At 42.9% G+C, this 106,438-nt stretch overlaps 3 protein-coding genes across 11 annotated transcripts; 2 read left to right on the top strand and 1 right to left on the bottom strand.

Annotated features, from left to right (window-relative positions):
- Positions 1-31,557: 31,557 nt before the first annotated feature.
- ERH (ERH mRNA splicing and mitosis factor) lies at positions 31,558-40,016 on the bottom strand. The gene is made up of 4 exons (XM_068946175.1): positions 39,819-40,016; positions 35,947-36,034; positions 34,662-34,782; positions 31,558-32,057 (listed from the first exon to the last, which is right to left on the bottom strand). Exons 1-4 carry the CDS (start codon positions 39,819-39,821, stop codon positions 31,955-31,957), a joined length of 315 nt encoding a protein of 104 aa, XP_068802276.1. The 5' UTR covers positions 39,822-40,016; the 3' UTR covers positions 31,558-31,954.
- Positions 40,017-40,046: 30 nt separating this feature from the next.
- On the top strand, positions 40,047-65,003 carry SLC39A9 (solute carrier family 39 member 9). Of its 5 annotated transcripts, XR_011141493.1 has the most exons (9): positions 40,183-40,301; positions 40,681-40,798; positions 45,942-46,050; positions 52,335-52,526; positions 55,095-55,163; positions 56,494-56,579; positions 58,526-58,660; positions 60,215-60,731; positions 64,255-65,003. XR_011141493.1 is itself a non-coding variant. In XM_068946173.1 (8 exons), exons 2-8 carry the CDS (start codon positions 40,703-40,705, stop codon positions 60,443-60,445), a joined length of 918 nt encoding a protein of 305 aa, XP_068802274.1. In that variant the 5' UTR covers positions 40,047-40,101; positions 40,681-40,702; the 3' UTR covers positions 60,446-65,003. The 5 variants fall into 5 exon arrangements, 4 of the variants coding, with proteins under 4 accessions (XP_068802274.1, XP_068802272.1, XP_068802273.1 ...); XM_068946173.1 differs by lacking the exon at positions 40,183-40,301 and adding an exon at positions 40,047-40,101 and having other exon boundaries at positions 60,215-65,003; XM_068946171.1 differs by having other exon boundaries at positions 40,175-40,301; positions 60,215-65,003.
- A 3,850-nt stretch (positions 65,004-68,853) lies between these two features.
- Positions 68,854-105,276, top strand: PLEKHD1 (pleckstrin homology and coiled-coil domain containing D1). 5 transcript variants are annotated; one of them, XM_068946168.1, is made up of 14 exons: positions 74,452-75,004; positions 75,403-75,500; positions 85,033-85,126; positions 86,088-86,177; positions 86,734-86,810; positions 90,066-90,157; positions 93,556-93,608; positions 95,096-95,190; positions 96,141-96,234; positions 97,587-97,765; positions 98,532-98,664; positions 99,880-100,024; positions 102,035-102,259; positions 102,810-105,276. In XM_068946168.1, exons 1-13 carry the CDS (start codon positions 74,939-74,941, stop codon positions 102,256-102,258), a joined length of 1,440 nt encoding a protein of 479 aa, XP_068802269.1. In that variant the 5' UTR covers positions 74,452-74,938; the 3' UTR covers position 102,259; positions 102,810-105,276. The 5 variants fall into 5 exon arrangements, with proteins under 5 accessions (XP_068802270.1, XP_068802269.1, XP_068802267.1 ...); XM_068946166.1 differs by having other exon boundaries at positions 102,035-102,184; positions 102,810-103,104; XM_068946167.1 differs by having other exon boundaries at positions 74,826-75,004; positions 97,590-97,765; positions 102,035-102,184; positions 102,810-103,104.
- Positions 105,277-106,438: the final 1,162 nt, after the last annotated feature.

Below are 106,438 nucleotides of genomic sequence, written 5' to 3'. Positions count from 1 at the left end.
AATGGCTGGAAGGGCTTTAAGTTGGCCTGTCTAGGAAAATGAAATATTGGTCTTCTGAAGGGCCAAATAGTGGAGGACAAGAGAAGAACAAGAGAGGGGAACATCCCCTCTGAGGAGAGGAGGGTCAGACATGCAGTGACCTAGCACATAAAAGGGGTGGAGAAGGGTTTGGGATAGAAACAGTTGCATCATGGGAGACTGTCAAACACTGTGTGGGGAAAAATTACAGAGGAGACCCTTTTTGCACAAAGTTAAAAATACAGAAGGACCACACCTATAGTGATCATGCAGATCATATTCATGAAATGCTTTGTCTCAAAAAGCAAATCAAGCCTTTCTAAAGTGCCGAAATAGTCCAGTTTAGCACTCAGGAAGCAGAATATTTTCTTAGAAATAGAGATGTTCTCCAGTTTGGGTTCATTAGGGAAGTTAGATGCCAGATCTCCTTTTTCTCACGGCTTATTAAAAAAGACTTGCTTGATACAGAGAGAGACTTTGCACAAGTGTTTCCTCATTCTCAAAAATCTTCTGTCGTTGGGCTGCAGGGTGTTTGGAGGTAGGTAACTCTCAGTTCCGCTTGTTGGACCTCTTACAGTTTTATCCTAGCGACAGCAGAGAAGTAGGCTGTCTACTCTTCTGCCCATCTTTTGATTTTCCTAAGTTCATCAACAAACTTACTGTATCCCATATAGTCAGGTTTTAGTTTTGGCTAAAATTGGATCGCAGCTAAGGGTGGGAAAATGCCCATCTGCTTGAACTTGAAAGACTTCCTAGGCTATTTTGGCCTTGTCAGATAAGAGTTTCTTGTTTCAATTGCACTTACTACTCTCCCATCTACCTACTCACATGGATTTTCCATGACTGGTTCATGCCTGTGTTCCAGCACATAATACAGAATTGCAAGCTTGTCGTTTACATGTTACTTCACAGAAATCATTCCAACACTGAAGAACATTTTCTGTGCAGACTGACAGAAAATTATTAAAAGAAGAAAAACCATATACAATAATTAGGATTGGAAGGAATTAGGGTTTGAATCTCTTTACATAACAAAACATGCTGTATGATTATAACAATCTCCATTTTGTTTTAATTTGCATCTGCTTTATGCAACTTTAGCAGAATAGCTTAAAGCTTGGTAGGACTCTGGCACACCTTTTCACACTGGGCAGAACTGTCTTTTGTGAGCACCACAGCCACTCAGAGTATGAAGTGATTCTGATAACACACCAGATTCTCACTTAGATTGGAGGAATGTTAAGACATTAGTCGAGGAAAATTTCACTGATCCGACCTTCACCAGCTGCATGCCTTGTTGTGGATGTCTTAAAGGCAGCATGCTTCTCCTGCTAACTCTGAAATAATTAGGAGATTAATTAGAACAAATGCTATGTGAGTAGGTGGCAAAACTGCTGCAAAATTCAGGCCACCTCTCAGAACAGCATATTAGCTGATGCATTATACAGTTGCACATACAGCTGGATAAAACTGGTTTGGCCTAGAGAGTTAGGGTGTTTTCCCCTGAAACTGGACTACACAAAGAACAAGGCAAAGGTATATTGATATGTGGCCACTGCAGTCACCTCCAGGGGTTTCTACCTACTACCCAACCATCTAAGTGAGAACTCTTTTCCCTCACAAGAAGACTTCCCTGCAGGTTAGTGACTATATGGGCATATTAATATGCATGTGTTACCAGGAATTGTCTGCTACAAAGGAAGTTCAAGTGCAAGTGTTGCATGAAAATGGACTCAGAGTAGCGCAGAACTCCCCCTGGTTACAGTGTGTGAGCGGCACACTTGTTAAATCACAGGAGCTGCTAACTAAGCACATGGAGAAAACCTGGCTCTGCAGGCTCCTGCAACGCTGTTCCCTCAAAAGGCCAACGCTATGCAGGTTAGGAGGAAAAGCAGAGAACCACAATTACAAGCCCAATTATCCACCCCCAGCAGCTCCTTTCTCTATGACACCTGCAGCTCCCAGCGTCAATATTACATTTTAAATTCAGCAACTGAAACTCCAGTTAAGGGCCAAAAGCCAGTCCCATTCCCTCTTGTACTCCTTAATAGCAGTCCAGACTGTGAGCCTCTCTTAATCTCTTTATCAGCGCCAACTAGCAGGTAGACTATTTGCAGAAAGGTCAAGGTTTCACGTGCAAAGCTGAAGAGAAGCTGGGAGAACTTTCTTTACTCTCTTGTCATGTGCCCAGTCCTCCTTCACAGAGTACTATTGCAATGTCATTTGGCTGGAAGTTTTGCCAGCTTTACTATAAATAGAATAACACATTGGCATTCATTGCAGAAGATGCTTTCTCTTAAGGTAGCCCTATATCTGATTTCTGAGTAAAAGACTTGACATTCAGGAAGGCAGATCAGGCGTAACGAGACTTGTGAACTTAAATGCTCTGCATTTTTTTTCATATATTTTGGCAAAAACAGTAACATTACCTAACTCTTACTTGTATCTGATGTCTAGTGCAAAGGGAGTCTTTGCTTTCATTTGCAGAAGAGGCACACGGAATTATTAGGGCCAGAAATAGCTTCTGGTAAATTATTAGCTCTGTGCTTTGCACCATTGCATGACACCTGCTCCTGCCAGAGATAGTGTCCACTACTTGTTGCAGGCTCACCCTTAACTGAATGGTATAATGCCTGGGAGATTCAAGCTCTTGACATAGCTGTAGATGTTGTTTTAACCAGCCACACAGAGTCATAATCCCATGGGAAGGGTCTTATCACACATGCTGTACTTTCATTAGAAAGAATGAGCTACTAATAACGGTACAAATGATGGGCTGCATCAGAACTACCTCCCCTGACATGTCTGAGGGTCGAGCCTGATGTCTTCTAAAGTTTATTTCATGTTTCCTTTTTACTATAAGTTACCAGAACATGTTGACGTATGAAAACAATTCTTACTGTGACACAGAATGATGATGCTTTGTTACTGCTACTCAGCTTAGCACACTAACAGCTCATTAAATACAACGCACTGATGGGCATGGCTTATCCTTTCATTGCTAAAAATGCCAATGAATTGTGTTCCTCCAAATTAGTCAACTGCCTTCTTTGAATCCCTGAGAGTCTCTAAAAAGAGGTACCACTATGTGCTGTGCCTTCTTTGATATCTGCTGGTATTGGAGCCTGTGTGAAACAGGCAGCTGTGGTATGTTTTGTTGTCACACCATTACTGTGTTCCTCCAAGTGACGTTGTTGCTGCATCACCATTGCACTCTCAGTGCATATGAGCCAAGATCCAATCTAGGCAAGAACACTGAAAATGATTGAATTAGTTCATTCCAAGTTTAAGTAATCAATACTATTTTTGCCTGAAATTCCTTCAGCAACAGAGATGGATATTGAGATCTTTCTGGATGGGAAATTAAAAATTTTCATCTTCTTACTTCTTTTCCAAAGATGGGCTAGGAGAACGCTATTTTCTCCCTTGAATAAACAATCAATATCGAGTTCAAAATATTTTTTTTGAAAGCAGTGCATCAAAAAGTTCTGATATTAGAGAGAGGGCTGAGAAAAGGGAACTCTGACCTGCCTCTGCCACTGTTTTGCTGTGGGGCCCTGGACAAGTTTCTTGTCTTTTCCCTGTCTTAGCCTAAAATTAGGATAAAATTTCTGGACTACCATGAGATTAGGACATACATATTAATCAGCATCTCACATGCCCAACCAATATCCAGCCTGACCAGCATTCTCTACCTATTTTGATGAATCAGGCTTGTCTCCCTGCAGACAAATTTACTGCTAAATAATTCATCTGGACGACATTACTTAAACTGCCCTATCTGCTGTTATTCAGTAGGCTGACACAATCAACCACAGATGGCCAAATTTGACCCTGCTATCTTAAGCTGAGGCCTCTGAAAAATTTAAAGAAAAACACATAAGTGCAAGTGTGTGGAAGCATTGCCTTTCATCCCCCTACCATGGATTTCCTTTCTGTGAAATAGGAATAATGAAACTAACAGATGTACAGTAATGCACAGAGCGATCTAAAGACTTACCTAATAGCATTTTATTTATTAAAATATCACTGCATGTAGAAGAGCACTATACAACTTCTGCTGTTTCTCCTCTAATCATCTACTACTTCCTGTATTGCTTTTATTCTCCAAAGCGGTCTCTTCAATTCCCACAGGATTTCTGATTGTGGATATGCTATCAGTGCACATTCAAACAAAATAAAATTGCTGTAACTGTTTTAAAAATATTTGTTTTAGGTCTCTAGAGAGCAAGTTCAGACTGGAATCAGCAGCAGAGTATTGATAATAATTTGTAATTGAACAAAGGGTTGAAATATGCATACTGAAACTCTTGGAGTTGCAGAGCACATATTTCTTATCTCTCAGAGTGGCTGTTTGGAAGCTAAAAAGGGAATTAATTTCCTTCTTGTTGATACCTATCAAAATTTACTGCTAAAAGGGGGAAAGATTTCTTGTTGTTGCCATTATTTTTCAAGAGTTAGTGCCTTTTGTGCTGGATACTTGTCTCACTGAATGCAGTATTTTTCATGACAGATAAGGACAGCACTATGCTGATTTAGAAGAACCTGTCTAAGTGCAGTTTGTGAATTCTGGTTAACCCTAAGAAAATGATGTATCTAAATATTTCAGTGTAGATGGGGTAGGCCAGGTGCTGTCACAGCTGTCACATCAGCAAAGTGGAGAAATGTTAAGCTTTCATGACCCCGATCACTTGGAGACATATGCAGAACACATGTATAAATGTCCCAGATTTTGAATGCTGGCTAGGTTATTTTAAAAGGGAGAAAGAGAAGACTCTTCCTGTATCTCTCAATCTCTTTACTGTTTTTTCTCTGCTAACAAAGGCCCTGGGGAATGTTGAGTGTTGGCAATCAACTTGGAAAAATTTACCTGGACTGCAAAAGCCTCTTTTTTCCCTTTTCTTTTTTTTTTTTTTCCCCACCTCCTCAATATTTCTCCAAATCTCAGCAGCTGGTGGAGACATGTAATTAAGGGTAATTGTGATTGCTATGTGATGCACTAGCCCCCACGCTGACATGGCTGCTGGGTGCCTCTGGCTCACACACCACTGCTGTCTGTATGGGCACAAATTGGCACACTTCACAGTGAAAAGTCTAAAGTTTAAACATTCTTCTCCTCTCAAAGTCACCACAGCCCCATGCCAGACTCCTCTAGTATTCACCACTGGCACTGTTTGCCATTGACTAAAGGAGAGTAATTACTGCCTCTGTGGCTGCTGGTGTTTCATAGTGGGAGATGGGCAATCTCTGCTTGTCCCCCAGCAGTCTCCTTCTGTACAACGGTCAAGTCAGGCCCTCTTCTCAGCTCCTGACAGAGGTGGAAGCATAAGGTGCTGCACTAGCATTGAGGAACATAATGGCTGTGTAAGCCAACCAGTAGTGCACTGCCATAGCATTAGGAAACACAGGAGTTTAGTTTTCTCAAGGATTTTAATGCTTACTTAGCATGACTGGCTGTGACAGAGCCATGATAGAGCAACTGACTAATGGATCAGGCAACGGGGTTTTAATTCCTAGCTGTACCACAGACTCTCTGCATAACACATCAGTAAAATGGAGATAAAAAAATCTTTTCTCTCTTTTTGTTCCCTCGATCATAAGCTTTTCTGGGTGTAGTTTGTCTATACTTGATGGCATCGTGTTCTGGACTGTGGTTTCTAGTTATTATGTTAATACAAACAACCACACCACTGTAATTCAGTAGAAAGGTATTTGAACTCATGTTAATACTAAAACTGAATGGAAAGGGATTTTTTCCCATGACCTGGAGAAGAAACTGTGGTGCATTTTGGGATATGAAGTCTGGTCTGGAAAATCAGCCTGTTTACAGGAATATTTACAACCTCAGCTGCAACTCCTAAGAGGTCTTGGAGGACTTTGGATCTTCAGAAATAGCTTATTCTTTTCTGTGAAAGGGAAGACTTTTTTTTTTCCAAGAAGGACAATGATGTGAGCACTTGAAAATCTAATTTTCTGTCAAAAAGCATTTAAGTAGAAAACTTGTATCCAAACCTTGTTATTACATTATTATTAATACAATATCAGCGATTTCCCACTCCCATCTCCTTGCTCCCTTTCACCCCCAGTTCACTCAGAAATGTTATATAAACATAAATATCTTCCTCCCTTTAACCTTCTTTGAAGCTCTGAAGTGCTGATTTGCCTCATCTGAGAAAATATTGGCTGGCAGTGATCAACACTTGAGTTGCAAACACTGTAAGTAGGTAGAGGAATGGAATGAGGACAGTTTCATACACAACTACAGCCCATCCTGTCACATCCTGCAATTAAATACCAAATCTAAAGCTGACTTCTGCCCTTTCTCCAGTTTCGGCCTCAGTGGGAATTTTGCTCCATCAGGTGTTTCTGATGCATCATGGTTACAGAGGAATCTGCATTAAGCAACCTGTATTGTTTTCTGCTGAAAAAGAGCATTGCTGAATAGCCCTTGAAATACCCTGCTGTAGAGGTTACTCCGTGGACTGCAATACAGTTACTGTAAAGAGAGCACTGTTTCAGTGGTGCCTTGCCCTGCTGGTAGTGACTGTATCAGCTCCTGCTACCCGGTGAACTCATTGCTTGTGGCTGCATTCTTGGGCAGTACAGGCTTTAAAGGAGCCACACAAATATTATGCAAATTCCATTCCAACACTATAATGAATGTTTGATATCAGTGTTAAATAGCCACTAGACAGGTTATAGTGCTAAATTCAGCCTAGAGAAATACTTATCTGTAATGAGCTTTTCCTTACCTAACTAAAAACAGAGCCATATCTAACACCACATAAGGAAGGAGTTGGTAAAACTGATTATGCAAGAGAAAGTCACTGGTTAAACAGTGATTTGCAAGCAAAGTGATTGGTAAAATACACAGCAGTGAACAAAACAGAACAGCCAGCAAATACATTGTGCAAGGCATCTTCCCCCGAGTAGCTGGGAGCCCTTTATTCAAGCTGTGTGGAGCTCTGCAAGCCTCTCTGCTAGACATTAGCCATGGTATGTTGCTTTCAGGGAGTTAGCTATATGTGGTCAAAGAGTTGGCCAGGCAGGCCTGATCACAGCTGTCGGGCAGAGATGGCACTGCAAGTAGTGCAAGCTGAACCCCTGGCACAATGAGTAGTGTAAGCTCCAGAAAAGCCAGAGGGGAGGCATAGGTTCAAGTCTTCTTCTCTGTACCCCTGAACTCACCTACAGCTATGTCCCTGCAGTTTAGACGCAAGCCTTTATCCTGGGGATCTGTTGCTTCACGTGGCCCTAAAGAATGCAATTGTTGTTTTTACCAAAGCTTTGGAGGAATTGGGCTTTGGGTAACCTGAGCAGAGCTGTTCAAGGCTCTGGGTTCAGACTCTTCATTTCACCACGTATTAGAAAAGAGCAGAACAAAGGAGGTCCATCCTGGTGCCACGCACAGATCCTCTAGTGTATAAAACAAGGGAAACACTCAACAGGGGGTGGAAGATGAAGATGCACTTCAGGAAATATGGAACTGAGGAGGTTATGAATCATAGTAAGGGCATTTTCACAATGTGACAGAAAGGCTGCTATATTAGCAAAGACTCTGTGTATGGATACCCACAGCAGGCCAGTCTGTTTCTAATAGGATGGGTGTCAAAGCCCATAAAGCCTTGAATTAATCAAATTTCAGATCCCCCTCCCCCCCCCAGAAAATTCAGCTGATAATACTGGAAGCTTCCTGGTGCTCATGGTGAATATCAGCTTCAAATAATACTTTGGGGGTTCTCTGAGAGCTCTGCATATTGCTACTAGATCAGGCTTAAATAATATTCCCCCGTATCCTGGATAACCTCTAACTGTTGTCGCTTATTTCTGCGTCATAGCTCTTTAGCAGTTTCCCCTCAGGAGCGGTAAGTATATACAATCTGTCATAATCACGAGGATTAACATTAATTGGTGCTGGAACACCTTGTTTTAAAGGAAAAGACTTTTGTCTTGAGGTTTTCGAATTAATGGTCAGTCTTTTTAATTAATAGCTTGGCTTAGCATGAATCTCTTCCCTTCCTGTGTGCTTCATACCCAAATGTATACCAATAACAAATCAAGCTTACTTACCCTTTCTTTAAAGCACAAAGATCTTTTCAAATCTTTTAATGCTGTGCTTTCCTGTATCTTACATAGAGGGCACTCTGCTAGCTCTTTTTCAGAAATGAGATTCACAAACTGCCTGAATTCTCTTTGCAGTTAGAGAAATAATTATTTTATGCAATATAATTTGCTTTAAAACATGACAGTTTTAACTCTAGTTTAAGGCTAAATGACTGTTCAGCAACAGAGAGAGTAGAATTCACCCTGTAATAAGACTGAAGCAATATAAAGAAGCACAGCCCATTTGGGGTTTTGAGTTAATATAGATGTTAAATACTTCTTTCAGTATCTCTAAATTTTCCACAGAGACATTTTTCTCCTTTATAAATGTATTTATAATATATCCCGTCCTTTTTCACCTAATCTCACAACATATAGCACCTGCTAGTCTGTCTTGTCTCCCCTTAATTAATTATGTTTGAATTGAAATTAATCTCCACTGAAATATCATCTAATTTGTTGAAATACTATAGGCACCTGTATCATAACCCAATGAAAAATTTCTGCTGCAACACAGTTTTAGGATGCTCCAGGTCTGGCTCTCCTGTTACTTGGAATGTTTATGTTCCCAATAAAAAGCAGCCTGAAATAGCCAGGAAAGGCAGCATTTTAGCCTTAGAATAAAGTATGCCCCAAGATTTCTTTCTCTCTTCCGAGCTCCTGTAGCAGCTGTGCTCCACTTAAATGGGAGATTGCATTTGAGTTCACCTTCTGCTACGCCCTTGGGTGTTTGAAAGGCCACCCCAAGGAAGATTGATATTTCCCTGGCCTTTGCATTGGGGAATGATCCAGAGACATCTGAGGTCTCATTTACGAATGACCTGAGCATGTGCTGAACATGTTCTGCTGAGGACCTTGCAGACTACAGCCAGCTAAGGGTGACAGTCAAACTGTGTTTAGGCAAGAGGGACTATGAGGGTTTGAGGGTTTTTCAGCACTAATTATGGTAATTTGAACAAACAGGAGGTTTACAACTTGATCTCCGTTTAATTGATACTAATGAAAAGGCTGCTATTCACTCCAGTATGCTTTGGATCAGGCCTTCAGAATGGCTGAATCAGCCAGAAATTAGAGTGTCAAGCAAGTGGAAACCATACCTGTAGAGAAGCTGAGAGAAGCTACTGAAAACTAAAACCACTTCTTTGCAGCCTCCCAGCAGGCTAAGTAATGCCAAACAATTCTGATTTAAATTACGAACCAGTACGGAATAATCTCTGGGGCCTGACGTACTTTATCCTGCTCAGATACTAACAGTGATACAATTGCAATTATGGTGATAATGCTCAGACTCCATTTGCATAATCTTGAGTTGTGTTTGGTAATTAGCTTGCTGACCTCTTCAGGATGGAGTAATCTCCCCTATTTACGTAATCAAGGCATCAAAGACTTGAGAGCAGGACATGTTATCAGCAGATGGCCAGAGCAGGTGTGTTAGGTTCCCCTAGATTTTGTAACTCATGTGGCATGCAGTCTTGGCACCTTTTAGCCCAAAGCACCAATTCTGTCTTCTACTAATTAAGTGTGAATGACGTTAATACAGAGAACTCTGCCTTGGGGTTCTGTGTTGCTGTCAGCCTGTTAAAAGCACGTTCAGAGGCAGCCATGTACCTCTTGTATGGCTTAACCGGTGCCGTAAGAAACAGGATTTGTGGAAATCAAGCAAAGTGCTGAAACTCCTCCTCCCTTCCAAAAAAAAAAAAGAAAAGAAAACAAAAGAAAAGCGTGTTCTGTGGACTCTGCATACCCACCCAAGGTGGAGATGAAAAGAAAAATTAGAAAAAGGCATTTGTGAAAGCCGATAGAACACATAGAACAAAATACAGAAAGAACAAAATTCACAGAGAGAACAAATAAATGGATAATTATTGTGGTTGTCTAACTTTCTACAAACTCAACAAATAATTATTGAAGCTGTTCATTTTTGACTGATTGCTGCTACAATACATATCTTTCTGAGTTACTTATATTTCTCATGACAATTAGCTAAATTCAAATTTTTTCATTTTCATTTTTGTAAAATAAGGCCTTTCTTTCACATTCCAGAGAACTGGTCAAGATTAAGAGCTGCCAACTAAATTTCAGCTGCTAAATCCTGTTTTGTTTTTACCTGGATTCATCTACTTAAACACTGCCATGTTTTCCATGTTTCCCTGCAATAAGGTGTCTGTTTCTGAGTTCAAAAGGGCTTTTCCTTGTAGAGGCACAGATAACAGAAATTACTGTGGGGAAAACTCAGTTTGGGGGACATCTGCTGCGCTGGAAAGAACACCCAACTTTTTCCTCCACTGAAGTGAACAGTTGGGAACGGGAGTCTTTCATGTATTAACTGTTTCACTCAGTGCATGCCAAGGATTACAAAAATCAAAAAATGTACAGGGTGCTTCACGTTTGCTTTCTCAGAAGTAGAAAAGCTTCCCCAAGCGTGAGTCAAAGCCTTGAGTTCCCAAAGTATCTGGCAAAAAAAAAAAAAAAAAAAGTGGGGAGGGGGGGGAGAAAAAGAAAGGGAAGGAGACCGCGAGTGCCTCGGGCGCCCCTGAGGGGGGCGGGGCTCTGCCCACCGGGCGCGTGCCCGCCGCCAACTGCCGTCGCGCGCCGTTCGCGGCTTCGCGGTCCGGGCGCGCGGCCCGCAGCCATCCCCGCCGTGATTGGCTGGCGGGCGCGCGGCGGGCGGGCCCCTTTAACGGCGGCGCTCGCGGGCGCGCTGGAGCCCGGGTGTGGTGCAGTCGGGTTGGGGGAGCGGCGACGGCGGGCGCGGTCGGCGTGTTGCGCTGCCTGTGGCAGCCAGTGCACAGCCACCCGGCTTGAAGTGAGGGTCGGGGCTAGAGTGGGTATTGCGGGGGCTGGAGAGTCAACGTTGAGGTGACTCACAGGGGTGGGAGACCCGGGATGGCCACTGTCTCTCAACAACTGAGGGATGAAGCTGGGAAGAGTGAGAGCTGAGGTGTTTTCTTCCCCTCCGTTGTGGGGAAGGCAGCAAGGCAGCCTGTTGTCATGAAGGCTGGGGGAACTGCACTGAGCCCAAGATGGGAAATGCTAGGATAGCCTTATAGGGCTGCCTAGAATTTTCTGTGGGTGCTACTGAGGATATTATGAGGGATTTGATGATAAACATTGAGGTCATTCTTACACAGGGTAGAACCATAACAGAGAGCCCAGAGGGGAAATATTAGGCAGGAAGTGGGGAGCTACCCCAGAGGGCCCCACAGGGCTTTTTCAGTGGGAAACCCTGAGGTACCAGGGAGAGGGAGGAAGCAGCAGGTTTTACTGGAAGATGCTGCCATACCTCAGAAGTGACCACAAGAGGGTTTTGGTGGGGAATGCTGAGGTACCTCAGAGTGGTACAAAGCAAAGAGCTTGGCAGAAAAGCCTCAGCTGCCTCAGAGCAGAAAGCACCAGAGATTAGGTGGGAAAAGATGAAGTACTTTGGGGAGACAGAGCCAGCATTTTGGAGGGAAATGCTGAGGTAACTTAGAGAGGAAAGGGTGACCCTTTTTGGAAGGAAAGCTGAGATGAATAAGAGGGGACAGGGCAAGCGCTTTAGGAGGGAAAAGCTAAAATAACTTAGATGGGGCAAGGTGAGGTAACATTGAGGGGGCAGAGAGAGTATTTTGGCAGGAAAAGCTGAGGCAACATAGGGAGGACGGGGAAGCTTTGGAAGGAAATGCTGAGGTAAATTATCTTGAGCAGGACGAGTGTGTTGGAGGGAAATGCTGAGGTAACTTTGAGGGGAGGGGGCGATCCTTTTAAAGGGAGAAGCTGAGAAAACCGAGAAGGGAGCGGGCAAGGTTTTGGCGGGAAAAGCTGAGGTAAGTAAGGTGGAACAGGAGAAGCTTTTTGGAGGGAAAAGCTGAGGTAACTTTGGTGGGGCCCAGGAGTACGTTTTGGCAGGAAAAGCTGAGGTAACCCCAGAAGGGACAGGGAGTGCATTTTGGTGGGAAAAGCTGAGGTATCTCAGAGGGAACGCGATGTCCGTTTTGGGAGAAAAACCTGAGGTACCTCATGGAGATGTTGGAGCATTTTGGTGGGAAATGCTGAGGTAACTTGTAGGAGAGAAGGCAAGGGTTTTGGTGGGAAAAGCTGAGGTAACATAGATGGGACAGGGGAAGCCCTTTGGAAGATGAGTAGGTGGAAGTACCCCAGGGGTAGAGGGGAGGTGTTTTGGTGGTAAAACTCATGGTGCTTCAGCAGGAGACAGGGCAAGCACAGGGCAAGTATGTTGGATGGGTGTAGTGAGGTAACAGGGGGGCCAGGATGAGTATTTTGGAGGGAAAAGCTGGGGTAACTTAAGGCATAGAGCAAGCATTTTGGAGGGCACAGTCTGAGGTACTTCAGGGAGGACAGTCACAGCATTTTGAACGGGTGTAGCTGAGGTGCATGAGAGGGGATGAGGAAACATTCTTAAGCAAAAGGCTGAGGTACCTGAGAGGGGACAGTGATATTTCAGAGGGGAAAGACTGAGGTACCTCTGAGCAGGCAGCAGTGCTTTTGACAGTACTTTGGTACGTTGGGAAGCGTGACAGAGTCACAGTGAAGATAGGATTTGTGGAAGACATCACAGATATATGAACAGGAAGCGATGTGGTACTCCTGAAAGGAAAAGTGGAGATCATTGGGGTAGAAAGAGAAGAGAAGAAATACGGTATCACATGAGGGACAACATGATGCTGCAAGATTTGGAAACGAGCAAGAAGGATGCAGATTTCATCAGCACGTGCTGAATGAGCTTTCTGGGTTTCTCTAGTTTTTTTTTTTTTTTCTTGGTACTCAGATACAATAAGATGAACAGAGCAATATGGAGCAAGATTTCCAAATGGTCATAAGAAAAGGTATCATTATAGGAATGGATAGCATTTAATAGCTGAGGCATGCTATTTTCCTTTATATAGAGCTTTGCAGCAGAGCTATCTAAAACGAATCCAGAAGGACACCTATCCTAGAAGAAGGAAGATGAGCAGGAATTGCCAGTAAGTTTGGCAAGCGGTTTCCCTGCTGAGAAGGAGTTAGGGGTGGGGTGGGGAAATAAAACAAGGAAGAAGAAAGAGGCAGCCAGTACAACTTGGCCTGGTTGGGAGCTGCAAGGGGAGATGCAGCCCTGCTAAGATAATTGGTGCTCCAAGAGTAAATCCTTCCCTGGGTGTTTGGAATGGGCAATTCTCATCCCAAGCGTGTCTGGTTTGCTTTGCAGCAGGTCCTGGAGGAGAAAGAAGAGGAGTGGTGTGGAGCGTCGAGTCAAGAGGGAGCGAGAAGAGAGGATGAGGAAGACTGAAGAGGGGGAAAGGGCCGAGCACTCTAGGCAAAGGGACCTCCCTGTAAGGAGGGCCGTGGTGAGGCAAGAGCCTCGCTGGCGCCTTTGGTGCCAGTGCTGACTTTGCGCTGGGCGACCGCCCTGTAAGCAGGGCTCAGGTCTTTGCTTTTGTTGGCCTTTTGCCGTGTGGCTCCTCCGGCTGCCTGGAGAGAGTGACGACCCTGTAAGGAGGGTGAGAGTCCCTTTCTCCGCACCTGAGGGGGGAACGGAGTTCACTGGACCCCGTGGCCCCCCTGTAAGCAGGGCAGGGCCCTTTGCCCCTGCGGCTTTCCGCCTGCTGGCAGCGTGGCCAGCGTGACCGCCTGTCGTGAGGGTGTGTCACAGCGTTTGCCCTTTGGCAACGGGTGAAGCCCCTTGGCATGTTGAGTGCTCTGGCCTCCGTGCTGCCTGGGGGCAGGTCTGGGCCTCTCCTCCTGCTCGTGGGTAGGTTTGGTGCCCTGACCTTGGCTGCCCTGGGCTCTTCTTTCTCTTCTGGAAAGTCCTGTCTGTGCTTGTGCTTGTGCTTGTCGTTGTCCTTGGCGTGAGCGTGCGAGAGAGCTTGTCCTCTAGGCCTGTGTCCAAAGCGCTGCAGCGCGCTTAACTTTTAAACTTCCCAGGATGGAAAGAAGGGCTGCGTGCAGCGAGAGAGGGGTCCCTTCCGAGCCCTGGAGTTGCGGGGGAGAGTCCAGGCTTGCCCGCCCTTTCCCAGGACAGAGCGAAGCCCCTGGGCCCTAGCGTGGGCATTGTGGGCTGCCCGTAGTCCGGGCCGGGGCGTCTGCCCGTGTGGCTGCCTGTCCTGCTGGCAAGCTGGCCAGCATGACGGCCCTGTAAGCAGGGTGCGCGTCACGAAGTGTGGAGCCCTGTGTCCCAGGAGCAGCTTGGCCTCCCTGTAAGCAGGGTTGCGGTGCCTGCCGTCGTGGCGCCCGCTGCTTTAGCCACCGGCGAACAGGAATGGCCCCTCCCTGGCCCTGTAAAGGGGGCAGGTGGAGGAAGTGGTCTGCTGGGGGGCGCAGTGGCGCCTTTGTTGCAGCTTTTTTGGGGGGCGACCTGCCCGCAGCTGGGCTCGAGGTCACTGAGTCCCCGGGCTCCTGAAGGCGTGCCGTTGTGCTGCAGCCAGGATGGCCAGCCCGTAGCTCGGGCGTAGGTCAGAGGCTCCTGCTGCGTGGGGCTTGTTGCTGGTGGTGGGCTGTGGGGGGAGGCGGCCCTGTAAGCGGGGTTGTGCGTGTCCCCTGCGGTCTGCGGGAGGTGCTCGGAGCAACCCCCTGTAAGCAGGCGGGTGTGTCGCGCCCCTGGCTTTTGGAGGCGTGGGGCGGCGATCTGTGGGCAGGGGGTGCCCTCCCTGTAACCAGGGCTAGGGTGGCGGCCCTGCGGCCTTTGGCCAGCCTGCTCCGCTGCCTGGCTGTGTTGAGAGTCGTTCCTGTTGCTGGGGGGGAAGGCTGAGCTCTGTGGCTCCCTGGGTGTCGTGGACCTGCCTGTAGTCAGGCTGTGGGTCTGGAGCGTTTGTGCTCAGCGGGCAGCTGGCTTGGGGTGACCAGCCCGTTAGCGGGGCGTAGGTCAGAGCACCCCTGAAGGGGAGGAGAAGAGGAGCTGCCTTTAGCCGTGGGGTCCAGGGCTGCCCTGTAACTCGGGGAGCGGCGAGTGCCCTGGGGCCCCTGGCGTTAGGCAGTGGTGGCAGTGGCTCGAGCCCCCTGTAAGCAGGGGTGAAGCCTCTTTGGCCGCTGCTTTCCATGCCCGGCGAGAGTTGCCCAGCGTGCCTGGCTCTGGCCCCCGCTTCAGCCCCGGGCAGCACGGCGCGGCGCAAGCTTCAGTGCAGGCTGCTGGAGCCGTTGCCAGCTGGAGGCAGGCGAATGGTTGGGCAGGAGTTGCTGGTGAGTTTAGCAAGGGGGTTTGCCCGGGAGGGTTTGGGGGCTTGGGCGGAGGCTCTGGGTGCAGTGGCTTCCTTGGGGTTGGGGAGGTGCTGCCGCTGAGGAGTGGCAATGTGTGGGACTCTGCCTTTAGTGAGAGGAGCTGCTCTGCGATGTTTGAGCCGGGGGTGGGGAGGCAGGTGGTAGAGGCTTAGGGGTTAGGGGATGGGGTTTGTGCGGGGGGTTGGGTAAGGGTAAAGGCGGGAGTGTTGTGTTGGGGTCTGGGGAGGTGGGTCGTGTCGTTGAGGCAGAGGCGCGGGCGCTTGTCATCCCAAGCGTGTCTGGTTTGCTTTGCAGCAGGTCCTGGAGGAGAAAGGAGAGGAGTGGTGTGGAGCGTCGAGTCAAGAGGGAGTGAGAAGAGAGGATGAGGAAGACTGAAGACGGGGAAAGGGCTGGGCACTCTAGGCAAAGGGACCTCCCTGTAAGGAGGGCCGTGGTGAGGCAAGAGCCTCGCTGGCACTTTTTGCAGTGTTAGTTTGTGTTTTTTTGTTTTTATTTTTGTTGTTTTCTGGTGTTAAGACAGCACTGCCGTGAGCTATAGAATTTCATTTGGCAAGTCATCCAGTTTTGTTTTTAGACCTCCCAGTCTCTTATTTTCTTTTAAAACACTGTAGTTTTTCCATTCCGTGTGGTGCACACACTGTTTGGAATGGGATATCCAGGTCATAGGGATTTTTTCAACAACGAGATTTGGAATTTGAGGGTATACCCAGTCTTGAGGAGGTGTACTGGGGAGCTGGGATTTGGGGCTTTTTTTCTTTTTCGCAAATGTTTTTCTCGTCCAAGAATTGCACAGAGGGATCTGAAGGAGCTCAGCATCCTGCGGAGTTTTTCCTCTTGTGTTGAAGAAGCTGCTGGATCTCCCTTTTCCCCGGTTAATTCATGTTTTGGTATCTCAAGAAAATGATTTGCCAAACTTCTTATTACCCACTGAGGAACTTTCATTCCCAGTTCTGATTTTACTCATGCCAACAAAATTGCACTGCACATTCAGTTTTAACTCTGCACTGAATGTTGGAGCGTTTTTTTGTTTGTTTACTGTGGTGAAGCTAGTGTGTGGTTGTCCAAGGTGTTTCCAGGTGGACTCTCAGGGACTGTGTGGTGGCTTCCAGGCAGGAGTTTGGTGGTTGTGCAGTGCTGTGGTGGAGGTTTCATGGTAGGAGATTGGTGGTACTGCAGTGCAGCTTTGGAGTTTTCCAGGCAGGAGGTTCATGGGTAGTGCACTGTTGTGGAGGCTTTATGGAAGGCTGTGATGTTATTGCAGTGTTGTGGAAGTGTCCAGGAAGGAGTTTGGTTGTACTGCAGTGTTGTGGTAGGAGGAGTAACTTATTTTGGCTTATCTTTGGCCTGCAGTATAAGCAGTAGGACACTGTGTTTAGCATAGCGGATGAGAACTGGAGTGGTAGCAGCCTGTTAGGTGCAGAGTAGGGGGCAGAGTTGAGGTTGCCTGTGTGGTGCAATTAGCCTGGCATGCAGAGTTAATTTGAGTTGGGGTTTTGAAAGTGGCCTAAGCCCTCTCTGGCTACTTGAGTCTCTATCCCCGTGTCAGAGGAGGGCCATGCGTAAGCGATGTGGTGCCAGCACTTCAGAGAAGCACCACAAGCTTGAACCTCACCAACCTGAAGAGAAAATGTAATATCTTTGGGAAAGTTGAGCTAGAACTTCTGGTAGACAGCTAAGGAAATCTGACCGGAGTTGCCTGGTTTAGAAGTTCCACTCTGGCTTTCTTCCTCCAAATTCAATGTGAGGGTTGTGGCAAGAGATGGCATTGTAAATAAGGAGCCTAAAATACCGTCATTCTTAAAATGTTTGGTTAATGTAGTTAAAGTTCAGACACATGCTGGAGCTTATGTGAGCTCAGCTTGCAGAAATGCAACACACCTGTAAAGTCTGAGGTGAAAATGGAGCAACAGTTGCTTTTGAGGGTACCTTATTTTAAGGCAATGCCTCACCTTCTACTGTTGTTTTATACAATAAAGCCTGTATGTTCAGGAAGCCTCTGTCCTGTTTGTGCTTCCACCAGAAGAAGTGAAATGAAGTTATGTTTTCACGGTTGTGGTTCTGCCTTCGCCAGAAGAAATTAAAAGAAGTTGTTTTTATTTTGCCATCAAGCCAAGTAGCATTTCTTAGGGGGCAGCTGAGTGCTGGAGAGTGGGAGCAGGGGTGGGGCTGCAGGGGCGGGGCCAAAAGGAGGAGGAGGGGGCGGGGCCGGAGTGGGGGTAGGGTATCAGGGGCAGGGGCGGAGTGCCTGCCCACAGCAGTGTGTTGTGGCAGTGGGCTTGAGTGGTGGGAGACTGGGTACTGAGTAGAGGTGCTCAAGCTTTTGTTTTTTGGGCTGATGTGCATCTGTTTGAGAACTGCTGGCTAAATCTCAGCAGTGACTGAAACATGCCAGAACAAGGTTGTCTTCTCTCCTGCACTGGAAATTGCACTGGGTAGCTGTTCAGACCTGCCTATTCTTGAGTCAGGGGCAACCCATCTGAAGTTGTGGCCCCCCCCCCCCCCGACGTTTTTGTGAAACCTATGCTTGACGTTTCTGAGCTGTTAAGTAAATCCAGCTTCAGCCAGACCGTATGGTCTGAAAAGCAGAATGAGAGAAAAGCGTAGGAAAAAAAACCCCAACAAACAAACTCTTTGGGACAAAGTTGTGTTTTAATGTGATTATAGAGGAAACCGGCTGCTCTGCTTTCTATTTCCATGGTGACTAGTACAGCAATTTTTTTTCACTGCTGCCTGCAGCACAGCTGCACTTGGTAATAATAAAAGTAGTAGTGTGCTGGTTGATGAGCTGACCTGCACCTAGGGAACACTCAAATTTGTTAGCATAAACTGGACAAAATAGAGTCTCAGAATCTTTCCAAGTTTGCTGCAATTGCAATGCAGTGTGGAGACATGCAAGCTCTCACAGGGGCACCTAGCTTAGCAGCTAATAGTGGTACAGTCATAGCTGCCAGGAGTGCAGGGTAGGATGCAAAAGCTGCCTGTGATGCTCACTGTACATACACATGCTGGGGTAGATTGGGCTGATCTCCCCACTGCTGTGAATACAGCAGTGACTAGCCTGCAGCTGGTGTGTGCCTCTACATGTGCTGCCTTGCCTTCCCAGCTTGCCAGGAATATCAAGCGTGAAATTTTTGCTCCAGTTAGCAGATTTTGCCATTATCTTCACTTACATCTGGTTTCCTCCCCTCTCTTGTTAATACAGACTTTATAGGTGGAGGGGTACAAATGGGAAATTATTTTTTTTAACAGAAATTGATGGTGAGATTAGTCCTCACTGCTGCAATTTTCCTTCTCTTTTTGTAGGGTTGCAGGGGGTTTTACTCATCAGTGTGTACAGTTTTCAGATATGGGAAACTGACCAAGTCCAAGCTACTTTTGCTCTTCCTTTGATTAAATTTCAGTCTGTGGATTTTAATAATGTTGGCTTTAAGAAATGCAAGTGGCCAAGAGAGTGCTGCTGGTCAGCAATCTCAGGCTTTGTGATAGAAGCAGCAGTAGTGAGCCAGACCAAAGCACGTTAGACTGAGGGGTATGGGGGAGCTGGATGGTTGTCTCACTTGCTTTGCTTCAGTAGCAGAAGCAGAACAACAAGTAATAAAACATTTCCATTTTGAATGAATGGCTACAAGGAAGGAGAGAAACATAGCTAATGGCTGAAGCAGGCTTGTCTTCTGTACTAGCACTATTTAGGGGATGCTCTGTGTAGAGCCTCCCTCAGTACCAGCCTTGTCTCTCACCCCCTTTGAAACACCCTGCTTATGTTCAGCCACAACACTGCTCAATCCACCAAGACACTGACACTAATCCCATTGAAATCAGCTTAACGGTAACTGCTGTGTAGATGAAGGCTTGACTACATGGGCTTTATTATGTCAGCTGGACTGCCTCTGTTACTAAAGATGCTGCAAGATAGGAAGCAGTAAATGGCGTTTCAGCAGCTTTGGCATACTGTTCTCTTGGAAGCAGAAGTTTTTTCTCTCTAGGTCGCTTCTGGGATTTTTGAGGAAAAGTATCAAATTTTAGTAGAGGCTTGATTCCCATTTCCTGGGTTTGCTAAGCTTCATGTATTATGCTTGCAGGCTGCTTTGTCTTTTGGTCCAGAACTAAATAGTTTTAAACCATCTCCTAGACCAAGCTTGGTAGCGTGTGTTAGCACAGTGTGGGCTAACTGTGGGCTGAGGTACCTTAGTATCTCAGTCCGTTACTGAGCAGTCCTTCTTATCTCCTGCCCTACCTGGGATTTTCGTGGGAGACTTTGCATCCAATAATTTTGTTTGATCTAATTTCATCTGTGAGATCTGATGATACTGCCACCATAAATAACTATTGATGAAAATGGGCATTAAACATGTGACAAATGTAGCTGTGTCTAAAAGCATATTGAAGGGTTTTAGTCTTTGGGTTAAATTACACAGTATGAATGTTCAGTCTGGTTCTTTCATGGTACCTCTCAAGGCTTCAGTGCAGTGTGTTTAATCTTTTGTACTTTTAATTCTCTTAAATGCCATTGTGTGCGTTTTGTTGTGTGCATATTTTTAAATAGAGGCTGCATGTTATAATGTTGTTGACAAGGACAACCAAAAGATGTCAAAGTCCTTCTGATTATCCCAAGCTGAAGTGCTGTCTCTGCTTTCTGTCTGAGTAGATGAAAGGAATGTTCAGGAAGCCCCACTTAATACCAGAGCATTTTTCAAGGCAATCAACTGCTCCAAGCTCTTTTTCCCCTCAGCAATCTAAATGCTAAATAGATCTTTAAAATAATTATCATAGATAAGATGAGCCATTTTCCCCCTGAAAACACCTGATGCTCATTAGCAATATTTAGTGTGTCACACATCATCTCTGTTTACTCTAAACTTTCTTGGCACCAGTTTGTCAGGTGTCTACAAGTGCTGAGCCATTCTTGAAGCTCTTAGGAAAGTTTCTTGATCATGAGCTCTTTGTCCTCAGAGAGAAACAGTCTGAACTTCTGTGAAAATCTTAATTTTCCCCCCCCCACCAGCTTTGTTTTGAACTTACTAAAACAAAATAGTGTCAGTGCACGAAAACAACTTGGCATCAGCACAAATGGGCCCCAAAGTTGGTGATAAACTTTACAGGTCTTTTTTCCCAGGCCAGAATAGGAGAGAGCTGGGTCACTGGTGGCTGCGTACAACATCAAAGATCCCCTGTTATGACCAGCAATTGCCAGCATATAGCAATGCTCTGATCCTTCCCCCCAGGAACATGTTTAGCATGCTCTGAGCCATGACCGTCATGGGGCTTCTGCAGGGGAAATCCATAGCAGCAATCTACTCACTGCATCTCAGGTGGCTGTCAGGAGTCAGTCCCACTCTTGTGCCAATGCAACATATTAAGAAAGGAATGGGCCTTCCATGAAACTGCAGTTGCTCATGGTGGAGCTGTTCTTAGCTCTGCCTGCTGAAGCTGTTCTACTTTATCCGTCAGGTGATAACAAAGGTAAGCTCAAACAAAGAGAGGTAGCTTATTGTTTCAAGAGCTTCTGCTCTGTGGAGCAAGGATTGCTTCAAGAATTAGTTAGCATTTTTATTTTGTAACAGTTTAATTTGAAGTTTGTAAAGGGTCTTTGGAGCAGTGCCTGGAATCCAGGACTTTGCTGCCATGCAAATGCCCCAGCTGCTGCTAGAAAACTGTAATTGCTTTCCCTCCAGTGCAGGTCATATTCAGGCATTTCATACAGTATATTTCAAAACTGCATCACAACAAGATGTTCAGTGTTTTGCCCTCTAATCCTCCTGCAAGTACCAGAGAAGCTTATAGCTTGGTAAAATAGGGCATCTTCTGGGGAGGAGAGATTCTTCTGCCATGACAAAGCAATTCAGCTTGCTTTACCACATCCACTGAGGTGACTCAGCAAATGGTAAGGTTGGAGGGGACTAGTTGCCAGCTGTAGTAGTGTTTTAAAAGAAAGCAATGACTGTTCGAATATTTTTTATTTAGCCACAATAGATGTGCTCTGAGAAGCCTTACCAGGTCAAGGGAAGTAGAGGAACACCTTGTTTATGGGTTCCCTTAGCGCTTATTCACAGAGATAGTCTTAATACAGTTGGGACTGAAGCACTTACAGGCATGTGTTAAAACAGATCCTGAACTGTGAAAACTGAGATGTGTGGAGTTTAGGGGAATCCAGCTTTGGACAGCAGCTGAACAGATTCCAGTGAGATTTAAGCATTCAAATCCCACATATATCCTTTCAGTCTAGGCTTTTGAACTCCGTACAGCATTTGTAGTAGCTCCTGGAAGAGTCCAAATCATCTGACTTTGAGCCCTACGTTTTGAATAGGATGCCATACATCTCTTGTATGTATCTTAACAAAAAATTCTCAAAAGGCTTATTCAAATATCTCATTTGAATAATGTGTACTTCATTATCCTGTCATATGTACTGTGAACAAGGCTGAGAAGCTCTTAAGCTAGTGGAGTTCATAGGACCCTTTCATGTGTGTGCTGTGCATGGTAATGCTACCATCTGTAACCTGTGTGAAGCCCAGAACCTCCAGCCAACACTGTCTCATAAGTAAAAGGGAATATAGAATCCGAAAGGGTTTTGGTATTGCTCAGAGGAGAAGCAAATGCTTCTGTGGCAATTTCCTCTGACTATGGTAGTAATAAAACCAGACCCAGAGAACTATGTGCATGTGTGAGCAGGTTTATTTTGGGGGCTGCCTCATACCCCAGGACCTACATCAACTGACCTATTCAATCGTGTCTTAATCTGACAATACTCCTAGCCGTCTAATGAAAGGGAAATGGCAGGAAAGGTTCTGTAGCAATGACTAACCAAGCAGATTCTGAAAGCTAGGAAGTCTGTAGAAAGTTTTAAGAAGCGGATCAATATTCTCTGTACTCTCCATTTCTAATTGGGCTTTATTGCAGGGCTTTGATTCATGTAGTTCATTAAATGGGCTCAGATGGAGTTTCCGTAACAGAGTTTATTATATGCCTAGGACATAAAATCAAAATATCAGCAGTAAGCAATTGCCAAGGCCCCTAGAGCTCTTTTGGGGAAGTGATTGCAAGAGTACTGAAGTGGTAAACTTCGAAGAAACATGGATGTGGCTAATTCACTGTTATTCATTGTATTTAGCTTACAGAAACTTCATTTTAACAGTCAGTGTAAAAACCACTCAGCGCCATGAAGCAGACCTTTCAACTTATTTGTGGTACCACTTGTATTCTAAGAGAAGTACTTTCTAGGTTTTCATGAAGCCCATGAGCAAACAGCTCTTAATCTGTAGCTGCACCAACAAGTTACATTATCTCCAGTTCTCTCACTCTCATGCCACTGTGTCTGAAAAGCCAGACTAGTGGAAACAATGAGGAAAATGTGTAATGGTGGAAGACACTACTTATTACAACTCCTTATCTACCTCAGGTCTGCATACACGCTTTCTTTCATCTTCCCTGCAAAACAGCTGTGGCAAAGATCAGTCAAGTTAAAATGTAACATATGAATGGGTATGTACGTCTGATCAAACCAAAGCTCCACCTAGCCCGTTATCCTGTTTCTGTCAGTAACCAAAAGCAAGTGTCTTGGGGAAAATGGAAAAACAGGGCAATTGTATAGCGCTACTCTGTCAAAGTACTTCCATGCCCCTCAGTAACTTCTCATTCATGGACAGTCTGAGCCAGGGTTGGCATCTTTGTATTTAACAACCATTAAGAGATTTCTCTTTAATGGGCTTGTCTAGGTATATAGGAAAAGGGGCTATGCTCAATGGATCTTTTGCTTTAACTAATTAGCACTAATTATTGCTAGTTATGGTGAGTGTCAGTGTTTGATGGAAGCTAGAGCAAGAGATACCTGTTAGGTCAATGTATGTGCGAGTACAGCAAATAGGAGAAAGGTAGAGTTGGACCCAGAAGTCTAGTGTGAATCTGGTTCAACTGTTATTGGGCTGAAACCTGGATTTAATTTTCACGTTACCACAGGAGCCAGAAGAGAGCCTTGGCAAGTCATACAGGTAGATTTTTAAAATCTGAATTACATTGCAAACACCTTTGAGACTGGACCTTCATTCTGCAGGTAGTTTTAAATAACTTGTAACTTCTAATGACCGCATGCCTAGAGGTAGTAATGAACTTTCTGCTGAAACAGTTTAAATGGAGAACTTGGATTTGTTGAGCTTAAAATGTTTTGTCTGAGATGTCTTGGCTAGATAAAGTTCTGCAAGCTACTGCCCCACCATAGGATGATTCTAGGGCACTGAATATAATGTCTAGGTTTGCTGTACATAGGCAGAACTGGGTCCGAGGAATAAGATTGACAGAAGTCTGCATGTTGAGCAGAGAACTGCCTAGGCTAAGCAATATGCTAATGAGCTAATTAGTCCACTAATGAGCTGGAAGGAAGTAGCTATTTTTCTTTGGGATTCACAGATGGGAAAGATTTCTTCGAACTAGGGCTGACCTCATTTGGGTACCTTTCTCCCAAGAAACAGAGCGACACAGGAGTTTTGTGGCTAACACAGTCCGCGTTCTGCTTATTTCAGACACGCCTCGAGTCCTCTGACGTATCCAAGGTGAGTGTCCTAATTAGGACTAACTGCTTAGTTATTCTCACGTGGCTCTTTCTCAGTCTTTCTAGCTCAAGTTGTTTCTTTGTGAATGAATAATGACAGCTTTTAACTGGAGATGACAGAGGAAAGGGATACAGGTTGTACTGAGTTATCACTGAACAATTGTGTGTTGCAAACATGAAAATAACGCATGCAATTCTAGGAGGCATTAAATGATTTTTTTCTTGGTAGAGACAAGTGAGATATCATTACCACAGTATGAAAGATTGGTAAGCTTCATTTAGAGCTGTAGTTGCTGAGAACGGTAACTATGTTCAATCAAAGAAAAATGTAAACAGGAGATCGTGCAGAAAGCAACTAGGATGAGCAAGAGGAAAATGCAACCTATTGTATGAGAAGAAACTGCCAATCATGATTTGCTCATCTAGCGAAGAGAAAGAGGATAAAAAGATATGACGGGTACAAAGAAAGTCAGTTAAAATTGATCAGAAACTCACTTAGGCTAGAAACTAGAAGGATACTGAAGAGCTGAGAAGTGTGATCTGGAATAGCCTTACAAAGCAGGTAGCAGGCAAGGAAAGCTGCATTGGTTGGTTGGTGCTGGCTAAACTTCTGGAGATGATGTGGGATGCAACAGAAACAATGTTGGATTTGAGAAATGCATTTCTTATTCCAAGAGAAGAATTCAATGATAACTCTGCTTATTGCCCTCTAGTTGTGGCTCAGGAGCTCCACTGGGTTCCAGTGTTACCATGGAACAGATGTAGGAGCTAAGAACTCCCTCAGAAACGATATTCATGTCTTGAGAGAAGACATTAACAGATTTGTATTTTATTTCCTTCCTTCTCTGTACTTGAGAGTGGCCATAGCTAAAAATGAAATGTGGAGCAAGGTTCATTTCTAGTCCTAATGATGTTGACTTTCTTCTCCCCCAGCATGTATAGCATTAGTGGCTACTGAGTTAGGATACTTTTGCCTCCCAATGAGACAAGCAGGGAGTGTGGGGGAGGGGAAGGAGGAAAGGTGTGGCTGCTTCTCTCTACTCTTGTGCGTGGTCTGTTTCTTATCTTCCCCTGGCGTTTTACATTGTCCTTGAAATTTCCCCATGGCTATGCTACAGTTCTTTGAGGCCTTTTCTCTCTTACAGAGAAACTTTTTCATTTGCTGAGAGTTGGAAAGGCTTGATCTGTGTTGGGGTGGGGAGGGCAGTCTGGGTTGAAGTTTTGATGACGCTGCCAGGCCAAACTTCTGTGACAAGGCACTGTTGTCAGTGTCCCGTGTCAAACTTTATTCATTCAAAGCACATCAGAGCAGGACCAAATCTGACTGTTCTATACCTGCTCTTTCTCACTGAGAAATAGTCGTACTTTCTGTAGTCCAGTGAATACTATTTGCATCATGCAACCCGCTTGAGTACTCAACAGCCTGCCATTTGCAGCACTTTCCTAAGGAGACAGGGAAATGCTGAGCTCAAATGCCTGCTTGCAGTTGGTTACGGTGGGGATTCAGAGCTTAGACTTCCTGTACCCCAGGATATGGGATGCTCCAGTAACTGATCCTAACAGAATCATAGGGTAATTTAGGTTAGAAGGAAGCTCCAGAACTAATCTAATCCAACCCTGCTCAGATCAGGTTGCTTAGGGCTGTGTCCCGTCAAGTCCTGAACATCTCCAAGGAGGTAGATTTCCCAGCCTCTCTGGGCAACAGGTATTTGTTGTGGGTGAGAAATGTCATAACCTACATAGCTAACAAGCTCATAGTTCAAAGCTGGGAGCCTGTGTTTCCCAGACAGCTAATGGAGCAATGCAGAAGCTGTCAGAATAGAAATTAAATATACCAGACTTGAAGCACTGATAAGTTAGTGACCTGGGTCATACATGTATCTTATTTAGCTAGCAGGTAGAATCCAGAAACACAGCCCCTAAGCACACAGACTATTTCTTTTCCAGGTTTTGCTCAACTATATGGCACAAACACAAGGCATACAGCAGCTGCACAGTTACAGAAGCTGTGTATGTTTGTCATTGACCGTTGATGTGAAGACCGTGGTACATAATAACAGGTTTAGTTGGAAAGCCTCTGGAGATACTGCAGGGGTTGCACCTCAAGATTGGCTAGTGCGTGCGTGAACCTAGAATTAATAGCAAAATGCTTGCTAATATGCTACAAGTGATGGCACTGGCCTGGGATATGCAGTATGGTTTGTTTTGCTTGCATGTATCATATACAAGCTAAGCACAAATAGGAGGAAGAAAACCTATAAATTGGAGTTGTGCCCAAACTTGGCCAGAAACTGTTCATACAGGCATAGTTCACAGTACGGTAATAAGATGACTAACCGCTAGCATCTGATGTTTTCCTGTAACAAATCCAGATGGGATGATGGAGTGTTTATTAATGGGTCAGAATAAAGAACTGTCTTATATATTTAAAAAAAAAAACAAAAACAAAAAAACCAACAACAATGACCCCATCTCTGCTCAGTATATTTAAGAGGCAAATACAGTTCTCTGATATTTCAGTGAATGGTACGTTATATTCAGCCAACATTAAACAGGAAAATAGCAGACACTCACCATGGCAAAAAAAATCTCAGAGAATTGACTATTTTAGCAGAGCTTTAAATTAATTTTCTGTTCCAACTAATTTGTTCTTATAGTGTATATATAGCTAGTGCAAATTATGTAACATTTTATTTTGAGACAACACGTGCAAACTTTAAGCAAATGCAGGTACCTAAGTCCACTTTAGGTCCAGATATTCAGCAAGGCTGAGAACCTCAGCTCACTGACTAGCCTCAGTCGCCATCTGGCTCTTACTGAAGAATTGCTAGTAGCTCTCCCCCCCCCCCCCCCAAACTTATGAAAATGGGAAGACTGAGAATTTTTAATTTTCTTGTATTTTCATGCTTGCCAGGGTCACTGAACAGATGATACCAAGTTCTAGCAGATGCGCAACAGCTTCATAGTGGTTGAAAAATGAGAGCTTGAGATTACTTTACACTTGTAAACCAGCAGCTTTGATTTTTCACTAGTTATTAGTTTTCTTGATGGGTTGTTTGATTGCTTGTTTTCCAACACAGCTCATTTTCAGTACAATCAGGCTTTGATTCAGTGAGAATTGCAAATGCACATAGCTCTTAATGTATTCTAAAGCAAAGTAGCTAGACCATTCCCCTCCTTCCTCTGAGTAAGTCATCTTAAGCTTCCATGTTTTCAATGCATCACAAATTAGGCTCATTGCTTACCATATGGCAGTGAGATCATCACAGCAACTCTGTAACTTCCTTACCTCTTTTTAAAGCAACTGGAAAGTCTGATTCTTCTTCCAGTCTAAAAAAGACTATGTTTATAGCAAGAGGAGACTTAGCCTTTTTTTTTTTTAAAGCACATATATTACAGTTACTAACAAAGATAACAAGGTGATCTTCACTACTATTCTTTTTTTTTCTCAACATGTTTGTTAGGGGTGTTAAGCATGAGAACAGACCAACGTAATGATGGAGATGCGACGCTCCTGCTCTGCTTATGGTGTATAGTGATAGATGTCATGATTTCAGTCTATTTTAAAAGAATGTGATGTCTGAAGAAACTGTAGTAAACACAGAAATATTTTAACTGTTTAGCCTACTTTATCCTAAAAGCAGGAATACAAACTCAAATTTTGCTTTTTACAAGCTTCTTTTAAGTTGCTTCAGCATACGGAAAGAGGCTGTAGAGTGGAAATCCTTTGTCAGAAAGTGATCTTGTTACTACTGTGCTGTCAAAATATAATCCAAATTCTAATCTTGGTTCAATTATGGCAGATGTAGTTCCTTGAACTGTCTGCAAGATTTTGGTCTGCACCAGGGGTTTAGTTAAAGCAAGCACAAGAAGTGTCAGGCATCATTTTTTCAGTGCATTACTAATTGACAGGAACATGCAGCGTTAGATAAACCGCTCCTTTATAAACATGTCAGTTTATCTGCTTTTTTCTACAACAGCACCTACATGCTTGACCTTTTTCTCAAAGCTTCAGATGAAATTTTGTTAAGCAACCAACCACTCTGCTTGTTGCTGCTGTGATAGCCAGTCCTGTTCTCTCCACAATGCCCAGTATCTGTCTTGCACCAGCTGTTACGTACGAGTGTGGGGACTACATGGTCTGGAACAGGATTATGCCTTTCAACAACAGTGATCAGCTCAGCCACCTCATGAAACTTCACCTTACGATTTGCTTAGTAAATGGTAATGCCAAGAAATAAGTTGTAGTGCTCTTGTCAACATGTAACTTTAAATGCCTCAACTTGAAATCATTTGAGTAGCAGACAGACCAGAGACTGTATTAAGACCTGCGTATTCTGTGATTAGAAAAGATGCAGCATGATCTGTGGCTCTACAAGCCAAGCTGAATTCAGGCAAGCAACTCAGTTGCTCCAAGCTCCTGTTTTCCCACTGGAAGAGGGTTCATACATCTTTTTGAATTGAGGATAGGCTTGCTTGATGAACTTGTGCTAAAAAAAAATAAGTATTTTCCCACTTGGAATACTAGGTCTCTGAACTGCATTATCTATTCCCTTTTTACAATACTCTACCACTCTCCTGCAGAAAATGGAATGTATCATTCACTCCCATGCTGTAGCAGCTATGATCAACATTGCTACTTATACCTATCCTTTATGCCAGAAGCACCAATGTGCCATAGCGCAAGGCATGCACAGGATGACTGTTTCCCATCCTGATATACTTTCTGTAATCATGTGATACTCGGAAAATGCTGCTGCCAAAGTTTTCTTTTAAAGTAGCTGAACTCAGGTAAACATTTGATACCTCTTAGTAGAAATGCTTTCTCTTGCCTTTAAGAACTGCTGCAATCAGAGACAGTCCTAAATACACTGCTATCATCCTTTCCTAAAAAGGAGCTAGTAAAGAAAAACTCAAGACTTTCAGTATCTCTAGATCTCAAGTCATTTGCTCAAGGCCAAAAAGGAAAACCTTGAAGTTCAAGCTTTGATCATAGGAGCTATTCTAATACTTAAAGCTTGGCTTAAAGACTGCTACAACACAGTACCATTGGCAATTATGGGATGAGGCCTGCGTAATGCAGCTTTTGGGTATAGTGTTGTACAGCCTGGCGTTTATTTTAGCTGTTTGAGATCCATGCTGTAAGGTCAGGCAGCGTTAGAACGAAACATAAAGGAAAGGTTTAAGAGGTAAATCTTTAGTAAAATATATGCCTCTCAGATTTTTCTGTCATGAGCAAATCCAAGACTAATTTTTCATTTGGCCTCTTAAAGCAGATTACATTACCTGAGTACCAGTAGAATGTATACCAGCGTGTTTTATGTTTCCAAATGCTCATAACTGTCTTTACTATAGTTTTGAAGGCAGCGATTAGTTGGAGACAGCGTACCAGATTCTCCTTTCTTGCCTGTGATATATTAGGAAGATGCTGCAGCATTTTTTTTTCCCTTCAAGTCAGTCAGTCGCTCAGTTAAGCTAACAAATCTGTTGTTTCATGAATAGCTAATCAAGTAAAAGGCAATGTAGCAACTCAAGAACTGCACTGTGGAGTTTAAATCAGCAGCTTATTTTCAGGAAAAAATGAGACTACTGTAGCTGGGGGGGAAACAGAGGGAAAGAGAGAAGATATATAAGTCCTTTCTCTTAAAATGGGCTATAGACCATATCTTTCTATCAGCAGCTGACTGACTTGGGCTCCAGAGGAACAGAAGAATTTTAATCTGTGTTTTCTACTAAGACTTTGATTTCTGCGATGACCACAGAAATCTAGTGGGGGAAAAAAAAGTTCACGTCAATTAACCTTGAGAAGTTGGAGCTTATTTACCTTCTAGATTCCAGAAAACATACCATCATCAAGCATCTTTCATAAAGGAGAAATACGAACTATTTGTTACTACCTTGTTTAAAGCATCTTCCCATTTTCTGCTCCAGCATGAGAAATTTATGTTCTGTACCAGTTTGCCAGTCTTAAAGGTTGCAGTTGTTATACCAGAGGCAAGACTGAGGAAGAATCTTTAACCAGACTAAATTTTATGTTATTTCTGAAGGAAGCGATGTGCCATGATCTGAGCACCTGATTACTATTGATTCAGCATGCCCTTGCATTTTTTTCATAATCAAGAAATGTGACTAGTTTTTCTTGAATTGAAAACAAGCTCACAGAATGAGGGAAATCTTAAAACACTATTTTTAATGCATCGGAAAATGAGAGGGGCTGTTTATTTGGCTTCATTTTAAGACTGCAAAATTGCATCATATTTAGCATCTTAGAAGGCTATGCATCTTAAATGATCTACCATGAGAATATTGGAATTTCAACAAAATTACCAGTAGTAAAAACAAATATTTTTGAAAAGAACACATGCTATTTTACTACGTGCTATCCCAGAGGATAAGCTATACAAGCTGTTTAAATAAGGTTGCTTATATTAAATTTGAATGCTATTATGCAGGGCAATGGTTAGTGGATTTTAGTTAAGTTATACTTCTTGTTCCAATCTGCATTTGGATCTAAGAAATAAAACTTCCATACAGAATTATTTACAATTTTAAGTAACCTTAAGTATGGTAAGACACTTCTGATCTTGTATGTTTTGAAAAATCACAATTTACTCAAAAGCAAGTTAGCATGTTTTTGAGGTTAATAAATTGAACTGATTCCTGGACACTGTAACTGTAGAACTGATACTTCTAATCTCCAATTTGCGTTCATGTTGGAGAAAAGTTTAATCTCTCTCCCTGTGATTCCCAATTACTTAAAACCTCTGCTATATTGAAACTGCTAGAAGTTGAGAATAGGACACTGTATGTAGATGGGTTACTGCTGCCAGTCTAATTTAATGTATGGATTTCAAGTATCTAGGAATTTCCATCTCTTCAATCATTTGACTCTGTCTTCAGCAGTAATTACTTATCACTTAACTGAAGCTATTTTCATTAAAGCTTTAATGTGCACTGTCAATTTGAAATCAGATTCTTGTAAGCCAATATATCTGCTGTGAGGCCCATCACAAACAATTAATGGATTTCAGGAAAGTAAATGTGGTGGGGAGAGCTACTTTCCTCCTTTATACCTAAAATTGCTTCTAGTTAAATACATTTGTACTTTAGACTAAGGCAAAGGCAAAAACCACTGAGCCAGCCTTGCTCCTCTGTTCACCAGCTTTGTTGGTCTAACATTTTCCCCCAAGCCTAATTTTTTTCAGTAAAGCAAACTTACAAGGACAGCAGTGTAATATATCCAGGCACAGGTGTCATTCTACAGTGCAGGCAAGCAGATACGTCTTTATCCCCTCTAAAGAGAAAACACAGTTTGTGGCAGGTTCCCACCAAAATAATTCACATTGCCTACCATTCTCAGGGGAAGCTTAGAAATAGTGATCTAGCGATAGGAGTGATCTGCTGCATTCAGCCTGCCCAAAGACAGCATCTTTCCCACAGAGCAGACAGGCAAAACGCCTTGTAGGAAGATGACGTTTACAGTGCAAGAGCAGGAGGGCTGCTGTGTTTCCCAGGAATCCCCAGTAAAAACAGTAGCCAAAGCTAAGCCGGAGAAGTTAACCTGGCAGGACAGAATTTGAGCTATCCTGTAATACAGCAAAGGACTGACATTCAATCCACATACCTGTTTGCTGAAGATGGGGGCTTGAAGCGTTAAGAAAGATTAAATTTATTCTTTGGCAAAAAAACACAAAATTCATCACTCAAGTTTAACTAAAGGATATTTTTTTATTCCCCATTAAGACAGTCTCAAGGACATAAACTAAATGTTGGAAACCCCACAGAAGGGCACATACAGTGAATGTGGTGAAGATGTGAGCAGCCCCAGGGGTTTGAATAAGGTAGGATTATCAGCTAGCCCAAGGAAAAAAACACGTTAAATCTCTGCCAAAGATGTTGCGCTTTCTTCTCCATTTACACCAAAAAAAAGTTTTCAAATCCAACAAAATCCTTGCATCTCTAACAATACATTCAGTCCTGGCTAAAGAGTTTAACAAGATGGCAACAGGACGACTATAATACAAAACTTTCACTACTACACTCTGTACACGCCTGTTGTCCAAGCCCTCCCCCAAACCCAATTTAATGATGGTGCTGCCATTATTTGCTTGCTTGCTGGGCCTGCCTGCGGAGGAGGACATAGATCTTCTCCTTTATCCAGTCTTTATTGTATGGTTGGTATGTCTGAGTGTCAGCACGGTAACTGGAGAAAAGAAAAGAGTTAAATTAATATCAGTCTGTCCTGTTCCACAAACACCTGTCACTCAGGAGATGAGTAAGAACCTGAAACGGAACTTGATGCTCCAAGGACTACTGAGTGACTGTATCACAGTGTGTTCATATTTAAATTCATGGACCTAATTACTTATGGAGAAAGCAAAAAGAGCACCTCAATATTCTAGAGCTCAGAATTAAGAATGGTGCAATCAGGAAGCATCATCTAATTTATTTTAATGAGACAAACACTCAGTTTAACTACTTCAAGCAAGTGTTCAGCATTTGAAGTGTTACACCTATGTTTGGAATCTTTATAAGACCCCCCACAGATGATTTCTACTGATCTATGTAGTCCACTAGGAAGATTTCATATCAGGCCCAGAGAACTCAAGTTATTCAAGATGCTGTTGAACTGAAGTAGATTTAGAGGGAAAGCAAAGTGCATCAAGTTATCTGTTAAAATTCATTCCCTTCCTTCCCCCTTTGGTCCTTAAAGCTGGAGGAGCTTTTTGATGAAGGCGGTACCTTCGGTGAGTGCTTCAAGAGCTACCGAAGTCCTGTCCAAGCTCTAAATCTTGGAACACATTTTTCTAATCAGATTAAGAGAATGATGGTCATTGGTAAGAAGCTAAGTATAAATTCAAAGTTGTTTAACTCAATCCAGAATAATTCGCTGTTATTACATAAGTGAAAAAAAAAAAAACCTAAACACAGTGCACTACTAAGGTAGCAAAAAATAAGTACTCAAGTATTGATAATACTCAAACCCTTTCTGTGGCCTTGAACTAAAACAAAGGCCTTGTTATTTAAAATCCAGCATACTGGTTCAAGGCCACAGAAAGGGCTTCAGTATTATTAACACTTCAGTAGTTTCACTGCAGTATAAGAAACATTATTTTTCAGGAACTGTTAATTATTTTCAATCCAGTTATAATGCTACACTGCAAGATTAGAAAGCAAGCATTTTAGGGATTTTCATGACCCTAGCACACTACATGCTATGTATGCCATCTGGTGGAAAACTAAGCTGAAGCAGAATTTGGCACAACACTAAGTTTATAAGCCTAATTAAGAAAGCCACAAGACTGTAGTAGAAAGCAGTTGCTACTTCCTAAAGCAAGTAGCTAGCTTCAGTCTGTTAGAAGTGAAAATAAAAAAAGGCACGTCTTTTTAACTGTGTCAGGCCAGCACTATGATATCTGAAGATCAAACATGGTAGAATGCCTAGCAACAAGGTAAGCCTGCAGAAATCGTAATATGGTTTTATTTACTCTGTTGACAGCTTTGGTTAATGGACTTTGTAGCAAGTCACTACTGGTGACATAGTCAAATTCTATATGTAAATCAGCATGCAGAGAAAATAATCCGATTTTTTTTTTTAAATAAGTTTTAAACAGAAATTAATTGGCAAAGGTGGTTCACTGTGCAGCTGCACTTGCACTGGGATTTTAGACACAGCAGTACAGTAGCAGGAATATCCATACTGGCTTAAAAAGAGATCCTGGAATTTGTGAGTTCAGCAGACCAAATAATGTTTCTTCTGTTATTTGAGTACTACATTTGTATCTTTATTCCTACAGAACTTCTATAAAGTTTCATACCACTGTCTTCTCAAACCATTAGTTGGATGTTTATAGTGTGGAAATCAGCCATGATCTGGACTAAGGGATTTAGTTGCAATCTTAGTTATAGATTAAGTACTGGAAATTAACACTTGATTTTGCAGTGCAGTCGGAATGCAAGGTATACAAGACCATCTTTGCTCGCAGTTCTATCACAGATGAGAACCAGAGATATAATACTGGATTCACAAGAGCATCCAAATAATTAGCTAGGACTCCCTGAAAGACTGGTACGTTCCTCAATCTCTTAATTAGCATTTACAAAAGGTTCCATCTTGCTACATCTTGATAAAAGCAAACAGTTGGCTGTGATGTGCTTCCACAGATTTCTACCATATTGCTAGTGCAGTCCTCAGTTGCAAAAAAATTGTTAGTCTTTTCGCCTGCTTAAGAATTGGACTAATTTCACAAAGGCAGATCTAACGCTGATTTAAATGGATTCTAGCCAGTCTTAACAAAATCTGTAGCTGTATTAAACTGTTGGACTTCAATATTTGAAACGTTAGGAGCTTCAGTGTGACTAAAACTCAGGTGGAACTGTTAGTTTCTAAGCTTTCTTAAGAGATGCTTTATTCTGATGCAGTTCATATCGGTAGATAATATGGTGTGCCAGCTGCAATACTGCTGCCTTACTAATACAGTTATTGGGGAAAAAAAAAGAACGTTACCAGATTCCACATAAAACATTGAAGAGTTTATATGGAAGACTTCTGACAGGCAGAAGTAGGGAGACTAGTGATCTTTTCTATTCTGAAGTTTAAAAAGTTTGAGACGCCTCATGTAGCCTGAAGTAAAAAATAGCTAGAAAATAATACAGTGAAATTATATTTACTACATATTATGCACATTAACTCTTAGAAGCAACAATTGTTTCCCCCCAGTGGAAAAAAAAGGAAAAAAAAGCCATCTCTACATCCAGAAAAGAGAGAATTTGTCTCTCCTCCCACAGCTCACACAACTGAACTTACACCAGACAGCTGAGGTCTGCCAAATCATCAATAAAGTCAAACAACTGGCTGATATCGTATGTAATGGATGGACTGTTGGGATTCATTCTCTTCAGATGCTCTTCATACATTTTACAGACTCCTACAGAAAAAGAAAAGCTTGATAATGCGATCTTGAAACTTTATTTGCTGCAAATTCCTTAGATATTAAACCACAGGTGACAGGAAAGTTTAGAGATTTGACTACCATTTTACCATGACTACCATTAAAACACAGATATGAATTACGTATTCAGATTTTGCAGAGTTGAAATACCTTTGTCCTAGTTATCGGTACTGAAACAAAACACTACAAAACCAGGTAAAGTGCATATAAAGAAGCATTATCATGATCTAGGAGAAAAAAACTTTAGTTTTATCACTTCAAAGGCAAAACTTTCCAAGCAGTAAGTGGTAACAGAAATCTAAAATTCTTTCTAATGGTTTTAAGACAGAAGATGTAACATATATTCCTACTGTAGAAGGATCTGAGAAAGAGAATAATTAGCATCAAACAAAGCTACTACTTAGTTCTCATGAGAGAAGTCATTCTTTATTAAAGGGTCAAATAGGGCAACTGATTACCTAAAAGCGAGTAGTGCCAATACAAGCCTGTATATGAATTCAGATCAGTTTTGTTTAATGGTAATTCGGATACACTTGAGAAGAACACGGTAATAATGTGGGAACTGAGATTTTAGGTGGTCTTTACTCCAGCTTTGTTTGCATCGCAAAACTTGTTGGAATTAGAATTTTTAATGTTCAGTGGACTTGGACATTTACATTATAGAGCTGTATGGCTGTCATCGTTCCAAGCTCATTTTTTGTGTCTTAAAGTCACATAGAATTGTTTTCTGGCACACATGCCACCTGTTTGTAAAACAAGTGTCGATTATGCACATACTTTTATTGTACATGTTACTTGTAATAGCTATCTTTCCTTTACATGACTAGCACAAAAATTAATGAGAAAGTTAGGCTCTGATCCTGCAATGAAAATGCATTCAAAAAGGTCTACTGCAAGGCCACCAGGGTGGTGGTATCATCTAATCTCCTGAAGTGACGTGGTTCAATCTACTTACTTGCAAACTATTTTTAGCGTGCAAGAACACTAGTAAACTGAAAGAATGAGACATTTTTGCAGTTTTTGTGACTTCTCTTGGGAATAGCAACTTGTTCACTTAACAAGCAAGCTTTGGGAATATGTCAAAAAAAGATTTTAACAACAATTGCCCATTATCATGACTGCAGAAGCAATGATACCCACCTTCCATGCACTCATTCACTGATTCATAATCAGCATATGTTCTGCCTTCTGGCCTCTTGGTGGGCTGAACAAGTAGAATTGTGTGAGACTGGGCGGGGGGGGAAAAAAGCCATGAGTTACTTCCAAAATTATTAATATTTGAATGAAGCATGCAAAGATTAAGCTACAGGGATTTTTGGCCACCAAATCATTAGACAAACTGGGTTGCACTAAATATATCTGTCCCCAGTGTTACTTCATGACACCTATCACACACAACTTCGGTGTGTAAGGATAAATCTGAGGACTAAGATGGTAAATTCTTAAAACTTACACAGCTATCACATACCTCTAAAAACAAGCACTGTATTATAACATGGATCTGGCAATTGAGGAGACAGTTTTTTCCAAATGGCACTTACTTTTCATATATGTTGTGTTAACAATTTTTGTTTCCAATCAGTTCTATCCATCCTTAAAATGTTTTCTAAATGGGTAAAATCACTAGTAAAGCACCTATTGTGTTGAAGAACCACCACAGAAATAGTATTTTCTACTTAAACAGAAAAGCAAAGCAATAACAGTCAATCTATAATAGCTGTCCAATTAGCACATTCGCTTATTTCATTTTAAATGCAGACTGTTAGTATGATTTAAATACCCCAAGCAGAGATCAAAAGCGAGTCTAACTTAACTTTACCATCAGTCTCAGCTCAAATATCCTAATGCAAAAAGTTATTTTGAGTTATTCATTCAATTTCAAGAGAACATAAATTATAAAGCTGTATTTAGTGTTCAAGACTATTTCTTGAAAACAGATGCACTGATTCTTAATACCTCAGTGAGTCTACTGAACAGTAATTATGACACAGATAACTGTTCCAAATGTCAGAGCCTGTAAATTTGCTTTTCTGCAGGAAAGACTTAGGGTGTTGTACATTGTGTGGCTTACATTACTTCTGTAATATTTTTCACTAGAGTACAGAAATGTGAACAAACAACAGGTAAGATTTTTGAAGTATACATGTCCCTGACCTAATTAAGAGTTATAGATCACAGAAATTTTGTAAGCACGTTAGACAACACCATTCCATTAGTGTCAACTGAATCCAACATTTTCAATGCTAATAAGTGAGGTGAGCACACAGCACATAACATTCACGCTGGCAACTGCAGAGTAAGCCACACTGGAAATATAATTACTAAAACATATTGTTGGGTTTAAATTAATTAACTGCTGAGAGAAAACTCCTGACCCATGATTTGGACAGGACAGTTAAGATTCCAGTTCAGTACTCAGATGCAGAAAAATGGCAAAAAAGTTATTAGGATTTGCAAAGAACATATAGGAAGGCAGTAAAGATTTCTACACCACGATTGATAGTATTCCCATGCTGGGAATTAGTTTTCAGTTCTTGAAATGCTGTCTCAAATATCATGATAGAAAGAGATGGAAAGGAGACCAGAAAAAAGTGACACAAAGGAACAGAAAAGATCAAGACTTTTCCCCAATTAGAAACAGAACAAAAGGAGAATTCAGAGCTATGCACTAGAATAAAAATCATGCAAAGACAACTAGACCAGCTAAGTCCACTTTCATGTAGGTCACAGGACACTTAATTTGAATGGAATTCCTCAAGGGGGGGGGGGGGGCTGGTATCTGGCGGTTCCAAAGCCTGCTGTACTTAACAGGCTTGTCGTACTAGGGAGTCTAAATCATTCTGCCAAACTTTGATCAAGTTCTATTACCAGCAATATCGCATTTGTTTGCTGATCACTGGTGACAAGGCTTGGTTCTAAGACTTGTAACTTTAACTTCTTGGGAGCATCTGAGCACTAAGGATTCTCTATTAACAGTAATAAAGGAAGTGCTTCAGGCAGCTTAGGAAACTTGCTCTAAAACAGTTGTACTATTTTAGCATCAGAATGTCTTGCAAACTAAACTTATGAGATGTTTGATTCAGGTAGAGTTATACATATTTATCTTTTTCAACCAGGCTCAAAATTAAAGAACAGGTTGGGATTATTTCACAAAACCTAAAAGAGCACAGATAAAAGAGAACTGATTAACATTAAAAAATGATATAATAACTGACTGAATTATGTATTCTGTCTCTTGGTGGAGAACAATTGTAGGCTGTCTGGTGTATAAATACCCAGGCTATCCCTCCTATTCTTTAAACGTTAAACCATCGTGCATGTATGTTCTAACGTTATCCCAATAATGAGATTGCCAGGCATCTAAGTCTCTGATTTTAAGTGATTCATCACTTAAGACATTTTTCAATATCCATATCAGACACTGGCCTGGGGAATTATTATTCATGCTCTAAAAAGGCATATCTTTCAGCTTTTCTAAGTGCAAAACAGCAATACATAATGAAGACTAGTTTCTGCAAGCCACTAATAATAATTCTACTACACCCATCAAGAAATGAGCCTAAATTATTGCCAGTATTTTTTGATCCTGTTACTACTGACTTTTGTTTCTTCCTCTACTAGCTATTAATTTCTCATCTTCCCCTAAACTAGCTATTAATTTCTCATCTTCCCCTAAAAACCTTAAGGAGGAAAAGGATAAAAAAAATCAAAATATATATCTCAAATTTAAGAACTTCCCACATTTTTACTCTAAAGAAAAAAAACTTTTTGAATGATTTTATGAAATTGCTCCTCCTCTCCCTCCACAGGAGGGCCAAAGAATGACAAACTTAGAAGTACAAGAGAAGTTTCCTCAAACTATTAGCTGCCCTACTGAATACATGCTTAGGCGACAGAGGCCAAATCCAAGTTTCCTATGGGTATAAATCCTGTTGTTAGGAAAAAGAAAAGTGGTGGTGGATGATGCAGAAACCCTTGTTTAATCAGACTAGGTTATCAGGAACAGCCCAATAAGAACTCTTACTGTCCTGTTGCAGACTGTGGGTTTTCTTGTGCTTTCCTTTAAAGTGTAATCGAACTGTCTGCTGTTCAAGGAGACAGCAGAGTAGATACCACACTGGTTTACGTTATATGAATTTTAAACGTCTTGAGAGCTCTTCGGAACGTGCTTTAAGCACATTATTGAAGACATAACCCTGAAAAAACACTTAAGGCAGCACTGACAGGCAAAAACAGGGCATAGGAGTTAGTCAACATCTGTCCAAAGGCGCTTCTCGCAACTGTCGGGGCTATTCAACAATAAGGCAAAAAATGGAAAGGGAAGAGATGCAAACAGTGTGAAGGACAAATAAACAGGCATAGTAAAGTAAAGACAGGCAATATGCCACAAGCGCTCAAAGGACTTTCGGGTATTCCTGCTGGCCAGAAATAGCGGTTTAAGTGGCTTCCATCTTTTCACTTTCGACAACAGGACAGGGCTTGTAGCTGCTTGTCCTAGCAGGAACTAACTACCTGCCCAAGCGCTACACAGGCGGCCACAAGACTTTTGCCCTAAACCCCACAGCGCTTTTTCCACCAAAGCGCAACGTCTTGCTTGAGCAAAACCCACGTTTACTACATGAATGCGACAAGCTGCTACGACCAGCGGGCCGGTCCCGCAGCCCGCCAGCACGAGCTGCCCCCCCACCCCCCGCTCCGCTCCGCCGCGCCGAGCGGCAGCGGGGCGGCAGCAGCAGCAGCTCAGGCCCCCGAGGCCGCCGCCGCCCCGCCCGCCTGGGCCGAGCGGCGCTTCCCCAAGGGCCGCGGCCCGCCCGCCCTTTGTGCGCGCCGCAGCCGCGGCCCGCGCCCGCCCCGGGGCCCGCCGCGAGCACGTGCTGCCACCCGCCCGCCCCCGCCGCGGCCTGCCCGCCGCTGCCAGCCCGGGAGGGCCCGCGCCGCCGCCCCCAGGCCGGGAGGTAGCGGGGAAGGGGGGTGGGGGGGGGTGGCGGCGCGGCCGACCGGGGCCCGCTCACCATAGCGGCTCCCGCTCCGCAGCTCCGCCGCCGACTAAGAGGCGCCCGACAATTCCCCCACAAGCCCCCGCGCCGGCCGGAAACGCCTCGCTAACGGCCGACCATAGACGACGAGGTGCTAGACTGCCGCGCACGCGCACGGCGCGCGAGAGCGCGCTGCCACACGGCAGGGCGCGGAGCATGCCGGGAACGACCGCCCACGCCATGCTGGGCGGGAAGTGGGGGGGAGGGGGGGGGCTTGTGGGAATAGCTGAGGGAGAGCTACGCCGCGCCGCCATCTTTGGTGAGGGAGCCGCGCGCTTTCCCGCCTCGGCTCGCGCGGGCGGCAGGGCGGCCGCTGCCTCGCCCGCCATCTTGAAGGCGGGAAGCGCGCGGGGTGATGCGACGGGTGCGCCCCGGAAGAGGAAGTGCTGTGTCGTGGAGGTGGCAGTTGGCCTCCGAGGTGGCGGCGGGGTCTGGTGGGCGCAGGGAGCCCGCGGACTGGTGCGGCCTCCGGTTCCCTCCCGGCCCGGCCCTTCCCCTTCCCTTCCCCGCGGCCCCGGCCCGCTGTGCCGAGCAGCGTCAGGGCCCGGCGGTCCCCCCACCCCGGGGCGCAGGGCAGGGTCCAGCCGCCTCAGGGGAGGGCTGCGCCCGCCCCGGCCCGGGCTGGGCCGCCCCTTCTCCCCGGCCGTCGTCGGCCGCGGCGGGCAGAGCCGGGGCTGCTGCACCCCTGGCCCGGAGGGGGCCGCTGCTGGGGGCTGAGCCGACCGGCGCCGCCGGGCAGGACAGACATGGCTGAAGGCCTTTCCTGGGACCTCGGTGTCTGCACGGGTTAAGGCGTGCGGGGCGAGGTGGAAAAGTTGCTGTTGAATTTCACTTTAAGGGACTGGACAGAAAGCAGCGAAATGGATGATTTCCACTCCATCTGCCTGCTGTCTCTGGCCATGCTGGTTGCCTGTTATGTGGCAGGGATTATCCCTCTGGCAGTTAATTTTTCAGAGGTAAGACAGCTTCACCAAACTACTCGTTGGTTGCTACGGAAGAATAGCAGGAATTAGATGCAAAATCTACCACGAGGTATCAATGCTGTCCCGTTTCAACTGTGGCTATGCTTTTGTAGGTGCTCTTCTAACTTAAAAAAGATTTCTAAGGAAAACACGAGTGGATGTTAACCTTCACTGAAAATCACAGCATGAAATAATGTTTATTCAAAATCGAATGTAAAATTACTTAAATGTATCAAAATTTATGCAGGTCTCTCCGCTGCAGGTACAGGGAAGCCTCAGCATATGGTTGAAGAACAGGAGAGTAGCTGGGCATTGTTATTCTTGTAAGGAGTTTGTGTCGGAAGCTTCTGAAGTCAGACTAACTTTTGTTACGTGTCCGTGGACTGTTTGAGTCAGGGCTTCTAAACCAGTTCTGAAAATGTTCTCAGAAAATTGGTTTTGGTTAACTGTTTTGCTCATACTTAATATGAGGTAATATCTAGCTCTTTGATGATTACAAGAAAAATTTCAAGTCATTTTAATATTATTGACAACTCAAAGTATTCTTTTTGAAAAATATCTAGGATAAAAAAGATATTGTTAAAAGAGAAGGAGGCTGTTGTTACAGTCTCTGGAAGTCTCATAATATTCTCTGAGGCCTGTCGGCTTTTATTTTTTTGAAATGTTGATTGTTGCAATAAGGTGTAGTGTAGTGAAAGTTCAGTCATTATGAAGTGGTAAGAGCCTGGTTTCTCATTTCTACTGGATACAGTGCTGTTCTTGGAAAGGGAGGTGATGGAAAAGAAATGTTACCTGTTTCCCCATCACATCAGACCTCGAACTTATCCTTTAGTCTCATGATAACTAGTGCGGTGGAGGCTTTGGGGAGCAGTAGATTGTGAACAGCGTGGGAAGAAGTGTAGTTCTTTTCATTACAGCAAAATTCAACTGAATGATTTGAAACATGAGAATATATCCTGAGATCTTTACATAAAAATTAGGTTGACTGCATTAGCAGTGCTTCATCTAATGCTTTGATGGACCTTCTCTTAAACGTCATCAAGGCTGTTGCTACCTTCTTCTCCCTTTTTAAAACTCACTTTTACTCTGAAGCCTAGAAAGGACTTTCTTGCAAATTTGCTGAGACCACTACCTAGCATGTTAAATATTGTCTCAAGTTTTTTTTTTTTTTTAAATTTCCTCAGGAGTGTGCTTGCAAGTCACCTATTGTCTCTTTATGTTTGGTTATAAGTTCTTTGGCGATGACGTTGAATTGTTTATACAGTTTATACATGTCTGTACAGTTGGATCAGGGGACTCCTAAATCGCTAGGGGCTTCTGACTGCTTTGGATAGAAATCTGTTATAAAAGTTTTGTAGAACCAAAAATGTAGTGCTCTGCATAAACAGTAATCAAATACTTACCAGCCTGCTGTTATGTTTGCAGTGTTTGTAAATGTGTGCACAGTTTGTAAAGTAAGTTTATTGTGGTATCTTAAACTCTCAGAATTTCTTGACTCAGTTTTGTACTCGACTTAAATAGTTTTTTAAAGCACTCATATGTTGTGTTCATTTAAAAGAGGAGCTGAACCTCTTTGCAGATGTTTTTTGTGCAAATACTACCTAATCCTGGAAGTATCTAATTAAAAGTTAGAATTGTTTAAATAATTGACTGAGCATTTGCAGCATGGAACGTTTTAAACTAAGATGAACTATTTGGACTACACGTTCTCTGGTTTGCAAAACATTTTATAGCCTCAATGAGGAAAAAATGCCTTGTAAGGGTCGAAATAGGAAATAAAAATGAATGCTTTACATGATACACCCCGGATGCTGGAGAAAAAATTATTTGCTAATGTTAATGCATTTCTTCAGAAGACTTTTTTTGCTGTGGAACCTATTCTTTATGTTATTATTTCTGTCTTGTTTTCTGTCCTTTGAGTTAGATTTGAATTTTCTTAAAAGTATGAAACTCCAGCACAGCCAGGGAGAATGAAATATCTGTGGTAAAAAGCTAGACTGGGCAGAGCTTCACTTTGTTTGTTTATGCGGATATGAACCCATTTAGCTTAGTCCTGATTTGTAGTATAGCCTAACACTCTATTAGGCTAGGCTTGGGCCAGAAACCAGACTGTGCCTTTTCTTGAGGCTATCTCTTAAGTTGTAGCTCAAAAGCCAAAAAAAAAAAAATCAAGTTCTGGAAGTTTGGATCCTTTGAGTGTCTAACACAGTGTTGACTGAAGTGGGACTGTTTGCTACTGAAAGTAGGTGAAAGTTTTTGCTGGTTGTTGTCAGAGTTTCAATGCTACACAGATTTAAAGCAAGAAACTGACATCACTCTTGGAGAAACGCTGAGCTGTGGAACAGCTTGCTAATTTGGGAGTTTGGGGGTTTTTTTTGGAACAGAAATTTAAGATGTTTTCCTGTGAGGTTTTAACACAACTTACTCTGTTGTTGTTTTTCATGAGACTCATAAGTGTTTTGGTGACTAAATGGTTTGTTTTTAAAAGATGCAGCTTCTTGGACAAAACTAGAAGACTTTCACCCATCTGGGCGGACTGCAATTATTAGATGTCTGTATTAATCATCTAGAAGCATGGTGTTTTTTCTTGAAATAGTAATTTGTTAACGTGTGTTGTTTTCATGCATTTTTAAAAATCGCAGATGTCCAAATTAATGCACGCAGTACTCTGTATTTGCAGTCATAATAAAACAATATTACTTGTGACATTTTGTTTTTGGCTGTGTGTGTGTGTGTGTGCATATATATTATGTAAAATGAGAGATTATAGTGTTGCAGTATAAACATCATCTTATTGAGCTTTTGAGAGGTCATATTTTGGCAAAACTACTTTAAAAACAGTCAGTGTGGAAGATCAGCTATTTATATAGATTCCCACTGTATAACAACCTATCAAGTGTATTTGTCATGTGACTGTACAGTGTGTGTTGGTGGAAACTTTACAAGTATTTTCATCTCCTGCATATTACCCCTTGAATTTTCCCCAGTAAAGCTGTAAACATTTCATTATGGTCATGTCTGGCATGCATTTAGAAAGCTAGTTGTAAGTCCCTCCAGAGCCTGTGTTTCTTCTATACGAGGCTCATCTATTTCGTTGAGATTTATTGAACTTGCATCATTACAATGCATGAGGAGAAGCAGGGGGAGCATAATAAGGATATGCTATGAGCGGTTTCTTGTTACTCCAACACTGCACTCCATCTCCAGGTCCTCAGTAGTTAACTCTGGTATTTGGGCAGTGCGCAGACATCTGATTGTGCATTCAAGATGATGATGGTTCTGCCACAAAGTACGTGATACACAGTTGACATCAAGATCTGAACATCACTAGTTACTATGTGTGTTGTGCTAATGGCTATTACAGAAATGATCCTCTGGATAGGAGAGAAACTTGTCATATGAAGCAAGTTGATGTATTTTAGGTACCATTAGATGTTAATGTTACGGCATTTTCAGTGCATGACTTTGACTTTAGCCTGTCAGTGTTCTAGTCACAAGCAAACAAAAGTTAATAGTAAATTGTTCTTTCTTAGGAAAAATAAAATTTAGTCAAGAGGTACTGCAGTCGAGGGAGTACTGATCTCTTTCTAGGCTTTTTGTCCAGAGTTAGACAAAATCTTAGAATCTTTCTAGAAAGGCGGTCCTTACTATTAGTAGCAACTGCTTACAAAATCCTTACCTACTTTTGTTGTTGTTTAAGCTTGTTGCGGAAACTTGATTTTCCTGGAATATTTCTAGATTACACTGTAAAAATACTAGGTTTACATAATATTCTTTAAGTTTTAATTACCAATTTGCAATGCTTAGATTTTACAGTAGATTTCAGTTTTAGCTATGTTTGCAGAGCGGAAAAGGGAGTGCCATGATCTGTAACTACCTAGAGTGGAATATCTGTTTGTATTGCCCTAAAATGTGATAAAGAAGCTCTTTAAATGATTTATATAATTCTGATTTTGAACCTATTTTTGGGACTCAGTCCTGTCTGTCATATTTTGTAGCTACCCGTCATTTTGAAAATATTATGGTGCATATTGCAGTTCTACACATTCAGTGGGCAACTTACGCATCTGACTGTTTTTGAATACATGGAGCACATTATCAGAACTTTCAAGTTAAAAAAAAAAAGTTACTCTTAAAGTTTTTCTTATTATTATTCACAATTTTATGTTTTTAAGTTAAACCTGTTCTTTCATGATAAGTAAAATGCCATTAAATTATGGCAGTTCTAAGGGCAAGCTTTTGCACACAGGTTGTATGTTCCGTGAAGACTGAAAGGTAGTTCATCTATCATGTGACAGTAACAGTCTTAATAACTTAACTTCCTTTCTCACGTGTCTCCAAGCCTTTAGGTGAAAGTAGCATTCCTCTTGCATTTTTTTCTCTGGAATCTTTCCTTTGTCCCTGCAGTCCTGAACTTCTTTCTTAGCCTTTCTCTATATTCGATACATATAGGTGACTTAGCAGTTTCAGCTCATACTCAGCCAACGTATTATAGATGTGTTTTTGTTATTGGTTCTCTTGTGTTTCTGTATTTTTTTCATTTATCTTTCCTGTATATTCCTTGGTTGTATAGATGGGCGTTTTGGGGGAGCAGGCAATTTCTCTTCTGCTGTACCATGCCTAGCAGAACTTTTAGGAAACTGGCATGTTTATGTATGATTCCTAGTGGGAAGGATTTATTTGATCACAAACCCAGAAGGGGGATAAAATGTAGAATTAAAAACATGCTCTAAAATTCAGACGCTCTCAATCCTTCTTCAGCTCTGTAGGCCTTGCAGTTGGAGCACTAGAGAGTGAATTAGCCCCCCAAAATCATTAGTGGCAGGTATAACAATCCATGCTATTTTTAAGTGTGCCACTTATCATTTCTTGTCTGATGGTAACAATCAAACAATTCATTTCGAACCTTCATTTTCTACTTCGATTGTTTGCCTCAGATGCTGTGAATATGTTCATGTTAGAAATTTAATCATTAGACATACGAGATACTTAAACTGGGGCTCTTGAATAAAAATTATGCAGAGGTATTGTGGATTACTGCCCCCCCCCCGCCCTGCATTTAAGGTCTAGTGATGAGGAAGAGTAGAGAGGGATTTTTCATTCCTAAAGATGATACTTATTTTGTGCTTGCTTGCAGGAAAGGTTAAAGTTGGTGACTGTTTTGGGTGCTGGGCTGCTGTGTGGAACTGCCTTGGCTGTCATTGTGCCGGAAGGAGTACATGCACTTTACGAAGACATTTTGGAGGGTAAGAACCAAAACCATGTCTGTAGATGCTCTTGTTCACGATGACGTAGGCTATGGTGTGATGATATACTAGGGTGTGTTTCTAGGTCATTCAGCATGAGATGGGGTGGTGAGGGGTCACAGCAGCATGGTGGAAAGCCAGCATAAAATCACGAAGCTTTCATAAGCACGCTACTGTAAGTTAATGGCAATTTAACAAAGAAATGTGGTCAGTGGAGCAGCTTACTATTCCTGAGTGATATAGTCATTTGCAGGTCCAGTGTGCTGTACTGTTCAAAGACTTTTATGCCTGGTCACGTGTAGTGTTCTGAGGAGAGTTAAAAGTTTAACTCTCACTGGAACTTCAAGCAAGAGACATAACGATGCCTTTGGGAGAGAATGATCTTGTGGGTTATTTGCTGTTGCTTTCTGTGGTTTAGATCACTTCTGGTTACAGCAATAACTGGAAGTGTTCTATAGATCTATGTGTACTTCCCTTATTTGAGATTCCTCCTTTGAAACTGAAGGACTTGTTGAAGCATAGTTAGTTTCTTACAGCTGCAGAGAATGAACACTGGATGATTGCTGTTACTGCCCACAGCAATCTTTTGGCTCTTCTGATAGGTCTTGGTGGCCCAAGGCAGAGATGACTATCTTCCTGAATTGCTTCTTGAAACGCCAGTTCTCAGCTATTCAAGTGGTTCTGTAGCAGCCCAGGTTCTTATTTTTTCTCCTTGGCTTTAATTTTCTGCTGCTTAATATATTGAAATAGCTGAGTAAAGAGACCGATGAGTACTGGTGCAAAAAAAGGGGTGGGAATACGTGACTGGTGATGGGTGGGGAAGGTGAAACTGTAGCAGCCAGCAGTCGGACGGCTTCAGGCAGCTGTGCAATCTCAGTTTAAAATGGACTGAAGTTGTAATTAAGTTTTGTTAATACAGTTGGCTGAAAATTGTGGTTGCATAGGGCTAATTCACAGAGTAGGAGGCACTCCTGTTTTGAGTGGCAGTGTCCATCACATGTAGATGCCAGCTACGCGTGTGAGGTGCCACCTTTACTTATCCAGCTCTAGTCTGCTGCCACCAGTCTTTCAGATAACTTCGCCTCTAATGAATAGCTTAAAGCTAATGGAGATTACGTGTCCTGTAGGGACATCAGCATGGGGCACATCTTATACCCAGAAGTCTTGGAAAACCTCAGTTCATGAGGTTACGCCCTTATTTTTAGTAGTCTGGGCTCTTTGCCTGTGTTGGTTGGAGTGCACTTTAATTGTTTGCGCTATTACGTTACCACTGCATATGTAAAATTCTTGAGTATGCTTAAAATCAGAAATTTATCTGAAGGTGGACAGCAACAACTTATTAGTTTCAGGAGAAAGACCTATAAAGTTGAGGCTGTAGAGAACTTTGCAGATGTGTCTGATGTACCATTGTTTCTAATCTTTGATGGAGAATCATAATCCTCTAAGTTGTTCCTGATTGGCTATTTTTTCTTGTTTCTACACCCTTTTCTTTATATACATAAAAATATATTTTTATTTATAAAATGAAATACAATTTCTTTTTAGTACTAGGGTTTATTTCAGCCTGCTGTACTTTCCACTGATTTTATATGTTGTTCTCGCTACATTTAGAGTAAACAGAAGATAATATATAAAATCATCCATGATTAAGAAGTGAAAGAACCTCTGATTATGCTTTTGTACTATATTGTAATTTGTGCACTGCAGCGTAGGATCTCTCTAATGAGCTGTAGTTGCAGGTTTGCTTTTCATTTCATTTTAGTTCTAAGTAGACTAACTTTTCTTCTAATGATATGGCTAGCAGAGTAAACACAATTACTGTGTATTTTTTCACTAAACGCAGTGTACTGTTCGTGTATCACATCTACATCCAGCTTTAGAACAATAAAGCTATAAGTTATATAGTGTATATGTTTGGAGAAAAGGATACTTCCCATTACTACAGCAGTAAAGTCAGATATAGGTACCTAGGAAAACATAATTTGTTCTGAGAGTGACTTCAGACTTGTTTCCTAACTAACAGTCTCCTGTCTGTTAGTACAGACAGTCTGTCTGTTAAAGCCAGTCTGTCTATAAAGAAAGGTTTAAGTAAAATTGGAAATCATCTCTTTCAGGTAATTTAGTTTTCTGGTATCCTACCTGAAGTTTAATTTCCTCTAGCACATTGCACTTGCCAATCAAATCCTAAGTTGTTGTCTTTCTCTGTTGAAGAATTGAGAGAACTAGACTTTTTATATTGCAGAGAGGTGGAATTCACAGCTATTATAGATTTAACTACAAAAATTATTTGAATGTCTTTCTGGCAGAAGTAGGGTATTCAAAGGTAAACTTAAGGCTCAGAACTTCACCGAGCTTTTGGTATACTTGCAACCAATTCATGTAAACTACATCTAGAAAGTTATCTAAAGAGACACTGAGGCTTAGCCCTGAATGTAATTATATTTGTTATATACAGGTCCTATGTTTGCCCAGTTCTAAGTGTGATTTTACTCTGAGGTTGGTTGCTGGTAATCAGAATAGGTTTAGCATTGATTAAAAAGTCAAGTCATGTACTATTACTTCTGTATTTTACTTTTGCTATCTTATGGGGGTGTACTAAAGTGACTGATTGTAAGAGGATGTTGCTACAGTACTGTATACATCAGTTTGCAATGACTTCATTTTGTCTTCATGATAGCTATATTAACAAGGTTCTTGTGTATTTTAGGATTTTACCTACATCTTAAAATAAAATCTTTGTTTGCTTTCAAGAAGTCTAATTTACCAAAATAGAGCAGGAAACAATTTACTGAAAGTTCCGCACCTTCCATTTTTGGAAAAACAAGGGCACTGTGGCCGGAGAGTCTTTGATTTTCATTTAAGTGATTAGAGTAGAAACCTTTATGCAATGATATCCGCAATATATGCGAGCCAAATCTGCAAATATATAAAATAATCAAATCGTCATTGAATAATAAATGACAGGCCACAGGATAAGTAACTTTTGATTTTTGACTTTGTCGATTGCAATGAGAGCAAATAGCATATCATGATTCAGATTATTATTTGATCATAAATCGAAGTATGTATCTACATAGTGAAACCTTGATTTGACTATTACCAGGAAGTAAACTTCCTTTGGTGACTTCATTTCTTTGCTTTAATGGGTGAAACTGGGTAACTACTGTCAAAAAGATGCCCCAGATTACCCACAGTGTTTTGTGACTTGAAACAATCAGAGGAATGTTAACAGTATTGTATGATCTGAAGTTATATGTTGATTAATCTAATTCAGTAAAGATATATTTGTGAAATCTCACTGAGGCTGCCAAGCCTATTCTAATGTTTTATTTATAGCAGTGGGATGGTATGATGGTATCAAATCCAAGAAGATGTCATGCAGTAAGACTTTGCTAGAGTAAGTCAAATTTTTGATGTTAATATCTAAAACTTTTGAAGAATAATTGTCAACCAAAAAGCCCCTCCAAAATTAAAGTTTTACATTTGTCGCTTAAACCACAGAAGTTAGGAAAGCCCTAACATGTACTGTTCTCTCCTTTGGTTTTGTTTTGTTGTTGTTGTTGTTGATTTCTGTTCTTGTAGTTTTCAAAGGGTAAAATGTGTAAAAGTTACCTTAAAAAAAATGGTAAGCTGAGCGAAAGTGTGTATTTTTAAGGTTAACTCCAGATACAAGGATGAAACAGAAGAGAAATATCTTTAGTGCTGAATTGTAATGACTATAGTAATAAATTCAGACATGATTGGCCTTACCTTGATTTGGGCAGAACAGATAAGCTGTTCTGAAGTCAAACAACTTTCCAGTATTGAGATATTGATACGGGAAAAATGTTCTGCTATTGAGGAAATGTTCCTTGCGGTCTGACCAAAGAAACAACATGATTGATATCCTACTATTTTTTAATGTTTACTAGTCCTTTTAGTCATCTTACAGTTAAATACTGTGATTTAAAATAGCACTAAAATCAGTAATGTTGTTCTAGTAAAAATTTTTAAGAATTTTCCGTGGATGATCAATGCTGTTCTGTTTAGTACTGTAATCAAAGTATTGCTGTTCTATGCAAGAAATACAAAGTTAAATGAAGCAGGCGTTTGTGTGTGTTATTGTTTCAAGTCCTTTTGGAAAAGCATTTTTCAGAAAAGATGTTAAAAACCAGCCGTTCAGCTGGTAGACGAGATCAAGGATACTATTTCAAACTTAGAAGAGTGTGAAAGGGATAGACAGGAACAAGTGGTTAACACATAAGAAGTGATAAGATTGTGTGGATTGAGTAAAGGCAGCAGAGAGGTAGGCGTAGGACAAGACGAAAAATACCAGTAAACCGAATGGCTTCCTCTTTAAAAAAACAGAAAACAAAAAACAAAGACACTCCAAACAACGACACTATACAGAAACAAAAAAAAAACCCAAAACACTCTGCACGAGGCATGACTGAATGCCTGTGCATGATGTGACCCCTTTCCCTGCTTCCCCAAGTGATGTGTTGAGAGATCTGTTCAAGCAGGAGAAATGTTGAGACATCCTTGCCTTGCCAGGGATGGCCAGATGTCTTTTATGGTGATCACGGATCTCAAGAGACTGTTAGCACTTAGCTAAGTCAGATCTTAAGAAAAGAAAAAGCGTAGTTTTTGGGTAAGCATTTGAACAAGACAGAGCCTTCCTTGTGTTTACAGATCGTGTTACACTGCTAAATGGTGGTTTGTGAGGGGGTAGCAACTAACGTGGCAGCTGCTTTCTTATACTGGACTGTAATGCATATGTTCTGCAGGGCATTGGAGCTTTGCAAAACGGTATCCCCTTTTTTATTTTCATATTTTAAACCAAATTCCTTTTAAGAGTTTCCATGGAAATGCAAAAGGATTGCCTCTGTGACCAAGCATAATCTCTAAATGTGGAGGAAAGGAAGGAGAGTTTATTAAAATAGTTATAGTTGAAGATTGCGATTTGGTCTAGCAGAAAAACAAAACCCAGAGCTTTTTAATCATCAGGCCTTAAAGAGATTTACGGATATTAATTGAGCCTGCCAAGCATAGTTGTAAGCGTTGTCCCTGTTCTGGAGTGGAGACAACTTGCACTGAATGGTCATTCAGGCCTCAGTGTAGCATGCATCTCAGACATCTGACTTAGCTTGGGGTATCAGATGGGGAAATAAATTTACTGTGTCTGTTCTCCCATTGATAACACTTAAATAATGCTTACCCTGTATAAAGGGCCTTAGCTACCATAGAAGTACAACTGTTATTTCTTATTATAACAGTTATATTTTTATTGTATGGTTAGGAACATAAAAATATCTGTTCTGAATCTGCCGAAGGACTGTCTAGCCTGATATCTTGACTCTGCCAGGGCCCTAAGGGAATGGAGAGAACATAAGATTCAAGTGAGCACAGTGCGTGAAACCAGGAAGTAGAACGTGCGCTGTGTGCTAGGCCGTTGTCAGGGTCTTAATTCAAAACTCCTTCTACCTGGTCTGTGCCTCATAAAAGTTCTTCTAACAGTGTATTTCTGTATCTTGCTGGGAGAAGGAAAGCTTAGATAAGGTTCTGTGCTTGTATCAGCTGGGAGCTACCCAAACTTTGCTTTTTTTTTTTCTTTTTTTTTAAAATCTCTTTCACATGAATATACTGAGGCAGCTCTCCCCAGTCTTTGGCAGTACTAAAAAAACTGCGTACTTGCAGACGTTGTTTGCCCTTTGTGTCAGACTGGATTGCAGAAGCAGTAGCTTCCCATGGTCATGAGCAAAGTTAGAGGATTTTGTGGATGTTGCTTGGGAGCCATTTGGCGAAAGACTACTGGAAATGTTAAATGCACCTTCCAGTAAAGCCTTTCTCTTCCTCTTTAAATCCATATAAATTCAGAAATACACTCAATGAGTGTTGAAATTGGAAATTTTGTGTAGTGAGGGTTTTGCTTCCGATGGCTCATGACTAAAAGTATAAAGTTCACAGTAGGGCACGTGACAACCGTAAAAGTTAGTAAAACTACATTACATCTCTACATTCTAAAAGTCATTGTAGGTAGAGAGGTTTATCAGTATTACTAACCTATGAAATATTTTAAAAGAAGTTTTGTTTGCTGAAGATGTATGGGAACAGTGGACGAAAAGAGGTCAACCAAGCAAGTGCATGCTGCCCTGAGAAACTGGGCTAAGAAGGACTTTACATGATGACTTTTATGTATTGTCCAAGAACGAGTGAGGAACGCTTTCAGCAAAGGAGGAAAAACAGCAAGCATGCCTTATGTAGGCCCCTGCCTCCTAATCTATGTGCTTGCTTGCTTGCCACAGGGAAACATCACCCGGCGAGTGAGGTGCAGCGTGTGATGGAGTCTGAGAAGGTAGCAGAAATCCCGGTTGTGCATGAGTATGGCCATGACCATTCCAGATTGCATGCCTACATTGGTGTTTCCCTTGTCCTCGGCTTTGTCTTCATGCTGTTGGTGGACCAGATAGGCAGCTCTCATGTGCACTCTACAGATGGTAAGTAAAGATTCACTTTCATTAGACTTGCTAATTAGTCTTTATTAACAAGATGTAATTTTTCTGAATGCCTTTGGCATGTAATTTGACCAGTTATGTCAAGACTTTCTGTTAAGAGAGGAGCATACAAGCATAAAGCAGAGTCTATGTGAAATGCCTGTGCTGGAATATCTCTCCTGGAATCCAGCAGAATCTGAGTTTGCTTTGCTAATATGAAATAACTATAGAGCACATACAGTGTGGGAATGGAGGGTGACTTGACACTTGAGTTATTGTCTGTTTTACAGTATCACCCATAGGGGATTTCTTTGGTTTTCAAAAAAAAAATTCAGGTTAGTCTTATCTTCCTTTGTTCTTTTCCTACTTAATTGTTATACCTTGAGGTAAAATTTGCAAAGAACAAAAAGTTGTCCTAACTAAGAATGCAGAAATTGAATCAATAGCTGAATGTAGGCTCTGATCTTTTGTTGGAACTGCATGGCTAGGCCTCACACAAGGCTACAGACTCGCTACTTCAGAGTACTTCATGCAAAGTGCACAGGTTTCTCAACTTCATTGCAAGCTTCTTGTAATGCCCACAGTTGTCCTTGTTTGCTGCCTTTGCCTGTGGCTTCACCTCCAAACTGTACTTTGACATGCATTTAAGAGGCACTGTCACCAAAAGCGGTAGTTATTGCCTCTGACTGCTCATTCTCTCCCATGTAGTCTTCTCTGATGGTGGAATTTGGCCCTCCAAAACTAGGAAGCTGATCTAGTTGGAAAAGTAAAACACAAGAAAAGGGGGGATATATATGTTTTGGTCAGATGCTTGGCAGTTCACTGTGCAGCTGCACGAATGCTTGTACAGGATCAGTGTGGTGGGAAGGATGAGAAGCCAGTGTAGGGGCTGTTTGTGCTCACGCTGCTGGGAAAAGGTGGGTGAAGCCACAGCCTTGGCTAGCTCGTTTGCATAGCTTTTTTTTAAAAAAAAAAAAAAAAAAAAAACCTTGGCAGGTAAGGTGGCAGGGCACTCAGATAATCAACTTTCATGAGAATCCGTGTACAGATTATGATGATTTCCAGTGTCTCCGATCAGAACAAATAGCAGAAAATTGGCTGTTTTTATTTATCTGTGTTAGAGGTACACACTATAAAATAGGATGTTAAGTACAGTGTTGTCCAGCCTGTGCCTCTGACACAGGAAATGCAGTGGTGTTTTTTGTAATTTTTATTAGGTATCTTTAAGAAATGCTCTTTCCTCATTTGAACCAATGTGTGGTAGTTGTATTTATCTCCAAGTGGTTAGATTTTTACTTTCTCTAAACTAAAAAAATTCTACAGGCTAGAAAGGAGATATGAAGTCAGATTAGAAATTCTACAGGCTAGAAAGGAGATATGAAGTCAGATTAGACTGTCTCTTTGAGTTTGTCTAGTTCTCGGCAGTCCGACATAAATTTAAATTTAAAGGAAATGCAATAGAAGAACTTGAAAAAATGTATTCTTTGTGAATGATCTCCTCCTTTTTGACATGAGTGCACAGTCACGGTCATCCAACAGGAGCCTTTGCAATTACTCAAATGGTCCTCTGAATCAAGGGAAGCCTAATCTGACTGAAAAGAGAACATTACGGTTCACTGGGTCACTTCCCTGATCTGATAAACTGTGTGACTACAGGGGTGCCTGGGCAGGAGGAAAGGAACAGGACTTTTTGGCAGCCGTGCAGGTTTGTTTGATTAAAGTAGCTTTAAGCGCGCTTACTGTCAGCTTTCTGAACACTAGTATGATTAGATAATAGCTGTTCAACTGTTTGAAATCAATCAGTTGAAGAGTAAGATGTTCCTGTTCTTGTGCAAGACTTATCTATCTCATTCATCGTGGTGAGTCTGTGCAGCTATTTTACTGCTGGTTGTATGGCAGTGGATATTATCCTCTTGTGCTGTGTAATGAGTTAATTTGCTAATGTGGTCAGAATAGTTATCAAACAATTGCAGACAAGTCACTTGATCTAAAGTATCACTGGCTGCATTTCTTTTTCTGTGATGTGTAATGTTGGAGGGAAATCTTTGCAACTGTCCTCATGGCAACAAGTAGAATATAGCTTACTAGGAGTTGCCAGAGAACGAATGTAACAGAGGCTGCTCAAGATTGTCCCATGAAGGAAAAAAACAGTGTCAGGCTATGTAGGCAAAATCATCCCGGCCGTTGGGAACAGCTCTGGATTCTGGTCATACAATTCTAGCCTTTTCTTCCCTTGGTAGCACAGAACTTCAAAATTTGCTGTCAGGAAATTAAGAAGAAGAATTGTAGCTGCCTATGTCAATGACCCTGTAAATCGCAAAGAATAGTCTATGATTCCGCAGCTTTTTGCTGAAGGAACATAAGGTGATTTGGAAGTGTTAAGCATGGAGCTATTTTGTAGTAAATCTAAAGCAGAAATGCAAAAGATGAATTGGTTTTGAATTTTTATATAAATGAGTAAGCTGCTTATCACGCCTAGAGAACACATGCAGTGATATTTTATGAATTTTCTTCTGGTATAATTTGTGTATTTGCTCCCTCTAATCCTTAATTTCCTAATGACCATTTCAGATCCAGAAGCTGCAAGATCGGGCAATTCTAAAATCACCACAACTTTGGGATTAGTCGTCCATGCTGCAGGTAATGTGGGACCTGTTGTTAGAACTTGGGAAGGACTTCTGCTGCTGTGCAACTTGTCTTTAGCCTGTAGAAACACATGCATTTTAAATTCCATTATCATTAACACATGAAAAAAGCCATGAGGAATGTTTAATGTTCAAATATACTACAATGCACACCTTCATTAACCTTGAATTATCTCTTTAATAGTATGGCTGTAGGTTTGAACAGCTTTGAGAGTACAGAGAGTCCCTTTATGGTTTAACTGGTAAATTAAGGGTTATGCAGAGGTGGTTTAGAAAGTTGTTGGCTTTTGTTTTATAACAAAACAAACGAGAAACGGGGGGGGGGGGGGGGGAAACCCTAAGGTTCGTCCCCAAGACTTAATGGGAAAACATACTTCGGTGAATGTTCCATGGAATTTTATTTGGATGCAATGTTTCCCTCCTCTAATTTTCCTCTCTCAAAACTTGCTGTGTGATGCTCACTGTCTCCCTCTCCTGTTCATCTCTTCTGTTTCTTTGGTTGCTTTAGCTGCTACATTTCAGTATATGTTTGATACATAGTGCGAAACCCCACAGTTGAGCTGTGTAGATGTGGTCGTTTTTTTTTTTTTTTTTTTTTAAATCCTGTGATAAAGGAGATTTGTGGTGTTCAGTGCAAACATTTGAGTGAAAGTCATTTATATTAACTCTTGTAACTTTCTCAATCATTGCATATATTGCAATCAACTCAGATTCATTTTGTAATTCTTCAATATGTGTTTATAATAAAAGTATGATTCTTTTTAATCTCCCCCGTTGAAAGTTATTTTGTAGGACGTAAGTTTTTGATGAAAAGCTGTAATTTCAATAACAAAGTGATTCTATTAGTCCTTTACCTATAAACCATTTCCTATTTCATGGATATAGTATCTTTTTGTTAAATGGTACAAGAATAGTATTTTAGATATTCATTTAAAAAGGTAATAATTTAAACTCCTTTAATGTTTAGAATCTAAAATGGCTTTTGAATTTAGGTAGGAAGCAACTTTTATAAAGAAGACTAAAATTAACTAAACTTGTTACCTGATTTATGTCTTGTCAGGATGTGTCAGTACTGAATAGATTCTCAGTTCTGCTTTTCTGTTCTTAACAGAAAATGAGGCAGCTTCTGCTGAGAGTTGTTTGAAATTCTGAGGTTGTCAAGGCTTAAGAAGTGAAGGGGAGTGAGCGATGTATTGGGCTGGTGGCGTTCATGGCTTTTTGAGTAACAGGACTTCTCAAATCAACATGATTGGTCCTGTCAGCCATTGAAAAAAAGCTGAAATTTATGTGGGTGAATAATCAATGAACTTGCACTCCTTTTTCAGCTGATGGTGTTGCATTGGGTGCAGCAGCTTCTACTTCCCAGACTAGTGTGCAGTTAATAGTGTTTGTTGCGATTATGTTGCACAAGGTAAGTCATGATCCGGAAGTCTGTTCTTTAAAGGTCTCTTAAAGCATATAGAAATTCTTAAAGATCTAAGTTCCCTTAGTGATGTAATGGAAGTGTGTTGTATCATTGAAATGAACAGAACAGTAGTACAACTTGAAGGGCCAAAGAGCACTGGAATGATGTGTGACTGGATATCAAATGGAGGATGTAAAGTCTGAATGAGGTGAGGATGAGAAGGACTTCTTACTGCCTGTCTTGGTTAGAGGAAGTAATTGGGAAAAATCCCCCAAAAGTAGGGAGAGAAGAACAGCTTATTAAGGAATGCTTAAGGCAGCTTCATGTTGACTTTTTCTGAAACTAATGATCAAATTAAAAAGGATCAAATGATTCTTACTGTTCCAAGAGATGTATTTGGAGAAGTTTTGCAGGGTGTACCCCAGGAGGATAGCCTAGTGTATTTGTTCAAGGGAAAAAAGCAGCTTTATGCTGATGATGGCAGTTCTTGCCTCTGTGTGATGTTCCCAAGAAAATGGGGAAGACCCATGATTTATTATTTCAAGCGTTAAATCTTTTGAACCTTCATAGTATCAGATTAGTAAAAAAAAAAAAAATTGGTAGTAGTTTCATCATCAGTCATATGCCACTTTTGCAGAAAAGCTTTTAAACATTTTTCTGGTGATAACAAGCTAACGCTGACTCTTGAAGTTGGAAAGTTTGTTTTTTTGTTTGTTTGTTTTCCATAAAACATTCTTGCAAATATGTATGTTAGCTATATTTCCTAAATATTTTGTGAGCGGTTATGTATGTGACTTATGGCAGCATATGCGCCTGTCAGAGTAGTTAGTCATACATTCATCCAAAATCTTGCTTATGTAATTGCATGTCCAGAATGTTAGGAAATCCAGATCTAGTTTGTCTTTTTTTTTTTTTTTTTTTTTAACTGTTCATACTGTAAATGATGCTTGACACAACCCTCTTCAATGATTGCAATGTCAATGTCACATCTTGCTCTGAAGCTTAAGTTATGGCTATTGTCAAGTGAAGAAACTGGCTTTTATTATTCTTAATGTTGAAATGAGCTGCCTTGTGAAACTGTACAATTTTTAAAAGAAAAAAAATTATCCCATGAAAAAATTAAGAGAAATGCATTGCTTCCTATCCAGTTGCTTTTTTGATGCTTCTCAGCTTTTGACCTTGATTGATGATTTTGTCCTTCTCATCTTTTTCCTCTCACTCATGCTTTCCTTCCTCTAATTAAAAAGATTCTGTGCATGAAAACAGCTCTAATGTATTTTAACTTATATCTTATCACAAATTGTCGGGGCTGGACTGCTACTGTGTCAGTGCAAGCGAAAGTGTAATAAATTCAGTGAGTAGAAGGACAGCAATGCCTTGTAAGGAACTGGATGCTAGCAGAGGGATAAGAAGGAAGTGTTTAGTTATTTCCAGTAGGAACAGAAATGGAGCAGAATGAGGAAAAACTAATCAAAAGAGCTCTCAAGTTTTTGTCCACCTGGAGATTGACAGCTGCCTGTCTTCATTTTGGGTTATTTTCCCCTCCATGTTAATTGTGGAATTTTTCTGCCTTGGCTGAAGGGACCAGCTGTCTAAGGATGCATAGTATCAGCATGAAAAAAGAAAAAGATAAATTTGGGTTAAGGAGCACTTCAGGACTATAGGAACAATTCAAGCCAGAAGGAACAGTTGAATGTTTATAGTGACTGTACAAATATCTGTACACTGACAGCTGGAACATGGGTTACTTCTGTGTAGTCGCCTTGAGGTAGGACGTTCTGCGGATTTCTGTCGATTTAGGTTAAATGCACCATACTGGTGCTTTACCATAATCTCTTCCAGTTCAGTGCTTTTCATAGAAATAAGTCTTATTTCAACTTCTTTCTCTTCATCTCAGATTTCAGAAAACTTTGGAAGGGATTGTTTTATCAGGGAATATTGCTTTTTTGCAGGCACCAGCTGCCTTTGGCCTTGTTTCCTTCCTGATGCATGCTGGGCTGGAACGGAATCGAATCAGAAAGCACTTGCTGGTCTTTGCGTTGGCAGCACCTGTTATGTCCATGGTGACATACTTAGGGCTAAGCAAGGTAGGTCTGTGATTTAGTTCTGCTCAAAGTGTAGCTGAGTGGTGGGGTTTGGGGAAACAAATATCTTATGGGATTCATTAAAGATACTATTCCAAACTATTTTAAGAATTTAGCAGGAAGGGGGCTATTTGAAAAAGAATTGTAGATAAAAAATGGTAGCAATATGTACGTATGAAACATGAAAAACAGCCCTTGCTTTCCATCAGAACCAATGATACAGCTCCTCTGTAGGGTTATGCATAATTTCAGAAGACTGATTCCTCTCTCTTCTCCTTTTTATCTCTTCCCCTGAGAACTTTACATCAGATATTAATGTACATAAGTAAATACAACTAGATGCTTGAGTCTGCTGTGTGCACGCTGTTTAACATGAAGATGAAAAAACATCTTTGCTAATTTTTTCCACCATCCCAGAATTGGTTGTCTTATCTTAAAAGGCTCTTTCACCTTGTATCAGAGGTTGAATCCTCTGTGCTAGAGGCCTTTTTGCCTCCCATACTCCTTCTCCATCATAGTTTTGGGTTGACTTTATACAACTAGCGGCCTACACAATGGGTGACTGGACATGTGCTTATCCTCTGTCTAAATTAAATTATTCTGCCTCTTGTTGCATTTTCTGTCACGCTTCTGTAGTTCTAACTGCTGTAGGTTTTGCTGGTGACCACACTAAGAAGTGTATAAGGAATCTAAAAAGTCTCATGAAACTTAATGCAGGAAGAGACAGATTAAGTCAGTCATCTAGGATAATTCCTTTACTTGCTGGAAAGGAGTTTACACCTGATACTGCAGCATAGGAGAAGGCAGAAAGGGTTGGGTTTGTAAATAGAAATCAGAAGGGTGTTTAAGCACTTGCTTGATGTAGGCTGGCTGAGAGTTCTTTTTGCATTTTGCGCTTCAGAAGGAGCAGAATTGATAAGGTATAAAGGCTGCCACAGTGGTTATACAGTTCCAGGGCAGAGGATATAGGACTAGAAATAGAATTTCTCTGGAAATAGCACTGAAGAGTATACCAAAGAAGTAAAATCACCCATGAGTGGGAGATTGATGAAGCCCCCTGTTTGGGGCTTAAATCTAGCGGGTTTTGCATTGACCTCCAGGAGACTACATGTTGAGAGGCTAACAGCTTATTTGAACTCTTATTGTTTAAAAGAAGAAAAAACATCAATCCTGAGTGTCCTTCCTAAATTTTGTGGCTTTGCCATCTAACTTTCATATTTTTTAAAACACATTTTGGTTTATCTGTTGCTGTGAGATGGTCAAAACAGATGTTTCTACATAAACTCTGGTGTAAGGGTTTCTAGAAGTGTAAAATGAACTAAATATGAAGAGAGGCATCTATCCTTTAAACTCCCTCCCCATCAGCTTTATAATGCCAGTTGCTACTTGCAAGGTGCAAGACGTTAAACATTTTAAATTGTTGTCACTGTGAGAGAATGAGTGTTAATGGAAATCTTGCTGTGTCTGGGTGTTCATAGAACTTTTATTATTGGTTGAAGAACTTCTGCATGGCCTCATTTTTGCTCTTTCTTTTTTTTTTTTTTTTCCATTTCTCAGAGCAGCAAAGAAGCCCTTTCAGAAGTCAATGCCACCGGAGTTGCTATGCTTTTTTCTGCTGGAACTTTTCTCTATGTTGCAACAGTTCATGTCCTCCCAGAAGTGGGAGGAATTGCTCACAGCCACAAACCTGAATCAACTGGAGGAAAAGGACTCAGCCGTCTGGAGGTGGCAGCCCTAGTCTTAGGATGCCTAATTCCTCTAGTTTTGTCCATTGGACACCATCACTAAAAGCTCAAAGTTCACAGTTCTCCTCGATCTGACCTGAGCAGTAACTGTTGGCTGCTCCCTTTATCATTGTCTGTCTTACCATCTTCCATCCCATGTACTTTTATGGAGTTCAGAGGGAAGCTTGATTGCCAAGTGAGGAATACTGGGAAAGATTTTAGTGTAGCAAAATGTACTTTGGCAGCCGGACATTAATTCTATGTAACTTTCTTTTTTGAAGACCTTTGCTATTTTAATTGTTACTTCTGGCCCTATTCTCAGGGAAGATGGAATATGGAGTTTAAGAAAGGTGAGTGGGGAAGAACTTAGCGGTTCGTCATGAAATTGCGATCACCAAAGTTTCCTGCAGTTCAGCTTTCACAGCTGAGAACAAAAACGAAGGATGGCTGCCTTTTAGGAGGTTAAAGTCTTCTTACTAGTAAAGTAGGGGGCTCTCCCCCATTGCTTTTATGTTGTCCTGACAATGTGATTGTTGTTTGTAATGTTTGTCACAAACGGTGTTGTAGAGGTGGCCTGCACTCTGGACAATGCTGCTGTTGTGACAGAAATATCTATCATTGGTAGGAAAAAATGCTCTGGACAATGTGTAGGATTAATATAGCAAATGATAATTCAGCTGGTTAAGGAAGGGCAAATGATTTCTGCAGTGTATTCCATTATTTAAGACAAAGGAGAGAAGTGAGGAGAATATTGTTGTGATTGTTTATACAATTGTTAATAACTTTAAAAAAGGCAGAATGTCTTGGAAGATGATCTTCCACAAAGTCAATAAAGTGTAGGCACCAGAAATGTTAGCAGGAATTAGATATTTGGTACTGTGATTACACTACTGCTACCCTTGAGAAAGAAATCCACAGTGTCTTTTGAAATCAAGCTGTTCTGTGCTGTGAGGAGTAGAAATCGGATGTAAACAGCTGTTGAGGGACCAGACAATTTTACTAGCTCATCTTTAAAAATTTGAACTACAGAAATCAGTGGGGTATGTGGGATTTTTCATTAAATAAAAAGTATTAAGGCTAACAAAACAAGATCTTTGGTTAAATATTTATGCTGCAGAAAGAGTACAATGTGCATCTAAAGCAGTTCTAAACAAAACAAATACTGTTGGGTTTCTAGGAGACCCCTTAGTCATTTCAGTTTTCCTTTGGGAATCCTACATTCACCTCTAACTGATGATCATTAGTTTTGGCGAATCTGCCGGAGGACTTACTGCCAACTGCTGATGCCTCTCACTGTAGATGGGTGACAAAACATCCCTTCCTTTCCGAGGTACAGCCTTCTCTTGTCAGGCACCCTTTTCTCTCATGCAAAATATATTATGCTCTAATAACTTCAGTGCATTAAAAAGTCAGGAATGCTTGACGTGCACACACTCAACACACGATTCTTTCTTTAAGGGAAAAAAAAAAGCTTTTTAATTCTGTGCCTGTTTTAAGCTATACTCTGTCTGCACTTTTTAAGGATAATGTTGCCAAATATATATCTGTTCTTAATTTTTGTTGTTGTTTGAAATGGAGCTTCAAAGCTTGACTAGTTGGTTTCCCGAAGTGCTTATTGTTTCCATTTGAATTTGTCTTTTTTTTTTTTTTTCGTGCCATTTATTGCTTGTGCTACACAGGCCATTGTGCCTCTTAACTTCTTTATGTTTTTGTCGCTGTTCTGTTTGTCTGCTAGTTCAGCAATAGGTATTGGCCTGGCTCCTGGACTAGTCACTGCTCTGTCTGTTTGCTTTGTAACAACACAGATGTATCCCAAGATTGAATTTAGTAGTAATCCCTAGGATTGCTTGTTCATTTGTGTGTTTTACTACATAATGGGTGAATTTTAAAATCAATGCAAAATGATTAGAACTTATATTCTCTCGCAAGATATTATTTTCAAATAGAATTAGTGTATGAGCTCTAAACAAGCATTTTGGACACTAGCCTTCCAAAAGTAATTCTGTTATGAAAAGCTGCTGCATAAATAATGACAGAGATGAGATCCTCTCCTGCACGTTATATTTGCTTTTACGATATACCTATACAGCTGGTAAGTGACCTGTTAAAAAGTTGAGTGATACAGGTTCCAGAGCTGTCAGTGTTCTTCCTCGTTCCCCCTGATTATGTTCTTCCTTCCTAATCTCACCGTCTTGCCCACAGGAATTGCAAGGTCTGCTGTAGAAGCAGTAAGTATCTTAGTGCAGCAGCAAAGGCTTACATCTTGTGGAACAGTTTTTAAAGACAAGTGGGTTATCTGCTCGACTGTACAAGTCAAGTAATTTTTCTTTTTCTCCTACTATGCCTGAAATGGTTTACACTGCAGGATGAGTTCAGTTTCTTGAAAACCAAGCCAAAGAGTAACTGTGCTTACCTAAAAAGGTTTGCAAGTCTGAAGAAGGTACTTGAGTGTTGCTGAGCACCATCTGAACATGATGAGTGATGCGGACTTGCACCAGCCGGCGGTATAGAAGCTGGTTTAATTTTTGGTTTTCTAGAGGAACCTGGGGTTTCTGTCATAACTACTAGTCCAGTAGCCTTTAGGTAAAGCACGCTTGATCTGGAGTCTCAGCTAGATGATGACAAGTGCCAGTAAGGAAAGACTATGCTCAGTTCCTCTTTTCTTTTTTTTTTTTCTTAAGCAGAGCCATATTTTAAACTGTCATCCATCCTTTGCACATGCACTCCTCCCCCCCATCCAAAACACTCCCCTGGTTAAGTTAGCATCGGGACTCCATCCTCATTTTATCTTAAACAATTGTAAGGGCTAGGGAGGTATGGAGATAAGGTCCCATTGAATGTGTTTTGCTCCTGCGTTGGTGTATCTGAATTGTACCTTTTTCTGTGGATGTGTGTGTATTGACTGAGGATGCAACAGCCAAGCTATTCGCTGCTGACTTTACCTCCGGCATGTTAACAAGTTCCCTTGCTGAGAGGTCATCTTTCTTTCCTCCTATCCCTCAGATCATATTTCCAGTTTCTGGGACAGCCACCAGAAATACTAATACTCAATTTAATGATTCATGAGCTTGAGAGGCCAAGTTACAACAGCAGGCAAAGGATTTTAAATGAAAACATTGACAGCTTAAGGTTGGCACAAAGAAGTCCAATAACCTGTAGTTTTCATTGTGGCACTCAGCTCAGTGGTAGACTTCTGTGGATTTTTTTTTTTTCCTGTCTGTTTAGAGGTAGCAACAGTATTTTCTTCTGGCTTCCTCTGTTATCTGTGTTGAATGAATGATTATTTTATATTCTTTAGCTGCAACGGCAGTGACTAAGGAAGCTTTTGGTTATGTGATAAGAGAATACAAAATTTTCAGTGACCAAACCTTTCCAAATTGTTAGTTCCATGTGGAGGATTTTTTTCTTCAAGCATGTGGTTTTAAGGAGTTAAAATATCCCGTTTTATCATATTCCCTTTTTATCTACTCCCCATCTGTCCACAGTAAATCCAAGCACTACGTGTAGTCAGGGCCATCTGGTGTCATTTTCTACTCCCCAGGGGACGGTGGTGCAAACCAATTCCTCTTTCTCTGTCTGTTTGTAATAGCCATCTCTGCCTGTGTTTTTTTTCCTGTGAGGTAGGTGGCAGTAGGTCTAGCAGGTAACATTAGCTAAGTGCCAGGCAGTTTTTTCTCCCTTTCTTCTGTAAATCCCCCTACTAGGAAATCTGTAATCGCCTCAGCTGGTTTTTCATTTCCTAATTTCTTAATTGGCAGTAGGAATTGGCCTAAAACTGTGTTTCTCTTGATTCCGGTGTGTTCTGCTACTTTACTTACTATTCTAATTTCCTTATTATTCTTTGTGTAAAAAAGGGAAATATTTCTTTTTCAGCACCTGGTGACAGATACTGAAGCTGAACTGGCATTAACTTGTGGGACGATGGCAGAGCTGTCGCACCAAGATAGGAATTTTTGATAATTGTTCCTTGTAATGTCAGATGGCCGGGTGGTGAACGCAGAAACCCACTGTTGACTTCTGAATTTCAAAGAACCGTTCCTAGGTGGATTGTGTAAAAGGGTAACGTTATCCAAGAGAGCCAGGAAAACGATCATGTTTATTCAGAAACTAGTTCACAGCCTGGTGTTTGTCTTCAAGGAGCTTTTGGCAGTAGCTGAAATGTCTGTGGGGCATCAGTTTTGTTCAAAATAACAAGGAGGTGCTGTGGCATAAGTGCTGCTGTTCCCTTCTCGTTCTGTGCTGCTTTGCTGCATGGGACCTGTGAAGAAGAGGAGGAAATATATTCTGGGGCAGGTGGCGCGGTTGTGGTATTTGGGAAAGTTCATGATGAATTTCAGATTGCTGTTCGCCTCAAACTTATTTAAAAACAAAAAAGTTTTCTTGTTTTCTTTTTATTACATCTCAGCAGCCTTGGCTTTCCGGTGAAAACATTACATGGTCATTGCTGTTTACTTAACTCCATGTATGGAACTGTAATTTTAATATCTTATTTTCCAAACCATTTGTACACAAAATCATTCCATGAATGACTGCCTTATAATTTTTCCATTTCAATTGTGAATGGTTAAAATAATGTTGCAGTTTTTGATTTGTTTTATTATATTAAATTTTTACTAGGTGCAGTGCTTCAGAGTTGGCTTCTCATTTACTGCATGGGGTTTTGACAGCTCCTACGAAGAGAAGTGACAATTTTGAACGGGATGCAGTTGTTGCAGGCGGTACATCTTATTTTTCTATAGGTGTTTGTGCTGCTTCTCTTCATAGTGTCTGAGCACCCCTTGGAAATCTGAAGGATGAAACTGTTGGGAAAATCGATGTATAAGTAGGAACATGACAGCTCTGCTTGAGAGAGAGATTTGGCAATTCTCTTTCCCACACAGTATTTAGGAGTTGGCATTGCCTTGGGGCAGTCGCTCCTGGCGGACGAAAAATCTAACCTTTGCTTACAAGGCGGAGACCTTTTTAGAGGATCGTTAGGAGCTGACTAGCTCAAAATTGTTCCAGGCTGCTGTTAAAAGGCTGGAGGATGTGTTAGGGCGAAAGGAAATGGAGAGACCACCGGGGTGGAGTGAAAACCGTCTTGCCTGCCCCAACATAAATCACTATCCTTTGCCTGAAAGCAACATGCAAATATTAAGGTGCTTCATTATTTTGGAACCTTTGTAACCAAGTAGCCTTTTGTGGGCGTGCACCTGCCTGCAGGTATTAAAAGGTAACTCTAAACATAAAAACGTGAGTCTCTCTACTTTGGAGAAAGCTTGTCACAACTCAGATTTTGTTGTGACCACCACATGATCCACCTTATGTCTTGTTCTCGACCTTTGCTATTGACAAAGTTTTTTTTCTTGAAAGCAGCCTATCTTTCTTCCTCCAGCATTCAATGAAGTTAAAGCCTTTGTTAAGCCATAACTACATAAGCTTCCTGTTTAATGCTGGTAGCGGTGGTTGTCGTAACTGAGAGCAGGCTATGCTCTTGCTGTGAAGAAAGAAATTGTCTCCTCAGTCTCCTGAATTTCTTTGGAAGATTTTACTTGCCTCTGGCATTGTTTTGAGCTGCAAAGAATAGTTGCAAATAAATCTAACAATCATTTTAAATTTTAGAAGTGATCTTTATCAAAGGGCTCTCAGGCAGGGGATACAGGCAGAACTTTGAAAATGGATTCTGTTCTGTTGTCTTTGAGTAAAAGCTTACAGGGCAGTTACTTTTCCTGCAGGACATTTTAGGTTATATTTGTACGGTTTGCAGGCTTTATGCGAAGAGTCTCAGAAAATTTGGTCAGTTGCACATTGTGTGCTGAGATTTTGAAGAAGGCAATATCTGTATTTCTGATACAAAATATTGAATTTATGCTGTATTTGGAAAAAAAATGCAACTTTAAGAGAGCAGCCACTGATAAAATGTTAATTTACCAAACTTAAAGTTAACATTTAAAAACACATGCATAGGGCACAAATAACAGAATAAATTTAATGAGTAAATACTCTGTAAAAGCCAGTGCTGGCCTTTCGCCAAAGTGTACCTAAGTTCTGGTGTGTGTATGCTTTTATGGGCTTGTAAGAGAAGGTTGTGTGGTTGCTGCCAGGATTTAGTGCAAGGATGTGAATCTGAGTCAGGATCCTTGCATTAACTACAACATAAGATGGTTACAAGGTGGTCCTTAAAGAAACAACTGCATATGCTTTTCAGAATAGTAGGTAGACCCCCCCCCCAGTGGAGTAGGGTTCGCAAGAAAGCGGTCTGAAACTGTCACTGAGCCTCAGGTGATAAAACTCTAGGAAATTGTCAGCCAGACCAATCCAGGAAATGTTAATGGCTTAAAGCAATCTAGAGAGAGAGGCAAGCCTTAAGTAGCTTGCAGAGAGGCGATTAAGGACTCAACTGCACCTCCCTAATATCATGAACAGCACCTGGAAGTCTGCCAAGTTCTTTAGCCCAATTTGGGAAGGCCCTAATTGAATAGCAGTCTTGAGCACTGATTGTTGTTGGCCTTTATAAGGTGTTGGCTTAACTTGGGTTATACATCCTCTTGTTCTCCGTATTCTCCAGCTGCCCTGTAAGGAGGTTTGGGTTCTAGCCATATCATTTTGGAAAAAATGAAGGGGAATGATGCTGTGGAGCAGGGACAGGGTAGTGCTCACTGTATGCATTCCCAAAGCATAGCATCTTCAGTGCACCCATTTAAGAGATACCCTTGATGCATCGATGTGATCTACAAGTAATCCAATAGCAAAAGGCTTTTTCTCCTCCAGCTGCTATATATAGACTTATTTAAGATCCTGTAACTTTAACAGTTTCCCTCAAGCAATAAGCAGTCTTCTCAGCTAATATGTTTATGGTTGCTGATTTTTCTGGTAGCTCATAAGCTTTATATGGTTAGGAAAAAGTGCCATCTCTTTATGCGGGCTTAATTACAGGAGAATGTGATTAATTTGTACAAGTCTGTGGGAGAATCAAAACGAATGACAAAATGTTGCTCATGTAGCTAGTGGAGACAAATGTAAGGCAATAGAAATGAGAAGCTAGTACTTTTCCAGATAGGCTTGTGTTTTGGGGCAACTAAAGTTCAACTTTAAAGATTTATGATGAAGCATTATGCAGTTTTAATATACTGTTTGTGTTTAATAAAATTGTTGTCTAAGTAACTGGAGGCGACCACTGCAGTCTGGTGTATTTCCTTGCAGAGATGTGAGGAAGGAGGAAGTGCTTTGGGTGCATTTATGTTACAAGAGTTACCATTGAAAGCTTAAATATTAAGCAACTGTGGTGTTGCAGGCTTCCTGATGATGGTGTAAAGTGTGCCTGAATTCAGAAAGAAAAGAAAAAAAAACTTTTTTTCATCAGCATTTTTATTAGAGATGCATTAGGGATGAGGAGAGCAGCAAGAATAAGAAGAGCTGTCATCTATTGTTCCAATTTACAAATTAAAGCATTCTTCTACCGATACCTGCAAGGCTTATCCCAGGATCCCCCCCCAGGCAGAATTGCAGAACGTTCTACCCTTTTTATTATAGCATTTTTTCCTCTATTATCTAAGATGTCTAGAGGTTAACTAGCCGTTACAGTCGGTGGTGCGGTAAGAAAAATGCCTCACACAGGAAATATGTAGAGCTAATTAAAAGTAGGCTGTATTATGATTACTGGCACCAAACCTATGCAGTATTTAAGTAATCTAAAAGCAGAGGTGAAATAGCTGAAAGGAGGAGAGTGCTCCGTCTGTACTTGCTCTGGATGTATTCCCATTCAGTGTCTCAAGTAGTGGTTGTAGTATATGATCACAGCTTGTGTTGGAATCTGTGGGAATTAATATGCTCCTGCTATCTGAAGAAACACCTTAAGGGAGGTACTCTTTGTTGCACTGGATGCTAGCTGAGTGGCTAGGCTCAGGGCTGAAGAGTGCTGCTAAAAGCCCTGCTACAAGCTCCTAGGTAATTTGAATGACCTTTACTGTAGCACCTCTTACTTGAACTTTGCCTCCAGAGGGTTAGGCTGTAAATAGAGTCCCATTTTAGGGCTAGAGTAGATTTTCCACATTCTGTTTTTCTTTTTGACAGAAAAACTGAAGGACAGCTGACCTTGAGCAAATGGCTCGGCGCAGGGTAGTAAATAGAGCTGGGGAGGGCGAGGTGGCGCTCCTAGACGGCTGTGTTTTGTGGAGGGCAATGTTTTTGGTGTCCTTAATTGCCAGGCGATTTAGACTTTCAGCTGGCTGAGGGTTCTCCTTAGTGCAAACACAGGGTTTGCAATGGGCTTGTTACATCTCCTCCTGACAGCCCTCCTTCCTCTGTATTTGGATACCCGCTTGAGAATGTGGATAGGAAGGATATCAAGAAGCGTGATCTTTTTTCTGTCCAATGTGTGTGCGCTGCACGAACCCTGAGCTTGCAGTGACTAGCTGTGAAGAAAGCCAGGAAGGAGAGAGAGTTTACAAATTAACCAAAAAAAGCAGAAACTGCTGCCTGTTAGGCCTGTGTATAGTGGAATGTGTTAATGGAGGGTCTGAAGAACGTAAGTGTCTTGGTCCCTGCCATTTCCAATTCTGGATGAAGTCCTAATAGGAAGCATCTCTAGCTTGTTAAGACCTTGCCTTCAATGGCAATAACAGTGGTGCAGGTAAAGTAAACTTTGAATGGATATGTAAGAGCAATTATGTTTTTTTGTGTGTGTAGGACATTTCCGTGGGATTTAGATTAAATAAAAACATGGTATAGTCAATCCAGGTTTCTGGGTAACTCTTATATACAATAAATAGATAAGCCTAGGACGACTTTCCCTCTGTGCAAAGCTAGACTAGAGGGAACAAAATGTGTGAAAATTAGTGGATTGCAATCAATGTCTGAATTTTTCTAGTGGAAAAATGCCTTGTATAAAGTAGCCCTGCCACTAACCCTGTTTTAGAGACTTGGAGGGAGGGTTCTGATCTGTTGACTTGTGTTGAAACAGCTGAAGAAAGTACTTGTTCAGAGTGGGCAGCCATCAGCCCTGAGTCTTACTTAGTGTCCAACTGGCTGTTGGGGTGTTTTGTCAGATCTTACAAACATTGGTGCTTCAGTTGTCTCCCTGTGATAGTATATAGTGATCAAACATCCCCTTGCCAAAGAAATTCCAGCAACACCCTCACTTGTAGAATTTTTTGGCTTTTGTATCAAAGCTACTGTATTGGACAGGGTATGTGTGTTCTCGTGCTGTTCTGGATGTTAGCACCATTTTCATAGGTGAGGGACTACTACGGTAGAGAGAAATCCAGTTACATGGCTCAAGTCAGGTAGGGAGATTCTGGCAGGGCTGGAAACTGAGGCCAGATGTATTGAACCCTGCTTTGGTGCCCTCATCATGAAGGCAATATTTTTTTGGTGCTGAAAATTAAGAGGCTGAATAAGTGGTTGTGCCTTTAAAACTCTGTGCTGTCCCCCAGAATAACTGCTCTGAGTAGCTAGTTTCTCTCCCACTTATTTGTTAGATCTCCAAGTGTCCTGGTACCAGAGAGCACAAAGATCATGAAAGCCTCTAAAAGTTGCTGGGCTTTATGTAGCCCGCGCTACATATGTAGGATACGTGTGTGTGTGATACATCATCAATGTGATTTGTATATTTTCTCTGCAGAAAACTTCCAGTAGGGCTTGCTGAGCGATCACTATTGAGCCGTGTAACCTCTTCAAACCATTTCCTCTGTAACTTCCTACTGTTGCTACTGTAATGCTTGGGCTTGGATTGAATAATATTAGTCAAAAGTGGATAAAACATGGGCAAAACAGAATGCTCTAGCAAAGGAAAACTAGAAATGCAGGTGGTATGCATGCCAAGTAGAAAGCTTACCAGCTATGAGCACTGTTTTAAAGATTTGTTGGGGAAGGCTTGTTCTTTCCTCTTTCTGTGTTGTGGTTCACTCTTCAGCCACGGGGAGGCGTGCGCGGATTGCTGCAGCGCTCTCCCAACCTTACAAAGTGAGACTCTGGTTAGAATTGCCTGTGAAGTGGAACAGCTGCCCTAGGGCTGAAGGGAAGGGAATGTGTGCTGGTAGGATTATAATTTAAGAAAGAAAGCAGAAAAGCCCAGACCAACCCAGCTATGTTTGTTCACTGCTGTTGAGCAAGGTGCTGGTTGGAAGCACCATAAACTAGCTATTTTAGTACCAAGCATTTTCTGTTTATAAAGGCCATGTGATAAGTTTATGGTGTTTAGGCTCAGTGGGGAAAATCTGGTGTATTGCAGGAATACTGTGGGATATCTTCTGGAGGGAAATTTATCCCCTGTAATCGACTGCTCTGTGTTTCAAAGCCCCTTCCCCCCCACAAAAAAGTTTGCTTAGCGGAAATATTTGCTTTTTTTCTTTTTTTATTTTGTTTGTTGTTTTAGTATTTACCAGAGTGAATGAGTCATCTCCAGAGGAAGTCTTTTACTAGGATCCAAAAAAGGAGTTATCTCTGTAGAGACTGAGGGAAGTGACCATTGACCTTGGGGCTAATCCCTGAGCAAGCCACCTCCAAAAAGCCAGAATGGGAGTCCTCTCTCTCCGGGAAGCAATTGGCTGGCTGCTTTCTATCAAATCCCTTTACTTCAATAAGCAGTAAATTGACATTGTATTTTCTGACTTCCTGTAGGTCTTCTCCTGAAATGGTGCTCTTTCCACACCACAGAAATAGCTAATAGTGGAATCAATGTGGCTTTTGGACTGGTGAGGATGGATCTGGATTGGTTTGGATGGCAGGGGTTTGTGGAGGGCTTTTTGTGGAACGTGCTGCTGAGACCACGTGGTTCTAACCAAGGGATGGTGTCACAGGGAGTTATAAATTTGCAGAAGTCTCTTTATTTTAATAGCTGTTTGTTGAATAACTCTTTTCTTTGAGCTCTGGACAGCTCTGAGATTCTTCCCTTCCCATCCGACATAAAAATTTAATCATGCAGAAGAAATGCAATCTATCAATGCATCACATTAAAGACATGGGCAGATGGTGGTTGCTTTTGCTCTGTTCAGAGTAGCCTCTGCACAGAACTATATCTGGAAAGATGGAGCATCATTTTGATAGACGTGAAATTTTGTCTTTGCAAGAATGATATATCATAAATGAAACTTGAGCTAGGCTGTTTTTTTACTGCTATTCACATTGTTCCAAGTACCATAATTGCTAATGGTTCTCTGGATGAAAACAGCAATGGAGACTATTGGAAGCTCTAATTGGAAGGGAAATCCATACTGGCGAACCAGACCTGAATCCTTTCCAACTTTGCAGCAGCTCTGATCCAAATCTCAATTTACTGGTCCAAGCCCAAGAGTAAGTTCTTGTCAGTGTGGAGTACTGTTATGAGGCTGCCCAGAACATAAAGGAGTAACTTTTTACTTTCAGAAAATGCAAGCATCTTCATTGGTTACAATTATCCAGTATGCTTATTGTTAAGCTGAAAAAGCATCTCTCCAGCAGAAGGGTGGCCTGTGACAGTGGCATCTTGCTCCTGTGTCGACTTGCACTGGTGTTTGCCTCAAAGCTATTTGAGCAAAGCTGCATTGGCTTCGTGTATAGGAAAAGCAAGGACAACGTATTAGCAAAATAATTCCCACAGCAATATGACAGGGAGGTTTTCAGAGTAGAGCTCCAGTGATTTATCACTAGGACCTGCAGCTCTGCTTCCCGTAGGAGCTATCAAGAGTGAAACATCCACCTAGAAACATGGAATTATTCTAGAACAAAAATGCTTAGGAGAAAGAGGGATAAACTTGATCTGTAGGCCTGGAGGGTGCAGCCATCTGAGGCTGCTGCATGGTGTAACAAATCCAAGTATGTATTAGAAGAAATGATTTTTTTGCCTCTGTTCCCCCCGCACTGCAATGGTTATGCACATTCTCATTTATTCATGGTCGATTTAGGCCCATTTGTGATATTGCAAGCATTGGCCTTCACCAATACATTAAGGGGGGAAAGAGCTCTTGAAACAAAAGAGCAGTCAAGTTTTCCCCTCAACTTTCATTTTAGCAGGCTTGAACAACCTTTTTCAGTCTACTCTCGTACTATAGGTTAGCTCTGCCTACGCTCGTCCTTCAAATCCTTCTCTCTTCAAGGCAGAGTTTTTCTTAGACATGTGCAGCCAGAGCTGTACAGATGGGATGTCCTGTGCACTTTGTGCAGTGGCTTACATCTTCTCTTACCTCTAATGCAGACCGTGACTATGTTTGCCTTTTTATACTTGTGTCAAATAGTTATCCTGCTAAAGGCTAGTATAGATTTTCTTCCGTCCCTCTTATTAAATGATGAGTTCCTAGCTTGAATCCAAATTGATTAATCTCTATATACAGGTCTATGTGCCTGTGGGCTGACATGTTTCCTCAAGATCTTACAGCAAAAAAAAAAAAAAAAACAAAAACCTGCTTGTTTGCCTCTGCTTCCTTAGGGGGATTTCTTTCTCCTGGAATTGGAAGAAAGGGACTTCTGCAGGACCCTGCTCTCCCTGCTCACCTTAAGGCTGACCCTTTTCTCTTGAAAGTGTTTTATAACACCATTCTTTCGATCTTAAAGCTTCTGGCCAGTAGAAGTAAGTTTTGCATCCGACAAAAATAACGCTGAGGCACCTCTAGGCTGGCCCTTATTTGCCACACTCTTCTGTGTGTGAGAGAGAAAAATTATTTAACCTATTGTGTTGTTTTCCTGCTTTTTCCTTCAAACAGCCATGTTTGACATACAGATATGACATACAGTCATATCAATGTATGCATAAAGGAAGTGCTAACATCCCCTAATTAGTATGTCCTAGACACCAACACTTGCAGAATTTACTACACTGCTATTTACTTCCCTAGAATTGTGAGCTCCTGCCCACTCTTTTAGACACTTGACAAAGGTAAGTTGCTTTTTTCCCCTCCCTTGAAAATGCCAACTGTAAAGAATTTACTGTGCCTCCTCATTTCCCTCCTTGTCCTAGAGATCTGCAGAAGGGACCATACCTGCCTTTCCAGTGCTCTAAGCCAGAGACATCTTTTCTCTCTTAGTCTTTATAAGATAAAAATAAGTAAAGAAGTGAAGGATGAAAACCTGCTTTTGCTTGCTGCAGGTCACAGCTATCGTATCTTTGCATCAGTAATGCAGTACAATGACAGGGGTGCTGGATGATCCTTACAGAGTTGTTTTGTGGCTTTTCACTGTGCATTTATAAGTTAACATGATACTTCTGGGCCCAGCATCTTTTTTATCCTTTCTGCAATGTGATTCCAGGGAAATGTTTCCCTCTCCTGAAGCTCTGGTTGAGTGTTACATTCTTTTTCAGTGCGGTGTCTAGGACAGTCACTACAGTATTAATACTTCTCTACTGCAATACAGTGGTGCGTTCAAGAGCTGGGGCCCAGGTGGGATGAAGTTAGTACCTGCTGCTCTCACTTGTTCTCTACCTTATCCCTTAATGTCATTCTGAGATGGTTCCTCGATGCTACTCAGGAGATGCCCTCTCTGGGAGCAAAAGGCCAGTCAAACACAGGGTGAGATAAAGTAGCAAAGCATTGGGTTTGCTGATGCTCTTCTAGGAATCGACAGCGATTTTTATCATGGACCCGTGTATGTAATGTCTCTAATACCAAATGCAGCCTGTGAGCTTGAGGCAGGCAGACTGCGCTTCCTCTGTTAAGATACTTCCGTTGCCTGTGACCATGCAAAGCTAGCTGGGCCTGTGTCCAGTGCTATGATTTATCCTGGGGCACATCCCAGGTTTTTAACCTCTGGCAATAAGAAAGGACTGCTGATCTGCTAGGTCTCGCTCCTGAATAACTGAATGCACTGCATTGGGAAAGGCTGACTTATTTGGCGATTACAGTATCAACATGAATAGAAATAGGATGGTACAGGCCAGAATAGGAGCAGATGCCTCCCAGCATGTTGTGTACCTGCATTTATTATATGATACCCCAAAGCCCCTGATGCTATACCAGGCACAATACAGGCAATTCTTCCATGAATGCAAATATTGAAGGCAGCTACATGGAGGGCAGGATGCAGGAAGGAACAATATAATGATAACATGCTTTCCTGTGGGTGTTACAAAAGACAGGAGTTCTTTTGGAGGGCCATGTGTTTGCCTCTGAAGGGAGGGAGGGTTTCAGTAGAGGGACAGAGACTTAGGGAACAAGAACAGAAAGCTTATCGCATGAGGCCTGAACAGGAGATGAGGCTCACCTGAGCCATGTGGCATTTGTATGCCCCTGTTTTGCGGCTAAGAAGCAGCTGGTACCTAAGAGGCAGTGCAGGTGCTGTGCAGAAATGCACAGAAGCAGGCAGATTTTTTTTTTATCATCTAACTCTGTGATCAGCAATAGCCCTTTAAGGATGAGCAAGACATGTGGTGTGGACACTGCCCAGTGCAAACCCAGCAACCACGTGAACTCTACCCAAGGTGGGCAGTGCCAGACTGGCATAGAAAAATCCTCCTGATGGCAGAGACAATCTGATCGAATTCGCTGGCTCCCATCCACTCTGCTCCCCTTTCCCTTGGGATCAATGAGAAGAACTTGTCTCCAAGCACAAGATTTTGGGGGTATGTGTCACAGTAAGAGATGCTTGTCAGCAAAAAGACCGTCTCACCATGACTTCTCTCTGGGGTGCTGCAATGTCGAGTGAAGTAACCTTCCCAGCTGGCTCTGGTGCAGAGGTATTTTGGCTTACTTTGTTATTGCTGAGAGCTCTCTCTAGTGAGCTCTCTCTGTCTTTCTGTATTCCTGATCTCTGGCTCTCATCAGTCCTCTTTTTCTTGGGCTGGGATGTATTCCGTCTTTAATGGATGAGGAAGTAATACGCAATGAGGAAACTCTCGTCTGTGCATCAGGGAGAGAATTATTGACTGAGTGCTGAGCAGTCAAGTTATTGATTCAAACCATAGCCCAATCTCTCTGTCTGCCGCTCGGTGTGGCTGGTTACGTCCCTTCTGGTTCATTGCATTTAATCGGATTCCCTGAGCCGCCAAGCAGAGGGGGAGAGTTAGGACCAAATCCGGCTATAATGTTCACTTCAAAATCCAACTCCGTATCCCCTTCTCCGTCCATGGAACAGGCAGATTCAGATGCTCTGGACATCAGCACCAAAGTGCAGCTGTACGGAGTGCTCTGGAAGAGACCCTTTGGGAGGCAGTCAGCCAAATGGTCCAGGAGGTAAGTCGCGGTCGATGAGGGACGCTCGGGGAAACTACGAAGCCCAGGGGTGCTGGGCTGGGCTAGCTAAGCGTTCAGACTCTCTTCGAGTGTGACTAGCCAGGCAGAGCCATGGGGTGAAACTTTGGGCATAGCTTCCCTGCTCGTCTGCATCCCTTTTACACACACTGCACCACAGTGTGCTTTCTTCTGTATCTGCCCAGTCCCTGTGCTGTGGGCACTTCAGGATGGGGACAGAGACTCGCTGCCTCCCCTGCACAATCACCCTGCAATTGTTTCAGGGAAGAAGGAGCATCAGCTCTTATAGTTTGAACAAAGTCAAGCAGTTTGGGAGCATTAATGCTTATTAAAGCTCTTTGAATTTTTTGGTTGTGAGATGGTTAAGCTGAACTGACTCTGTGCATGTGGGAGTGTGTGTGTGTGTGTGCGCGCGTGTGTGCACGGTCTGCAGCAGTTTGTGGACCAGCCTCAGTTCTGCCTTGCTGTGTGGCGTTGAGGGCAAACTGTGAACAGCAATGGCAGGCTCTCTTCCCCTGGGGTGAAGGTGGCTCTGAATTCACTCCCATCTGGTGCCAGGAAGTTGTAAACTGCCAATGTGTTGTGTAACCGCAGCCAGGAAGTTTTGGGGGTAAAAGCATTTGTTGCCGTATTATCAAAGGCAGACGTATGTTCTGTGAGACTAAAGTAATGGGTCAGTCTGAGGTTTTAAGTTAGTGTAATTTCTGTATGAGGTTCACTGAATCTCACAGAAAAGTTTTCCAGTGATTGTCAAACGACGGGACGTGGATGCTTGCATGGAAACGTTTTACAGTGCTTTCTCATTGCTCAGTTGGGGTACGTGATGCAACAGATGAAACCTTCCGGCATCCTTGGGAGGCAGAGAGGTGTCACTGCTGACAGATATCATTGACAAATGATTCAGTTACAGGACTAATAGCCAAGAGACTTGTATTTTCACTCTGCCACTGTCAAAGAGATATTTTGTGACCCAGGATTCATTATGCTCACCTATAAAAGTGGTGCTTAACCACCTATGGTGGTAGTTTGGTATCTGCAGATGGAAAAAGTGCACCAAAAAAGCAAAGCAATGTTGTTTCCTTTTTTCCCCACCTTTCCACTGGGGAAAACGCACAAATGAGTAATTAAAACAAGGCAATACAGGAAGCCTGAGCTAACTCTGGAGCTGGAAAGCAGTGTAGCCTTTGTAGCAAAGCATGTCTCAAGGTTTTTCAGAAAAATAGAACAACCCGCATGTGAACAATGTGCTGTTGGCACAGCCTTTTCTGGGTATCTTTATGCTGTGGTCTACAGTGTAGCCATGAGGAATCAAACCCAGTTCTGAATCCAGCTTTTCCAGCTCAGCTCTGTGTAGTAATCACAATACTTCCCACCTAGATAGGTAGAGATGGCATAGCCTGAAAAATAGTTAGATGCTGCTTGGGAAGTGGTTTTGCTTGTTGCCATCTTTGTCCTGCTTGCAGGTTGTATTCTGTGCTGTTCTTTTTTTCCTGCAAATGGTGGCCTTTTTTCCCGCAGGAGAGAATTTGTGCTGGTGTTCCCCACTCAGCTCAGAAGCACTGATATTTACATGAATTATGTCTGGAAAGTAGTATGACTGTGTTACTGAAAAGCAGTGGACAGAATAACAGAGGGGAAGGTGTCCTCCATGGCAAATTGTGTTCTTAAAAGGCAAAAATCTTCTTTCTAATCAAAATTTCTTACAGGCAAATGGCCCAGCTCTGCTCTTTCTATGTCATTATTTATTTAGCGCTGTTCTATTCCTAGAAGTCACCCTCGTCCTCAGCAAATTGTAAATATTTTAGTGATGCAGGTGGAAAGAGGTGGGGGAGGTGGCCGTGGGGCAGAGATGAGCTGGAACATTAGCTGCAACTAAAGCAAATGAGGGTCCGGGGGAATGGGGGAAAGGCCAGCATTTGCTAAGTGGGAGACAGAGACAGGGAATTTGTAGGGTTGGGAAGGAAGTGGCTTCCAGATTGAAAAGACTGGGGAACAGGAGAAACAAAGAGGAGAGGGACAGCTGGTGCCAGGGAAAAAAATAGGTTGGTCCTGTCAGTAAAGCAAGTGGGGGTATGGGCACGGGACTGGCAGCGTGCATGAGTGGTGGCGCCCTCCAAACATACTGTCGTGAGAGGCCAGAGAAGGTCTCAATGTACCTGGGGGTGTCACTATACACGTGTGTATTTAGGCTGTTCTGTAACCTCAGCTTTTTGCCCTGAGCTCTTGAAAGCCAACAGGCTGGTAAACACAGTGGCCTCCAGGCCCTGATGGGCTGTGGCTGTGTGTGCACATTGGTGCCGATTGCAGGGTGCTGCCTTTCTGACCCATCGTGTCTTGGGACACACAGTGGGCGTTTGGCCCTTGTGCTTCTGCCGCCTAAAGAAGCAGCTCTTGAGTATTCTCTGACACTCAGCAGTTCCCTCTGAAACAAGTGATTTTTGGGAGGAGGAGGGAGGCAGAAAGGATTTGCTGTAATGTCAAAAATTTTGCATATTAGCATCAATCAATCAATCTATGGGGGGAGATAAGGAGCAATCCATCCTTTCCTTGCCCCCCCCCCCCCAAATGTGCCCAGCAAGGCACAGCTGGTCAAATGCATTATTTTATGAAAAGGGGAAGAGATGTTTCCCACTGTGGTTACATTAAGGAAAAAAATTGACTACTGCTAGATAGAGGTGAGGATCTGATCTCTCAAGCAATGTAGGTTTTGTCCTGAAATCTTGGATTATTATTTTTTATGTATTTAGTATTTAGGGGTACAATCTTAAATGGGGAAGAATTTAGAAATAGAAAATAGAAGTACTCCCTGCCCTGAGGAAAGTCTGTCCAAGCTAAGAGACGTAGAAGAGCACGTAACTGGAGGATAGATCACATCAGGGCATCAGTTATGTGGATAAGTCTGCATGGCTATTCAAGATGCATCATCCTTACTGGCTTGGTCCTATTTAATTGGCTGTAGTAACAGTGCAACTGGAGACCCTGAGAAAGAAAACAAGCGTTTAAAGGAAGGATGGAGGCCGACTGGATAACAAACCGGGTAAAAAAAAAAAAAAAGAAGTCCAGGCACAGGGTCCAATGCTTTGTTGGTAGGCTTTGGGATTTAGCAGCAGCCAAGGGCATGTAAGGGGCAGGGAGGGGCAGCAGAGCCTTGTTTTAGTCAGGTCAAGGTGTGATAGCACCTGTGAGGACCACAAGACTTGATGTGAAGCAGTTGTGTTTGGAACACTTTCAGTCCTTTCCCTTGCCCACAAAATGATCTGTCTTGCAGCCTAAGCTTTTTGGGCTGCCTCAGATACTGACCAAGAGTGTGGCGGGTGTTTCTGGCACTGGACTGAGGTGGCTGTGTTTTTTTTGTCCAGGGCTGATATCTGAACACGCTGCCTTTTGCAGCATTATTTTGAAATGCTATTAGCAGCATCTTCTCTCTCCAAGAGAAGTTGTTCTGTTCCTTGGTTAATTTATTTTTCTTTTTTCCGTGTAAAGTAGTGTCCTTTCAAGGGAGAAGCAGCTATCTTTCAAGCTTGATGGTGCTTTTGACCAGTGCAGTCTAAGTTTGGGTTACTGCTGGAGGGGCTTTGGAAAGCTGTATTCTCTGTCCTTGGTTATGGTCCTCCCCTCACCCCAAAGCTATATCCCACTCTTCCTCCCAATACAGCAAGCAGCTCAGCCTCTTTCTTCTGCAAATGTTGCAACAGCAATGGCATCGGACTGGCATGGAGCCAGGAAGGAAACGCACAAGGTACGTACCTACACTGAGTGTGGCATTAACAGGGCAGCGCTGTAGCTTTTCAGGTAGGAAGTGACATATATATCCCTGTGTCCTGAGTAATTCCAGCCTCACATAGAGATTTCATGCTCTGGGCTGACTGTTACCACTCAGGTTCGAGACTTGGGGGCGATGGGGGGCAGTTGCATGAGGACATCTGCTCAGCGGTCAGCCATAGTCAGAAAAGCAAGGTGAGTGTGAGGAATGAAAAGGAAAAGATTAGAGAACAAAACACAAAGCATGCTTATGAGTAAATCCATCAGAGATGCCAGGTTGCTGCTGAGAGGAAAGAAACGCAGTACAGTCAAGAGAGAAATTTTATCTTGTCCTGGACCAGACCTGGCTGTATCATTGCTAAGCATGCATGTAACCTTGCTTTCCAGCAGAACGGCTGCCAACAGTCACTGAACCTGTCGTAGGACAGGTAGAAGGGATAATTGCTTAGGGCTGTCCTCTGCTGTAAAAAGGACAGAAAACACGTAGCACGGTTCCTGCTGAAGAGCACAGCGTGTGCCTGCCGCGTGTGGGCAGTAGGCACTGCTGAGGCAACGGGGCTCTGAGTTGAACAGACCGTGTTGCTTCCCTCCTGCCCTTGTAAGCTTCCCGTTTGGCTTGTCGTGGCCAGGAAGCATCCACCTCTTCCTGGTACCAGCCCACGCTGGGAGCTTCTCCAGCTGCAAGGCACCAGGACAGAAGACTGACAGGAAAGCCTGAAATTGGCATGAGAGGAAGAGTGAATGACGAGTACTGCGGTCTCCCGACAGACCTGCTGATAAAGCTCATTTTTCCCGTAGTTCTGCTGAGCTGTCCCTAGGGTGAGAGAACTGGGCTGATCTAACAACTGGGATTTGCTGTGTGTGCTCCTGGACTAGTGCCCAGAAAACCACCGTTAGACTGAAGGACCAGTGAGAAGGCTGCAGTTTTACAGTGTAAATACTTAACGTGGACCATTGTTGCCTCAAAAAGTTTTATGAGGATTAGCTAATTAGTCTAATTAACCATCTGTGACGGAAATAAAGCACTTTATCCCCAGAGAGCAGGTATTTCCACTTGCCCGATATGGATCTGCTGTGTCTAATCTTGACAGACCACATCTCTGGCTTTATATGCATGTCACTCTGTAACTGTTCCTCCTCTATTCTATTTAATTCCAATGTGGTGTTAGTGATCTCTTAAGAACAGGTACAGCATGGAGGACCAACCATCCTGATGCTACAAAGTACCACAATCCTCATATGGTAGAGACATAAATCAGGATGGATAAACTCTCTGGAGAGCTGAGATGGGGAAGGAGAGGCTCTGGGAAGCCCAAAGGGAGCAGAGAGAGGTTCCTTTTGTGGCCAGACACAGGGTGGGGTGGCTGTGCGGCTGGGTCACAACCTGGCCACGCTGTCAGTCCCAGCAACTCCAGGCTGGAGTCCTCCATCAGCTGGGTTTAGGTTATGCAACAGCTCTGGTGTCAGTGTAACCCCAGCACTGGTTGTGTGAGGTAACGGGCATTTGCTTCCCTGAGTTCATTTCAGCCTTGTCGTTCTGCAGCAGGAAAGCTGGCCTGTTTGTGGTGACTCCAGGGACAGGGCCATAAAATGAGGAAGATAGGCAATGAAAACATGGGTGATGTGGGTGTAAGCATCACCCCTTCACGCCTGTGTGGATTTAAGAAACGTGCTTGTTGGATATAGGCAGCATGGGATCTAATGAGAGGGGATGGATAGCCCAAAGGGATGGACCGTGCATGAACAGCTCTTGTATCCCATGTACAGCTTGCTCAAAGCATGCCTAGGTGTGCCAGTGTCTTCTCTCCTTTCTCATCTTACTAGTGCTCTCCTGGCTTTTTAAGTGCTGCTCTGTTTTTTCTCTCTGTTCTTCCTGAGTTGCTTATTTTGCTATTCAAAGTCTTCTCCTGTCTTTCCAGCACTCCCTCTTCTTTCCCTGGCATGCCTGTGCCTAATTCTGCCACGTACTCCTTGTTTCCAGCATTTCAATCCCAAGCCTTCCTTGGGGGTCTCTCCCTGTTCCCCCTTGGCATCTTAGCCTTTCCTGTTCCTGCTGACCTGGGCACTGCTCTAGTCTCTCCACCAGCTTGCTCTTGAGTCTTGCAGTTTGTACTGCTCCTCTCCCTCATCCCTCCTCCTCTCCCTTCATCCCTCCACGTGTTGTGCTGCTTCAATTGTTCTCGCATCGTTATAGGGAGACTTTGTCCTAAAAGTCAAAATTATAAAGAGGTAATCTTGCTTACTTAAGTGTAGCCCCTTAGGTAAGGACAGATGAAGGAATATGGTATGAGCATAAACACAAGGACGTGCCCAGCAGCTAAACAGATTTTCAGTGTTTTTTCCCTCGTTATTTGATTGCGGGTTGTTTTCCATTATTTATTGTTTTAACTCTATTTTGTATATTTTCACTCCAAATCACCACAGATTCTCTCCATGTCTGTGAGGTCAGAGATTACAAAATTTCATTAATCTACCAGAGGCAGAGCAATTCTCAGAGATTGGTACTGTGCTTTGTTCCTGTTTTTATTTTGCTTTTTAAATGGAGCATAATCTAAAGCATGGGGATTTTCAGCAGCATTGACCAGCCAGAAAGTAAGTAAACTGTAGAGCCTGGATTTAAAGGAGGTCATTTAGATTAGCAGTCATACATAGTCAAAGATCAATATTTTTACTTGTCTTGCAAATGTTTTCTGAGGTTGTTCTGACTGAAAGGACTATTGAAAGCAATCAATAGACTTTCTACTAGACTGTGTGTTGTGTTTTTCATATTTCTCAGTTTCTCGATTGTGCTGAGTATCTGGCTCACTGTCTGACCCACAGTCCATGGGCCGAGGAGGATGTTGTTTAAAGGTATTACTTTGCTGCTTATTGGGCAGTTGGGGTATGAGTTTCCAGTAGGAAGTCAAGTCCTTTTCGAACTAGGTGCTAGAAATATAGTGAAGGCGCAACCCCTCATGTGAGGACTTTACTATTGAGTTAATGACAAGAGGTGGGAAGCAGAAATAACAAAAAAGCACCACTCACAGAAACAGTGCAGAGAGGGAATTGGGAACAAGCCCTCTCTGCTCTCTGGAGATCTTTCTGATGTCCTGAACAGGGCATCAGGTGGCTCCGGTTTATGGAGACTGCACGACTCCCATGGGGCTGGCTCTGAGGCTGCTGCAGGAGATGAGGCTGCGTTTTCCATTAATGCAAATATATGGGAAAATACCAATTTTTGTCTCACACAAGGTGGAACCTACATGGGTCCGCTCTCTCAGAAGCATGAATCACAGAGTTGTCCAGTGTGCTAAGTGGGCTTTGTTTGTCAATGTCTTAAAGTCGTGGGAATGTTTCAGCCCCACACCTCCTCTGGGATGCTCCCTGCCTTCCCTGCGCACTGTCATGAGAAAACTGTTCTAGTCCCAGCTTGTGATGCTGATGAGAGATTTGGGATGGTGGTTTCCATTGCAGGGAAAATGTATTGTGCCACAGGGACAGTCCAACTCCCTGTGTGTGTTTAGGCACTTTTCACAGTAATACAGAAAGAGTGGTTGCTCTGCATCCTGTGCTCATGGTCTTAGGCCATGCCAGCATATTTAGGCCAGTTAAGAGTTTCAACTTCAGTTCTAATTGAGTGTAATGTCGGTGGAAGGATATAAAAATAGGTCTAGAAATAGTATTCTTACTCCTACTTTGCTGTGTCTCAGAGATATTTCGGGATCCAGTGAATGACATCAAGGAAGCTGGTCAGTTCATTCCAGCTTGCCCCAGGGTCTGTCTGCTGGCTGTTTTACATTCTGAAGATTTCCAGATGTGAAAATGCAGATGTTCAATGGCTGTCACTTAAAAGATTTTGTAGCAAGTGCACAGCAGGTCCAGAGCCCAAGCTTGCTACAGGCATTGGGAGAAGTTTTAGCTCTCTCCCAGTCTTCTGTCTTTCAGTGCCTCTGTGATGCTGGCATGGCACGGGTTCCCAGGGCATGGGGCAATTTCATCCATGTTGCCCATGCCACAGCAGAAGAGTGAGAGATAGGGGCTAATGGGAGTGCCAAAGCTTTCCTCCTGAGCCAGCCTACGCCTGATAATACTCTTTCAGCTTCAAACTCTCTCCTTTGCTTTATGAACTAAGTTGCTACTGAATTGCTGTGCTCATCGCAGCTGGAGGCAGTGCTCAGCTCCATATGATGGGCAACTGCTTTGGGAGAGGATTGGGATGGGGATGGGGTGTTGGAAGGTATTGGAGGTATTGAAATTGCCCCAGTGGATCAGGCCTCTAAGCCCATTTCCCATCTCTGACAGTGGCAACATCAGGGGCTTCAGAGGAGGGTTCAGGAAACCCCAAACGCTGCAACTGGAAGGTGCTGCCTAGAGAAGTTTCATCCTGATCCCTCTCAGTGGATGCTTTCTGCCCTGAAGCAGGAAGGCTTCTTGGGGTAGTTCTCATTATTCACAGAAATGCTGTCTCCTCCCCAGATCTTCCTGAGTTTTTCGTCGTTGGTGAAAGTGATCTTGTGAAAGTGACTTACACAGCAGTGTATTGTGCAGTGTAAAAAGGCCTGCTTTATAAATTATCAGTGTATTGCCTCTCAGTTTTTTCCCAACTCTCTCTTATATCATGTCAGAGAAGATGTACAGACAGTGCAAAATATTTTCTATATCATTCATTCTTTTGAAACGTCCCCACTAAACTAGTCCTCAGTTACTTTTTTTCAGTTACTTTTTCAGAAAAGTTACTACTTTTCAGCATTTTTTACAGTTAGTTTTTCAGAAAAGTTACTACTTTTCAGCATTTTTTAATGCTGCTGATATTTAGACCTAGTTTCAGCTAAATCAGATATCTTTCCCCTGTTCCACTGCCTGCAGGGTAAATACAACCTTAATTTCATTAGAGGAAAAGGGACTCTCCCAGGGGTTTTTTGAACATCCAAAATGTGTTCATTTACTCACAATTTTGAGGACATGCTGCAGTAAATTAGAGGTTTGGTTTACAGCAGCTGTGATATTTTGTGGCTACTATAGAGTGTTTATCAGAGCATATCTAAGGTTAACTGAGCAGAACAAGGCACATTGTTAATGTGATGCCTATCAAAAAAAATTCAATTTCCTTTGTATTTCCAGAGGTCAATGAGAGGAAGCTTTGCCAGGAGCTCAGCTTAAAAATATCTCTGAAATTTACTTCTGCTTCTGAGAGCTATTATGCCAAATCTTTTCCCTTGAGAGTCCCTTGGAGATGCTCACCTGTGACCCTCCTTGTTGTATGATTCAGTGTACAGTGGGAACACTGGCCTTTTGGCTGTGGGCTGGCAAGGGGTGAGAGGAAGGAGGGTGGCAGAGTGTGGATTGCAAAAATATTTTAGTTGCCTTTAGCTCATGTGAGAAAGATCCTTAAGAAACGGAGCAGCTCTCTTCCAATAGATTGAATCCAACACATAGTCCAGACTGAGCACCCGCTAGTCAAGATGCCAAAACACTGGAGCTGTGATCCTCTCTTGGGCACAGATCACTGTGTAGTTCCCCTGTGAGTAGATGGTACTACGCTTTGTCTTCGACAGTGGTGCATGCATGCTGTGGTAAACTGGAAGCGCAAAGCACTTCAACTTAGTAGTTAAACATTTAGCACTTGGCTTTGAAGTGAGGCACCTCACCTTAAATGTCGATGGGAATAATAAACCCTTCTGCTCAGAAAGCAGCTTTAGTTAGGTGGAGATTTTCTTGTGCTGTGATGAACCAAGAAGTCTATTCTAGCAGGATTTTTTTTTTCCTCTTAAAGGTTCTTCATCATTAAGGAAAGTTTCCTGCTCTACTACGCTGAGAGTGAGAAAAAGAGTTTTGAAAGCAATAAATACTTCAATATCCACCCCAAGGTGAGCAGAGTCTGCAGGGGAGAGTGGAAGGTTATTCTGTTTCTAGCTGTTTTTTCACAGGCCTAGCAAGTGAAGAAAAGGAAGTCTTGCTCTCCTCACAGATCAGGGAAGCCTCAAAAGAGTGGGATCAGGCCAGTACCTCTTTCAGGCTCTTCACTGCCTCATCAAGCACATAGCTCTATTACATACTTTTTACCCAATAGTAGGCTTATCCCCTGACTTGCCTGATTTCCTAATTGGCTAATGCTGTGGCTATGAGACTAACTGGTGACAAAGCCAGTGGCAGTGCTTTACTGCTTTGACGATTGCTAGTTGTTCCTAACCTGTGCTCACACTCATGAGCAAGCTGCCTACTAAGGCGCATGTGCTTGGCACCGAGAAGCAGCCTCTATAGCTCTGCCTCCGAGCTCTCGCAGAGTGGCTTTGCTCTGAGTCTGCTTTTATGCTCTGTAGCCTGCAGTCACTAGAGGCTGATGAAGCATGTGTGCTTCCAAAGGTTTTGATTTCATCCAGCCTGGTTAGGGGCAGCCAACTGCCCCTTCATCAACGCTGTGTATGTGGGGTGTTCACTTGCTGGTGACTGTAAGGGTGCACCTCTCTCCTATGTTAACATGAGTGATGTAAATCTGTATGGCTGATGCCATGTCACCACCTATGGGGAGATCACCTCCTTCTTGATAAAAGAGTTCCCATTTCCATGTCCCAGCTAGCAGCCTTCCCTCCAAGCTGAATGGAGGAGAGCCATCTTTATCCCCTTTCAGATACTGCAGCAAGGTCTCCTGATGGCAGGAGTGCTTCTGCTTTTCAAGAATCGAGTACAATTCCCAGCCTTCCTGGGATTTCTGTGGCAGGGCAGTGGCCCAGAACTGTCCAAGGGTGAAAGTTCAGTTCCTGATCAGGTGTTACTGGTTACACTTGGTAAGTATTACTGACTGACTGAAGTGCTCTGGTTTGTCCCCAGGGTGTCATACCTCTGGGAGGCTGCATCGTGGAACCCAAAGAAGAGCCCAGCATGCCTTATGCCATAAAGATCTCTCATGAAGACTTCCACGTAGGTAGACTCTTCTCTTCTTCTCAAAAAAAAAAAAAAAAAGGCACTTATTGTTGGTGAGCAGGGCTGGATTGGCAATTCCTTCCCACCCCACCAATATATGCCAAACCTCTCTGGGCAGACCATCCTGAGAAAGGGCAGTTTAGTATCCCAAGTCCCCTCATGGCTTTGCTACCAGTCCTGCTTTGACTACCAACACGGAAACTAGCTCCTTTTGGCTGCAGGACTTGGGATATTAGCAAACCAGTGGAGAGATGTTTGAGAGCCCTCCTCAACTCTTTCCAGGCCCTGATTCATTCCTTCCCTATCATTTTATTCCTGTCAGGGCCACCTGCTGTGTGAATCTCCTTCCAAACAATAATGTGGGGTAGGGCTTAGTCATATTTACTCCCATGTGATGCCTCCCACAGAGGTGGAAGTTTGTGGGAGAGGCAGGCTTTCCTCCCAGCTGTGATAGCTGTGTCCAGTTTGCATCCTGGGTGCACATAGGCATGTACAGGCACCAGACTCTCTCATCTGTTTTTATGTTTTGTTCTGTTTGTTCTGCCCTCCCCAGGGTAATATTGTTCTAGCAGCTGAATCGGAGTTTGAGCAGGGTCAGTGGCTGGAGATGCTACAGGAATCTGGAAAAGTGTAAGCTCCTTTATTTCATTTTTTTTTTTCCTTTGATTTGTTCTGTAGATGTATAAGGGATAAAGAAGACAAAGTTTGACAGGGAGGTCTATGGGAAAGCAGAGAGGCTTCCCGAGACTAGTGAGACCCTTCTTTGCCCCCTGGATCTGTCCTTCCACTAAACCTGAACACTGTAAAACTGACACAAAGCATCCTCTGTTGGAATGATTTTTCATCACACCACCAACTCCTGGCTGTGCTCTGCAAGTGCTGAGGTGGCTATGCCCCAGTGGGGTGTGAACCCCTTCTCCCCAGATCCCAGGGTGCTCAGGCCACATGTGAGCAGCAGAATTTGGCCTCCTGAAATGAGGAGGCTGGCTAAATCCCAGCAGAGGGGATGTTAGCGCAGCATTTCCAGCCTATCCAAGAGGGGTAAGAGAGTTGGGTTGCTGCATGTGTACGGATAGCAAGCTTATTGTCTGCTGGGAGTATTGGAGAGGTTTGAAGTTCACCAGGCCTGCAGTCTCTCAGCGCTCAAGAGCCTGACACTCAAAAGAGCAGCTGTGCTGCAAAACTAGAGCAGGCTCTTCCCAAGTCTCTGCAGATGCAGAAAGAGGAAAGACTTGAAAAGGGATTTGACTTTCCCAAGCCAGGTAGAAACTTGCAGAGCTGATAGGGCCTAGTATTCAGCTATGAGACTTAAAAGTGATAAGCTCTTTGGCCTGCCTTTCCCAGCAGCATAACAGTGTATCTGATCTCTTGTGACTGTGGAGAAGAAACTTGCTCTTTCAGGCAATTTTAGGTTGTAATACCAGCATGTGCAACACATGTATGCATGGTAAAGGAGGTATCTCTGTTCATTCCAGCTGAACCTGGAAATGTTCATTTATAATTAATGGGGAACACAGTCTTATGGCAGGTTCTTTGTCATGTAGGTGCGTGTCAGGGGCTTCTCTCCCTTCCTGCCTTGCCTCTCACATCCTGAACTTGGCCAAGCGGGGAGGAGATCCTGCCAGTCCTGGTTTTCTCTTGCGCTGGCATATTGGTTATATTGTCGCTGTGGGCCGCTCAGCCTGTGCCAGCTGCAGCAAGAGTGTGAGGGTAAACTGTGGCTTGTAACCACACTGTCTTCTGAGCCCCAGCTAAGTGCAGGGCTGAGAAGGGCCAAACGAAGGGCTAGCAAAGCAGACTGAGGACAGGATCGTGGGCATGGGAAACCAACCCCAGGCCAAGCTCTGTGCTGCTGCGGTGAGCCTGGTTCTGGCGCTGGAGCAAACTCCGTTATCTCCATGGTGCGATATGGGCTGTGCCACAGAGCTATCAATTAAAGCTTCATGGGAGAGCGAGCAGGGCGTTAGATCCCCAAGTGCCGCAGTCGGGGGCTGCTTGGGTTTGGCAGGACGAAGTGCAAGGGACACATGGCCCAAGGCAGGGCTCTGTCACCGGCTCAGTTTGAGCAGGCTTGGTTTGTACAGGAGAGGAGGGTCCAGTTTTAGCCCATGAGTAATCCAGAGGTTCTCCTTGAATAGCACAGGCTTGCACTTGCTTGCATCAGTGTCAAGTTTGGTCCCCAAATTCTTGCCCTGGGCAATGATCTCTCTTTTGAGTGCAGAGGGAGAGAGTATGGCTGCACAGCCCAGGAAGGGTTCTCACAAGGAAGCCCTGGGTGGCTGCCTGTTTCACAGAGCCAGCCCTTTTCTAGTCCTTGCTCCAATTTCCAGCCCTGATGTTCAAAACGCCCACTTGTGTTGCTTGCTGTTGGCTTCTCTGGGATCAGATTCATCCTGTATCAGGGCACTTTACAGGGAAAACACACACTCACACCCACACGCTCTCACTCAGGTTGAAGAGGTCTACCTGCGGGCAAAACATCACCTTTTTAATTAGTGTTCTAATTTCCTCTGCATTTTAGAAATATCCTAGACTCTCATTAGTTGAAAAGAAACCCATGTGCTTGCAAAGAACACAAGACAGTACTTTGGCTGCTGGAATTGTGAGCTATCTGGTCCTTGGGGTAATTTGTGTTAATATATTTGGCATTTATTTATTTATTTATTTTTAAGAGAGAAAGTACAGGCTGCCTTGAATTTGTTTTGTAGGAGGTTGTTAGCTTATGATTTAAACTATTCTTTCTGAAAAACTACAACTTAGGGGCTCGCAAAGAGGCCGGATACCGGAAGTTTTACATGTATTTAAAATTCATAAGGTCCCTTAAGGTTTGTATGATTTAACAAATTCTGGGCAGCAATTGCTGTTCCTGTATATGCATCTGTATAACTAGACTGGGATGCACTTTATGCATGCATTTTATATATTTTATGATGTAGAGATTGTTTTCTAATGGATCAAGAATAGAGGTGAGCAGCAAACTTCATTTCCAGTTCTGTTTTTGATTTGTTTGTCCTTGGCTATTTAATCTCATATTAAAGCCTGCCCTGTCCATCAACTTGACCAGTAATGGGTATCTGCCCCACAGAACACTTTTGTAGCTTAGTTTCATAATATTTGCAAGGGACCTTGAGATCTTCTGGCTGATAGTGCTACAGTCATGCAAGGTACTTTTTTAACATGCCCATTTCCCTTAACTCTCCTTACCTGTCAGCATCTCATTTGGCTTTTATTTATGATTCTTCATTGTTTAGGCAGAGAGATGCACTTAACAGACAGTGAAGGGCAAGACACCAAATCGCGGTGCCTTACTAGTTTAGCTGGGAAGTGATTCCTAGTTGGTTCCAGGGTAGATAGATAATGGATACCAGAAAGGCTGAAGACTCTGGGAAGAAGTCAATAAAGGGTTAATATTTAAAGGGGAAGAATGGCTGTAATAGAGCAAAATATTGGAAAGGCTGGAGAAGGAGATGCAGTTGGCAGGTGGGATGCATCATGGGAAGTTAGCCAAGTTAGAAGCTAAAATCTGGTTCTTAACTGTCTGTCCGCATCCATGTAATGGGTTCCAGGTACATCCTGTTGCAGTTGGTGGCTGCACAGGGTTGGCCTGGAGAACCCAGTCTCCAAAACACCAGAGAAATATTTGAATAGCTGTACTGTGGTGATGTGCAGCTCCTGGAAAATCTCTCTTTCCCAAGTGTCAGGGAAATTTCTCTAAGTCGTGTGTGTGTTCAGGGGAAAAAATCAGAGCATCACTGACATCACAGAGAGTCTCTGTGTTTGAATTATTTGGTAGATTTCTAGGCTGAAATACTTCTAGGCCCCATACTTGTCTCTGCGAGAGTTTTAGCTTTCTTTTATTGCCTGCTTTGTGCCTACTTTCCCTAGGACATGGAAGAACGCCCAGCTGGGAGAAGCAATGATCGAGAGCCTGGAAGCCCAAGGACTTCAGCTGGCCAAGGAGAAACAGGAGTACTTAGGTAGGAAACTCTTATTTCCAAAAGCCACAAAACTCAAAATAGCCATTTGCTTTTCTGGAATTGCCAGTATGGTCAAGCCAAGCAAATATGGGTTTTTATTGATGATTTTTACTGGATGAAGGCTTTGAATAGCCAGCAGTTGAAAATCAGGTTTTAAAGGGAGTCAAAACATAAGTGAATGTTACAGCGTAAGATATGGATGGACGTCGGCGTGGAGTATGAAAGGAAGTATGTTTCTTGGCCAGCATGTTGTAATCCTGTAGCTCCTGATGGACGGACTGTACAACTGTTGCTTTTGGGAAGTTTGGATGTGCCGATTTCAGCTTTTAGTTCCCAGGGAGCTGCCTGCCAGGCAAACAGCTGGTACCTCTGTGACTCTGAATCACACAGGAGTGGTATTTCTCAGGCTGGTCACAGCTTTTTTTTGTACACAGATTTTCCTTCCCTAGATGGATTTTATTCTTGGTCTTTGCCTGCATTCGCCCACGCTATTCATGTTGAAAATAGGAGCGTTTATACGGGCTCATTTGGGGTGTCAATTTACCACCACTCTCTCTGTGGACAATGAAGAGAGAGAACAGTTACTCCAGGTGACTGTAGGATAATTTAGGTTGGAAGAAACCTCAGGAGGCCATCCAGTCCAACTCCCTACTTGAGAGCCAGCCTCTGGAGAGCGGTACCTTGGGTGCTCTGACTGCCTCAGGAGCTCCTGCTGTCTCTCTCCACACTGCCTGTTGCAAGAGCCAAGGGTGAGCAGCCTGTTTAATCCAGATGCCCCCTAAATTATGCCCAACTTGGGGAATGCTCTACTTAAGATTCCTTTTAGCCCAGTGGTTGATGGGTGTACGGGTGAGCACAGTGATTTTGCCTGGACCATCACCCGCTTTAAACCAGCTAGCAGTACCTTTGAGTGCTTCCAGATGGTGACTTCTTAAGCAGTAGCTCCTGGTATCCTCCTAATCATCAGGCCACTGGAGTAATCTTGAAAACCTTTGCATTTCTGTGTCCATGCTGGTCAAGGATGATCTCAATATATGGTGTCACTTTTAACAGTGGTCATAATTAAGTATCCATGTGTGCTCAGTCTGACCATCTCAATGCCATTTACATGTGTGAGCTGATGCGTAGACTCACATTTGATGTGGGGAGGAACAGTCCATGCTTCACAAGTAAAGAGACAAGAAGTGCTGAGTGGAGGACCAGGAGAGATAGGTGAAAAGACTGAAAACAGGAAAGTTTTGCCAAACCATTTCTTATGCAACTAACAGAGCAGACTGCAGAGCTCAGGGCCCCAGTCTGATAAATTCAAGCTGATGGAGGAATAGAGGAATGCGCCTTCCATGGCAAATAGGAGCTATATATATGTTATATATTTCACTGTGTTCTTTGTCTATGACAAGAATATTCACAACTGGTGAACTGTCACAGTCGGTTACTTTCCTTTGACAGCTATTATCTATTTATTCCTTTATAACTGCTGAGGCTTCTGCCTTATTATTAGCCTCACACTCAGTGATCTGTGTCCCTCCTGTAGTCAAGTTTTGAGGTCAGCATCCTCCCCATCTGACATGGGCAAGACTCAATCACAAGGTCTGTGCTTGCCCAGAGGCCGGGTGACAGAACTGAGTTAACCAGGCTTAGCTAAGAGGAACTCATCTCAGTTTATTTCCCTACCCCAGGACTCCTCATGGGCTGACAGTAACTCTGGGAGAGCTTTTAGGAAGAGCTAATAATAAAAAATTCTATTACTTATCTGGTTTCCTCTTAAGCTTCCAACGCTGAAAGATGACTAAGGGGACCAAATACTGGGGACAGGCACCATGACTACAGAGCGTTGCTGTTTAAGGTTGGTGCGCAGCACAGAGAGGGTATATCAGATCACAGAGTAAGCACCAGAATGGAGTTGATGGTAGGCATGTGTTTTCCATGGAAATGAGCAACTGATGGTGACGGTTCCTGACTTCAGCTAAAAGGTAGGTAGCTAGGCTAGGGGGTTGATTTTTCCAGGCTCTGTAACTGTATCTAGTCCATTTGTAGTCAGTTTTGTTTAAATATGTTAGGTTCATCCTCCCCATAGTCATGCACAAAGCTATTATAGGAACTTGTGTTTGCACAGTTAAAAAAAAAAAAAAACAAAATACAAGCTATCCACTCTTATCACTAAAATCAAAGTCAATTTTAACAAGCAAGCTTTACTCGTAACACCGGTGTAATTGAAACGAGGAGCAACAACCTTCAAGACTTCACTGTGGGGAATAGCTCCTAAGAACTATTTAACACCTTATTTAAATCTCCAAACCGTATAATGTAGCTTATTTGTTCATTCATAGGATGTGTGGCCCTACAGCAAACCAACGGTACCATCTTCTATTGACTTAGCACAACTCCTCTTACGTTTATGTCACAATAACGTAATTATAATTTTGTCTTTACTTAACATTGCACAGTATGCTCTGTGTCCTGTCAAAACTACTTTTTTCCAGTTGATTAAAGCATATTTCCTCTAGCAGATTACGATGCTTTTTACCTTACAACTTGATAAAAATCCCAGATACCTTCCTTATCAAATGTAAATCACCCATCTGTCAGTCTACTTTGTATGTTTCATCAAGGGCCATACCAGCCTTTGCCTTTCCAGGCAAAGCTCTTCTCTTCCTGATAATTAGTAAAGCAAGATTTAGTAATGATCTAATACATCTAGTGAGTTTTAGTGAAGTGAGACCTCTGTTCATATGAGCAACAGCTCCCCACACATTCAGCAGAGTTTTTGGAGATGCTTTGGAGGCCTCCATTGACTCTAGAGGGGAAGTTGGAAGACCCAGTCTCCTAGCAGTGAGAGAGCTGTGATCATGAGAGAGCACCGAGGGCAGTGAGGGTTAGGTGTGTCTGGGATATCCGAATGTAGCACTAGGGAGCTAGCAGTGATGTCCCAAGGGCTGGAGGAGAGCGTGATGTGCTGGGAGGGAAGGACAGAGCCCTGAACTGCGTGAGAGCTCCTGACTGGCCACTAAGCAGTGTGCAACCTTGTGCATCCACTTAACCTTTCTGTGCCTTGGCTTCCTCACGTGTGAAGCAGGGATAAGGATGTTTTCCTAACTCACCTGGAAGATGGTGAAGGTTGGTTTGCTAATGCGCTTTGAAAATCTTGGGAGAAAACCTTAGACAGAGTATGCTGTAATGCAGTTGTTTACTTTATTCAGTTATTTCACAGGAGAGAGTTTACAGAATATCCCATTAGTCTCATTTTAGCCTTTGTAGCCTCCCAGACAGATATACACAGAGCAATAGGGAATACTGCATGTTCAAGCTCCAAACAGTCTGTGCTTCATGCTCATAAACGTTCCCAGGGTATAAATTGCTTTTCTTTGCATTTTGCCTTTGTATGCGTGTGTTTGCAGATAAGCTGATGGAAGAAACAGAAGAACTCTGTCTGCAGAGGGAGCAAAAAGAGGTGAGTGTCCCTCACCAATTCCAAGCCAAATCCCTTCACCTTCCAAGAGGTGGACCTGGGAGTTAGGAGCTGTTGGTTTGAGGGCACCCTGGGATTGGGGGCAGGAGCTTGGGGAGCAAAGGGAGTCTTCAGCCACTCTTTGGGTTCTCCATGGGTGAAGAGAAGAATAAAAGTCATGCCATGGGATGGGTCCTGGAGGTGTATCCCTGCTCACCTTTCCAGGCCCTTTCATTGGAGCATGCTATTTGCACCCTTTACCTGATTATGTCTCCACAAGGACAAGGGAAGTAGATTGGATTAAGTTCACATTCAGTGGGATGAATTTAATGCTTTTTATTTGGTAGATTCAAAAAGACTGTGGCAACAAAGTTGTCTGCCTAAACAGTAAAACAAACAAAACCCCAGACCAACCAACCAACAAACAAAAAAACCCCAGACATGATATTCTAGAGTAGAAACCCCATCATGAGAAGCAAGGAGCAAAAAAGCAATGTTGCTGGTTCTTAAAATACATATTGAATTAGGGAAAGCCCCAAGGGAGTGCTCCCTTAGATATGACTATCATACCTGTTTTACCAAGCTTATTATTGTTTTCTGAGCTATATTATATTTACTTAATATTGGAAATCTAGCTCGTTCTCCTATACCTTGGAGCCAAATCTTTACCAGTTTTTATATCAGCCTTATAATGTTACTGCAACATAACTTTGCAGGCGGGATGTCCTATTATACTGTAGGAAAACCTGCACAGATGTAGAACACCCCATTACAGTCTTGCGGACTGCCCCATACTCTCTTCACCAGTTAATCCATAGTGACCGTCACCCCTGTTTGGCAAAAGACGACAGTGCTTATCTAGGCTTCTCAGGCTTACGTTTTTCCTGTTTAGTTTCCTGCAGAGCTAAAGTCCAAAGATGGCCTGGCCACTTCTTTAGGGCTAAGCTACTTCTCTCTTTACAGTGAGACATCCCTTTCTGGTGGTGTAGGCTGCGGCATAACCCACAAACGCAAGGAGGAAAGTGTTCTTGTCCAAAGACCCTGGGATAAATCTCTGCTCTTACAAAGCTGGTCACAGTATCTTCTTTGCCTGCAAAGAGCAGATGGGGCCAGGCTAGCTTGAGGGGGGTTGTCGTGTGTCTGTCCAGGCTTTCTGTGTCTGCACATGTGGATGCCTGGGGTAGTAGTGCACACTGAGTCCAACTTTCCTAGGAGGCTTTGGGCATTTTGTACATGTGCTGCACAGCTGATCTGTGCAGGGGTCATGTCTGGGATTCCCAGATGCCTGATAGCCTGGCTGGGACTACTCAGTGTCTGTAAATCCTTAACTAACCTTCCATCCCTTCTAATTGCCTCTGGAGAAAAATGTGGAGAAATCAGATATAGTGGTCTACAAAGTGCATATTAGAAGTCACAGGTGTTATCAAAAGGAAAGCCACTCCAACTTTAAACATATCAGCAGGGTACTTTCCTCTCCTCCTTGTCTCCAGGAACTTGAGCGTCTAAACCAGATACTGGAAGCAGAGAAGCACCAGTTTGAAGAGGTGGTACGGGAACTGCGGCTGGAGCAGGAACAAATCAGACGGTAAGGGAGGAAACTGGACAGGGCAGGAAAAGGACAGGAACTCCCACGCTGGATAGAAGCACTGGTGTGGCTGTGAACCAAAAAAGTGGGTAAAACACATGTTTTGTGTATGCAGGAAGGGGACAAATGCAATACTGGCCGAAACAGAAGTGGCTGAGATCTGTTCACCAGCACTTGCGATCGGTTGTGTGACCGATAGAATGCAGCTTAGTTTCATTTTGTATTTAGGACTCCAGCAATCTCCTTTCCAAGGGGACTGGGACAGGAGCAAACCCCAGATTAGTCTGGGTAGCATGGCAACAGACAGGTGTTAAAGAAGGGTATTTCAGAGGGGCAGCTTTCTTGCTCTTCTCGTGAGCCATGATTGGCTCCAGACATCTGAATATAGTTTTGCACGATTGCTTGGGAATCAGCTGAATGACACTGGGTGGATGTGAAAGTTGTCTCACTGAGAATCATTTTGTATTTTTAAGTTTTACTCTCCAAAATACAAACAACAAATGTTTTTAGAAATGGAAAGATTCAAATGTTTTGCTCTAAATGTTGAAAGGGCATGTTCTGCCATTGCCCTCTTTTTCCTTTTTTTTTCCTAAATGATATCTCAGAAAAACTGGTGGGATTTGTAAACTGCTTTTGTTCTGGTAGAAATATACCTGCTTACAGAAAAGTACCCTATCTGAGCTCTTCCAGTTGTAACCTTGGACCTTGCTTAAGAAACACACTAACAGTTGTGTTTGATTTAATGGCAGGAAGCACAGTTAAGTTCCTGGACACCTGTAGTATGTTCAAGGCACAGTGTTTTCTGGCACGCTTCTGCCTGGGATTTCTGAGTCTTGATGGCTGTCTGTACAAACCGCTGGTAGCAGGTCCTGCATTCAAAATCCACAGCCTGTGCAGTTTGTGTGGCTACTGTTCCCCTCCAATAGCTATCACCAATTTTGCTTCTTTAGGGAGCTAGAGCTCACAGCCCACTCCCTTAAAGGAGTGGAAGAAGAAAAGAAAGAGTTGCGAAGCCTGACACAGTCTTTGCAGAAAACCCTGGAGGTGAGTGACCACTTTTCTCTTCTGGGTGACAGCGTTTTGGGAAGAATCCCTGAGAAGTGAGCAGGGCTGAAAGCAATGCTGTCGTATGGAATGAATCTCAAATTTGCTAGTGTCAGAATCCTGTGCAGATTAACTGATTCATTCAGTAGCAGATATGAAGGGCAAAATCCCCTTCAGAAAAGGGCTAGAGGTATCAAGGAGCTCAACAGAACTAAAGTCGTCTTAGCAGTGCCAGAGGGCATGATGTAGGGTAATAACCATAAGCTGCAGCTTGGGAAGCTCAGGCTGCATGTCAGGGAAAAAATTTTTACCAGGTGGAGGTGGGGGTCAAACAGGCACCAGGAGAAGTTGTGGAATCTTCATCCTGAAAGGTTTTCAGGACTTGACTATGCAAAGCCACAGCTGACCTCATTTTCTTTTGTTGACGAGCCTACTCTGAACAGAAGGTGGACTAGAGGCTCCCAGATGTCCTTTCCAACCAGCGTGGTTATGATGCTGCGGTAGCTCTCTGATGTTTTTGAGCTGCAGCTCCCAAAGCTATTGCCCTGGTGGAAATTAGAGCAGCAGGGAGGCATTGCTTGTTCACAGAACTGAATATGGTTCCCAGAGAATCAGGTACCTCATGGGAATTTAGGAAGCAGAGTGCTGACATATTAAACCCTTTCTTTCCCTGGCATCACTCTGATGGTGGAACTTGTGTGGAAATTTCAAAAATGACATACATTTAAAAGAGACATTTCCCACAACTGGACTGCTGAAGCCTCAGTCTCGCCCTTAATGCTCTTGTCAAATCCTGCGGGTTGGTCCAAAAATTTATTGCTGATGTTCCTCTGAAATCTCATTGCTCACAGTTATCCATGTGCAAAAAGAACTGGGAAGTTTTTGGAAGGAACACGCATGTTTTAGTTACACAATATATTAGCATTTCACAGGAAAACAGTGCATGTCCTATCGCCCTGTAGCCAGAAGCTCCACAGAGGGAATGCTTCTAGCTCACTCTTAAGAGCGAGGTGAGGAAAGACCTGAAGAGAAAATTGGAAAGGCAAGGAAGCCTGCATGAGGGATGCACTAGCGAAGCACAAGCCTGCATTTCCGAAGTTGGGTCCTTACTAGCATATTATGTCAAAGACTTATGCCTGCTCACCTGCATAAGCAAAAGCTATGGTGGAAGTTTGATCTCAGAGAGAGGCAGGTAGGAAGGGAAAACTAGATTTAGTTGTTGTTGTTTTTAACCTGAGTGAGGAGTATGGATTTAAGGATGGAGGGACTCAGTAGGGAAGAGCTAGGCAGGAACAGGAGCAGAAATTTTAGACCTGGTTGGTGCTCACAGTCTTTATTCCTCCTTCCTTGAGGAGCTCTCGGTGGAAAAGCAGCGAACGCTGGAGATGCTGGAAGAGAATGAAAGTCAGCTCCCACCTCCAACCAGTCCCAGCAAAGAACAAAGCCCCAGCTGGGGGCTGCATTGCAGCCTGCAACAAATTGAAGAGAAGATGCAGCAACTTCTGGAGGAGAAACTCCTGGCAGAGAAGAGGTGAAGTGAGGGCAGCGGCTCTTAGAAGGGTGCCCGGGACAGGGGTATGAAACAGGCTGCCTTACAGTGGGAAAGGGGTCATGGGAAAATAAATTGTCCCTCCCTCCCTCCCTTAAAGATGTAAAGCAATTGGAAGGGGCATGGCTAGATATGTCCAGTCTTACAACTAGGATCACGTGCAAACTTTTCACCCGTTTACCTGAGACGAGCACATGTGAGGTCCTTTATAATTTTAATTCATGAGCGTGATAAAGGGAAGAGGCCAATGTTACCCTGGTCTAGCTCTCTTGTGACAAATGACGTGGCCATCTTGGCTTTTTGGCTGCTAGTGCAGAACAAGCCTGGAGGCCTATCTGATTCCTGTGGCAGGGATTCAGGTTATGAACACTTCAAAGAAGATAGGCAGAGTGAGGCAGGGCAGCTGAACCTGCTGGCACTGGAGCCTGCTCCTTTCATATCAGGGCTGAGGCACAGGAATCCGTTTGGTGCTCCTGGACTTGTCCACAGGAAGCGTTTAGTGCTCATGGACTTGTTCTGGGGGTTGAGAATATCCCTTTCAAGAACTGTCCGCCTGGCTCTTTCTCTAGCAATGCCCGCATTACTGATGTGAAACACAGATAATTCTGAGGAAACCGTCCCCTTAGTGACTCTTTGCTGAGGCTAACCAGGTAGTTAAGCATAGTCCATGAAGATATCGAGCCCCTTGCTTCCTGTGAGTAGTGCTGGGGTGGGAATGGTGATCTTCCTTTGCTGTGCTGTGCTCTAGGATGAAGGAGAACGAGGAGCGGTCCCGAGCCCTGGAGCGGGAGCGGGAGTTTTATTCTTCCCAGTCACAAGCACTGCAGCACTCGCTCTCAGAGCTGACTGCAGAAAAGCAGCAAACAGAGAGAGACCTCAAGGTATCACACACACATGTCACAAATCACTGTCCATAGGCCCTGACTTCCCTCCCTTTCCCTTCCAGTTCATCCTCCATGAAGCGGGAGAGACTTGTTTTTATTTTTTTTTTTTTCATTCTATGGTCCCCAATCTTCTGCTACGTTTCATTTCATGGTAACACATGAGGTTACTATGTCATACCTATGTAGCACTGTCATTTATTTTCTCATTCTAATGGCTGAATAACTTGTTCAGTAAAATTCTTTACATTTGTTACTGTGAAAGCATCATCTGAAGATGGAAAAAAAGTAAAAGAGAACAGGTAGGTGCAATCAAGAATAAAGAATATTTCAAGGAAACATTTAATATGTAAATTATAGAATAGGGCAGAAACCTTCCTTATCTCACTGATGTTCAGTGAATCAGTCTGAACATCTCAATTTGGCCATCCATAGATGAGAACCTCTGCGTAACCTTGGGTTCAAAAACGGAACACAGGCAGGGTGCCAGCCCTTTCTTTCGTTATCCCAGTAACGGAAAATACCTCAATAATCTATGCAAAGGTAATTGGACATAGTCATGCTATTTTATTTTAATCCAAACAAGGTAAAAGTTATGCGTATTATTGGCTGTTTGACTCTCAACATCTTTTTTAAAATTTATTTATTTATTTATTTATTTTGGTCAAAAAAACCGCACCTCCAAGATTTTCTTGTCCTGTAACCTTCCACTTGGCCTAACTAAAGTTAAGCTAACCTAAGCTATACTCGTTACTCAGATAGGCTAAACTACCACTGTACTGTTTCCTAAACGATCTGATTCTAAATACTGCACAACCCTATGTGGGAATTCACTGCCTTTTATCTCAAGTCTGCCTCAGCCAGAAAGATTTCCTCTTATTCTTGCTCAGCTACAAACACTTGATTGAGTACAAATTCATGTGCTGAATTATCATCTCTGATTCCACGTGGCTCATATAGTGAGGGGCAGCAATGAAACTGGAAGTCAGAGTAAAGGAGAATTACTAAAACAAGCTCAACATCAAGTTTAGATTCTGTCTGAAAACATGAGAAACAACTTTTGTATTTTCATATTTTGTTTCTGTTGTTTTCCCTTATTATTGTCTTTTCATATTATCTGCTTTGTTGGGTCCCTTACAGACCTTGTGAATCAGCAGGAAGCTTATGTTATACAAGCTGTTTTTCAGGAATACTTATTTTCTTTCTCTTCCTCAGGCTGAGGTGAAAGTGCGCATGGATCTGGAGAAGAGACTGAGGGAAGCTGAGGAAGCACTGCAGAGCTTGGAGCAAAGCTTAAATTCTCTGGATCGCAACCAGGAGAAAGAGGAGAAAATGAAAGCAGATGTCAGTAACTTGAGAAGTAAGTCAGTCATCTGTCTTCTCTATTGATGAACAAGTCCTAGGAGAGGAACCATTACTACTCATCTTCCCAGACACAAAAAGGAGTTTCTAAATTAGCAAGGCTGCACCTAGTGCATGCTCCAACACTTTGTACCTCCATCATGCCTTCCCTTTGAGGAGTCCAAACGTGCTACATAGACACTTGGTGTTTTGCACTCCTTTGAGAATGGTCGTCATTACTCCAGCCTTGCTTGTTTAATGGAAAACAAAACTAGAGGTGCAGATGAGTAAATACTTTCCAAAAGGTCAAACAGGAAAGCTGTGGCAGAGCTGTGAAGACTGAATAGGTCTGAGTTGTGAGAATCCTTTGATTCTCCTCAAGACAATCTTTTCTCTCAGCCTTCGTTGCTAGAACATCAGTGGTTAAAGAAGCACTGTGGTTGCTGTAGCAACGTGTTGGTAGGTGACTGAGCCTAGTGAAGCTTGGACTCTGACTCAGAGTTGAATCACTGCATTGGCCTAGCATTGCCATGGTGAGACAACTGCAGCTGGCAGGTGAGATGTGAACCTAAGGTTTCCCATGGCTTATTGCTGAAATTCTGCTTTTTTTTTTTCTTTTTTTTTCTTTCTTTTAAGATGGGGCATTACCCTAGAATCTGGCTTTGAGTCGGGTTTTGGAACTGATATTTGCAGCTTTAGATGAAATTTTACTCTTTTGCTATCTTCAAGTACAGTGTAGGTGGAAGCTGTTAGAGAGATGCTGTATCTACACAGCATTCATTTCAGTGAAACGTAGATGTCTTGGGCTGTTATAGAAAAATTAAAGTCATGTAGAATTCTGAAGCACTGACTGATATACACACACACACACACACACACACACATACTCATGTACACACACACACACACACACACACACACACACACATATATGAAATAATCATTATTCGGTGGTTTCTAAATCAGATTCCTAAACTGAGGCCAAGGGCATGATTCTGAACTTCATTACGCTGGCTCAGAGCCAGGATAAGGAAACAGGGTTAAAATGGACTCATTGAGCTCAATGCTTTGGCAGAGCTGAATTTTTACCTGCACAGAATTTTTACCTGCAGCTAACTTCTGGCACTGAACATCTTCTGACACTCATTTCTGGTCATAGATTTTGGGGGATTGTAAAGATTAAAGATGTGCTGATGAGCAGAACGCTGGAGAAAGTGAGGGATATTTAACATCATCCCCAGCACAAATAGCATCTTCCACACAGCTCAGCCCTTCCAAGTAATTGCTGCAGCTCTACCCTGTGTTTTCACACCAGAGCTGAGATGTGTGAGCCCTCTAAACAGCAAGGGACCCGCTACAGGCAGGGATCAGAGAGGAAAGCAAGACAACAAAGGCTGTGTTGGTTATATATGTTGGTTAGACCATACGAGGGAAGTGGGTGAAGGATAAGAAAGGACTGGGGCAGATCGGGGCAGAATATAGTTATTAGAGTTTGGAAATGGGGCTTTAATTGGAGCATGTTATGTTTGTATATGCTATGGGTATGAAGAAATCCCTGGCCCTATATGGTTGGGGTGTGCTCATCCATGCCAGTGCTGCTAACCCATCCTTTTCCAGATAGGTCCAGATTTGACTGACTTTAGAGTTCCTTGAAAGAAAGCACCAATAAGACAGCTTCAGCATACTCAGTTTCTAGAGAGTTGAAGAGAAGACTTATTCTAATGTCAGAGAAGAGTAACTTGGCTTTGGCTACTGAATCAGTTGTGGGAATGGCTGAGGGGGAATGGGTGACTGCCATTCTTTCCATAATTTGAGTATGCATCCATGTGTTGGGTACTAGAGGTTTCTGTGATTCCGAACTTGATCATCGTGGTGATATTCTGGAGCTTTGTGGGTTGTTGTTTGTGAAGAAGTTGTAGGGAAATATCAAATGTCATTTCCTAGCTCAGCCCATCAACAATGGCAACCCCGGGTAACTGATTCATTGCTTGAAGCATCTCTGCTGTTACCACTCTTGTCCTCTCCTCAGAGTTCTTTGAAGAGTGCATCCGCAATGCCGAGCTGGAGGCCAAGATGCCCGTGATCATGAAGAACTCCGTGTACATCCATAAGGCTGCCACTCGACGCATAAAAAGCTGCCGCCTTCACCGCCGGAGAGCTAGTGCTTCATGGAATGACTGTAGGTGTTGGGCTGCTTCTTCCTTTATATCCAGCAGGAGCAGAGATGTGCAGATGGGGCTGAAAGAGCAGTAAGGTCTGCAATTGGTATACATTTTTGTTCCTTAGCAGTACCATAGAGCTACAGAAAGAAAAACTTGTTGCTTCTGTGTCCAGAGAGCAGGCATTGAGTGCATACTAGTTGCCTCTCTCTTCATGTATGCAGAAAGGTATGCATTAACTGCTGGGATGTGTTTATGCCCCAGCATAAACATGTGCTTAAAGCTGATTTCCTCTGACTGCTTAATCATAGAGTCATAGACTGATTTTGGTTGAAAGGAACATCTGGGCCTTATGTAGTCCAGTGCAGTGCTCAAAGCAGGCAAACTTCAAGTTTAGATCAGCTTCTACAAGAAACTTTACTTCAGAGGCAGCTGTAAAGAGGAAAGACGTATTTCCATGCTGTCAGCCTTTTCCTCCTCTGAAATCAGTAATGTGAAGCTGTTTGAGAGCAATGGTTAGCTTGTCCCTTGCCAAGCCCTCAGATGTGCTGACTGCATGGCTTGGGTGCTCTAAAACTTTGTCTTGAGTTTGAGTATGTGTCTCCTCTTTGGAGCGTTGACCTTTCTGTGCTGCTCTCGTTTCAGTGAAGCAGTCCCAGTCCTTCATCTTTTCCCAGGCAGAAGCTGATAGCATTCAGGAGCTGAAGGAAGCAGCCAAAAGACTGAGCCAGGACCAGCACTTCCGGGAAACTCTCTATCAAATCATGAGGTCACAAAAAGATTCTGCCTCAGGGGATGAAAAGTGACAACTGTTGGGAGAGGGCTTCTGATCTCAACTTGCCATTCAGCTCTGCAAAAATTAAGTCATTTGGCACTAGGGTCGGAAAGGAGATTTACCATTTGGTGAGGAAAGCGAGGGAAAGTTGTGTGTAGGCAGTTCCCTCAGTAGACAGTGGCTTTGCTTTAGTTTGAACGCTCCCTGTAGCCTGGCAGGCCTGCTCTGCCATTCACTCCTGATCACACCCATTTGCTTCAGCTGCTTATGTTAGGCTATGTTTTGCCAAGATACCACAGTCAGTGTTAAAGTGAACCACAGACCTTAGGAAAGGAAGAGGTGCTTTCTATGCTATCTAGTTTGTCTGCCAAACACAAGTTCTTCTGAGAAACCCCTTTATTAGCCTATGGTCCAAGTAGTGTAACCACCCCTGTTAGGCACAGCTTATCTGCTCTGCCTGATCCTCTCTAAGGAGTGGCGTGTTGCACAGCTCCAATTATCAGCACTTTACAGGAGCACCTTTCCTGAAGACCGCAGCAGTCCCAGCCTCCCAAGCACATCAATGATATCAAACACAAGACAACCTCCTGATGCAACAGTGTTTCAAGCAAATGATAGCAGTGCAAGATGGAGACAACCTGATGATGCTGTGAATTTGGCTCACAGAAGGATCATATGAGGAGAAGAGCTTTTAGGTAACTCAACTGCTTTGATGCAGACTGCCTGTGCCTTCCCACACCGGGGCAGCTGGCTGTGTCACTGCCAGAGGAGGAGCAGCGCTGTGTGGAGAAGGCGTTACCTACCGACAGACACAGGGTGGAGAAGCCTTTGATTCAGCTCTGATGGCTTCCTCATCTCCTCTGGAAAACCAGCTTTGGGACAGGTGGGTGAAACCCACGGCTACTTTGAGAATTAAACGTTGTCCACAGCAAGCTGTGAGGCAGTACAGCTGTGGAGGAGTGGGAAGCCACCTCTGTGTGTGCTGCGGTAAACAGCCCATGTCCCGGGCTTGGTACTGCTCCCTACCAATCCTCTTAATGGCAGCCCAGGCCATCCTGATCAAACTTGGACCTCTGGCAAGCTGAGCAATAGTCGGGCTGGAACAGGAGAGGCACTGTGCACAGCTTATTTGGAGGGAGGCTCGTAGCTGGCGTCCATCCATTTCCGAGTGCTCACCACATGGTTACTGCAGGGGAGGATTTGCTCTGCTTGTGGTTATCTTGTATGTTACAAAAGAGGAATCATTTTGTTGTGCAAACCTTACAGCCTCTCCCACCTTCTTTAAGCAAGTAGCTGGCTATTAATTGTCCGTGTCATAGTAACAGCACTGTTTAGTGCTTACACAGTGACAAACTCTACTGAGCATCAGTAGAGTGACACTGTTATCCCTGAGGCATAAATTGGGAAGCAAAGGTATAAAAGATACAAAGGTGACCAAGTTAGCAGTAGAGGCACAGGTAGGGCTCAGGGGATCTTCAGTGCAGATTTACTGGGGCTTTGGGGGCTGCATGCCTCACTAATGCCCCTGGGTATTGCATATACCCTCTGTGGCAAGTGACACTGGGGTGGCTGCTTAGCCACCCATGCAGACTATGACGCTGTCCAGCCTCAGGCTTTGGCTTCTTGCCACCTCTGTCACTTCCTACCACTCCAGTGCTGTTTCTGGGAGGAATTGGGGATGAGACTGGGAAGGGGGGCCCTGAGCTGGCGGCCAGGGGAGAGGTAGGTGGAGGAGCATTCGGGGAGGGTGCGCTGCCCCGAAGAGCATGCCGAGAGCCCCCGGCGGGTGCGTGCGGCGTGGCCTGTGCGTTACTGTTCGCTTCAATCAGTTACTGACTGATATCCTTCTGCCAGGCAACGGGATGTTTTAAGTAACCAAAGCGCTAAAGGCTGACATTTTGTAATGACAAAGGATGCAGTAGGAAAAGGAAAATTTGCATCTCTTCTTTAACACTCCTGATCCTTCTGTGTTTCTCACTCATGTCTTCCTGCTAGAACGTCACAAGGAAATTTTGCTCCTACAGGGCTAAATAGCTATTAGAAAACCATCTAGAGCCCGTTTTCCCCTTTACACCTTCCTATCAACATCTCTGGTTATTTTCCAGTTACAAGATCTTTATTATGTAATACTGGAAGGGACAGAAAACAAGTACAGTCAGGGAGCGCATCTGTAATTTAGGCAGTTAAGAAAAATCACCTTGTGACTTGTGAATCTGTTACCATCAAATGCCACAATATCAGATTTATAGAAGTATTGTACTCAGGAGATAGCCATACGGGCTCTTCCTTTACTGTGCATATTGATAGCAATAAATAAATAAAAGTTACACTGACACTAGAGTGAATTCCTGTATTTTTGATACACTGTTCCTGAACTGATACCCAATTGTTCCTGCAGGAGTTAAGAGAAACTGTTGTGACAAATTCATTTACTGCCTGCGCGCTTCTTCGGCTTCACTGGGTGGTGGTTGTGTTACATGCTGAACGTCACCTCTGAAAGGACTGTACGTAAAGTGCTTTCTCCTTTGCCGCCCACTTCTGCTTCCTTTATTTACCACACCAAGCCTATCTCCACTTTAAACTGTCCATAAAGTTAAAGCCAGGATGTATCAAATGTAAAGAAATCATCTCTCCCTTGCTTACCTGGAGTCAGTGGGCTATCCCCGAGCCATGCCCTAAGCTGTATGTGGCAGTGTGCTGGACTCAGTCCTTCGTTACTGCACGTATGGGTCCTGCAAAGGGATCTACTGGCCCAGACCCTGTCAGCTCCCTGGCAGAGTCAGCACCGAGCTGGGCCTGTGTGCTGAAGCCTCTTCGCTGTGTGATGCTCTCCTTATTCTGCTCAAAAAGACAGAGAAGCATTGATTTAGATGTTATGTTCATCTGTGTATTTTTAATACAAAGCAGTAACAGGGAGATGGCTGAGGGAGCAACCCATATCTGCTCAAATACGCTCCATTTGTAATCCTGGGCCAGATCGTTTTCTCCTACAGAGAAAACTTGGAAGGGGATGAGAACCCCCTGCCTTGAGGAGAATTGCCTAAATTGTTCCCTTATGTCCAAGGGTAGGAGATCATATAGGATAGTTTGCACCTTTAAGAGATTTCTCCTTAGAAACTGCAGAAGAGCTAGATGGGCTCTGAAAAGCCTGTGACCCTTTTTCCGTTATCTGTGCCTTGTGCCTGTCAGCTATGAGTTTCTTGGCCCTCTGGAGACTTTTCCAGTTGTCCCCTTCAGATATGCCTTAAAACATTTTGCAAATGCTGCTAAATGTGGAGCTTGCTAATTCTCTTCTGTTTGCTTTTCCACAGTGTGAACAGTGGCTCCCCCTAAGGTTATTTCAGGGGTTAATTTTGGTGTCAGCAGAAGATGCATTAAGCCTCTGGCCTGTTTCTCTCCCTGATGTAGGAGAGTGGTTCCTGCTCCTTGGATGGGGTTTGGCAGCTCTGGTGCTGGCTCCCCTAAGGCTTTGCAATTGCATGGAAGTAAATGATAGAAA

The sequence above is a fragment of the Struthio camelus genome, chromosome 5 (assembly GCF_040807025.1).
Source record: "Struthio camelus isolate bStrCam1 chromosome 5, bStrCam1.hap1, whole genome shotgun sequence".
Classification (NCBI taxonomy): Eukaryota; Metazoa; Chordata; class Aves; order Struthioniformes; family Struthionidae; genus Struthio; species Struthio camelus.
The sequence above is the reverse complement of the archived record's forward strand: the minus strand, read 5'-3'. Positions and strand labels throughout refer to the sequence as shown.

Bases quoted from the DNA above. Each gene is read 5' to 3' on its own strand.
- ERH (XM_068946175.1), bottom strand. The intron at 34,783-35,946 runs GTGGGTATCATT...CTTTTTCTGTAG, and splicing joins AGTGAATGAGTGCATGGAAG to GAGTCTGTAAAATGTATGAA. The intron at 32,058-34,661 runs GTAAGTTCAGTT...TCTTTTCTCCAG, and splicing joins GCAGACCTCAGCTGTCTGGT to TTACCGTGCTGACACTCAGA.
- SLC39A9 (XM_068946171.1), top strand. From the start codon at position 40,198: ATGCGACGGGTGCGCCCCGGAAGAGGAAGTGCTGTGTCGTGGAGGTGG. The intron at 46,051-52,334 runs GTAAGAACCAAA...TGCTTGCCACAG, and splicing joins TTACGAAGACATTTTGGAGG to GGAAACATCACCCGGCGAGT. The intron at 58,661-60,214 runs GTAGGTCTGTGA...TCCATTTCTCAG, and splicing joins CATACTTAGGGCTAAGCAAG to AGCAGCAAAGAAGCCCTTTC.
- PLEKHD1 (XM_068946166.1), top strand. From the start codon at position 74,939: ATGACTTCTCTCTGGGGTGCTGCAATGTCGAGTGAAGTAACCTTCCCA. The intron at 86,178-86,733 runs GTAGGTAGACTC...TGCCCTCCCCAG, and splicing joins TCTCTCATGAAGACTTCCAC to GGTAATATTGTTCTAGCAGC. The intron at 93,609-95,095 runs GTGAGTGTCCCT...CCTTGTCTCCAG, and splicing joins TGCAGAGGGAGCAAAAAGAG to GAACTTGAGCGTCTAAACCA.